This window comes from Perca fluviatilis, chromosome 19 (assembly GCF_010015445.1).
Source record: "Perca fluviatilis chromosome 19, GENO_Pfluv_1.0, whole genome shotgun sequence".
In the NCBI taxonomy this organism is placed as follows: Eukaryota; Metazoa; Chordata; class Actinopteri; order Perciformes; family Percidae; genus Perca; species Perca fluviatilis.
Genome location: NC_053130.1, coordinates 19386055 through 19530233, shown reverse-complemented (window position 1 = coordinate 19530233; position 144179 = coordinate 19386055). Strand labels below are relative to the sequence as shown.

The following is a 144179-nucleotide window of genomic DNA, read 5'->3' as shown; positions in this document are numbered from 1 at the left end:
ATTCAAACAACAAAAGGGCTAGCATTGCAGTACCTTTTCATTGAGAGTCCCTGTTCTGTAAAGTTTTCTGTCTAGCAAAGATGTCTGGAAAACTGATGTTATGTTTGGACACTCCCAATCTTAGTATTAATAATAACTGCACTACATCAGCAGCAGAAGTCATTCTTTTTCTGTTGCACCAGCAGCTGTGACTCTGTTGAAGTGTAATATTGTAATCCACAAGTACAATTTCCCTCTGTACTTTTTTTCTCTGATTGGTTGCTGCAGGTTTTCCAAAAGGAGTTAGGAAAGAGGACAGGTAGCGTTCAGGCCCTCAAACGTTCAGCCAAGGAGCTGATTGAGAGCAGTCACGATGACTCGTCCTGGGTCAAAGTTCAGATGCAGGAGCTGGGAACTCGCTGGGAGACGGTGTGCAACCTCTCAGTGTCCAAACAGGCCCGTCTGGAGCAGGCCCTGTGTCAGGTTGGTACTGTGGAGCCCCTACTGTCCAGTCGTTAGATACCAGGTAAACTGACTCTATGAGCATGACTGATCTGTATCCTCTGGCTGCAGGCTGAGGAGTTTCACTCGACTGTTCATATCCTGCTGGAGTGGCTGGCTGAGGCAGAGCAGAGTTTGCGTTTCCATGGCAGCCTGCCTGATGATGAGGAGGCTCTGCAGGCACTTATCGAACAACACAAGGCAAGCAATGCAAATATTTATATAGTTTTATCTGAAGCAGAACTTTAGGTTTATATTAAAATGTTACATTTTGACAGTTTTGGTTGTTTTAATAAATAAATGTAACATGCTGGCATAAATATTTTGTCTTTTGCTTGAGTAAACTTAAAGTCTTAAAGTTAAGACCCTAATTCTGTAATTGGAACAAGAAGATGCCATGTCATCTTTCATGCAAAAAATGCTAAGATATTTATCTTAGTTATGATTCCATTGTAATAAAATAGCTCTGCCTTGCTTGCATTTTAAAACAACTTCATGAGCAGTGCTTCCTTTTTATGTTTGTTGAAGAGAATCCACTTGTAAATCTTCTCGTTCCCATTTGCTATTTTTAAGGAGTTCATGAAGAAACTGGAGGAAAAGCGAGTGGCTCTAAATAAAGCAACCAGTCTGGGGGAGGCCATTCTGGTAATCTGCCATCCAGACTCAATCACTACCATCAAACACTGGAACACCATCATTAAAGCCCGGCTCGAAGAGGTCAGTTCACAGCTGCATGCATGCCTTTCATACCCACAGGTATGATGGAGCACAATTACACAATCTGGATGCTTCAAGCAACAATAGACTTCCTCCAGATTTTTGCAAAAATTACTAAATTCACATTTTGTGGTGGCACGTGTGTGTCTCATCACACAAAAGGAATTGCTCTGTGTCTGTTCAATATGAGTAATGTGTGTAATGTTACTGTTACAGGTGCAGGCTTGGGCGAGGCAGCACCAGCAGCGGCTGGCCGCGGCCCTCACTGAGTTGTTAGCCACTCGGGAGCTCCTGGAGAATCTGCTGACTTGGCTACAGTGGGCTGAGACCAACCTCAACGATAAGGACAAAGAGCAGCTGCCGCAGGAGATCGAGGAGGTCAAAAGTCTCATAAACTCTAGCATAGTTTTTCAGTAATTTAGATTTTTCACAGTACCGTAGTTGACTGCAAGTGTACATGAACCAAACACTTTTGCCTGCAGGCGTTCATGGAGGAAATGACCAGGAAGCAACCAGATGTTGACAAAATCACTAAGACACACAAAAGGAAGCCTGCTGTGGAGCCCCCAGTCCAGTCTCACATCCCTGTCCTCGACAAAGCAAGAAGTGGAAGTATGTATCCCACAAATACCCCCACATAGAGCGTGACCTGAGCCATCTGGCCCAGTGTTTAGTCACTGCAGGGAGATGCAACATCCTCATCGTGTCCATTTTAGCACCTGGAATGATGTCATTGATAATGTATTCCTCCTGTTTCCATTGTGAGAGCACAGTCACTATGAAAGTTTATGTCTTTCACTTGCAGGAAAACGTTCTCCTACACAAACGATGTATGCGTCAGCAACACAACCTCCCATTGAAACCAAGAACCCGCGGGTTAACCTGCTGGTCACTAAGTGGCAGCACGTGTGGCTGCTGGCTTTGGACCGAAGGAGGAAACTCAATGACGCCTTGGACAGACTGGATGAGGTAATCAAGTTCAGGTTTTACACAGATCCGCTCTCAGTATGATTGCAAGCAGTTTGGTTTCTGCAAAGTTGTGCTCATATCACCCTTTGTTGCTTCTGTGCAGTTGAAGGAATTTGCCAACTTTGACTTTGATGTGTGGCGGAAGCGCTACATGCGCTGGATGAACCATAAAAAGTCCCGTGTCATGGACTTCTTCCGCCGCATTGACAAAGATCAAGATGGCAAGGTGACCCGACAGGAGTTCATAGAGGGCATCCTCTCCTCCAGTAAGTGTCCAACTTACAAACTCACAACTAAACAGCATGTATATCAGCCAGCCAAAATTCTCATTTTGTACCACTTTAATGGCTCTTCTATAGAATTCCCCACCAGTCGTCTGGAGATGAGTGCTGTGGCAGACATATTTGACAGAGATGGAGACGGATACATTGACTACTATGAGTTTGTGGCAGCTCTTCATCCAAACAAGGACGCTTACAAACCGCTGACAGACGCTGACAAAATTGAAGATGAGGTGATACGAACTCTCATGCCCAGAATTTCTAAATGTAAACCTAGAGATGTGTTTAGGGACTTACGCTTCAATTAAATGTTCTCTGTTTGTAGGTGACACGACAAGTAGCAAAATGCAAATGTACAAAACGATTCCAAGTGGAGCAAATTGGTGCAAACAAATACCGGGTAAGCAGATTTTAACTAAACATTTTCTCAAGAGCAAATGTTTCAACAAATACAAGCAATTATTGTGAAATGTTTTAAATACCAGTAGCTTGGTTTCACTGAAGAGTAAGTGCTGCATTAAAAAAGCCAATGCATGGTAAAAACTCTAACCTTTCTACATTTTTTTTTTTTTTATTCTTCCTCACATCACCAGTTCTACCTTGGAAACCAGGTACATATGAAAGTCCTCTTCTGTTTTATTCCCCTCTGTTCTGTGCCTTATCAAGCCTTATGTGCTTTTTCATTTACCATGTTTGTTTTCTAATTAACACTCTCAGCCCAGATTCCTGGCTGGCGTTTACAGACTGAAACTCAGAAGTAGAAATAAACATCTATGGCCATAATTTAATCCATAAGATTAACTGGCCTAAAATGTGTTTTCAGTCTAATATAACACTTTTATTTGAAATGACTAATGAATGAAGCATTAAAGGCCCTATGTGTTTTAAGTTTTAGGTGATTAGCGCATTTTTCAGATTATTCTGATGACGTTAGTTTTTGTTTTGTTGAAAAATAAGACAAACCAGGTGAAAATTAGGGTAGTAAATATTTATATATCTACTTTTGAGTTTCAGAAAATACAATATTATAAGCCAATACCATTTCAGGCCATATTTTGTATTAGTCCACAGGCATTAATTCATCTGCTGGGCAGTTTGGAAAATAATGCTTTCTGTGTGCTTGCCTTTGGCGCTTCAGTATCATGGGAATGATTTACCTCAACATTGGCTGACATACTTTTGTGCAACTGACGCTGTTTATTAATTTATTTTCATAGTTGGGCAACCTTGATGATTTCAATGAATACTATGCTTTTCATTTTACCTCCTGAGTAAATATGTCTTGACAAATTGCATGTTGCAATCTAGGATTACTGATATGTGATCATGTGCCACATGCTTCCTGTAGACTGTTTGGATTAAGATTAATATTTGGGGAGTGTTAGTAAGAGGGGATAGGGCGGGGCATTAGTGTTGGTTTGTGAACTAGTTTGTATTGATGTGTCGCACAACAATGAATTGAAATAATTCTTTCGACAGTTTGGTCTGGTTCACTGCTTACATGACTCCTTAATCGGCGATGAGACAATAGCAAACAGGGAAAATCTAAATCTTACCCCCCACCTACACGTTGCAGTTTTGGAAAGCTGTATTCTGGTAAATAGTTATTCTTAAGATGTTTCTTGTGCCTTTTTTTCCTCCAGATCATCATCACATTTAATGTATTTGATCACTTATATCACCAGTGGCATTTAATCATTATAATAATCATTCAAGTGGTAGATAGTTTACTGAAGAGACTTCATGAGATAATAGGCACTTAGCCGAGGGTCATCATTGTTTGCTTGTGTCTGCGTGTCACACTGTGGTGGATTAGACAGAAATGATTTGAACCATTCCTCATGTCCTAGCTGCATTGGGTCTGCATCAGTGTCAATGCATCCTGAGCATTTAAGTCATAGTTGTAGAAAGCGCAACAAAGTGCTGGATTGCAGGAGATTGCTGTTTGTCCGCTTGATCATGATGTGGAGTGGTTTTTGACAGAAAGCATGCGGCTGTGATTGTCCTGTGTGAATTATGTCTTTGTGCTAATGCTCATGGTCATATCCAACTGGCAGACTTCTGTCTATCACCTCACTAAGCCTGCACCATCACATCCATAATAACGTGCTAAGTGTTCTCATGTTTGTTATGTGTGGTTGGTATGATGAAGGCACAGTATTTTACACTTTAGTGCCTCCTGGTGGTAAAATAATGTGCCTTCAGTTAATGTGTTTTTTTCACAGGCTCCACATGCAGTAACGGCAGCAAACTGAAGCCAGACACTGTCGGACTCAAGTCAGACATTACAACCAGAAACCACACGTTAACTAAAATTATTCAAATTTTATAAATAAATAAAAAGTCCACTGCTGTATCAGTTAAGTGTGCAAAGCTGTGAAGTTTGTGTAACTGCTGTATCTAAAATACAGGAGCTCAAATTCAATTTGTTATGAACTGTAACAGATATCGATGTAGAGCCTGACTGATAGTGATTTGGGCTGATTTGGCTATTTTGGATTTGAAAATTATTATATGATAGTGAAATATCAGCCAATTTGTCTAAAAATGTTTAAGTCAACTAAAGGCACCGTTTCTAAGTTACCAGAAGTAACTCCTCTTTTTTGTGTTTATTATAACCCAAAATGATATACACATATACCAATATATAATATCTGTAATAAGCCAGTATTAGCTAATAATTTTACCTCAAATGAGTCCGGCTCAACATCAAATGACTGTACGTGTGAGGAAATGTTAGGTAACAGAACATAACAGTTATTTAAGCATGAACTCATTTAGAATGAATGGACTCCTATAGTAATTTAGGAACAGTACATTTGGATTACACTACCAGAGGAAACCAGTTGGATCGGCCTTTGTGTAATTTGTAATTTGTCACTGAGAATGAAAACTGAAAATGTACTTTTTTACGTCATAGTCCTGTTTGTGTAAATGTGTGCAACATGGAAATCAGTGCTGAAGTGGACAAAAAGCATCTTTGGTGGCTGTTTGATTTTTGCATGGAACATTTTGATTGAAGTTGTCTAATTCCACACAAAGAAATGAATTGGAATAAATGTGATTATCCGAGCCAGTCTGGTTTCCAGTGTTGCACAGCTTCGCCTGCAGTGAGAGAGCGTTCATACAGAGGTCAGTGTTTTCACACATCCCCTCTCTGTTTAACTTCCGTAGTTTGGAGACTCTCAGCAGCTTCGTCTAGTACGTATTTTACGCAGCACTGTGATGGTGCGGGTGGGCGGAGGCTGGATGGCTCTGGATGAGTTCCTGGTGAAGAACGACCCGTGTCGAGGTGAGTTCAAAAGTTCCCCACGAGAAGTCACAAAGCACGGCTGATTGATTAAATACTGAAACGTGTACACATCCAATTCTGTCTAGAATTGCGAACATGTTACACTTTGGGTTATTAATCCATTTTAAAAAATGTCTTTATGAAGGTGAACATTGTTAAGGTCTCCAATTGTCCAAATTATGCTTTACAAAAACCATTCTATTGCTGTACGCTACAGCTTTATCGAGCGTTTCTATTGATTAAGATTATTATTTTAAAGATTATTTTATGAATATTTTAATAGATACAGAGTAAAAATACAGTTTGAACCATTACAGCCACAATGTGTGGTAAATGATCATGTCTAGTTACTATTTAATGTGAACTGATTTGAAATCATTACAACCTGATAAGGGTGAGGATTACATACATATACCGTACATTATTTAGGATTAAAGTCAGATAATCCATTTCTCAGTTAGAAACAGTGATATTCCTTTCACCAAAATGACATGGTGTTTCATTAGTTAATATATTAATTCAGAATAACTGACTGTAAAGGAATTAGTATTTTCTCGGGTTCCAGATCCATCCAAGGCTTTGGAGAGTATAAGAGTCTAATCCATGGTTTGAATATTAGTGAAAGTAACCACTGTGACTGTCTTTTCTTTTTGTACTGATTCATAATATACTTTGGAATCATGTTAGTAGTTATTTACTTTCTTCTGTCGTCTGTTAACTGAGCTCTAAAAAATTTAAATAACAGCAAAAACTTGAGTGAAATAACACAGAAAGACTCAAATTATCTCTTAGAAAATGTATTTTTTTAATTTTGTTAGGCATGAACATTGAAAGTAAGAACAGTTATTTATAGCTACAAATTATAGGGCCAAGTCGCAATACAATTTCTGATTGCCCGCCTAATATATGTATATCAGTATGAACTCATCCTCTCTGTGCCCACGTCTCGTGCAAAAGCTTTATGTACTCTGCTGGTTTCTGCTGTCTTCTGTATTAATGATAAATCTCTGTATTTCCTGCTGAACCTTCCTCCTGCTGAACATGATATCATTTCTTCTAGTTCATCACCACGGGAGCAAAATGTTGCGCTCGGAATCAAACTCTTCAATTACTCAGTCTCCTATAGGTTGGCAAATCTCACAATATCTCACCTTGTTCCATGAACCCACCAGTGGTATGTGTGTCTGCACATCCGAGTGCGTGCTGCTTGTGTTGGTCTCGGTGTGTTGGTCTACCATAGCTGTGTGTGAGCGCTCATCGTGAATGGCATTCTCACAAACCGTCTCCACTCACTATCAACTGTCATTCAACTCCGGTTGGTTTTCATGCATGCAGTTGTTTTGTGTGCTGTCACTTTCTCTAAAGTCACTATTTTGGGACTTGTCGCCCCAGATGAGCTCTTTTGACTCTCTCAGCATGTAGCGAGCAGTTCTCAGCTGCGCTTCTTTTGCAGTTCTCAAGTTTGCTTGACAATCAAACAAACAAAAACCCTGTGAGAGGTTCAAGAGATGCTTAGCTGAATACAGTATATTACCTGTAAATATACAGTAAAACTGAACTAGCATTGTCATTGGGGAGAATGATGAAGATGTCTCGGTATAACACACACACAACAAAACTGTAACAGTATTCACCTCACTGTTTACTTTGTTTGACAGTGTGGCTTAGTGATTAAATCTGCTTGTAAGCCGGTTTGTTTTTCACACAACTGATGCAAGGTCTGTTTGGTTTATTCTGTGTAGTTTATGATTTCTTGGTTTTTGTCATTTTTCTCATTTGGGCTGTTTTGGTGTGGGAGTGTTTGGGCACACTTTGATTTGTTTGAATATTAGCAGTCCAAGCAAACAAAGAAGTGTTGCTGGTTGAGAAACAAAACGTGTATCCCACTGCTGTTGCAGCAGTATGGATGAGAAGTGAAACAGCATGAGTCTTGTGTTTTCATTGTTTATTCAGTATTCAAATCCCAACTTTTATTTAAATTCCTTTTAAATATTCTGCTTTATTTAAAGTCCCATCCTGTTAACACTTTATGTTATATATTTCCCAGTCATTTATTTAGAAGTTTCCTGGAAATAACTATGTGATGTGGTGCTAAATGCGAAAACAGTGACAGTGTTAAATTTTTACATTTCCAATTCATTAATAATAATTATTTTTTAGTGTCGCCTACAAAGACTATTAGTTGCCAAAATGGAATTTTGGGAAATTTCTCCACAGCCAAGCAAACAATTCAGCATGTATGAAGAATAAAGTGTCTAATAATAATAATAATAATTGATATTTGCTTGGGTGTAAATGGAGCAGTTCTTTCAAAGAAATGTCTAGTTTACCTAAAATTAGTACCAAACTCCATAGTTATTTCTAGGAAATTAGGGACTTAAAGTGGAAAATAAAGTTGTTAACTCACATCATCATCAACACCAATCAAAGAAATATTAAATAAAATAATCCCAGTTGTATTTATGCAATATGGCTCATTTGGAGTGTGGTTTCCTAGCTAAAGGCAGGACCAACATGGAGCTGCGAGAGAAGTTCATCCTCCCGGAGGGAACCACTCAGGTGATGGCGAGCTTCCGCTACAGGGGTCGGAGATCTCGGCCGTCATCCAGAGGAGCTTCTCCCAACAGATCCACCTCCAGTCAGAGCTGTGCGGTCCCATCAAACCCAGTAGTGACCAGTACACCCAAGGTGAGAGGCTCCACTCTGCTGGGAGAGCCAGTTCTCTGGTTGTCTGTCACTGTCGATTGATCACTCCCCGCCATGATTTCCCTCTCATTTATCTGCCTTCATTTATTCAGTTTACATTATTTGATCACATTCTTGTTTATTTTTTGGTGTGTTTCTTCCATCTAGTGTTTTTGGTAGTTTGATTTGTGAATCCATATCTGTTTTTCATTTGCCATTGTTCCCCAGACTCCCCAACACATAACCCGCAATTATGATAAGCCCTGGCTTACAAACAGCAAACCCTCCACTCCTCTTAAATCATCAGACTCCTTTGGGAGCCAAGGGTCATCCTCAGAGGTATAGTCATATAGTATAGTCGTATACAGCACATGATGTGGGACGCTTCAGATTTATGACCCAACTGAAATCCACTGCATGATTGTCAAAACCGAGACATATATTTATAAATGTATATTATATATATTACCAGTAAGCCTCGATAGAGCTCCTAGTTGGTGTATTTGTTAGTGGTATATATTTCTGATTTAGCTGATTTCCAGTTTTATTCTGCAGACTTTAGTTGGGTCTATAAACTCTAACTTCTTTGATTACTAATGGACTATATTTCATTCTTGCTTGACAAAAATATCTGTCTCTTTAATGCCACTATACTATGAACTACTTTATATGTAATCTATGCATGTGTTTAATGACTTTCTAACAACAGGTGTAACATATAATCCAAATACTAACTGCTTCCAAAATACATTCCCAAGTTGTTGCAAAAGTAAGGATTTTGAAAGGATTTTTTTTTTGTCAAATTTCAAACTAACTCAACAACGATCGTAGTGCTTTCTGGTAAAACTTGTTGTGTACTTCAGTTAATATGGACTGCTTTCTAAAACACTGTCATTGTACTGTGCAGTTAACTCCCATTGATTACAAATATAAGTAATTCAAGTTCTTTCCTCTGCAGAGTACACCAGTTCAAGGCAGTAAATTACGTCTTCCTGGGTACTTGTCAGGCAAGGGATTTCAGTCTGCTGAGGAGGGAACCTTGATCAGCGCTGCTGTACTGAAAGCTCGAGCACAGACGATAGGTGGTGAGTAGAGAGCAACTTCAGTGTCTCTTTTCATCATATTTTAAAGATAATGTTTTTGTCTGTTGTTTGGGGCAGACTCGCAGCTCCTTAAAAGTGTGTGAATGAAAGGAATGAAAACAATGTAGCCACTGATGAAGAACAAACCATTTTTAGATGTTTAAATAAAACATGTTGAGATTGGCAAAACCTTTTCAGGGGTCTAAGGAGTGATTTCTAGTCTGTACTGTAGAAGATGATCAAGCATCTGAGATGTCACCCACAGGTCACTGAAGGTGTTGGAAAAATCACAAAACGGTATTGGATAAAAGACTACAAATTCAATGATAGTGACTGCAAATCCATGTCTTACTTTACCCAGAAGGCAACACATTAGCCTCAGACAGCTAGCATTTGTTTTGATAACTAGCTCATTAGCAATAAACTGACATTACTAACTGCAGTTAGAAATTGAGTATATATTGATAGTCATCCATAAAGGGTGGATAAAAGACGCTAATCTGTACCTGTACTTAGAGCTGTCCACTTGTGATTCCATCACTCAGGTCTTATTTTTTAACCCTTGTGTTGTCTCTTTGAAGTTTTCGTCAGGTTTTTTCTGCGCCTTTTGACGCTTTTTTCCCCCACGTTTTTGAAGATTTTTCCGACACTTTTTGCACCCTCGCGATGTCTTCTCGTCGACCAAGCAACTTTTTGTTTTTTTGGGTCAAAATTTAAAATTAAATCTTTTTTCCCCAACTGTTTTTTGACATGTTTGTCACTTTTTTCAATGTTCTTTTAAAAAAAAAAAAACTCTTCAAATGCTATAAAATTTAATAAAACAGTCTAATTCAAGTAGTGAACTGATTGTTTGTTTTACTTGTGAAGAGTAATAGTTGTACGGAACCATCCACATTATTAATTTTTTTTTTTTATTTGGTTGAAAGAAAACCAAAATTTCTAATATAGAAACTTTTTGAAAATGGGTCAAATTTGACCCGAGGACAACAGGAGGGTTTATACCAGGTCAAACGGAGCTAGCAGTTAAACTGCTACTGTGAAAGTAGCAGTTGCTACTAACAACAGAATGTTCACACTGACACTGACTCTACTGTTTAGGCTCATCCTTAGTAGTTCATTAATCATTGTCCTTGATTTGATCTTTCTAGAGCCAAGAAAGAATTCCAGCCGACCTGGAAGTAAAGCTGGAAGCAGAGGGAGCAGTCGCAGAGGAAGTGACGCCTCTGACTTTGACATCTCAGACATCCAGTCTGTGTGCTCAGACGCATCTGAGACAGTCGGTGACTCAAGCCGAGCGACGCCGCGCTCTGCGTCCCGTCAACGCGGAGGAAAACCCTCCAAGATCCCCACTCCTCAGAGAAGAACCACTCCCACAAGCAAACTGGCCAAGGGATCCAAGCGATAGTCAGTGGCCTTGAAAACAAACAACCCAGGAGCTAGTTGCACCCTAAACACGTAACGGACACTGGAGATATCTAACTTAAAAGACTGTGTTGAGTGTTATTTAAATTGTTGCGAAGATGTAAAATATTCTGTTGAGAGGCAATATGGTTTAATATTATGTGAGAATGGAATGTTAATGGCCTTGTGTATTTGTTTTTAATGTATTTTATTTTTGTGAAACATGTCAAATTGTTTTTATCGTATTTTATTTTATTGATGCAAAAAACCTGTAGAGGTTTGACAAACACTAGAAAACCTGGGAATGACTACATTGTAAGGTTAGCTTACCTTTCTAAACACACTAATGAAGGGCAACACGCGGGATAGCGCTCTGAGAGTTACTGAATGTACTGTAATTTGTTTGCTGATGTTTGGAGTAGATGGTGCATTATGGTACCATTTGAGACACTGCAATTATCTATTTAAGTGCTATCATATACTGCCAACATGCATTTAAAGGGCAATGCAATATACTACAATAAACCCCAGTAAGCACTGCAGAAACCTTTGAAAAACACTATTTAAGGCAAGTAGCAAAAACCTCGTAATAATGAAGCTTTTAAGTCCTGTTTGTTTGTGAGCAGCTGCAGTCCCTCTTTTGTTTGACCACTTCACAGCAGTGTGTGTATGTTGACCTTAAAGAGGTGCCTCTCCATGTAGACATTCTCTTATGCATCCATGTCAATGTATGGTTAATTTCGGTAAAGCTGAAATTGTCACTGTAACAATACTTTGTAATAAACCTGCTTGCAGAAAGCCACCCACAACTGGTATGGACCACAGAATCCTCTCTGCTTTGCTGGTTGTAGCTCATTTTATTAGCTGGGCTAGCATCCAGTCTGTCCATCGGTCAGTCGGTCCATCACCTCGCTTTAGACTGAAATATCTTAACAACTATCGGATGGATTGCTGTGAAATTTCATACAGACATCCATGGCTCCCAAATAATTAATCCTACTGACTTTGATGACCCTGATGACCTGATCTTTCCTCTAGCGCCACCATGAGGTTGACATTTTGGGATTTTAGTGAAAAATCTCGATTTGGATGGATTACCATGGAAAATGCTACAGATATTTAAGTATCCCTTGAGGATGAATCCTAATTGTGATCCCTTGATTTTTCCTCTAGCGCCATCATCAGGTCAAACTCTTATCATCCAGTAAAATATCTCTACTTTAGAGATTTTACACCCTACTGATCCCAGAACTTTTCATATCATGCCATCAACGGGTCGAAACGTCTACTTTTTCTTCAATGACCAAAAGACCAATTAGCAAATGTGATGCATGCATGCTGACTAAGATGGTGAATATAGTAAACTTATGCTAAACATCAGCATGTTAGCATTGTCATTGTGAACATCTTAGCATGCCGAACTCAAAACTTTATTTTCTCCTCATCTCTGTCCCTCGCTCTATGTCTCTGTCTCCCATGTCTCTTTCTTTCATGCTGCTGAACTGAAGTAATTTAATGGGTTGCCATGGTGCTTCATACAGGTTTAAGAAAGTGCTTGGTTTAATTAAATCAGTAGCTCCTGTTTCTTGTGTCCATATGTTGAAGCAGTTATCTATTGTTTATTTGTGCTATTCCGTAGTCTTTTTTTCCCAGTGTCCCTATAGCCTGGTTGTTAGATGCAGCGTGGAGGTTTAGATCGAAGTGGTCTACTCTGGGTGGAATGTTTGCAGAGCATCTTGTGTTTAGCTGTGACATACTACATCGTTCTCTCAGTGAGACTCTGCTGACGGCAAAACACTGTCTTGAATGAACATAAATTTACAACACAAAAGTCTTTTTTTCTAACTGTGCCAGTGGATGTGTAAGGAGACGTACAAACGCTCTGCACAGGAAAGTTCACAGTACTTGTTTTAGGAGCTGCATTGAACAAAACTTTGCTAAAGTGTAGGTTTCTTCTTCAACTTTACTTATTTTCTTCTTTCAATAGCTACATATAGGCCCTGGTATGTTCACCTACATCTCCTTAATGTGATGATGACTCAGTTTACCGGACTTGTAGTGACTGTAGGTGTAACTGGCCTATGAGAAGAGGCAGATCCCCCGGGGACCAAAGGTGGAGTGGAGCTCAGGGGTCAGGCTCCTCTGAGACCCAGAGCTTCTAGTTTGAATGGTCCTCCTGTTCAGCTCAACACTGGGCCTGGGATGGCACTTTAGAGCGGGATATATCCTCACACCAGGAACTGGAAAAGACCAATCTGCAGGAGCTTTCTTTTCTAGGATAATGTGAGTAATGACAACATTCTCTTTCATTCATTTTTCTTAATTTCTTTAATACATTTATATATAAATTGGGGTTGTATATGATGATAATCAAAAAGAAAGACAATGTGGTTTGATCAGTTGTGTATGTTATCTAGTGATTAGTGTAATTGTTCTTCTCTAATTTGGTAAAACTTGAGAATGTTTGCATAGGCAAATCAATTCGGTGAAACAACTTTTGATATTTATTTTTCTAGGAAGTACAAACGCATTAAATATTTGATATTTAAAAAGACATGAAACGGACAGTTTTACCAGTTTTGATTTGATATACCATTTGTTTAGGCCAAGAAATGTAGCATTACAGTTTGTTTTTTTACTCTTTCTATATCTTTAACATTTATGCATTGAAATGTATAGTTTTGGAACTAATTATAGTGTACCCTCGTATATCGGTTAATCTGATTTATTAAATTACTGATTCATTGAATTCCTCTACTGCAGGCACTTATAGCCCCTGACATCAAACATTTGAAAATGCCATCCTACAAAGAAATGCTGGTGTTTGCAGCACTCTTCGCCTTCCTGGGACTGACCCAATGTCAAAAGTTGCCAAGTAAGTTTTAATTTCTTTTCATACATATTTAATGACTACAGCATATGTATGCACTGCATAAAAATAACACTAACACTGGATCATCACGCACACAATATGGTTCTGTATAGTTGGACTCGTTATACAGTATGTGCTGTTGCTGTCTTTTCTCTCCTGTAACAGAGGTTTCTAATCTCAAGGAGGCATTTTCCTGTTAAATAAACTTATCATATAACACATTATTGACAATAACCACATTATCTGATGTGGCTATAGTTTTCCAGGTTGAACAGCTGTACTGCTGCACCATGACCAGCAGATGTCAGGGTTTGTCAGTTCATAATCCACTGTTTGCCTTCACAGCAGTCTTTCAGCCCAGTATCGTATTTCCTACTCCCACTGCCTATGTGGACACTAAGAGGTGGGGTTAAGCTGAACCTTTGAAACCCCGAGTCTCCACTGAGTCTCCCTGTTACCATAAATAAATTAGTTAACACAATGTTTTTTTTTCTTCTAACTATGGTGTCCTACCCACAGATACAACAGTCAGAAATAGTATGAGCAAAACTGAGCAATAATAATTCCAGTTGTAATCTATTTTCATTTTCTATTTTGTTTTGCTGGACTGTGATACATGGCAGTGAAATTTGTGCAATGATTTTAGACAGCAGGTGATTTCAACATCAACGGGGAACTTGTTAACAAGTAGCAGGTATCAGGTTTTTGTTTTATAGTAGGGATTTTTCAGTTATTTTCTACATGAGTCATAACATTTGTAATCAGAATCTTTCACCAACTTTCACCCACATGTTCTAGCCTCACAGGAGACACCACAGCCATGCTGATCTCATTCAAACTGCAGTACAAAGCGTCCAGTGTTTAGAATTCAGTAGCCAAATCCAGCCATGAAAGAAAATAAACAGCCTTGTCCTTAATGGGTTTCATAAATTACCTCATTACACCTGTGAAGAGATTGTAGAGCATTATTAATGACAATGAGTAATGCAACTCTTTAAAAATGAGAAAATCTGTGATATCAGCGCTGATGTAAAATGTAGAAGTTTTCCAGCACCCTTTGATGCTAATTCATCGTGATGTCAAACTAAGCTCAGTGTTTGTGCTGTGAGGTTTCGATCTGCTCGAGGAGTTTCGTGTGCCTGAGTCGAGAGGAGTGAGGAGAGTGGAGGGCTCTCAACCTGAGGCCTTGGCCTACCGCGTCAACCCCTCCATCCATCTACGGAGGACCATGAGGTACAGTACTAGGCTGCCTGAGCCCAGTTCATTTCAATGAAGCTGGAAAACTGATTAAAGAGTGATTTAACACCGCCTGAGAACAGTAGTTTAACTTCTCACCTGGCTGCAGTGATATAGACGTTTGGTGTGTCAGTACACCGTGACATCACTGCTGGGTGTGGTTACAGGTGCAACAAAGCACTCCCCACCCTCTGTGTTGCTGGATGTGGTCAGAGGTGAAAAAGACTTGAAACTTTCAAGCAGAGTAGCAGCAAAACAATATTTTTTTTTAAGCCTGGTGTTAAGATACTTTATAAAGCTAATATCCACATAGCATTCTGCCGTGCCTCAAAGAGCTGCTGGCATGGCTGTAGACTTTTTTCGTTGTTTTTCTTTGAACTTTCACACCCTTACAATGGATGCAGCGTTGTGGGTTTGTATGAGGTACTTAACCATAGTCAGCGTATTACTACCTACAGTAGATGGTGGTCGGCACGCCCCCCAGTTTGGAGAAACAGGCACGGAAGCTAAGCAATGTACTGCTGGACGGGGGCAGCAGCAAAACTAACCGATCGTGGCAGCAGTAGACCAGCAACTCCCGGTTCTGCCAGGTAAAATCAAAGGAGTCAGGTGGCTTTGAAGAAAGCATAGACGGATATAACGGCTTCTATTCCTTGTAGGAAAGGGTTGTTTGATGTCAAGGAAAGGTGGTGAAAATATTCTTAATATTGCGTACACTTAAACTATTGTTTTTTTTGTTTAAGGTAGGCCTTTTTTTAGGTGGCTAAAATACATTATACTTGTTTTAAAATGTGTTTTGCCGTGTGGCTCCATCTACAGCAGTACATTGCTTAGCTTCCGTGCCCCCTCCTGCCTGCTTCTCCAAACTGGGGATGTGCCAACCACCATCTATTTAATACACTGACTATGGATCAGTACCTCATACAACCCCACTTCAAAAAATCTGAACTATCACTTTAAGTGAACATGTGCTTTGTTCAAATTAAGGAAACAAAGATGCTGTCTGCTAAATATTGAAAACAAGTTTTCAAAGAAATGTGTCACATGCTAACGTGGATTTTAAAATCCAAAAAGCTCTGTTTCAACTTATTCATGTTTTTATAAAATGAAACCCTCATGTTCCTACTAAAAAAGCCCTTAATTGTTGTTGTGTGAGGAAAGTCCCCTCTCTCTGATGTTTCCCAGCTCTCTAAACCTCACTCTCTTTCCATAGCGATGTGTATCCAGATGGACTTCCCTCTGACTACTCCGTCATCGCAACGTTTAAGGTGACCAAAGACACGGCCAAGAAATCCTGGGACCTGTGGCAGGTCAGCGACCCCAAGGGACGAGAGCAAGTTGGCCTGCGTTTCCAGGGGGATACACGCTCTTTAGACTTCTTCTACACCAGCCCCCATGGGAGCCAGATGCTGAGGACCTTCCATGGTGTGGAAAAGTTGTTTGATGGAGAGTGGCACAAGTTGGCGCTGAGTGTGAAGGGCAGCCAGGTGAAGCTGCTGATAGACTGTGAAGAGGTCAGTGTGGAGTCCATTGATGAGCCAAGGCCAGTCATCCACCGAGGGTACACCTCCATCGTCAAGCGTGCTGCTGGAGATCGCTCCGTGTCTGTACGTTCACAGCTTGGATTTATATATATATATATATATATATATATATATATATATATATATATATATATATATATACACAGTATATCTAAAGTAATATTTCAACTTCCTTTGATTTGAGATACAACTTTAATTTCTCATATTATCCCCTGTCTCTTTCCAGGTTGACCTCCAGCAGATGGAGGTGTCCTGTGACCCAGAGCAGGCTTATTCAGAGGGCTGCTGTGAGCTCTCCAGTGTTGTGAGTCAGCTCTCATTCAACATTCAACTCCCCCCTCTGTTGGAGATGTGTTCAACAAATGTGTTGTTTTAATACAGTTGTCTCGCCTTTCTGTCCACGGCAGTGTGGAGGGTACGCAGAGATCGGCCTAACCGCTGGAAGAGCGTCTTGCAAATGTGTGCACGGACAACCCGGCATTCAGGGATCTCCAGGGCCAAAGGTTAATGTACCTAAAAATTGAACTGAACATGCTGATAAGACAAGTTGAATCTGTGTTGATATATTTTTTTATTCTTCTGCAGGGTCACAGAGGTCTTCCAGGAAAAGCCGGAGACCAAGGAAGACAAGGAAACTGGGTAAAATATATTTTTATATGTCTCTCAGTCACGCAAATATATCGACCCTTGTGTTGGATGAATGGTGTTTATTTGGTGTATTCTTAGCATCAGCAGCATCCTCTTGCTCTAGCTGTACAATACAGAGTTAAACTGAAATGTGGGTGAGTGACATTGTAAAACTTTTATTCATGAGACAGCAGCGAAGCTGTGGAAAATGGCAATAGAAGTACAACTGAGACTGAAACAGGATGGAAACAGATCTGGAAGCAGGAGCGCTTAGCGATAGTAAACATAGAGGCTCCTTTTATAGTTTTTAAACTCATGTCCGCTTTGCAAAAGATTTAGGAGGAAGCCAAGATAAACAAAAACCAATACGGATGTGACAGTAAATTTGTTTTTGTCGTTCTGAAATAGTCATTTGCATCTTAAAACACAGGTACTGCCTGTTTAGAATATAGGTTTTAACTCAAACTGGCAAGAGATCACAAGACTTCTAATGGTTTTGCGTTTCCATTTGGAAGACACTGAGCCAAATGTAATGAATCCCACACACACACACACACACACACACACACACACACACACACACACACACACACACACACACACACACACACACACACACACACACACACACACACACACACACACACACACACACACACAGAAAAATCTGGCAGTTGAGCACTAACCATACCCTCCAAGTGTCTGGTAATGATGAGAGGCATTAGTGTGCTTAACTATGAAATTTGTCTCTTAAATGTTTTTTTCTTGTGGATAAGGCTGATTAATTCACCACAGGAAGACCAGATTGTGAAAGAGGAGAGGTTTGAGAAAATGATAATGAACAGACTATTCTGCTGCAGGACCCAGTTACACATGTGTCAATGAATGAACAAATACACTCAACGTTTGTATTCTTCAGGGAGGCGCAGATGTGATTATTTCCACTTTAATACATTTATGACTTCTTAATCTCTTTTATGCCTAGCAGTTAGTGTAATGTTGGAGCAGATCTGAGAGTCTTTTAAAAACAGTCCAGAGAACATATGTTTCAAGAAGGAGGATTCTTTTTTTTTATACAGTATGTGATTGTTTGGCATTTAACATGCCCGTTGCATTCAAGGAAATCCCCTATGCTGTCTGAGCAAACACATGTACGCCTCCAGACCCACGTACATTCAGAGCACATTTCCAGAGCTGTATATGCTACATATTCATGTCCTGAGTTGCAGCTGTAGCTCATCTGGGAGTAAACATCTGACTCTTGTGTAACTCCTTAGAGGTTTGACCTCCTGCCAACTTGTGAATCACAGCGCCCCAACACGTTTATCTCCTCCCCTGCTGGCATTCAAGGAGGGCATTTCCTGGCACAGCTATATGAACTGTCCATCTCAGGTGGTGGGTGGTCCTTTGCTCGTCTGACCTATACCGCCTTAGAAACTTAGAAACGTCGTAAAGTTCACGGTTGTGCTTCTCGCCAAACTGTCGGCCATCTCTGAGGTTAACCTTCGCCCAGCTGACTCTGCTTGAAGTTAGGTGAAGTGATCAAATAAACTGACAACACAAAGTCATCCTGGAACTTGTTTAATCTGTTTGTTGACTCAGTGAAATACAGCCAATTGGAAAACACTTTTCCTTCTACTGCTGAGGAAATCAGCATCTGTGCAAACAGTACTGGTCCTTCTTGTTGTATTTATGACTGATGTTTCCTAAATCCTGCTGAACATGCTTGTGAATATTTTCCACAAATGTGAGTGTGCCTGAAACCAATAGCATGTTCACGTTTCAAAGATTCTCTCCACTGAAAAATGGGTTTTTCTTATGTTTATGTTGTCTAAAATGTATTACCTTGACTACACTGACCTGTATCTGTGCAAAGTTTGTCACTAGAGAGGTGTACTCACATTCATCTACTGAAGGGGGAGATGTCTGTGCGCGTCCCTAAATTCTGAGATTCAAAACATACAAGCTAGATTTGGTACATTACAGATTTGAAAGCCAATCGCTGTCTAATGTGTCGCAGAGCTCTGGACCTGTCTGAACAGCCCAGTTGGTTAACATGGGCGTCGAAAGGAAGCAGGCAGCGCTTGGAGGCGCTTCCGCCTCTTTTCTGAACGTGACGCTCAAATATGTATGGCTGAGTCTCTCCGATGTTTCTAGCCATCATGTTGCACACTGCACGTTAACGGGTCAACCTAGTGCAAGTAGCGTTGGTGGGGAGAAAGAGTAGATATGATTTCAGACCCTTTTCAGAGTTTTTTTTTCACTTTTTATGTGGGAAAATCATTGTACACAAAATATTAATCATAGCGTTAAAACATGTCTACCTTAATTATCCTCATTTTGTTGAATGATTTTTTTTACAGCTCACGTTAAAAGAAAGGTTTTGGGGAATACGCTCGCCTACTTTAACTTTCGGCAGGAAAAGAGACGATCGATACCACTCTCATATCTGTGCTGGCTACAGCCCGAAGATTATTAGCTTAGCTTAGCATAAAAACTGGAAGCAGAGAGATACAGCTAGCCAGTCATGTTTCACACTCTGGTTTTGTACAGATCAAACAAACACGTTTTTATGACAGCTTTAGAGGTGCTGGCACGCAGATTTTTTTTAAATCTCCAGACAGAGCTAAGCTAGCTGTTTTCCCCTTTTCCCAGCCTTTGTGCTAAGCTATTTTTTTCCTGGCTGGAGCTTTGCATTTAAAGGAATAATGAAAACATTTTAGAAATTGGCTTTCTAATTTTTCTGGGAGGATTAGATGAGAAGATTTAGTCCTCTTTCATAACTGTCTGTTGAATATAAAGCTACAGCCAGCAGCTTAGCTTAGCACAGAGACTGTCGACAGGGAATTAGCCAGCCTCTGTACAAAGACAAATGCAGCTCTTTCACCAATTCCACCAACTCTGGCCATGTGGCCATTGAAATAAATTGAAGTAAAAAATATAATGAATAAAAAAGCCTACCAGCAGCTCTAAAGCTTACAAATTAACACATTATATTTCATTTGTTTATTTCATACAAAAACTGAACTGTATGAACAGGTTTACAGGGGTTATGTGCTGAACTGTTTCTTGCCCAGGTAGTGAGTTTTTTTTATTTTTTATATTACACTTCAGTTTTTCTACGCCTTTTCTAACAAACAACATTGCACCATGTTAACTCTTGAGCTTTAGAGGTTCTGGTAGGCTAATTTTGTTACCTTTGGCTAGAAACAGGGCAGCTGTTTCCTCCCTACTTCCAGTCTCTATGCTAGGCTAACCTCTCCTGGTCTGAGCTTCATATTTACCATAAACACATAAGAGTGCTTCTCTCATCTCTTTGTTCACAGTCTGTCTTGCCACCATAACTGCAAAAAAAACATTACATTTTTGAGTGTTTAACTAAGAAGCAAATGTTGTCATGCAGTTTCTTTGTCTGATGCATCAAAGTACAGTATGTAACGTTTACATTTACACTCTATTTCTCAAGCTGGTTGATTCATTAACAAATAGCTGCAGACTTGTTGTGATTGAGTCAAACTTGTCTTGTAGGGGATCCGGGGAAACACAGGAGACTACGGCAACATTGGCGAGACAGGCCCAAAGGTAGGATCTGCCTTAATATGCTCCTTAGGTAACACTTCAGTTTGGCTCGTTCTCTAAACGCATTAATGAAACCGCAAACATATCCTCAGGGTGAAGAAGGAATCAAAGGCGAGAAAGGAATGAGAGGACTCTGGGGCCAAGTGGTAATTTATCATACTCAGAATTATAATTTTGTCTACCCTGAAATGTTACAAATCTGTATTAATGACATGTTATGTTAACAGGGAGACAGAGGCCCTAAGGGGCTGAAAGGATTAAGAGGGGCAGCAGGCTTCAAGGTAAACCTCTACGCTAGGTTCAGGCTTTAATTGGACCTGTTTAATTAGGCAGCCAGCTAACGAAGTTGCATACCTTTCATTAGATTTCTGTGCAGTTTGCTGTTAAAGTTGTACAACTTTATACGTAACCTTTAATGTTGACATTGTGACTAATTAAAGGGAGTACGTGGACCACCTGGAGACATAGGAGAGACTGGGAAACTAGGAGAAGTTGTGAGTTAACCTTTCAGACACAATGATACTTTAAGCCCTTTTGCAATGTAATTATTGTATTACTAACATTTTGGCCTCCTTGTAGGGTGCTAAAGGTGAAAAAGGATATGAAGGGATTCCCGGATTTCAAGGAGTAAAGGTATTGATATGTCCTTCCTTTTTCTGTCTTTTTTTAATCTAGATATTGCGATTTAATTCCATCATGCTTTTATTTATTAGGGAGAAAAAGGGACCACTGGTGTTGCAGGGCGTGCTGGGCCCAGAGGAAACCAGGTGGGTTGTTGTGTGGGATTCCATGTTCCCTAATCCATAATGAGACACTCCTAATTCTTTGTCCGCTACCTTCAAAATCCCTTCATGTGAGCGCAGAGAGCCAGAGAATATTTTTTTATGTGGTCAAACACTGGAATATAGCTATGTTTTTGGCTTATGTGCCCTCTCCATAAAGAACATTAGTTCATGTGGCCGGATTTTGGCTGAGGTCTGAACTGTATCAACATAAGCTGGTGAGTCACTGGAAGAAAAGCCTCAACCGCAAAGATAACCTCTTGAAGGAAGGCTCCCTGGTTCACCATGTTGCTTACTGAAGGAAATCTGTTGTATATGTATAACTTATGCTTCAAATGATATTTTGACAGGGTATTGTGGGAGATCCTGGAGAGAGGGGAGCTCCTGGAGAGAAGGGGAAACCTGTATGTATCACACATTAGTCACAATGACATGAAAATGGTGTGTCCCTTTTGTTCAATAATACAGCAGTATACAACCATGACAAATATTTCAAAATGCTTTATTTTGATAGATGTGTCTGATTTTGTCTGAACTTGTGAAAACTAGGGGATCCATGGACCTGTGGGCAGAGCTGGCACCATCGGACCAAAGGTGATTGACTGCTGATACACCTGAGTGCTCACTAACACAATCCCAAAATCATTTGTCTGTTTTATAATAATGATATTGTTTCCCTAGGGCATTATTGGAGATCCGGGCCTTACAGGCAGAGATGGTGATGTCGGAATAGAGGTATTATATTCTGCTGATAATCTTACTGATGATGAGTTCCAAAGCAGTGCGTTGTTTTATTATAAGTGCTATCTAATCCTCACAGGCTTACCAAGGAGCACAAGGTCTTAGTGGAAAACTCGGACGAAGTGGAGCAAAGGTAACTCGCTGATCTTGTTTGTTTTTGTGAATATATTTACTATTGAGTTGTCGGATTGATTTGTCTTGGTTTGTGTCTTTTACAGGGAGAAAAAGGCACCCTTGGGCCAGCAGGAGAAATGGGTCCCCAAGGCCGAACTGTAAGTCACTTTTTCAGAAGACATCATATCATACTTTTTGTACATAAAGTAGTTTGCCATCTTAAAGGAAAAGGACAAAGAATAAAGCAGTCCCTTAGGTCGGTTTAATAAATGTTTTATTCCCGAGGGCCCAAGAGGTTACAAGGGTTCTGCGGGGAAGCCAGGAAGACCTGGATTTATCGGACCACCGGGACCTACTGTAAGTGCTCCAGATGAATTTTCTGAACTCTTCCAAACACTAGTTCATTTTCCTCAGGACATTAAACCATGTCATCTCTTCACAGGGACACGTGGGTGTGCCTGGAAAACCAGGCTCCAAGGTAATACATCCTCCTCCATTACCCATTAGAAATTAAAAATGACAGCATACTCACAATTTAATGCCACAATTAGTTACTGAAGGAATATTTACTGGTTCATTAGCTGAATGTAATCGTACACTTCAGGATCTGTAGCTGTTTTCTGGGAAACAAAGAATCACAGACTGTTAAAAGGTGTATGGTGTCCTGACTGGGACCCTAAAATTACTTCAAGAATCACTGTGTTTATTTGGCAGATGCTCTAGTTTACCAGCGAATTAAAGATCTATCTATCAAGCTTCTAAATACTGTTGATTTTTAATTTGCCGTGCGCAGGGTGACACGGGAATACAGGGAATCCAAGGAGTTAAAGGTGCACAGGTACTGCCTTTAATATTTTATCCTCTCTGTTTATCATTACATCCACTTTGTGGTTTTTTGTGGCGACCCCTAACATTAACATAAATGTTTCTTTTCTTTAAGGGGGAAAAAGGCATTAAGGGCCCAAAAGGAAAGGTGAGCTGTGACTCTGTTGTTAGAGCTTCATTGACAAATATTATTCTTTTTCTAACACATACGAGCACTTAAAAGTCTTGGTACACCCTGTTTACTTGCCCTGAATGAAACGGTATTGGCCAAGTAATGTATTCATTACAATCCTCTGATTTAATTTAAAAAATAATTTGTAACATGGCTGTGATGAGTTGGGTCACTAAATAGGGCAGTCGACATGCAAGTGTGTGTTCCCTAATACTAAGATACTACTGCCAGCCTATCACAATGTTATGCTACATTCATCACATTCTCTGTTCGCAAACTGAATAGTCTGAGAAACCGCTGTATAGAGCGTAGACATTCATGTGTATAGCTCAAAATGTGTACAGATAACACGCCATTTGGTTTAAGGAAAGTGGCGTGTATGTTTACGCAAAGTCATGATGCCATGTTGGAAAAATCTTATATCAATCCATCAAATAACATTCCAGACAAATGTCGTGCATTAGTAGAAGTGATGAGGGCAGTCACAGTCACAGTTCTCATGTGCTCTCTACCAAATTGGATTTGTTTTACATGGAAATGTACAGATGCTTCTCTGTATTTTTCATTTTCTTCTTCCTTTCACATTTTTTAAAATAACTTCCATTTTGTCTACTGATATTTACATTCACCACTGAGATTATGTTAATAGTTTTCCTAACTATCTATGTGACTCTGTTGGTTCCCATGTTTTATTATTACTATTTCTAACATAAGCATTTTAAGCTGTTTTTAAGCTGCTTTCAATAAAGTTTGTGTTCATGCAGAAGTGATTTCTCATTGTATTGTGATGGATGCACTGGCTCTAGGTTGGAGACAGGGGTGAGCAGGGTCCTCAGGGAGGACGGGGGAAACGCGGTCCGGCGGGCCCACCTGGAAGTTCGGGCCCTGTCGGAGTCAAGGGGGTTCGGGGTGAAGGAGGACCAGATGGTTTTCAGGGGCCCCCGGGTCCACCAGTAAGTAAAATACACACCTCTGAATTTTACCCTGACAAACATTACAGAGCTACAGTTATAGTAGTACAGCTCTTCGGTCTCTACTATAATTCACACTTCATCTATCTGTGAAAGATGGCACAGAAACAGCAGCGTAATCATTTGCAACAGCAGTTACACTGACTGACACACACACACACACACACACACACACACACACACACACACACACACACACACACACACACACACACACACACACACACACACACACACACACACACACAGTGTTTGCTAACAAAAACACATTTAAGGAGTTTCATATTAGCCTGTAGTTTTAAGTGACTTACAGCAAGGGTTTCATTTAGTGTGGCTATAAATCCATAATGAGCCTAAGGAAATATTGTTGGCTTCATTTCTTTATTGCATTTCCTCTGATAGGCAGCCATTGCTTCAGCATGCCCCGTCCTGTAATATTCCTTATTACATGTCCCACAGTTGGGTCCCTTCCAGTGATGGATGTGGTAATGATTTGTTACACAGGGCCCGACCCTGCCTGCTCAGCATGTGATCGAGGTTTGTAAGAGAGTGGTCCTGGAGCAGATGTCCACCTTTGCCAACTCAGTGAAGAGGACGTGTGCTGCAGTGTGTCCTTTGTACGGGGACGTGCCCATGGGTGCCCCTGGTCCCCCCGGACCGAAAGGACCTCCCGGACCTCCTGTGAGTTTTACAGTTTGGATGTTAATTGTTTATTGTTTGATACTTAAAGCATTGCTTTAAGTATCATCTCCTCTTCTTAGGACCTTTAGGTGAGACACACTGCCGGAGGGCACTACACTCTCCAGTCATTGTTCACTTTTGTCTTCCTGGCTGAGTAAAATGCAAACACATTGCAAGGGTCTGGACTGGACTAAGAGAGCTGAAGTATTTGGCAGAAAAGCTTGGAATGAAGACATTACGATTTTCCACGTCTCTATGAGGACAAATAAGGAGTCACAGACTAGACATGTCTGTGTTGAATGGTTTTTGGAGAGTATCAAGGCTGTCGTTGGATTGGAAAGCCTTTTCCACATTATTACACAGTGTAGAACCGGTTGGTGTTCCACAACTTCTTTAATCACTCAGGCTGATGAATGCTCTTGAGGCCATGAGTATACAAAAAATATTCCACTATATTAGATTGTGGCCTGTAAGCCTCATGTTGTGGTGTTTAATGCCAAACCAAGAACAGTGATGTACTAGTACTGTACAATGTTTTCCCAACAAAGTATTTATATAATCAGCCAAACAAATCTCAGTTTTTGAGCTGGTCAGAGGTGAATGGAACCTTCATTTGTGACTTGAAAAGAGCACCTGAGAAGAATAAGACACATTGCAAGGTTTTCACTGAAAACACAAAAGATTAACAGTGTATTTTTCTATTGATCATGTTGTCAGGGTGACTCTGGTAATGATGGTGTTGATGGAGAAGTGGGCCTGCCGGGATTCTACGGAGAAGCCGGGGAACTGGGCCGAAAAGGAGAAACAGGTGTGAAAAACAAACCTGACAGATTATATTCATGAATATGATGAACACCAAAACTATAATTCACCAGTGCTTGTTTTAGGAAGGAAGAACTAGTGGTGGAAAAATAATTGAGATCCTTTACTTTAACCTGCATTCATTGATTGTTCTGGCTACTTAGGGGCAGGACAACAAGCTGTAAACACATCACTAACATATTATGACCTTATCAAGTTAGGCAAACACTTGCTTATTTACACATCCAGCAGACATAAACCAACATTACTATTTATTTGGTTGTTTGTCTGGCTACCTGATGAATGTAGGTCCAAAATTCACTCTTCACACACCTTGATAAGAGGGCTAGTCAAGTCAGACTCGAGCCCTTTAAAATTTTATGTTAGCATTGTACATGACTAAATGTACTTCTTCTTCTTTCCACCCCTGGAAAGAACAGACTTGACTTCCTTTCATCATAAACCGCACTGTACGAATCTGCCGAATCAAATACTGTAAAACTGGTGGGCTAACGTGGACATTCTCTGCTCTAATTTATGGTTAGAGGCCTGAGCATGATGTCACACTCATGCCACATTCCCGTGCCAGACCAATGAAATCGAAGAATATTTACAAGGTGTTTTTAACGTTTATTTAACAATGATCTCAGTAACACATATGGTCTTTAATCAACATGTCGGCCGTGTTCTTGAGTGGAGCTCACTCCTGGGGGAATGGCATTTTGGCCTGTCTGCTGTCAAGACCAATATGTGTGTGTGTGTGTGTGTGTGTGTGTGTGTGTGTGTGTGTGTGCGTGTGTGTGTGCAGGTGACAGAGGAGAGCAAGGGGATAAAGGACCCAAGGGTTATGGTATACCTGGCTACTTTGGAGACCAGGGAACAAAAGGTAAATTCATCTTCCAATACTTCATATTGTTTGATGACTTGAGTATAATGAGGCATTGATATCTGTCCACATCTGGGCCTGTGCGTCATTTTACAAACTAGATTCAGCTGAGTCTGCGCTTCAGATCTCAGGAAAGGGGAGAGGAGATGTGTTCCTGTAAGAAAAGTGTGATATTTGCCAAAAAAGAAAGTTATTTTTCACTGTAAATACTCTGTAACTGGGAATCTGTGAAAAAGTCTTAGTCAGCTAACTGAGCAGACAGAGAGGCCTGAAGACTAAACAACATTTTTGCCTTGATCGCAGGTCAGCGTGGACGTCTTGGTAGAGCCTTTAATGGCCAGCCAGGGAAGCAGGGTGAGAGGGGACATGTGGGCCGGCCTGGACTCAGGGGCCACGCAGGTCTCAGAGGACCTCCAGGTGTTTGTGTCACCTCTGGGTGTGCTCAGCTGAACTCCACCAGCGGGACACCGCGGCCAGCAACAAGGAGGTTGAGGAATCGCCCGTAGAGGGAAAAAAGAGGCTATGTGGACGGTGAATTGAAAATTGAGCTTAAAGGAGGAAAACATGGTACTGGACTGTTTTTGTTAATATGTGTTTGTTCAAATAAATTTAAATTTTCATGTAAATATGCATCCCAACTGAAACGTGAACTGAACTTCTGGGAACATTTTGATCTACAAAGTTACCAAAGACAACATGTGATTTGAAGGAGAGTGGTAACAAAATATTTGTATAAAAAGACCGTCTTCATTTGATAGTTTTATTTAATCTGATTTCACAAGTCTGAGTTGTCTTTAAACATCTGTTCTTTATAATAAAAATCTAAAAATTGATGTCTTTTAGACCATTGTGTGAAAGGATTAGTTTTATCTGTCATGGAATATGAGAGCTATAGTTTTGGAGACAAGGCAGCAAAAACAACAACAACAAAAAACATGGTAATGTTTGAACAACATGAATATAATTAATATAATACTCTATATAATGAATAGAGAGAATGTAGCCCTTTTCACACTGCATTCTCTTAACCCAGGGCTTTACGACCCTGGGTTAAAGCTATGGTGCGTAGTTTCTGTCTCCCCCATGAGGAATTCTAAGTAATGACAACACCACTGTCAGCAAGTCCACATGACACAAGCCTTCCATAATCACGCAACGCCACCCCTCCTCCTCCTCCTCACAGTTGCTTGTAGCCAAGGAAGACACGGAGGATTAAAAAAACATGATGGACCCTTCAGAAGACAACTAGAGTTTCTGCATGCGAAAGTCGCCGGATGACACCATTTTCTGAACATAGCCATACTGAGAAATAAAGAGAGAGTTTTGTGGAGCTGATAGTCTATAGTCTACAATGGCTTGAATGTAACAGACGTTAATTAATATAAAAAAGTTAAATAATCTTAACATTCTAGAATGAACGTTGTTGCTTGCTGTTAACCATATCAGTCTATGCTGTTAACGTACATTCCATAAGGCCCATTTCACTCTGGCAACTTTTAGCCCCAGGTTTACTAGTTTTTCTGGGGAAACCCCTCAAACTGGGGGCTAACCCGGCTCCACAGCAGGGCCATTAAGCCCTAGGCGAAAATCGGGGTTAGCCCACTTGAAATGCGCCAGGATTGTACTAGTGTGAACGCTTTCTCAGCCCGGGGTCAGACGCGGCGTCAGCCGATTTTGCCGGGGCTTCAGCCCCGAATGTTTTGAGTGTGGTCCCGAATGTATTTTGAAAAGTTGACTGACAAATATGAAACCGGACAATAGCCTATGTAAACCCCCAAAATCTTAAGTTGCCTTATTTCATTGTGCTTTGGCTTTGCACATACTGAAGCAGACCTGTGCGTCGCTTTAGTGTCCACTCTCTCTGTAAAAATAGAGATGAGCAGCGTGGCTGCCGTGGTCTGTGCAGCTTCAGGTTTATAAAGGACGCGCTCTGCTGTGGGCATTCGGCAGATGTGACGCGTTTGTGCTCCGTGTATTTCTGCTGTAGTTTCGGTTTTCCACCTCTGATGTAAAGCAGCGTACAGCCATTTCCCTAGCTTAACTTTGTGTCATTCAGAGACAGACCAGAGTCTCAAACGGGGCTCTGAGTCTGTCAGAAGGTCTGACATCTACCATATCAGCAGAGCAATCACGTAATGCACAGCAGACTATGGTGCAGGTAGATTATTTTCTGAAATATAGTGACTGTATGCTTGTAATAGACTATTATCACTTTATTTTTCTCAAAATATCACAACTCCTCCAAATCACAGAGAACACATATATTTTGAATGTGCACAAAGTTTTGAACATGAGCAGAAATCTTGCTCAAACACATCTGAAATATTACAGTCCAAGGGTTTATTAATTCATTAAAATGAATGAATGTATCATTGAGGTGAATAATTGTCATGTGCATATTTAAGGAGGTTTCTTTCCCAACAAAAGACGCAAAAGAGGAGGGAAGAATAAATTATGCCTAGGCTACATGTGTGCTGACTCAGATATAATTAGAAAAGTTGATCTACGGGAGAATAAATAGTTAAAAGCAATATAGAAAACCTGAGAGCCTTACTGCAAAATATCCCATTATGTTTTTATTTTTTGAATTGTCCCCTATATTTCCCTTTACATAAAGATATTTTCAGCATAAATTGATTCAGAAAAAGGTAGAAATGGGTGCATAAAAATTCACCAGAATGCAGGAAATTAAGTTTTTACGCTAAAATAATTTCTGGGGGAGGACCCCCAGAACACCCAGCATCACGAGTTGCCACACAGATCTGGAAACAAAACCTTGGCCTTTGGGTTGCCAGGCCAGTTATGATTAGGCCAAATGTTGGTGCTATCTAAATAACAATTACAAACTGGGTAGCTAAAATGAACATACAAATGAACATTTCTATTAACAAGCTGGGCAAGCCAATTGCTGTTTTCCATTGCATTAAGTTCATTAAAATGGGTCCAGTCTAAACCCCGAACCTCCTCAAGTCCTAGAAACGCCCCTGCCCTGCCTGCCTAACAGCTCCCTTAGCCTGGGGCAAAGTGCAGTATGAAAAGGGCTTTTGTTTTCCCCCAAGTCATGAGAAGTTAGCTAATAATTTAAAACTCAAGAAGCATGCAGCTCAGAGTTGACTGTTGCATCCTGCTTCTGCACTGTGAGGCGATTTTACCGTATGGTCACATTCTGTATACAGTATCACATGATCATGTGATGTTTCCATTCACAATCATCACCACTGGAATGGCTGTAAAACCCTGAATACATTTTGTCACAACGACCCGAAATTACTCTTCGTATTATTAGAATTGAACTCATTTGGTGCAATAAAATGTAAAATGTCCAGAACAGCTTTGTCGGTACATTTTGTTCATACCGTTCATGTGGAAAGCTACATAGCTAGTTAGTCAGCTGGCTTGGTCAGAAAAAAGGCCTCTAAGGCTCATGTTCTTTAAAAAAATGTGGAAGGCTGAAAAACGTTGGTATATGCACCCAGTGAGCCACTCTAATTGAATAGGGTGCTATCTTAGAACACAACATTGAGTTATCCTAATACATTCATGTTTTGGTACTGTAGTAATGTAAGGATACACTCCCCAATTTTTTATAAAACTCACTATTGGGATCATGGGTGCAATAAGGACTGGTGTCAAAATAGAATCAGGGAATAAGTAAGGGTTAATGCCCGACGAGGTGTCCATTGTCAGGTATTAATGGACGACGGCGAGGCGTGAACCGTCCGACGCGCCTCCCGCTTTTACCATGGTCACTTGCCAAATAATATATTTTTAAACATTAGTTTATATTTACATTTGTTTTACAATCGAAATCTAAAGTTTATCCAAACAATAACTTCCCTGGTTACGCCTGAGGGTTGGACTAATACCTGGAACAATCAATCCCATCCTATAAGGTTCTTATGCAATGCAAACGTTGTTCACTCCTCCAGGAAATAGGAAAGACCTTAGATACGACTTGCCTCCCTTAGCAACGGGAGATATTTATAGTCCACTCAGCTCGTAGAACCCTTCAGCTTAGCTACGAGCCAGAAAGCTAACGCTATGCTAGCAAGATCCAAAGTCAATAACATTGTATACAGTTGCCGCAGCCTGAAGTAGTGACCTGAACAGTGAACGGGATGTGAGATAACGTTATTCGCTGTGAAACAAAGTCAGTTCAGAGGGGCAGTATAACTTACTTGTTGAAAATACTAGATCCACATTTCCTTTTTGTTTTAATGTAGCGTATTCATTTAGAACAGTAAACAGTCAGTTTCACCGGAACTCGTTTAATAGGTGTCCCACATCACTTTTTTATGGACACCCTGCAGCCAATCAGAATCGAGTATTCACCCAGACCATGGTATAACAAAGCTATAATTTCTCTGCATTTCCACAAGTGGAAGGTTTATAATCCTACCTGTAATGATTTCTGGTCACAATATAAGTGCTTGCAAATCTAAATTTTATGTTTCATTGGACTGAAGGATTACACATGGTGCCAACAGAAAACTTAATGGCCAACAACCTGCGCTTACTCTTTTTTTGAGACGTTGGTGTAGCAATGACAACAAACAATGACACAAACAGCAATGTTTCCCACATGGTGGCTCTGCAGACACTGTTGTAGCGCTGTTGCTTCACAGCAACACAAAGCTGGTTTGATTCCTGGCCTGTGTCGACTTTCCAGCTACAAAACCTGCTGGTCAAGTGGAATGGAGACTAAAATGCTTGAGGTGCCGTCTCTGTCTATCTGTATTAGCCATGCAATGGACTCACGCCCTGTCCTGGGCATTTCCCTGTGTTGTGATCAATGTATGCTGAGAGAAAAAGAACTTGAGGAGAACAACAATGATTGTTTTCCACAGCTCCAATCTAACGGAGAAACAATTGTAAAGGGAGAAACTCACAGGGAGCTCTGCATGTGGCTCTTCTCAGTGTCTTTCCTGGCTGACATTTGTTTCCTCTGAGAAGTCCATCGACTGCAGATCGTCATCCTCCTCCACTCCCTCTGCGACTGCAGCATCATGTGTGCCATGCTGCTCTGGATGCTATGGCCACCTCTGTCATGGAAACTATTACTAATCCACGATTATCCTCTGATTTTTCTTTCTGGGCTCAACCACTTGCTTCAGACATGCTCACTATTTATCTCTCTGCGGCAAACCATACAAGTGATCAAGATAAATACAGCTTAATGCATGTGAACTGATTAAAACGACCCAGGACGGCTGAGCTTCAAAGTGATGGAACAGAATCAGAGGTTATTAAAGAGAGAGGTTTTATGTTATCCTTAGGCAGTTCTTTAAAAAGTTTCAGAGCAACTGCCAGACCTGTAAATGTTAGTTGATGTAAGCAATAAGCCAAATGTGTTATTGTGTTTTGTAGAAGTGACAGCGAGCAGAGCACTAATGCTATTAGGCCCAACTGCAGATTTCATTAAATATCCTGACCCGTTTTTTTAACATATTGGCAGAATAAGATGCTGCTCTGTGGGTAGATGACATAAACCTTTTCTGGTTAATTTAATTCATTATTTTAATGTACAATTTTCTCATTTGCACAAACCAATTGCATATTTGTTTCAAGCATTTGATAAATGTATCTTATTAGCAGACTTCAAACTGATTTCTCAGTTATAAATGTTAAATGCTGAAGTTTTGTACAAAACTCTTATGATCATGTGGGGGAAAATAGTTAAAGGGCAGTGCAGAAATCTCTTAAAGGGCCTTTATTCCTTTTGTTTGAGGCTGTGGGGCCGTATCATGGGAGCACTTATTAACATCTAATGAATAGCCAAATAGAAAAGAGGCTTTTAACTGGTTTCATGCCTCTTTGATCCGTCTTTTTCCCACATGATTAACTAAAGACTTTCTGCAACACCGTTATTTCCCATTTTTTTGGGATCAATAAAAATCTATCTATCTATCTAAAGGCAAATTTGTTATCAAAAATAAGTTATAATGTTTGTAGTCATCAGTTGTGTGGCAACATTTAAAGCTCTTTAACACTATATCTATGAACAGGGGTCAGTATGTTTTGCGCTGATTTTACTGTACGCACCAACCTTATAAATGTGCTCAATTTACATTGCTTGTAATGCTTTGATTTCCTGTTGTTGTTTTCAGTGTGTCCTGTTCTTCTGGCATGGGCCTAATCTAGCCAAACAAATGTATTATTAAATGTTAGCACTGTCACATGGCCACAGTCCACAGTCATATTGATCAATGTATAGGCCTCAGAAGACAACTGAAGTGGCTTCTTGTAGGAAAATAAGCTCAGAGACTTTCTGCCCTCGGGGTTTCCTTCATGCTGATTACAAACCAGAGACCAGTACATAGAGACAGAAGATTAGTCAGCATTGGAAAGTCTACTCTCACCAGCAGGTTGGCCACTCCCAGGCTCCAAACACCAACTCAGTATTTGCCTGTGTGATCCACCAGAGTGTGCTGAGGCTCAGGGTCAACAAGGCCGTCATCAGGAAACGATCGCTGCTCAATCTCAGCATGAGATGACGTCTGATGACATCTTTGTGTACCCTGTAGGCAGTAGTGAAAAACGATGTTCTCTCTAAGTGAAAGTAGCAATATCCAATTTAAAAACACTGTAAGTAAAATTCCTGCATTTAAAAACGTATTAGTGACAAAATCGAATTAAAGTATTAAAAGCAAAAGTGCTTTTTATGGAGAACGGCCCCCTTCAGATGTGTTATATTGTTACATATTTTATAGTATTGGATTATTATTATTATTATTATTATCATGTAAGGAGCATGTTAATGCTGTAGCTGGTCAGTATTTTATAACAATGCATGATTTTATAAGATGACCATATATATTGTGTATAAAATATTAAAAGTACAAAATCTCCTCACAATCATATTTATGTTGTACAATAGAGAGTTCAGTGCAAGGCTTTTTGGAGCCTTTAGGAGAGCCTGCTAAGACTGAGGCTGCTCTGTGTTGATGCAGAGCAGGCTGACACTGAGTACAAACATGATATGACTTGTTGGATTGGATCAAATCGAGATCTGCCTGCTCTACACATAGCAGATTCACTTCTGCATTTCTAACGACTTCCAGCTGTTTGTGCAGAAAAAGCACTGCAGTAGTTTTTCACACCTTATTCTATGCTGACTTGTAAGAGCCTAATTTGCTGTCCATTTGGGTGATGAAGTGGAATTCAAAAAGGAGTAGTATAATGCATTGCTGAGCACTTGAGGTCCTGCTAAAAGCACCATGAAGAGTACAGTATACAGTATGTGTCTCAGTATAATAAGACTTGTAGGCTGATCTGGTACTTGTCCCGTATCCAGAAAACTCCATGTTCTCTGGTTATGCCCCTAGCAACACGCGATCCAAACCCTCAACACTTGGAAGGAGGCTGTGCTCATTACTCTTATTTTCCTTTTGGACTGTCAGAGATGGACTGTCTGCTTCACTATTTCATGCTCTCCTTATCTGCTTCTCTTTCCACCCATGGTAATTGAGGGTGGCTGTAGGCCAGTAAAAGTCCGGAGTGAGGATGGGGGGGGGGGGGGGGGTGGGGGGTGGAGGGGAAGAAGGACAGAAACAGAGGAGACAGAGAGAGCTGCTGGAAAGGGCAGGCGTTCATTCAGCAGAGAAACATGTGCACTTCTCTCTAAATCCAGTTTGTGTAAAACCAGGGCTGTGAACAGTATTGATCACTGGCTCTCAATGAGAGGATTAACAGGAATTCACACAAGGGCTTGGACGCTTACCGGTAACTTTGCGCTTACTTTGTGTAATTTTTGTGAGGCAACTTATTGTATTTCTAAATTTTAGAATTTTCAGTTTTGCAGTTAGAAGTTTATGCAGTGTAGAGTGTTTATGCACAAAGATGCAACTGTCATATTCATTTTACCAGTAGAAAGTAGAGTATTAGAATCTATAGATGCAGTTTTGGGTCATTAAAGTGAACCTGTTGGGTGGATTTTAGTGTATTTAATTTATTTTCAGTATGCCGTGTGTTATGATGTGTTCAGAATAGTAACAGTTTTTGCGCTGTCAACTTTTGCTTTTGTGTCCTCAAGTCTGTGCAGCCGCAGTTGCATATTGAAGACATTAAGCTCAGTTATCAGTCCCTTGTTTGTGCTACTGTCATGCAAAGAATGAATGGAATCAGCTCAATATTTTTTTTTCCTGGCCATTTCACTTCTCGTAAAAAAATGATTTTTCTTTCATATTCCTTGAATCTGTGCAAGCATAGTGCACGGCATCATTGCATGTACCGTACAGTTTTTACAGATGGAGAATTGCATGTATATGAAGAACAATAATATTTATGAGAAGAGTAGAAAATATCTGAAAGCATCTGAGAGTGGACAGTGATAACACCCCTATGGGCTGGCGTTTTACAAGAAATTATTTAACATTTTGGATTAGTTGAACAGATTCTATGGAGAACAACTGATAGGGCTTGGCTTTCCCTTGTTGCCTGAAGAATTTGGCAGCAATAAATCCCCCTGAAGTTGGCAACTGTTCAGCATGAACAGCAGTTGTTGTTTCTGGAATGGAACAACTTCCTTTTGCCAACTTCACAGCAGATAAGAATAACTTCAGCAGTTTAAGTGGAGTTAAAACATGCAGTTACATGAAGTACAGGTACAAAACATTTTTTTTTTCAGAGTTCAATAATTCAAACATTTTATTATGGGTTCTGCTAAATGAAAGATGTCAAATTTGAAAGGAAGTATAATTTGTTAAGCGCACAATATGTGGTCTGATTGTGTCTTCAAAATCTGTGTGACTCAATGTCGCCCACCCTGAACAAGTGAAATGTTATCTGGTGAGATGGGAGAAATCATTTGTTCAGCAGCTTCCTGAACAGCATTTCCAGCTGGAACTAAACTGCGAATAACCTAAGTCTCACATAAATATTTTTAAGTTTGCAAAGTATTGCAACAAACAACTGGCTCAACCTAGAAAGAAATCCATGTGATAGTTATATTTAGAGCCAAGAAGTTTTTTAAACTTTTTGATTTGCTTAATATGTATACCAGCATTACAATTCTGCCATTCAATCACCAAAACTTGGAGCTAGAAAGTGTCTGCGCTGCCTCAATAACATCAGAGATAAATGGAGTCTGGTGCTAACCTGCAACACAAGTGCACCTGGTAATTCTGCTACATTATGCATGCATTACAACTCTTCGCATTATAGTATAGCACACATAATGGTGCGTTTTTATTCCTGGGTGAAGGTTGCTTCCCTTCATCATGACTACATGTGTTTGGTCACAGTCCACAGCTGGAATTTCACTGTCTGTTGGTGTAAATGAATTCCATGTGGCTCAAGCAGAGGTGTAGAAACACTCCGTTTGGGGAAAGTCAGTCGAGGGGAAAGTCATCCTGGCTGGACCCTGCCAATGAGGGGGTTTTCCAACAACCTCCTCCAGCTCTCTAGTGGGGAAAAATTCTGAAGCAAACGGCTTGCACAACTATGGCAGCTTAACGCCTCCTTCAACTGTATTACTTCAACTCTGAGTTTACATGGTGGAAAAATGCAGTCATGTTAAAGAGTGTGACCCCTCTTTGGCTGGGCAGGAATAAAAAGAATTTGGGAGGCCAAGGGTAATGTCCTAGCCACAATTTTGTTGACCTTTACGTGTCACAATCAGAAATAGCTATGAATAAGGTGAAGAATCCGGGGCTTCCTGTCAAATTCCTTCCACAAGTCCCGCTTCTTCTACAGTATGCACCATATCTGCTCTTCATTTGCAACTGCCTCCTTTAAGGATGTCAGCAGTTTCTTTCTTTCATGGATTGGAAAAGATCATTTGATAGAGCAGCCACAGAAACAACCCATGATAAAATGTCTACCCTCTGCTCACATGCACAGTGTAAACAACTCTTTTCATTGTTTCACCGGGTTCTTTATTAATATCCCATTTCATCTCTAATTCCATGAGCATGAACATAACCATCATTATACTCTACTATAATGCTACATGTTGTTAGTGTTCACCTGTTACTGAAATAAACTTACAAAATATAGTAAATAGCACGTATGTAAAATGCCATCGTTATGTATTTGACATTGACCAATGTGAAAGGACAAACTCTGCATTTTGTCACTTGTTGCACTTGCCTTGACATTCCTTCATTCAAATCTCAGTGGAATTTGTTTGCCATTTCTGAGTTGGTGCCAAGGCATAACCAAGACTGTTGTCACCAGAAACATAACAGATTTTCTTTTTTTTTTTAAATGGCTTAAAATGGCCCTCCTGTGGTTATGTGAACAGTAAAATGTTAAGGTCAGCATGCTAACATGCTCACAATGACAATGTCAACATGCTGATGTTTAGCAGGCATAATGTTTACCATGTTCACCATTGTAGTTTGGCATATTAGCATGCTAATGTTTGCATTAAATCATGCAATCATTAGCATTTATACATCTGAGGCTGATGGGAATGTTATTAGTTTTGCGGGTATTTGGTCAAAAACAAAAGTATTGGACAAAAAGCTGGCTCTAGATGAAAAATCAGAGGATCACTAAAGACATTGGGATACACAGGGCTCTTCTCATGTTTCTATTTTGTGCCTCCTCATGTCCTCTCTCCTTGAGTCACATGAGGGTCTGGTGAGTCCACACAGCAATCCAGGATGGGAGAAAAACATGCTCTCGTTTATTAGCATTTCTTTAAACCAACTATCGTCTTGGGCGGTGCTAAGCACCGAGCAGAGTCACAGTGCCGCTGCAAAATAGCCTCAGGAAGGAACCTTCATCCACCTGCCTGTGACCCAGAAATTGATCTCAGCATGCCATCTTGAAGTATGTCTCAATTCCTAAAATGCATCTTGAGGAGGGAGGAAAGAGGAGGTTTGCCGGATGAACTGTGAGCGAGGATACACAGGTGTCTTTTTGGCACCAGCGACGTACAAAAGAGGCGTGAGACGCAGCTGGAATATACAAACTGAGCTACACATCATATTCAAAGCATGGATGTCTTATTTTGTTAAATGCCTGTTGCCTCGACTCCTCTCTCCTTGTGCCTCTTCTTTGCCTCCTCTGCTCACATTTCAACTGGTAGGGAACAACAAGGGAGGAGAGAAGGCGAGGGAAATTTTTTTAAATGTACAAAGAACTTCTCATTTCACAGAAAAAACATAATCACAATTACCCCCAATCTTAATCTCTAAAAAAAACTGCTAGTGTAGGGTGGTACAGTGGTTAGCACTGAACCCAGTGGCCAGCTTGGGTCTTCTCTGTGGAGTTTGCGTGTTCTCCCTGTGTTATCGTGGGAGAAGGGCACAGAGAAGGCCCAAGCCGTGTTAGTGTGGGATTTCCCGGGGTTCTCCAGCTTCTTCCCACAGTCCAAAGACATGCAGGTTAGATTAATCGTCTCAACTCTAAATTTCCCTTGGGTATAATTGTGAGCCCTGTGATAGTCTTTGTCCCCCCCCCCCAGCTTGGAAAGGCTCCAGCTCCCTGCAACCCTGTAAGGGATAAGTGGTTACAGATAATGGATAGATGGACTGCTAGTGTATTTTTTTTTCTACTGATGGGGGCTCCAGATAAGGAAAACCCTCACATGGGTTATTTTTGAGTGCATTGTTGGGTATGAGAAGTTACTGTTAAGCTATGCTAGATAGATCAGGTACCATCTAGATAGTTTACATGAGGTTCTTTAGAATACCATCATTTTATCTGACAATCACATAACACAGAGGTTATATTTGGACATCAGCTATATTTGGACATCTTTGTTTTGAGTCCCTGGTGTGTAGGAGAAGCATTCCAACAGTCAGCTCTCAGCTGTACAACAAGGATGTTACTGTGCAGGTGTAGAGTTGGGAGCCTTTAGGGCTGGACTAGTCTCTTATTGCCAGACCTTCCTCCACAGCGCTGCGGAGGAGGGTCTGGCGAGTCCACACAGCAATCCGGGATGTCAAAAAAAAAAGTGCTCTTGTTTATTGGCATTTCACAAACCAATCACAATCACCTTGGGCTGTGCTAAGCGCTGAGTGGAGCTACGGTGCCGCTGCAAAATAGCATCGGGAAGGAACTTGTTTTGGTAGAACATGTGTATGTTCAAAGGTTGTTTCAGTTGTGCAACTGAAAATTCAGATTGGACAGATAGTCTAGCTAGCTGTCTGGATTTACCCTGCAGAGATCTGAGGAGCAGTAATAGTCCTCATTAATCGACCGGAGTTTAAAATTACAACACAAAGAAAACTGAAGGTAACGGGACAGCCAAAACCGGACATCCGAAAAGAGTGACATTCGGCGGAATTTCCGTCAGAGAGCAATCCCGAAAGTGGAATGTCGTGGATATTGACTAGGGTTGGGCAAATGCAGCAAGATCATTACAGATTGAGTCAGTAATTCTGACAGTGGCTGTGGCTGAAAGGTAGAGCAGGTCGGCCCTGTGGCTGTCCACTGTTCCTAATGCTTAGGATAGGTTAAATGCAAAGATTAAATTTCACTACATTGTACTGTATGATTGTGATTGTGAAGAAAAATAAAGTTACTTCTTATTCAAGTAAAGAATGGTTGTAGGGCAAAACACCAAGGGGAGGAAGGCTGTTTTAGCAGAGCTGACACAGTGGATAAATTAGGAAAATATAGAAGTGGAGCTGGAGGGAGTTGAAAGGTGTTGAAGCAAACCAAAAGAGATTAATTATATGTACAAATTGTTTCACTAATATCCCAACATGTCTTATGTTCAGACTTGCCAATGTTTTTGAAACATTTTGCCTGGGTTTAAAATATTGTTACTCCAAGAATTACATGCCTGGTGACATTTCAGCGGCACATGACAGTAACTGGTTAAAATGACTTCATCCACTGATGGGAAGGAAGGTATTACAATTGGTTTTATCCATGAGCGAGGAAAATTCTAGGAGTGAAGCTTTTCTGGGCTGGCGTGTTGTATTTAGGCCAAGGGTGGGCAGAAACTGGCAAATGGCAGCAGATTTGAGGAAACAGCTGATAATCCCACAGGAAACAGTGAGCACTGGTTTAAGGGCAGTTGTGGTCAGAGGTTCAGTGAATTGTTTATTAAGTAAAGCTGACATGTGAGGATGTGGTGGATGAGGCTTGAAAGGAAAATGCTTAGGTGTACTGAGGCTGTGCAGCAGGATTGAAGAGATAAAGTGTGCCGCATGGAGGTTGGATGCAGAGCTCAGAGTACAACTTTGTAGTGCAAGTAAGTGAATTAGGGATTTGTAGGTAGTACAGCAGTGTCTGTGGCAGCAGTGGGAGGTAGGAAGTGATTATAACTTAGGAAAAAGCAAACATGGGCTGATGGGATTTGCACTTGATAGCCCCGGTGACAGCTGCCTGCAGCTGTTTTCAGCAGTAGCTCTGACAAACCCACTGTACACTATCTGCCCAGCACCAAACAGCAGACAGTTAGCGACTAGCTGGTGAACATATTGGAGCATTTAGCAGCTAAAGAGCCAGATATTTTTCTCAGGCGTTGGTAGATACCAAAAACAGAGCTAAAAAGAGAGTGAATATTGGACTAACACTCCCCAGGTAGATAGTAACATGACTCCAAGTGAGTACTAATGTTGGATATGTAAAAAAGCAACTGTTTGCTAACAAGTTCGCCGTATCAACTTTAAAAAGTGGTAATATGTCAATGTTGTTGCACTGCCCCCAAGTGGCCAACGAATCAAAGAATGCAGTTTTGTGTAAAAAGAAATACACATATGCTGCTGGACCTGTGGATTAAGCCATAAATAGTCAGATTATTTTGTTCTGTCTCAGATTATTTGTTGAGCATCTTTCTCCATTATTTTGACATTTGGCAGCCATTTCTTCCACTCTGTTATTTTCTACCATTCGTATATAGATTTTAATTACCACAAACAATGAATGGACTGTCCTGTCTGTTGTGTGCTTGACTTGGGCCTTGACCTAAGTGCAATGAATACAGTATTGCTTACACCAAGTCAGCTTGTATGTGTGCACTCCTCTGGACTAATGCTTATTCTGCAAAATGCACAGCTCAGTTGATATGAATAAAGACCTGTCCAATTCCTGCTGTAAAACTGTTGAGTCACAAAACCTAACCAATAACAACCAGTAACATTAAAGTAATTGTAGAAAATGTTTGAAAATTTAAGAAATGATTACAGTGTGAATGTGTCCTGATGCCGTGCTTGAGTCATAGACATTCATACAAAGCTAAATCTTCATCTAACCCTTAAAGTTTTAGTGCGTAATTTTTGGATATTAATGAACGTCCGTTTCATTCAAGCCACTGCCAAATCAGTTGACACAAAACTAATTTTAAAAAATTATAAAAAAGACTATCAGCTCCACACAACTCTCTGTATTTCTCAGTATGGCTATGTTTCGAAAATGGTGTCATCCGGCGACTTTTGCATGCAGAAAATCAAGTGAAGGTAATTACCTCTTCTGAAGAGTCCATCACATTTTTTTCATCCTCCGTGTCCTCCTTCGTTACAAGCAATTGCGTGGAGGAGGGGTGGGGATGGTGCGCGATTACGGAAGGCTTCTACCATGTGGATGCGCCGACAGTTTTGTTGTAATTACTTGAAATTCCTGAAGGTTGATGCATTATCCAGAGAGATAACATTGCCTCAATGCACAAATACTGCTAACTTGCATGTGTATACAACGCTTGAGTCATTTATTGTTTTAATTATATTTTGCAGGGCCAACCTTTATAATCACTTACTGTGAGTGTGCAACTGCAGGTAGTGGGATAGTTTTGTGTTTAAATCTGTGGAGAGAGGGATGAGCCAGAATAAATGGCGGCCAAACATCTCAATAATGGAAAAACAATAATCTGAGACATTATGTCTGTCAAGGCAAGAATAACACAAGGACCACATGTCACAAATGCTTGCATTGTCCTTTTTCTTTTCCCTTCAATACAAAGCATGTTTTCCCTTTCCCTGTAGGTGCAAAATTGGAACTTGATACTGCTGCATAATGGGTTACAAAGCGACATCCATGCATTGTGTCTTAAGATGCCTGTGCTTCATGCTTCTCCATTTGTTTAGTGCAGCTCAAGATGAAGACTTAAGAAGTAAGAGTGCTTCTGTCTTCATTTCCTCACACTTTGTTATGCTTGTTGTCCATACATTAGAAAAAAATGTAATCAAATGCATAAAACTGGCAAAGCTGGTTTCATGTACTGTGATAGATGTTTTTTCATGTATTCCATCAAGCTAGATAGGATTTGTTAAAACCATTGTTTTACACTGCTGATTGTTCATTTCTTGTCTGCTTCAGGTTGTAGGACCGCACCATGCGATTTGGTCTTTATTCTAGATGGCTCGTGGAGTGTTGAAGATGTCAATTTTGAAATAGTAAAGCGTTGGCTTGTCAACATAACAACAAGCTTCAACATTGGACAGAAGTTTACCCAGGTTGGAGTCGTCCAGTACAGCGATGATCCCGTTTTAGAAATACCTCTGGGGAAGCACTCCTCTACCAAAGACCTCATCAAAGCGATGGAGTCCATTGAGTACATGGGGGGAAACACAAGGACAGGGACAGCCATTAAGTTTGCTACAGACAAACTGTTTGGACTGTCTGAGCGCGGCCCATCAGGCGTTTCCAGAATTGCTGTTGTCCTCACAGATGGGAAGTCTCAAGATGAGGTTTTGAAAGCGGCAGAGGCAGCAAGGAAAAAAGGAGTAATTCTGTTTGCAATTGGTGTTGGGTCAGAGACAGAAGTGACCGAGCTGAATGACATTGCAAACAAGCCATTTTCAACATACGTCTTCTCTGTTGAAGACTACAAAGGTATTTCCAGGATCATACAGATCATACGACAGAAACTGTGTGAAGGTAAGCAACTGCTGATCAGTGCTGTTCCACTCAAATATTATCAGGTTACTTTTATGACAGTATTAGTGGTATCTCTTTACCTCAGACTACTCCATTTGTCCCTCTGCCTCTTGTCCTCTCCATTATTCTCTACTTGTCCCTATGTTTGTCTATTTTCCTATTTTACTGTGTTTGTCTGTTGCAGAGACTGTTTGTCCAGCAAGAATTCCCGTAGACTCCCGTGACGAGAAGGGTTTTGATATTCTGTTACATTTAAATTTGGCTAAAAAAGCAAAAAAGACACAAGGGGCATATTACGGCACTAAGGCCTATGAAGTGACACCTCGTGTTGACTTAAGTGAAGCTACACGGTAATCTCCTTGCTTTTATTCTTTCTTCATCACAACCAGTGTATTCACAAGTTGACTAACTTTTACACTTGGTCATCTAGGAACCTTTTTCCTGATGGCCTGCCTCCATCATATGTTTTTGTGGCCACACTGAGGTATAAAGGATCAGTGGCAATAGAGGAGTGGGACGTGTGGAGAATACAGACACGTGATGGGAAACCTCAGATGGCGGTGACTCTAAATGGTGTGAAACGCACCGTCATGTTCACCACAACCAGCGAGTCAGCAAGTGGAACTCAAACGGTCACATTTTCACAACATACAGCAGAGGTATAGCAACACTGTATTATTTCTTTAAAAAAGTCCTACTAAAGAGTACTACACAGTTGCATAATGTATTCTGTGGCTGTGTTTGCACATTCTTATTTTATCCGTCTCTTGTGTGTCCCCCAATGTTTTGAAAACATGCTGATTCTCAGCATGAATGCTTTTAGCTCATACTGTATGATACAGTTAATCAGTGGTATTGAAATGGTATTATTCTGTTCATTATTAAATATTATAAAACAATCTGGCAGAAACCCTTTTGAATCAATGCACCTCAAAGGTTTAAACATTTTCTTTCAACCACACACAATACCTTTTATGTAACCAATCAATCCTAATCCTTCTACTGTATTCACACATCCAGACGGCTTGCATAAGCTCGTAGAGCTTCAGAAGCCTATTCAACCTTTACAAAAGTAGAAGCTGTACATGATTAGCAGATTGTGTCCTTAACTTGCCCTTGAGGAAGTAGGACTAATTGAACTCTTTTGTAGACCAAATAACTGTGACGTCAATCTAACACAACAATCAAAGACAAATAGCACTTGATTTGGGTAATAACGTTTTAGATGAATGAGATGAGAGTATATCCAGTTGTTACTCGTCCCCATTTACTCAGCGCTGTTAAATTATATGTCTGTTCTACCCCAAGTTATTGTAAAGTAACATTGACACCCAATTGACTATCTTCGCTGTAGTTTATTCAAAAGCTGCAAAAGCACACAGTCTTCACTTTAAGATGCCAAAATATTTTTAATAAAAGCTTTATAGCCATGACTACTTTGTATTGTTGAGGTTTTAACACATCAAACTGCCCTGTTTAGTGACTGAGCTCCTTCTGCTTCCTGCTCTGGACAACAGTTGTACACCAATGTACACACTCCCTCCAGGGGGAAGCTTGTTTTATCCTTTGTTTTTTAATGTCTTTATCAGCACACTGCCAGCCCTGTATTAATGACGTTTTCCTCTTCTTTTTCTATGACAAAAGAAGCTGTTTGATGAGAAATGGCACCAGCTGCGGCTGCTGGTTACAGAGGAGGATGTTACTCTTTACGTTGATGACCTGGAAATTGAAACCCTATCCTTGGAGCCCCCTGTTGGTATTTTCATAAATGGAAAAACCCAAGTTGGAAAATATGTCAGAAAGGAAACAACAGTGCCAGTAAGTTTATTAACATCAACAACCTTGTTTGCATGAAATACATGTTTGGTTCCCAGAAAGGTAATCCGGGAGTACGTCTACTAAAGAGGAAACAAGTTTCTTAATGAGTAGTTGAGCAAACACAGCACTGATATACAGTATATTTTAAGCATCACACAGTTTATTGGTGCCTCCTGAGAGACATGCTTAAGTTTGCGGATAATAAATCTTTGGCAAAATTGAGCCTTTTTCTCCACATGGTCTTATTAATCTGTTTTATTTGTCTCAATTGGCACATTTTGTGCCAAAAATGCTGCATTAGTAATAAATCATAATTGTGCTGTGTTGTAATTTACTCAGCAGAAGGCTATATAGTTAGGGCTTTCAATGCAAATACATCCCTGAAAACATAATATAACATTTTAATGTCATGATAATGCTATGGAAAAGAAGGATAACTGCACAATACGTCCTTTTATTCTAAATGTAAATATGATGTAACACTTTTTAATGTGAAACAATACAAATGGACCTTTTCAAATACCTCAGACACATATGTGAGCAATTAGGCAGGTTTGACAATGTTGCATTTGTGGCCTAAATGAGGGACGATTAAAAAAAATACATGTAATGTAAAATAATGTAAATAATGCAGCCATTGTTTTTATTTACTAAAATCCTCAGTACAACTGTAGATTATAATGTACAGTATATAAAGAAAAATATGACTTAATCATTAACAGGATTACATACAGTACCATAAGAAATAATAGGAGAAAGTCTGTGCAGAAAATCCTTTGTTCAAAAATAAAAAAGAAAAGAACATATCATTCATTCATTACTTTTACATTTTCTATGCTAGCCAGTATGTTGACACATAGCTGTGGATATTAACATGAGCTACAGCTTGTCGGTGTTTGTTGTTGTGTGTACTGATCCATTGTTATATGGATCATGCAGTTTTAAGCCATTTAACAGAGTGAATGCACTAATGTGAGTATCACTTCTGGATAAACACACTTGTAATTGGAAACAGATGTTTGTAATTGGACCCTTTAAAAGTAGCCTACCACAATGCAATTTTTAAACAACATTACATTAGCAGGAACCGACAGACCACACAAGACATTCTTATCACGTTTAAACCTTTTATCATAAACAAAATGGAAATGAAATGAATCATATATCAGGACCATCTTTCTGCTCACATGGTAACTGAAGTGAAACTGTCTATGGGACTTTCTGGAGCCATTTTACCACCAACATTAACAAAATACCAAATAATGGAAGAATAGTGTAACGTCGCTGCAGAATGCTTCCAACACTGAGGGAGGTCTGGCAACATGTAGCTGCTCTGTGCCCAATAAGGGCAATTCAACAGTTGTACAATAGCAATTTCGATTCATTAGTAGCAAAGCAGTGATAAAACCAAAACTAAACGTCGCAAAATGACCCCCATGTTTGTTTTGTTAGCTTGTTTGGAGTCTCCAGCAGTGGAGGTTGTGTTTTTAACAAGAGTTTTTTCTCTTTTTAAATCTAGTTTGAAATCCAGAAACTTCGCATTTACTGTGACCCTGAGCAGAATAGCCGAGAGACTGCATGTGAAATACCTGGAGTTGTAAGTACAAGAGTCTGCTTGGCTCTGAACTTGTTTTTTTTGTCCAAAAGCAACAAAGATAACTTCTTCTCACCTACTTCTCACCTTGACCAACTACATCTGTTTCTACTCTGAAACGCACAATTTCCCCATTAGTTAGCTCCACACCTCATACTGCATGGCATAAAATGATTTTATTTGCTTTATAAGTCAGCAGCACAGTGTATTATAGTATTGTGTAGTAGTAGTAAGTAGTGTAAACTCAGCATATTCATTTCAAGACACATCTGTTTATGTATGCATAAAATGATTTGTTGGAGTGGGACCCGTAACTCAGCTTCAAACATTTTTTTTATTGTCTGCTGGCTCTAACTGCGTTTGTGAAGCAGTTGCCCATTGTTATGTTGGCTTCCAAATTGCTATAACCACAAAACCAGAGCCAAATTACTGTTTTTAATGGGAGGATGTGGGTTGAAAAATCAAAAGAGACAGGATGAGTAGCCTACAATTACAAATTCTTGCCAAGTGTACCAGTGCTTTGCCCCCCTCTCTGTGTGCTTTTTATTCGCTTATTTGCAATGGAATCCCAAAGTTCAGTTATCAATTTCCTTTTGATGGATGACATTTGATTAAAAAAAAAGAAGGATGTCCAATTCGCAGTGTTAATTTTTGTTTATTCAAAGTAAAATGCAGATGGCTTTTGAACACACCAGGTAGGGTAAGCTTTTGTGATGTAAATGGTTAATATACAAAGATTGAATGAATAATGAGTTTTCAGGTTTCAGCATTGGATTTTGTGACTTTTACAAACATTAGAACATTAATTAGTAGATCACTCATTTTCTAAATATCCAAGCAACAGTAAAAAACTCATAGATATTCAATTTACAATCGTAAAAGACTAAGGAAACCAACAATTATTCACCTTTAAGAAGCGGGAACCAGATAATTGTGGCATTTCTTATTATAAAAATGACCCCAAATGATTAACTGGTTATTAAAATTGTTGCTGATAATTTTCTGTCTATCGACCACTTAATTGAGTGACTTATCATTGCAGCTCTAATATGTATAATTCTGTATGTTTGGTTCATTACAGTGCGCCAACAGTCCTGATTACACTGAGCCAACTCAAGAACCTTGTGTTTGTCCTCCCGGACCCCCTGGACTTCCAGGAATAAAGGTTGGTTATTTAAAAAAAAGGCCTCTTTATATCATCTTTCATTATTTGTCTTGTGTAATTTAGATTTTTTAATATACAGGAGATACCGTGCCTGCAGAAATGAATGCAAAAAACGTGCACATACAGTACTTCTGTATGCTGCAAGATATCAGAGAACAGAGCTCAGCCTTGTCCAGCTCCTCAGTGTTCAGACAGTTGCTTAAATATTTACTTTAAACAGTGGTATTCTGTTCAGATTAAATAAGATAACAATAATTAATCTTTAACAATGTTGGTTTATGTGTAACCTCAGGAGTGACAAAGAGACCTAATGATGGAGCACAAACTTTCTCTTCTTCGCAACTTAGCCTTGAGGGAATGTTTGCTGAATTCCCAGTTGATGTTTAAATGCTGCTCTCTGTGTCGGATAATTATGTGATGAACACATGAGGTTGCACTTTACCAATAGGTCAAATCCAACTACAGTCGTTACAGTCTGCAAACACAGGTTTCCTTCTTGCCATTAACAGTGCTGTGTGGGAGGTTTTACCACTTTTATCCCTTACAGTAAACACACAGTTACCTGCTGAAAACAAATTATGGACGCACCAAATAGCCTCTTTTCTCCAGTTAGGCAAATTGCGGCTTGCCATTGTGAGGAAAGTTATGGTTAGCCTTGTAAGATCCTAATGTGCTGTTTGCTTGAAGCAAACCAGACTGCTGTTTAAGATAAACACAGGTTAGAATGGAAAATTACCAAAATAGGAAATAAAACCTACGTGTTCCCTTTTATTGATCACGGGGTACCAACCAAATAATAGCAGCCACGGTCATAAAAGCCTTTACACACGGACCTCAGAGAGATATTACATTAGCAACAAGACTCTTGGTTAATAAAACCTACTTGGGTTCAGGCATGTTTGTGTTTATAATGTCACAGCAAAGCTTTTACTACATTTACTAATAGATCCAAAATGCTGGGACCATTGCAGGCTTGCAGATGTTCCTTATAACCCCACATAGTGTTCAAGAGCATCTTACATTACATAACTAACTCAGCATGGTTTAAAAAGATAAATTAAATCAACGCCAGAGAAAGCATATCGTTACCAGAGATGTTTCCACATGGATTTGTTTATGCTGCTTTAAGGTTGCACGATAGATAAAGACATGCAAAGAATTTGCTTTAGTGCTTTACGTTATTAAATGACCGTATTCTTTCTTTAGGGAGAAGTAGGAAACACTGGCAAACCTGGTCTGCCTGGGCCTGCTGGTGCTGATGGTAAGCCTGTGAGTACTACATAGTTCAATATACAAACATACAGATCATAACCGCCAACAACACTGTCACAGCAGCATCCACGTCTGAGAAAATACCAAAACCAATTGAGTTAATATACCCATTAAGGCATGACAGTTTCTGCTTGTTAGTTCTATGTGGTCAGGACTGCTTCAGTAGTAAATATACTTATTTACTTATTATTCCAATGGCTAAATAAAAAAACATCTCTGATTATACCACTGGTGGTAGCACAGTGGTGATTTTGTGTGATGAAAGCCATCCAAAAGTTAACCACATGTTTTACGGCAAGCCTAGAATCATGCACACAGTTGAGGTGGGTTCAAATGTTAAACCAAATGTGTGCATCTCTTGTCTTTTTTTTATTATTTTTTTATTTTAAGGGTATCCCTGGCAACAGAGGAAGTCCAGGGCTGCCAGGTCCAACAGGAGTTGAGGTAAAGCAAATCTCACTTAATTTACCGTTAAATCCAGCATCAAGACTAGAATTAGAGTAATTTACTCTGTTTGTTTTTTTGTTGTGTCAGGGGCCGCGTGGCCCGGGTCAGATGGGTAAAAAGGAAAGCAAAGGGAGGTCGGTTGTTTGGTTAGCAAGGTTATAGCACAATCAATGTTACACTGTGACTCCATTTTCACAATTACTGTCCTTTGTAATTTTTGAGAGGGTGTGCCTGGATTACCAGGATCGCCTGGACTACCAGGAGAGAAGGTGGAGATGTTAATTATTCAAATGTGGTGATTTCTGCTTGATAACACGCTATCCAGATGTTGTCTAATATTATTTATCTAAAAGCATGTAAAGTGAGTAAAACTGCAGAGAGAAAAAAAAAAGATTTCCGTGGAAAAAACAAGCGACCGTTAAAAAGTACAAAACACACATTACATTTTCAAGGTAAATCTTCTTTTTATAAGATCAAATGTAGGATTAACAGGAAATCCCTGCTAGACACATTAACTTGAAGCGTTTAAACATCGTTGCATCAATCACTCTAGAAACCACATGTTATGAATATAAAGCCATATCCCCTGGGAGAGTAAAAAGTACAGCTTCTATACTGTGGGTCAAGAGCGCTTTGCAGAGATAGTACGAGCGAGGACCATCATAGACGTTTTAAATGAGTTCATATGTCCTGACTTTTGTTCTGCCCTTAGCTTAGAAAGCTCAAACACTTATTTTTAGAGAGACAGTAGACATCAATAGAGAGTAACAAAATAGAGCACACCCCCACAGAGCAGGCTATATTTCTTACATGGCTATCAGTTAAAAGTTAAACCTTGTAATTCAGTGCGACCAACTTTGCTTCAGTGCCCACCGACTTCTACAATATGGCCTTATATTTTACAGGAGAAAGCGTGAATGTGAATTAATCTTATTTTATCAGATAATACCTGACAGCTAAACCTCTTTAGCATTCAAGGCTTTAGGGTGGGACTCTCCAAGCCTCAACGCCCCTTCAAAGTATCAGGACACTATCTTAAGGCAGACTAGCCCACAGTGAGTGGTGCCTCAGCTGAATAACTGCCTCTCCCACTGTTCAGTCACACAGATTACAAACCATACATGCAGTTAATGCTGCGTGATACAATAATCCACTCTTCAAAGGAATCTGCCGATAATCTTTGAATAAACACAGCGTCAAACAAAAGCAAGCAGTGCCCAAATGATCCAGTTTGTGTTTACTGGGTGCTATGAAGGCCTCAAGTACAGTAGACTCAGCAGACTCGAGCACAAGCCTGACAGTCCTGCAGCTTTATCCAGAACTTGTTTATGTGTATCTAAACAACATTTTGTGTTGAGCATTATTTTCAGGGACAATGAGGTAATGCATCCTCTCTAGATTGCATCACCTCTGTCATTTCATCCTACCTTGTAATCAATGTGACCACAGGGGGTTCCTGCTAGTTGGCTGAACTTAGAGAACAATTCATGCAGTTAATAATATTTCGAAAACTGTCGCAGCTGTCTGCAGACAGACATGTCTGCACCTGGAGCGAATCCTCCCATACCATCTGTCCCATTATTACAGTTTCCCTCACAGATCCAGCACGTATCAAATTAAGTTTTTATAAGTGCTTGGACTGTCTTCTCAACGTTCTTTGATTAGGTGAAATACTTTGTTGGCCACGCACACAAAAAAGAGAACACAATGGGGGACTGCACTGCTTTAGATCAGGTGGATTTACTCTATCTTTTTCATCCTATTTCCAGTAACGCTTACAGGATGAAAGTATCATGACTTTTACTGGTCTGTCAAAGTGCTCTTTTATCCCATAATAAAACATCTAATTAGTGTAATGATCTGAGGCATCATGAATGATGAGATGAGCATCTAGAGGGAGTGCACTGCGGGTCATTTTCCATCACTTCTTACAAAGAAAGACTGCAAGCTGCAAAATATGTTTAAAGACCAAGTTCAGAAAAGCTCTTGTCAAATAGATTCTACAAATAGGAAGAAAAAAAAAGTGCAGTACTGTAGATAAGAAAGTAAATATTTTCCTAACACTATATCTATGTATAAAACAATATACAAAAAGTTTAGATGCCTATCACTCCTACGAATTTCCGTCAGGGCCAAGTAAAGACGCTCCAAAAGTTTTGGTCTACTAAATACCGTTAATGTCTGGGTCAAGAGGTGTTATTCACTCCAGGAAAGCTAAAGACTCTCCATGCACCACAGAACAACCAATTCTAACCAAGTTAGAGGGAATCCTCATCTTGTTAAGTAGGCTATAAGATTTCTTTTGAATATAAAACGCATTTACATATATTATACCTTTCCAAATTGTTCCCATATTGTAAGACCACCCAAGGGTGTAGTCTCATTTTCCTGGCATAGGATCTAGAAAATGGAAACCTAAGATGTCTGCTAAATTAAAACAGAAGTATATAATTCAAGGACACAAGAGGAGGAAGGATTGTTAGCCATTTTGCCAAAAAGTGGCTGTGTTTGTGTATTCACAGTCTTGTTCATGACCACAGTCATTCATCACCTTTGAAGGAACATTTTATTGCTAATTATGTGGCCATCCAGTCTGTGCTAATGATCTTTGTAGTTTATTAACACATTCCTTTGGACATACATCTGTGTTCCTAATAGGAAACCCACAGCTCTGCTTGGGGAGGGAGCGAAAGCTCCTTATCACATCTCCCCTGAGATGCAAACCAGTCACTGTTTACACTACCTATGCTAGCAGCTGCTCATGTTTTATGCTCCATATGTCACACAAAGTGGTACTGCCAACACAATCCAACAAAACAGCCAAATGTACTGCCACACAAAGACAAATAAAGCACACACACTACCAGTTGGCTTCCATGACTGCACCTTTACTGCCCTGGCTGCAGCACTCCATAAATACATTTGTCATAGCTTGTTTTGCTTTGACAGAACTGTAGTTATGGCCACACCTGGAGTGATTTTTGATATTGTTTGATACCAATGGAACATGAACACATGTTCCTGGGACCTGTAATTCAGTTCAAACTGAAAGAAAGAAACTGTCAACACTTTGACTCAAATGTCTTTTTATATACAAACTATTTGTGGAAATGAAGCAACAATAAAAATGTTCCCTGATCCTGCCAGTGATATCTTATGTCTTATCCAGTATGTCTTTTGGTGTTTACGCTGTACAGCAATTTGTTCCCCTGTGAGTTGATTAGCATATTATTGAATGATGGAATGCAAAATCTGAGAAAAAAATATGTCCTGCCTTTTTTTCAAATGCTGTTGTTTGTTTTTATTCAGAAAATGTGAACATGCAGTGACGCATCATTCCAATTTTTGGCACCATTCAACAGATACATGACTAACTAACTACGTTTTAGGTCAGCCAGTGTAATTTTAAAAATGCCACAATGGCTCAGTGAAACACGTCACTTCCTTAAGTGACAGGCCAAATAGTTGCTAAATTCATTGTCTATCCCAGAAAAACAAGATCCCTGCTGACTAATGTCAAACACTGACTGCATATTTGTGACCATGTAGAATGGGTCTATAAAGAGCTGTTGTCCCACACTGTATAACTTGTGCCTCCTGATCTGACTGACAAAGAGCTGTTAAAGCGTTTTCCCTCTATTACAAACACGGATGATCCTGTTAAACGAGTGGCAGATTTGTCACCGTCTGAAGGTTTAGATAAACCAGGCCAGCTTAGGCCATGGAAGGTTTATTTTTGATTATGTCACGGCTAATGATAATTTCAAATCTTTTAACTTTCCTCAGGGCTCAATAGGATCCACAGGAATTGCAGGGTTACCCGGAAAAGCTGGTCAAGTGGTAAGGGTGCAGACAGTCCTCATGGCTACTGAAAATGACACAGGAAATATAACAATCTTAACTGGATGGCATGATGTTTTCAGGGAGAAAAAGGAAGTATGGGACCTCCTGGGCCACCGGGTTATCCAGGAGACCCTGTATGTATAAAACAATTCAGAATCAAATCCAGAGCTCATGTGCCATTATAATTGTGTGTAAAAATCCTTTTCTGTGGTTTCAGGGCCTACCTGGGAGAGATGGAAAGGTTGGATTTCCAGGAAGACCTGGTCAAAAGGTCAGTTTTTTTTGACAGTGCAGAACAGTATGTCACAAAGTTCATTCAGGGATTAGGAGAATAATAGAGGCATGAGGTTGGATAAGTGTGCACATTCTTAAAAGACTTTGCTGTTCCCAAGAGTTGTGTTGTTGACGTTTGGCTACCATGGAAATGTAGTCATAGGTGTCTCCCTTCTCTCTTCCCAAACCCCATTTGACAACTTTTGTACACATCAAAGTTTAGATAGATACCTATTTATCCATCCATCCATCCATCTTCGTCCGCTTATCCGGTATTGGGTCGCGGGGGTAGCAGCTCCAGCAGATAGATACCTATTTAATAAATCAAAAAATGACATGTCAAATTATAAGGCAATGTGTATGATGATGTGTCAATGTAATGTTTGTGTTTCTCCATTGTATTAAGGGAGAAGCTGGAGAGGGTGGTATTCCTGGTGTTGATGGAAGAGAAGGCCATCCTGTGAGTTGTAAACAAAGATATTACTCATTATGCATATTTGGTATTTTGTAGGTTGTTTGAGTTCTTGCATCTCTACTCGGACTTCTAGAAGTTGAGGATTTGATGCAAATTGTGCATGAATGAAATGTAAAGTCATATTGTGTTAAGATTGGAAGGAATTAAAGGGCAGATTTATGTGTGTGGTACTTTACATTACAGTTTACAAATTTTAGCTGACATGAAATTATACTTTGAGTAACGGAAGATTAAAATAGGTAAATACTGTACAAGACCTGAGTTTATGGATCACACAGATTTGCATGCATAACATGTTTTACTGTAGTAAGACTGCAGTGTGTTAACATAGTGTCAGCAGTACAGAGAGTACCTCTGCCATTAAATTAGGGGTATTCCCCCTGTAGTTCATCCCAGGATAACCCCTTTATGTAACAAGTGGGCTCAGGCTATAATCAAAGACAGTGAAAGTTACTGAGTGAAGGAATTCTGTGGTGCTCTAGCAAATCTGTTTTAGGAAGAAAGTGTTTCAACTGGGAAGCCACCCCACTGATCATGATTATAAGTGTTGTCCAACAGTTTGTGATTGGTCTACAAAAGATGAGTCAGTTGCTCCACAAGGCTGTAAGCCATTTTCCCCCCACCAGAACAATAGAGTTAGCGATGTATCCAAGAAGACAGGATTTGTGCTGTACTTCCTCAAGTTAAAACAAGATGAAATTTGTGCTTCAGTGTCGGCCCCAAGACGGGGATTTCTCCACCTATAGGTAGAGTGTAAGTGTCTGGGTGGCTCTATTTATATTTCTGTCTCTCTGCCTGCCTGTCAAATCTATACACTAAGAACATATGTTACTCAAACTGCAGTCTGAGGCAACCACTAAGCATCTGCAAGCATTTATCTCAGAAGAAAATAACCTTCAAAACAAAAAACTAAAGAGGCATTCCAGGGTAGTTTTGCTGCATGTGTTGAACCACATACACTTTCAATTTATTTAACCATTTACTTATAAAGTTGGATCAGCGTTCCTTCTTTTTCCTATGTGCAATTTAAATAGCAACTACTTTTTCTATTATTGCATTCATCAGCAAATAAAACATTTGCACAGTTCAATTGTAGCACTTAGGATCCATCTAAAGATTGTACACTTTGTATTAAAACCTCAGACAGTGCTGTGCTACTGCATAGAGCAAGGCAGTTTTAAGAAGAAAATGAAATTAGATATTCTTTCAAAAAGCCAAAAAACACGTTTTTTCCTGTGTACAACTAGCCAACTGTAAAATGGGTAGTGTACCATTTTGGTAGACATTACTTGTCACCATGTCAGTTCAATCAGTTTCTTTTCATTGAGCAATTGGCTAAAGTTGTTACTGACCCAATGAAGTAATGATTTCACTTTGAAGGATAGCCTGAAACTGTAGCCTTTCATGCTGCCTTTAATATCAGTTCAGAAACACTGCATATGAAAACATGCAGTTTTATTAAAAAAGGATAGACAATTTTTCCTTTTTAGCATATTGAATATATTGATCAGCAATACAGTATAATGTTTCCTTGTTCTCAGGGTATGCCTGGATTGCCTGGAATTGCAGGCCTGAATGGACAAAAAGTGAGCTCCTGTTCCTAATGTATTTGTATGTGCAAAATCAACTGCTTTTGCATTATTCTTTGTGATAATGTTTGACTGACATGATTTTCATTTCAGGGGGAAGCTGGTTTGCCTGGGTCCAGGGGCTTCACAGGACCCACTGGACCACCTGTAAGTTGACAGCTGTTGTACTATATGTGTGTAGGTGCAGTGCACACCAAAGTGTTAATATTGAATCTGAAAAATTACCCAAACACTTTCTTCACTCTCCTGCAGGGTGAGATGGGTTTACCCGGTGCACCTGGTTTAAAAGGACCAATTGGAAACAAGGTAATCATGTATGCCTGGTAAAAAAAATCCCCTTCATCAAAAAGATTTAATAAAGTATTTAAAATGGATAAACTGTGCACTAAATAAAATGTGAGTTTATCCCCCTCTGCATCCCTGCGGCTGTGAGCACACTGGTTCAACCTGTGACGCAGAAAAGTCAATACTGCAGACCAACCACACAAACTGGCATTAGCAGCCGACAAGCTGCAGGCCAAGCCATGTCGTGATTTAAATTGAGTTCAAGCATAATGAAGAACAGTTAAACATACATTACAATACCAAGACCTATACTATCCAGCCTATACATCATGCATTGCAGTGCACATAATTTGGATAAGGTTAAATCATTGAAGCTTTCTAACCAATGAGTTCATTGAAATGCATAGAAAGCTCCTTGGGTCAGCAGCATTGCATGTTTTGTTTGGTCACTGTTTTTTTTTTTAAACTACACTTGCACAAGTAATGATCTCTTGGCCACACCGGCAGTGCTAAATTCAGCGATGATCTGGCCCTATTGCTTTAGTCAGTGGAATTTAAGTGGAAATGTAAGCAGTCTGGGCTTGTCTGGTCTGGACGCTCTGTCTCCTAATCACTTTTCATTAGCTGATCTGCCTTAAACAGGCCAATGTGTATTGGTAAATGGCAAGTGAAAAGCTAGTTTATGGGCAGGCAATACTTTGATTTTATGGCTGAGCTTCAGACTGCAATTGCCAAGGCTTGTTCAACTGGAAAAGAAAGCACACAATTAGACATAATTAAACGTCAAGCTGAAAAACGAAACCTTGTTGAAAGTAAGCTATAACTATTGCACGCATCAATGAAAATGAATTATGATTATGATAAGGAAGTGAAGATACCAACTGCAGTCCAGTCAGTGAAATGATGTGGTTTGGATGTTATTTCATTGTATGTTTTCTGTAATATAAAACATGTTTTATTTCTTAATCAAGGGGAATAAGGGTGAAAATGGAAGTCCAGGTATACAAGGAACACCAGGGCCTGTGGTATGTTCCCATTTAAATAATATAATAGGAAGCAGGTGGCTTTATGTCTGATTGAAAATGCTGTAATAATTCAGTGAAGCAATAAAGATGCGAGTGAATAATCCTGTGTTTATCCACAATAAAAATAAAGGTGTTCATTTTTTAATGATTGGTGTTAAATTGAACACTATTAAAGGGGAGTGCAGGAGAAGCAGGAAGACCAGGGGAGCCGGGGCACCAGGGCATGCCAGGCCTGAACGGCAGCAAGGTATTGCTACTACATATTTTTCTGCCAGTGTTGTAACAGTGTAACACTGTCATTCCTCCCCATTTCATCGAGTTGAAATCTCTTCAGATATATGATTTATGACAATGACAGTTCATAATTTGTAGTTGTTTATACGTCAGGGTTAAAGCTATGGTGCGTCTACTGTCAGCGCGTCCACATGATACAAGCCTTTCGTGACCGCGCACCCCCCTAGGTCAAACATAAAATGTATTGATTTTTAGTTATAAATATTTTTTCCCAGATATATCAGATCACATCACCTCAACAAACTTACATCACAATCATTTTTTTGTTTTTCTCTTTTGGACATTTGTACAAAAATAAGCCAGATGTGAGTCTTCACTGTAAAAGTATAAAAAAAAAAAAAAAAGTATAAGGATGTATTCTGGCAATATTTTTTTTTCTGTAAATCATTTGGAATTTACTTTTACTAAATGTACCATAACGTTATAATCCGTGTCTTTATTTTTTCATCAGGGACAAAGAGGAAATCCAGGTGAAAGAGGAGAGACGGTAAGATACAAGACAAAATTACATTAGTCAAGCAGATTGTACTATGATCGTGTTTACCTCTGTGATGCTATGCTAAAATAATAACTCAAATTGAGAGCTTTGAATAAACGTGAGTGTAGCTAATCACCATTGGGTGTCAGATTAAGACTGGCCCAAAAGAAATCGCTACCATTGATCTGTTATATCAAACTCAGTGTGAAACTTATCCAACAATTGTTGGAAGGTTGTTTTCAACAGTGTAGGCAGTCTACACTGTAAGTAGTGTACATCTATTAGTTGAGGAATATATTGTCTTTAATTCATTTCACATATACATATATTTCAAGAATCCAGTGGAACTAAAGCCCCATTTATCACATATCGATTACGGGTTTGGAAAACAATCATGTGTCTGGATATTTGCTGTTGTACTGACTTCCAGCATGGTTTTCTCCAATACGCTAAACTGGATCAATTTCACGTCATGACAACAAAATCAACACTGGAAATGAAACAAGGAAGTGTAATCATAGTGTTGCGTTTAAAACACATTATCACCCATAATTACTACTACAAAACAATAATTTCAGATGCTTTCGTGACGTTAATCTAATGATTTCCTCACCAGGGAATGAGGGGTGAAAAAGGAGAGCAGGGTCGGACAGGGGAACACGTGAGTTTCTTTGATCAGCTTTCTGTGATGCAGACTTTCAAGATATTTTACTGTATGTTTTTAAATTCTTGTATTGTATATGTATATAATGTGCAAATTAATATAAAACAAAAAAAAATGTTATTACTTCCCTCAAGAATGGTCCATGTCTGTTTCTCTTTTACATAGCAAGATAGCTCAGAAACTGTAACTGAGTTTTAAATGTGGATAGCACCACCATGTGGCCATTTGTTAAGCATTTTAAATCTTGAAAAACTGTGGGGTTCAGCAACATTATTTTTTTCATGGAATTAGGAGTAATAAGAAGTTTGTGCAATACATATTTCATCTATCTATATAGGCCAGACCCACGTTTGTGTACAGTAAGTTTATTTTATAAATTTTTTACCACTCCTTATCCAAACCATGTTTGGTATACATAACGTATTTGTATGACCCTGTTAGGCTGATCCTTCCTTGTTAAAATCTTGAAGGCATGGCCTAATTGACATCAATTTCTGAAGGCATGCAGGCAAACTCCAAATTTTAGATGATATCAAAATGATACTGCAGATGCTATTTAGCCTATAGGTGGTGCTACGACAGCTTGACACCCACTCAGTGATCGTAAGTCTGACTTGCTTCACATTTTTAAACCAACATTTAAACCATAATATTTAGGCGTTCTCCAAATATCCACAAAGTGATCTGGCTTGTCTCCTGAGCATTTTAATGTCAATAGAAGCGGATTTTCTGTTATTACAGTATAACACACTTTGAGGATTGTGACTGATTGTGATTTCTAGTTTTAAATGACTTATCCTGACTTTCACTGACAGGGCTCCACTGGTCCAATGGGACTAAAAGGAGAGGTATGTTAAGCTGAATGCTTCAATGACTGTACCTCTATCCAACCTGAATTGTTGTGTGTATTGCTAACCCTGGGGTGGTATTTTTGCCAGAAAGGGACAGCAGGGGATTCGGGGCAGAGAGGTAAAGAAGGTCAAATGGGACGACCCGGACAGCCGGGTCAGTCAGGCCCACCTGGCCCGCGAGGGCTGCAAGGGGACAGCGGTCCACCTGGACCACCTGGACCTGAAGGAAGATCTGTACGTGTGCTACACATTGTGCTAACTTTACTGTTGATAATGGTTATTATGATGTTGTACAGTATCTGATATTGACTAACATAATAGATTGCACAGATCTATATCATCCATCCCTTTTTATTCCAGGCAAGTCAAATGTCAGACAATCACATTCGCCAAATCTGCAGAGAAATTCTTCAGTGTGAGTATCAATATAGACGGATGATGTGTTTCTGTGTGTTTACATCACACGTCTGACACATTTTCATTGTCCATTTTCATTGTCCTAGCTGAGCTGCCTTTATTGTTGCTGAGCAACCAGCAGAGTAGCTGTACCAGATGTCAAAGCCAGCCTGGATCTCCTGGTCCTCCAGGTCCAACTGGGCTCCAAGGACTCAGGGGACTTCCTGGACTTAGTGGCTCCAGGGGACAGCCAGGCCACCCTGGTCGACCAGGGCACCCTGGTATTGATGGGATGAAAGGTAAAACCTACAGTCTACAGTATGTTATTAAAGCTGTTTTGCAGGAGGCTCCAACAGGTACACTTGTGTTTGCAGGAGAACCGGGTTTCAAGGGTGAGAAGGGAAGCCCTGGTCGAACCACCATTGGAGACCAAGGGCCACCAGGACCTCCAGGTAAAAAATGTGGCTAATTTGGAACGGAAGCTAATTTGCTGCGATACTTTAAAAAGATTTCATCCACTGTATACATTTCCTTTGGACCGATCATGGCTTATCTCCACAGGTCCAATGGGTCCACAGGGGTACAGTAAGCCAGGTCATCCAGGTAAGCCTGGATCCCCTGGTCTTAACGGAGCAGAGGGTAAAAGTGGTAATCCTGGCATCCCTGGTGAGCCTGGGGTGTGTGATCCATCCATGTGCTACGGTAGCATGATGAGGCGGGATCCTTACAGCAAAGGGCCAAACTATTGATGTAATGCAGCGTCACTGCAAGCACCAGTCTGGAGCTGATGTGGAACAAACAGCCATTCTCAGGAAGATCTTATCTTTACAGTTTCTCTCTGTCGTGGAAACAAAACGGACCTCCTCTTAAACCTTTGATCTCAGACATTCAGCAGAACTAGATCCTATCACATTTTCTCTGTTGGTATTTTGTATTGTTATTCACGTCTTTAACACGCTTTGAGGTTTTAATGGTGTTATAAAAATACTATATTAATTAATAATTTGCTCCATTTTATACCTCTCTTCTGAGCAGCTTGAACTCATGTGCTTCATGTATGTCTAGATCTCATGTCTCTGGATCAGTGTGGCTGGTGCATTTTCTCATTTGCCCCCTGGTGTTGCTTCGTTGCATGTCACTCTCTAAATTCTCACTGCACATTGGATGGGTGCTAGATCTTCCGTTTAAAAAAAACACACAACTTCTACGATCTATAAATTCCATGTTCAGTGAATTATTTCACTATAAATTATGTGTGAAATTGGCATGTTTCAGCACAAGACTGTGATTTTCTGTAGTTGATTATAAGCTGCTGTAAGCCTGTGTTCCCCAAAGCATTCAGCCTGACCGTTAAGCACTAAACTCTTTATGAAAATCAGCTTTACAGCAGCTAATATTGTGTAACACCCAAGATAAATGAATACTTCCCCATATCACAATACCCATTAGTTTACATGTCATGTTATTCCAATTATTATTATTCCAAGTTTCACCATCAAAGAGCATGCTGACATTTTAATTTCAAATTCGATGTTGTGTATGTTCCTGAGGCTTACCTTTCATTACTGTAGCAGGTATTTTATTGTTATTTATAAAAGAGTCATAACTGTGTATTTCAGCAGTGGCGTGTCCTAAACAGCTTTTGTAATTTTATTATTTTGTGTTAAGGTGACTTTTGTATGAATCTTTGTTTTTTACTAGAATTAAAACATCTTAATGATTTGTGAACTTAGCTTGGTCCGTGCTTTGGCTTTATTCCAGGACTCCATCACATTATGATCTCTAGTTCTCTCAGAATTTACTTTAAACTTATTGTTTGTTTTTTTTAGTTGTTTTTTTTTTACTTTTGGTGTGTTTAGTGTATGCATGTTTATAATTTTACAGCAGCATCACAAAGGATGAGGTGTGGAACAAAAAAAAGAGTCATCACCTGGAACCTCCTCTAAGGACACACAGACAATCGGAAACTTGTCCATCTACAAAGCTTCTGGCGTTGTGTGTGTGTGTGTGTGTGTGTGTGTGTGTGTGTGTGTGTGTGTGTGTGTGTGTGTGTGTGTGTGTGTGTGTGTGTGTGTGTGTGTGTGTGTGTGTGTGTGTATGTGGAGAGACTTCAGCACTAGATGGCGCTATGTAGTAACATCCCAGCATGTCCAGGAGTTACTTCACCTAAAAGGGGCGCTTCCTTTTTTCCTTTTTTCATTTTGGATAGCAGCCACCCATCACATGGAAACCTCTGAGTATTTATGTTTTTAATTATCCCAGCAAACTTACTTCAACACGCTGTTTACTTAATGCTCCTCTGAGAACGGAGCTTTCTAGGCTCTTAGCTTTAAATTAATTTTTCTATACTACTCTTTGGGGTAAGATATTTCTTTTCATAATTATGATGATAGATATTATGGTAGACTGTAGGACCTGCAGTGAGTCTGAGTTTCTCAATACAATTTGCAGTATAGTTATCAGTCTTTGTGTTATTTCCATCTCTTCCCTGATCTGTTCTATAGACAGTAGCTACAATCATATTTCCCATAGTCTATAGGAACTATGATTGTACTGTAGTAGAAAGAGTATGCTACAGAACATTACAAGACGAGCCACTTGTTTGTTCATGAATTTAATAGAATAATATTTTACAGCATCCCAGTGGATCATGTTTTAGCCAATGGCGTATTAAAACAGGGTCCTTGTTGGTGGTACGTGCAGCTGGAGCGCTCTCCCATAAACACGCGGACTTCAATAAGTTGAGGTGATTAAAAGGCTCTGTCATTATTCTTTCACTCGTTAACACGGGCTCTCGGATTTCAAGTGTCTCCTTTTACACTCCTGAGCCGCCACATTCATCATGGGACTGGGCTGAAGTTTTATTGCTGCCGCGAGAGGTGGATGCAAAAACAAAAGTTGAGTGTGGGATGGACTCAAAGGGCAACTAGCCCCAATACCCTCTCTCAGGGGGGAGGGAAAAAAGAAAAAGAAAAATGCGAGTCGGGGCATGAGTCGAGCTCTTTTCTATTCATTTTTGACACAGTTCAACACATTTCATCCACTGGAAACTCCGGGTTATCCCTAGACGTTATGGGCGTACCTACGTGTTTCTGCATCACAGAGGAGTAAGGTGAGGGACGGGGTCACAGCTCCATAAATACTTGGTGTGGCAGAGGCTTTGGATGGACCCTGGACGAGTAAATGCTGCTGGAGGAAGCTCGCGCACAGGAGAGGAGCGGCGACTTTTCTGCAAGCTGATACCTCATTTGTAGAAGGGCTGAATGGTAAAAAGCCTCCTCAGTTACCACCGTGAAAGTTGTGGTGCCTCTGCCTAATATGGCAAGTCTATGAGTCCGTATTGGCAGAGATATACATTGTTTTATATTTCTCTCAGAGTGCGATGTAGTTCAACTTCACACCCCACAGTGAACTATTTGTCAAGATGACAGCGCTTACACCTCTGAACCGTGCTGTACTTGGACTTGCGTGGAGCTGCTTGAGTTTTCTGTCCTGCGCCCATTGCGGGTTAAGTGACAACCATGTGCACTCCAGTTTTATTTACAGGAGGTTGCGCAATCACGAACGCAGGGAGATCCAACGAGAGATCCTCTCCATCCTGGGCTTGCCTCACCGTCCGAGGCCCTTCTCTCCCGGGAAGCAGGCGTCCTCGGCGCCGCTGTTCATGCTCGACCTGTACAACGCCATGTCCGTGGAGGAGGAGGAGGGGGTGCAGCCGGGCACAGTGAAGAGCTTCAGTGCCAAGGCTCAAGGGCACTCCAGGAAAGGTTACTACAGCCCCCAGCATGTCGCCGGGTACTCCCGTGTGGCACAGCCTTACCGAGCGGCCCCTCTGTTAGGCCACAGCCCAGCACTCACCACAGCGCACGACACCAACTTTCTCAATGATGCCGACATGGTTATGAGTTTTGTCAATTTAGGTAAGTGGCATTAAAGTGGCTTAATTTCTCATCAGGTTTCCTTAAATCAATATTAAGTAATTAAACGAAATTAGCCTGCAGGCCAAGATCTCCAAGTTTTAAATCATCTCTAACTTACATTTCTCTTCATCGCCATTCCCTCCACTGTTAATTATAATGATTTTTACCTGGATGCACTTTATCTGTGTACTAAACGAAAACCCTGATATTTTGTACATTTAGTGCAATTTTTGTTTTTGTTTGTTTGGTTTTTTTTGCATTAAAGCCTTCATCCATGTAATTCAAGAGTCTATTTCAATTAATTCATATAATTATTGGCCTGTCTGCTGTGTTGCTATCATCACATGCAGTTTTGTCAAAATAATTTGACACGTGTAGATTTTGTTTAAATAATCTGAGATGTTGTATGTTAACTCTATAAAACTCATATTTAAGTTTTACAGTTGTAGATTTCTTCTCACTCAATATAATTTGCAGGCTGTTTTTTTTATCTAAATGCAAATAAGTATATTTTCAGACATCAGTCAGTTCGCTTGCTTTAGTCTTGCATGAAATAGTCAGCATTTAACAGAATTAGGCCCAACATTTTGACCTTTTACCAATTTGTGCTGCTTTGTATTAAAAAGCAGCAGATCTGTATAATGATTGTGTTTGTTCAGTAGCAGCGACCCTTAACCCAGCAGTTCAGAGCACCTTATCAGATGACTGTCTGACACTGAGAAAATTGGTCTAAATGATTTCCTGTTGTTAAAAGGGGAGTGATATTGACTGATGCCTTCATTTCTTGAGCTGCTGTCACTAAGAGAAAGCAGTAGCTCTATTCTTCATATTTGTGTTATTTGGATCGTTTATTGTTCTCTAATGTAAATTAAAATATTAAGCATACCGCTTGGAAAGTTACTCAAAAATGAAATATGACGCAGCATTGCAGAATCCCAAATGAAAGATAACCATAAATAATCTTAAAATAATGTTTTTATTTTATTTTCTTAAATATAGAGCAAAACATGTACAAGTGAATTTGTAGCGTTACTTGGAAGTATAATCCCTCACCTTGGCCTGAGCCCATCTGTTTCCACTTACCACCATACCAGGGCATGTACACTGTCAGCCTTGAAAGCTCTGCTCTCGTTCTGGGGACTGTCAGTGAAGTGTTCAATGGGGCTCTGTCTTTATTACAGTACACTCAAATATAGCTACTGACCTCAACTGTTTTAGAAACGTCTATGTGGCATTTCATGCAGTTTAATATGCTTACTGTATCCATTCTAACTTTCAGTGTATGAATAAGAAGTCAAAAAATCCATACACATACATGAGCTTGTATGCAAGAGGAAGATGAAACACACCAGTCATTTATAAATCTTGTTCTTAAAATATGGATACTGTCCTGGTAGAACAACCTGAATCCAATTAATATGTGATGCATCAACAACGCGCACGGCTCTAATTTACCAGGGAGTGAAGTCAATATTATTTAATTTATTCTTCTTATTATTCTTTCTTTATTTTAAGGTTAAATGCTCCATGCTCTCAGTGGCACCTCTGCTTCAGATTACTGCCTGTGGCTAATATAATGGAACACGCTCACTGGGTAAAAGTCAGACCTGACCTCTGACCTGTTTGTGCAAAGTAACCGCAGGCGTTCCCTCTCGATAAAATATCAGGGAAATGCACTACATGATATCACCAAGGATATCAGAAAATCCACTAATCTCAGCCACATGTCTCTTTTCTGCTACTAGGCAGGGGTGTGAGACCTTTAGCGGACACTTTTTTAGTGGCATCAAAGTATCTTTTGTCAGCATATTACACTGAGGCTCTTTGATTAACAAAGTCAGTGAATATCTTTTTTTTTATTTCCATGCAGCAAAATATTCATACATCATATAAGTTTTTAATTTTCAAAAATGACAGGCCTAAAAAGATCTTATGTTACTCATTATAGTAGAACTATTTCGTTTTCAAGGTTAAGGGTCATTAAACATTGCATGAAACCTACAGGAGGTCAGTATGAGGTCAGAAATGAGGTCAGAGTAGACGCTCACATGACGTTGAAGAATCCTGTCTGGTCTTTTCTCTCACTTGAGGAGCAGACGAAAGTGTCTTTAATTGAAATCAGCCTGTTTTTCTTAACTGACAGCCCATTCATCATGGCCAGAGAATGCAGTTAGGCACACAGTAGAGGGCCTGTCTGGGAACTGCTACCTGTATTCAGTTGACTGATTTAATGAACTGGAAAGTGCTTTTGTTGCTAGTCAAAATGTTTGGATTGGACCTGGAATGTAAAAGAAGATGTGATAAATTACTCTTTTTCTGTGCGTTACTGCTGACATATTTTTTCCTTAGAGCAACACACGCGGCGGTTTAGGAGTTAAAGCCATATTTTTTGATCAGTGTGAGCTTTGCTGCCAATAAAAATGAAATTCATCATAAAACATTTGCTTTTCCAGTGGAGAAAGATAAAGATTTCTCTCACCAACGAAGACACTACAAGGAGTTCCGTTTTGATCTGACTCAGATCCCGGACGGAGAGGCGGTGACTGCTGCAGAGTTTCGGATCTATAAGGACCGCAGTCATGCTCGTTACGACAATGTTACTCTGATTGTTACCATATATCAAGTCATCAAGGAATATCAAAACAAGTAAGTACCTGATCAACCAAACACAAACATTAAAGGCAGTGATGGAAGTAGATTTACTTTAGTACTGTACAGTTTTGAGCTACTTGCACTTTACTTAAGTATTTACATAATTTAGACTTATACCCCAAACAATTATTCATCGTCATATTGTATTTTTTACTACAGTTTATTTAACATTTATCTGACCGTACAGTATATTTTACATACAAAATATATAACCAGCATCCAAAAAATGATGCATTATTATAGATTAAACTACCAACAATATATAAAGTAGTTCAAATTAGCTCTACGTCCACCAACTAAAACATAAAAAATGCTGCTTTCTAATCAGAGATTATAGTCCATTAACCCTCTGACAGGGCCCTGAGGAGCACTTTTACCCCATGCAGTTATCTTGATTCACAGTTAAAAAGGGAAATAGTCAAACAGCTATTGTCTTGCACCGTGAAAACTTTCCACTCGCACAGAACGCCCTTCTATCTCCAACTCTGCTCTCTTTCATTCGCACCATGTCTGCCTTACAAATATAGTTCTCGGATAAAGAGAACTCCATTAGCAAGTTGGCCACTTATGAAGCTTGGAAGGTCCATCAGTTATCACTCGTCTTGTGTTGCCTGCCAAGCTGGCCGCGTCCCAGATGAAACCATGAGGGCCCACAATAGGGGGGGAAGGGGCTCCCTCGGGTGCTCCCGTGGTCACTGTTATGCCCACCACCTGCCTGTCTTAACAATATTCCGGAAGTTTAAACCATGACATAGCTGAATACACAAGGGTGTACTTAAAAGTGGGCCCACATTTGCTTGCCAAAAATGTGTGTGGGTGATTGAAGGGGAGATATGGCCCTCTTGGGCTTTGAAAAGGTCCAAGTCAATGGACTCTGCCATCTTAAAGGGGAAGACTGCTTAGTCTAAGTTTTCACACACATTTTCATGGGAATAATGTGTTTGAGTTAGTTTTCACAAAGAAGAACAATTATTTCCCAGTGCAAGAAATATTAGAAACAATTTAATGAACATCGGAAGCGATTTATATCATATGTGTACTATTAGTTTGTAAGCCATAATCATTATTTCATGTTTGTTTTCAACATATCAGTCAGAATGTTAATACTGTATACACAAAGTGATCACTGCCAATGGGTTTCGGTTGGTTATTTCTAAAAAAATAAAAATCCACTTGTGTACCAACTTACAGTATAGTTACCGTAAGTTAGCAGTTAGTGGGTTTAGGTACCACATTAAAACCACTTTGTTGGGGAATCCTAATGGGTTTTTAATAATAATATAGTGACCATGTACAGTAATGGCAATGTCCCCAGTTTAAATTCAGCCAGGGACCCTCTCCCCTCACTTCCTGTCAACAGTACTTCATCTACTAATCACTTTGTTAGGGTTAAGTAAAGGTTGCAGTAAATGTTAAATACAGTACTATTACTCACTACTAGTATGAGATTGAACTTCAGATGATGGGGTTAAAAGGTACCCTGTAAAGTTTTTCTTCTAAACAAAGTAATGTGTATATTCACTCTTTCTTGCCTAAACACATCGTGGGGGTCTAATGAACGTGGTGGATGCATTTACTTTCTTTTATAATGTTTGCAAAGTCGATTTTTGTTTTTTTAAACAGTTTACATCCATGTTTGCTTGCTAGCGGTTTTCTTCTTTAGTGCCGTTGTTGGCGCATTGCAAAATATTTTGGTACTTTATTGCCATTAACTGTTGATCGGGGGAAACCATCGTCCTTGAGCTCATGAACGAAACAAAACGAGGACCTCTTAAAAACATATTGATTCATATACTAGTAATCAAAACCTCCACAGGGTACCTTTAAAGTCAGTCAACTACGCACCGCGCTGACCTCTTTTCACTCCACTATATCAACGTCACTCTATGTCTTGCACTACTACTACTGCTACATTTACTGCACTGAACTTTGCAACTGAACATAAATTGCTGATGCAGAATAGTGGCACATGAATATAATTTGCAGGACAGGCTTTTCTAAAAAAGAGAAGTTACCTCTATCCCTGATCCATTCACTTAAACTCACTCTCTGTGGAACAGTACATCCAGTAATCACAGATGAAGGGACAGGATAAGCATTTTCCTCTTGGATATGGCTATGGGAATAGTGAATACTTAGCTACACAAACTAAATTATCACAGGATATGAGCTTAATACTGTACATTTCAAAGAGGAAGTTCACCAGTATGTCACTCATAAAGATTGACCTTGTGGAATTCCACATGAGGTTTAGTTTTATTACACCTGTAATAAACACATGAATAATTTCTGAACTATTGGGGCCACATGGAAAATCTTGGTTCTCTCCGACCAGCACAATGTAACCACAAAAAAACGGAACAGGCGCTGCTTTATCCGATCTGCCACTTGAAAGGAATCTAATGCAAATTGGAAGCGGGGCATTTTCAACTTTGGGTTTATGGATGCCTTATGTCAGGCTCATGTTAAAAATAAACGAGGGCTGATATCCATAACTCCTGAAATGTCTTGCCCATCAAAAAGCTGAAATCTTGGCACATGTTATACCACACAACTCTGCAGTTTATTACAAGCTATAGCTTCTTCGACAATAATGGAGCTGCTTTCTTTTTATCTCCAGTACAAAGCTGGCATACAAAAATGACCAAATTACTCTTACACGCCAAATCGCCAGTTTTTAATATACTGAAAGCCTTTTTTAGAGAAGAATGTTTGGTTTCAAAAGGATGAAGAAATGAAGAATCTAAAAACAGCCACTCCGATTGTTGGCTTCTGCTACAGTATCTGGGCTAAAGCATCCATTTGTGATCAGTCAGTGATACCTCGTTTATCAGTTTCAGTTTAATAAGACCTCTTGGACCCAGTTTAAATGCTGTCAAAGAAGCGTATGGTTTCCTTTTTGTGTGTCATAAAGCTATGCAACATTAAGGTGCACAGACAATTTTTATTTGTTTGAGAGCTTACTCAACTTACTGTAGCAAGCACTGAGGTTTTGTAATTTATTTATAATGCAGCAGTAAAGTGACCACATTCTTTTCACTGGCACCTCTCCACAACGCAGAAGTAATAATCTTGAAAACCAACATACCCACAGAGACTAAAAATTAGACAATAAATGATACATTTGAAATAAATAGAAGACATACTGTATGCTGTTTTTGTTGTGTAATAGCAGTTGCTGCTTGCATATTATGTACTGTACTGGCTGTTTGTGTGTGCATCATTTTAACTGCTGTTTATTTAATGCAGATGTTCATTTCGTGGTTTTTTATTACCTTCAGAGATGCAGAGACGTTCTTGCTCGACTCCAAAAAGGTCCAGGCATCCGATGGGGGCTGGCTAGTGTTTGACATCACAGCCACCAGTAACCACTGGGTGATGAACCCACAGCAGAACTTGGGCCTGCAGCTCTGTCTGGAGACTACAGATGGCAAGTGAAGTTCAGTTGTTCTTTCTATGAATTTGTTCCTTTACTTTAACACATTCTTGGAAAACGTTCAGGAAGATAAGGAAGTTTAAGACAATCCACAATGTCTGCATTTGATATTTCTTTTTTAACTCATTGACCTCAGGACAAATGTGACTTGTTTATTTGACAATCTGTGGATTCTTGTATTATTTACCACCAATAAATGTCCCTGAATGCACAAAACAGACCAATGGCATGACATTTTATTTGTATAGATACTGTATTTACCTTGAAAGCAGTCATAAAATGATACAAAATGCTATTATTCTTTACTTTTGAAAGTTTTATTTACCTCCTGCTTTTTTTAAAGGCCGAAGTATCAACACAAAATCTGCTGGAATCATTGGGAGGAACGGGCCCCAGTCCAAACAGCCTTTCCTGGTTGCTTTCTTCAAGGCCAGTGGGGTGTTGCTTCGCTCTGTCAGAGCTGCTGGTGGGAAGAAAAAGAACCACAATCGCAATAAATCTACTAATCAACAAGAAGCATCTAGGGCACCAAAAACTGGAGGTCTGTGCACTTTTATTATGTAATTAAGATGCTACAGTAGTTTTTATCACTTATCTTATCCTATACACATCTGATCTCTCAATGAGATACATTTAATGACATCCTTTTCTCCCTGCTTGCCATCGTTCCATCAGACTATCCATGCCTTAGTCAGACTAACCAACTTGATTTCCAGCAGCATGATATCCCTATAATTACTGGGCCAGACTGCACAGTGATAACACCTGGAAGTCAAAACTTAGTGGAACATCCATTGGTTTTCAATAGTATAACATTAATAGGAAACGTTTCCAATTTATCACAAGGGACGATCTTGTGTACTTCCAAAAGTCTACATTTATGGACTGCATTCTAGTGCATTTGTCCAAAAGCTTTATAGACAGTGTTCTGCTAACCTTCCTACAGTAAGAACACAAAAATATATAAACATTCAATGCTTTCTTTTATGATCAATACCCTTTATTTTTTTCAGATTACAACACAAGTGAACAGAAGCAAGCATGCAAGAAGCATGAACTTTACGTCAGTTTTCGAGATTTGGGCTGGCAGGTAAGACAAAATGATTTCACATCTCAAAACATTTATAAAACTATCAAGTAACACAATGAACAATGCATTTTGATGCAAAAATAAAGGAAGGTCTTTTTTTGTAAAGGATTGGATCATTGCACCTGAGGGCTATGCTGCTTTTTACTGTGATGGTGAATGCTCTTTTCCACTCAACGCACACATGAATGCAACAAATCATGCAATTGTGCAAACCCTGGTTAGTATTCTTTAGAGTGCATTGCATGTGTGTATTGCAATAAAAATCCTGTTATAAGATACCATAATGTTCTCAGCAGGTATAATTCATTTGAAACTCACTGCTGTTGCACCTCTGCTTTATGCTCTCATTTATAGGTCCATTTAATGTTTCCTGAAAATGTGCCAAAGCCATGCTGTGCCCCGACCAAGCTCAACGCAATATCAGTGCTTTACTTTGATGACAGCTCAAACGTAATCCTCAAGAAATACAGAAATATGGTAGTTAGGTCTTGTGGTTGCCATTAGTGGCCGGGCTAACTTTAATTTATGCTATCTGGTATGGGAATCGCTGGAAAACACATCTGCTGCAGGTGTGACGTGATGTACAGTATTATGTATATAAAGTTGTATTATCTAATTTATTTTCTTTTTTTTAAAATAGCACTGAATATTGTGATATTTAAATGAGTAGGACAAAATGTTGATTTTACTTTACGTCAGTTATCAGTTAACTTTTGTGTCCATTGGCATATACTCCCTCTTAGTAACATCTGTATAACTTTTATGAGTTAACTATTCACTGGAGTCATCATGATACATGAGATCACTTCCCCTTCTGCTTGTTTTTCCCCTTTTACAATATGCTTGCCTTGCCTTGCTTTACATGCTCACTGAGCTAGAATTATACATGTTTGTCAGTATATAATGTGCTTTTCTTCAACGCACATTTTTTCTCTTCGTTTGTCTCCATTATGGACCCACAATTGATGATGCTCTGAGCAATAATATCACAATTCCTACAGGCTGTTGGAAATCTTGTTAATCAAATTGGATCACTTGAAGATAAAAAAACAGTGAGTGTTCTCTAATAAACCCAACTGCACAAAACTATTTTCAAGCTGCCACTGTCTAATGATACTGTTTCACCCTTCCAGGCCAGCTTTTTTTTCATAAGAGTGTGTGTTCACAGAAGGGGGTTATGTCAGTCTGGAATGAAATTCTTATAATGTTGAGCGTTTACTTCTGAATGCTTTACAAATTAGGTCATTTTTTAAACAATGTTTATGTAAATGTCTTCCTCTGTGGACTAGCTGCAAACATCTTGCTCGGGGAAAGTATATCTTATTGTAGAGTGTTGTGTATTTTAATAAATGTAACACTTGAAAATTCTTATTTTTTCCTCGCCCTTTACTTGACCTTGCAGCTTTTCTTGCTCCATTTATCACCCTAAACTATATGCAGAAATGCATCCCCTCCAGCTGCAAGTCTTCCAGCCTTTTCAAATTCAAGTTGTCCTTTTGTATTTCTGTTTGGAGTTCTCCGGATGTTTTATACACTGTTGCCAGACTACCATCTCAGATTTATAAATGTTTGACAAGTATGATATAAACTAGGGGTCCACCCACAGAGCCTGTCGACATGCTCTTGGGGAGTGGTAATGCTAGGGGTACAGCGCTAGCAGTAAAACAGTGCTGTGACCTCCAAAGACAGCCCAAAGGGTGATTATCATGAGGCTGCCAGCAGAGAAAGGTATATCATTTTGCAAGCAATCCCGTCCTGATTATGGGGAAAGATACCATCCATCACATGACTTATGTGATCTGTATGGCACACCTCTGCTTGCTTGCATTTCCTACACTCATGTTTTGGATGTTGCCATCTGCTCAGAGCTAAGATTCACCCCTGAAAAAACAAAGAGGTGACCATAAACTAAACTTAGCAAGTGTTGTGGCATTCACCTCCTCATTCAGGATAAGCATAATTTCCAGAAAAATGCTTGCAAACGTGCTATTTCCAGAGAAGTACTCTGGTTAGGCAGGGATTTTCAATGGTCTTGGAAATCTAGGGATTAGGTTATGGATTAATATTTGTTTACACAACTGTGTTGACCTTCACTGAACACAGGATATGTACTGTTGCACTTTTCTCCCCCTACCCTCCCAATTCTATAAAAAAAAAATTCTCTGACATGGCAGAACATTGAGTGACTGTATTTCACTTAATTAAAAGCAGTGGCTGGCCTGCCCAGATGTTATGTGGGCTCCATCTAAAAGCAGTGTTGACATTCAGTGAATAGAGGAGGCCACCTGCTAACTTAACTCTTGGCTTGAGGGGTGATTTGCATTCCTGCGGCCTGTTGCCTGGCATGATTACTCCTAGCACTTCACAATTCCATCGACTGTTTAATATCATGGATTCTTTCCAATTCAGCTACATTTCTTCCTTTTCTGTAACGCAGGAGCGGCTATGAATGAGCTCCTATTTAAGGTCTCCAAAACTACACAGCACTCTCGACAGCAAACCTTCTGACCACATGAAAGGAAAGGGTAACAATTGCCATACTCAGTGCAGATTAATACAGTGGCCCCTTCTCCTCTGAGACCCCTGTGGTCCAAAACAGGCTGTAGTGAGTCAGAGGTGCCTTGACATTCATCAGATCAGCACATCCACTTCTGAAACATGCTGGAAAAAGGTCACAACCCATCACAGTTTACTTTTCATGAAGGGTTTCTTGTGAATTTTTCATAAATCATGCTCTCCAGTTTATAGTATTTGTCACAACAAACTTTTGGCTTGGCATGAACACATTTACATCATGCCAAGATGTGTTTTCAGGTGCTGATATTAAGATCTTTTTTCTACCACAAACATGTTTATTCTCTTAACCTGATTGAGAAAACAGACGTGTCTATGTGAGCAGCTAGGAGGTAAATGGGAAATGTTCTTTTGTTCAGCAAATTTGAAATATTTATTGAGGAAAGATCATCTTGAAGCTCTAAGAAAGGTCAGAGCTGTCTGTCCGTCAAAAGTCTCAAATGCTTGATAATTTAGGTAATTTCTTTTTTATCTAATCCAAACCATCACAAGGAGGAAATATGTCAACAAATACTGCAGAACAAAAACCTGATGTTAACAAGCTGCTGATCTTAGACCACCGACAGAGGAGTTCGTGCTAGAGGCATCTCAGAGATGTCCTCACAGATTAAATCACAGAGGCTGCAATATTTTGTAGTCTGTTTTCTTTTTCCAATAACGGTTAGAGCCCACTTTTTCATTTGTCATTCTAAGATTCTAAGAGAAAGGGAAAAGTATCTTTTCCTCATTATGTATGGGAAAACTCAACTTCTTATTTTGAACATAGTGCATTTATCTATGCCAATGGCTCAAAACCCTCTTTAAGGCTTTCCAACCTTGTAAAACACTTCCCATAATGATTTATTTATAGTGTATTTAAAGTGTTTTGAGTAGTTATTCATTTTGTAAACAAGTGTTCTGAATGAGAACATTTGTATTTGAAATGAAAATCAAATGTGGTCAGTAGTCCATGAAAGAAAAGATGGATTTTACACATTCTCATAAACTAAACATTTGTTCACAGTCTTAATAGAGTTTAATATGCCAGTTACTGTAAAGGCGCACTTCTAGTTAAATGTTATATGTCATTAATGTGCTTGATTAGTGGTACAGTTGGCTCTAACGCAGGCAGGCCAGATGATTGACATGATGCTTATTTTTATCACATTTTGGTCAATCTAATACAACTACAAAACATAATAGTTATTGTTCATTTGGTTTAGTATATCCATGTTTCTTCGATTTACCCTCTGTTAACCAGAGGTATTTTTCTTTCTGAGGCTCAAAGTTTATTTTGAAAGTGTCATCTTGCAGTCCATCCACAAGGCAAGTGAAATTGTATCTAATAAAAATGTTGTGCAGTTTACCTAATTCATCTCCCCACATATGGTTCTCCTTATTTGTGTTCTGTGGGTGGGCTCTGACTTCCATACAGCTCAATCAGTCGCTCTTGAAAAGGGAGACCATATGGGTCGCATTTTTACATGTTGTTTGGTATGACAAGGCTGCAGAAGGACCAGCGAGGAATGTGTCCCAACAGAGGGCAACGCAGAAACACTGCTATGTTTGCTTGTTATTCACATATGCACATTAGCTTCCCCAGCCAGAGAAGAGAGGCGTTTTTGGATCTCAGAGTTACAACAGACTGTTTGTGAAGTCAACTGTCACTTCCCATTACCACTAGAGGTGGCACCTGTGCATTTAAACCCTTTCAATATTTTGAAATCTTGTATTTTTAGCCTGGATTTAACACATGCATTAAAATATAAATGTTAATACAGTTTACCAGTGCTTTTCTGATATGATTCCATAAATGAACTAGAATCATGAATTAAAACCCTCTTTCCACTTTGTGTGACTCTATAAAATGTATTTACACCCAGTTTTTAAAGTAAATCTCAGTTTATCACATTTTCTTTTTTTCTATTGCATGCAGCTTTTACTGTATGAAACATGTTTTCCTTGTGCATCCAGAAAAAACATGTTAGTCTGTTAAGATTCTTTTGTGGGCTTGTCTCGGTGGAATTAAAAGCTACTGACATGATATGCTAACAATGTCTTCCTTCTTTTTTATGTGCAAGTTAGTTATGTCCTCCTGTCACCCATCTATTGTAAATGTATGGCAGAGAACACATAAAATAAAAAAAGGTTGAAAGGAGAAATACAAACCAAAGCAGATGCACGGGATATTAACCTGTTTCTGAGGCCAAGGATGTCTATCCTGTACTAATCGTGCTGATTTACTGTATCTCATAGCTTTCAAACTAATGTTTAAAATGCTGCAAAAACAGGGTACATCAGAAAAACCTGGGCATATCTGGGCACAATTATGAACTAAGGAAAGAAAGAAAGAACCAAAGAAAGACAGAAAAAGCATCTATAAATGTAAACCCTTTCTATTAAAACCTGCTGCTCTGTGGTTTTCAATAGTAAAAACAATCCAAAAAGCCCATTTTTGACCGAGTCTTTAAATGTAAGGCACTGATTCTGAGTTAATCAGTGTCCCTGTAGTAGCCAAGCAAATTAAAGGTATCTAGTGTTTGTACTGTAGATTGTTGTACTTTGCTTAGCAGAACTGCACTGTCACTTTGTCTTGGTGACCTCTCTGCAGATGATTAAAGTAAGACAATAGCACATCTTCCACTATTATATCAGCAAACATCTTTATTCAATAGCTCTTGGACAGTACCTGAAAGCCTCTTAAGTTATGCATGTCTAAACATTCATAAATTCTTTGGTTTTGTAGGGACTATTGGGTAGATGTCTCACACAAGTGAATCATGAGTTCAGAATCAAGAATTAATATTTAACCCAAACATTTTTTAGCTGTTTTCTGTCTTAACTGCATATTACACTACATGGTGCAGGAGAAGGACAGAGAAAGAACAGGGAGGATGACACACACTGTGTTTGGTGTTGTCAGTCATACAAGTTTTCACTCAACATACAGTCTGGGTGACTTTTTACAGTCAACAGCCTGTTACAGTACAGGGTCATGTCCTGCCCGGTGTTTGGTGTTTTAAGCCCCCAGTGTCGCCATCCAGGCAGTGCGGCAATGGTTATGTTTAGGGTTAAGGTTATGGTTAGCTGCCTGGAAGGCGACGTTGGAGGCTTAAAACACCATCAAGCGTCCTGTCCTTATATAAGTCTGCTATTTTCTATGGCTATATCAAACCTCAGTATTTTTTTGGCACCAACAAAAATAAATTCATAGCACCAAGTATTGAAAGAGAGTATCGAATGTCTGGTCAGATTCAAAATCTTGTTGACTATAACAATTTTTCAAATCTGACACTATTTTATCTAGACAAATTGTGTTGCTGCTTGTTGACAAGAGAGCAAGATAGAACTTGAAAAAAATTGGTTTTGTAGAAAATATGTTATGCCTCAAAAAAGTAAGGTAAAGTATCTAAAAAAATGTAGGTATCTGTACCAAAAGTATAGGTATCATATTGACACTAGTATTACTAGTTAGTATACTAGTAATTCGAACGATCCTCAGCCCTACATCAAGATGCTTGTGACTTTACCAGGTTGATGTTTATCTGTCCTGTCATCGTCTCGCACAATGATAAAAATAATGTACAAAATATGCTACTGTGCCAATTTAGAAAGCAAATAGAGATGTCAACAGCCATCACTTAACCCGGTTCATGTGTATTCTGGCTGTTGTAAATTTTGCTGTGAAATTCAATTTCTCCCACCAAGGATACGGATACACTGAAGGAAATCTCTGTACTTTATGACCCAGTCGGAGCAGTAATCCAGCCATGAAGTCCTCTGTGGTACAATATAAAAATCTGCACAATAAATATGTGGCTGCTTAGAAACATCCGCTCGAATGTATATTTGACAAAGTGGTGTGAACTAGTGCCTTTGTGACGAAAAAAAGTGAAGATTGTAGCATGTCAGAATAAATGAATGATATGGTTATATTGCAGCCAATTGATTGGTGAGGATTTAAGTTGTTTTGCTCACACTCCTTATTAAATCTCGACTAACGTTTATCATTGTGAACAGGCGGGTCCCACAGCTTTACTTTCGGCTGTATTTTACACATCAATGCTTGAAAGTCATGATCATATGTGGACACAACACACAGGTCAGTGGCTTTTGTGACTGAAAGCCACAGGGCGCTCTGTGGTGTGATTACTGTGAGGATAATCTTTAACACACATGCTGTCTCTTAGGGGAGCTGTGGAAAGTTGGCTCAGAGTGGCCAGCCTTCCTGAAGAAACTGTAAGGTAGGCTGCTATTTTTATCAAGGCTTTACATTTTATTTTTAAAAAAAAGGGTTTGTGGTCATTTTTTCTCTTGGTACAATATAATGGAAATGAGATGGGGTGGGAATGCCTTTCATTCCACAAGAGCAAGATTTTTTATATATGTTCATTCTTTGCTCTTTTTGTACAGCATTTTTTTATACATGATTCAGGTTTAATAATACACCATCAAGTGGTCTGTTTCTGTAGGACTGGATGTAATTATTCTAACTATATATCCAACAAATCCTTCCTTCTTCTCTGGGTATGAAAGACATTTCTATAATTTATATGTCATGACTATTGCTTTCAGGGTGATCATCGTATGCTATTCGCTCGGCATCAGGACTCTATTGTTGTTACAGTTCAGTTAAATCCATGATGTAGAAATTGAAGACGGATGGAGGATGAAAATTGATTTAATCTGGTTCCTGTTTTCCTTTTCCCACTTTGTTTTCAGTGTATATCTGAGAGCTTAAAACCTCTTTCATGCCCTGCCGAAACCTGTACTCTATAAAGAACTGTTTTTCACATCTGTTTCTTTCCTAGTACAAAAAAGAGAATAGTCTCTTTCTTTTATAGGCAACTTTTTCCAGTTGAGAAACACGTTGTGACATTTGCACTGTTTGATTTTTATTTAATATTTTGAGGCATTCATCATGTGCTTGGTCTCCAAAATCCTCATGTGTAAAATATATTGTTCTCAGGAGACAGCTTACAAACTAGCGCGGAGACATCCTTTTTCCTGTTAAGGCGTATCTGTTTGCCTAATCTACACAAACGTAAGAGTATTGTCCCTTTACAAAGTTTAACCTAGTAGAAAATAACTTTTTAAGTTTGTGCAGTTGTTTCTATTTGTTAGTAGCTTGATAATTAGACTAAATTGCCATTTTATTTCACTTCATTATTCTACTATATTTTCTCTGAACAAAGCAAGCATGTGGGCAGTGATTTCTGAGATCAGGAACTAGACTAATTTGTTAATGCTGTAGTGATACAAAAATCCTCCATTAGATTTGATTGCCAAATCCCAAAATCCTCCATCCTGTGTACACTCTAAAAAATCTAATGCTACAACTCATAGATGATTTTGTGAGTAAGACCCAGTAATTTTGTAAGTAAGACCCAGTAACATGTTATTCTTATACCATATAAATGTATGTATTACAAAAAAAGGTTATAATCGATGTTTCACAAACATATCAGTGTTGAAACTATGCCCAACTTACAGTATATTTCTTATAAAAAGGGTTATTTTTCCTGTTCACAGATGTCATATGTTATATAGTATTTTTCTTAAAATGTTAAATCGTCCTCCACTTACATACCATCTTTGACTTTAAAGTTTCCACTCACCTGCATTACATTGACTCCTAAAAGCAGGAAAGCCCCTGAAGGCCAGTTCTTTAAAGTGACCCTCTGCAGCTGGTATTTGTCAAGATAAACCGTAGCTGCCGAGTTTCCTTGAAAGTAGCAATGTTAAAAGGCCAGTTAGGGTTAATTGGTTGATGCAGTTATCACTGATTGAAAATGAGCCATTGAGAAAGCAACTTTTCTCTGAAAAGTCATAATTTTTCTGAATCGTTACATTATATTTAGCCTAGTTCCCCAACATATTTATTTAAAATGTCCTACATACAGTAGACATACTCAACACTGTGAACTATGGTAGCAGATTTATTATAGAAATAATTTGCACTAACTTTACTTAGTTAAAGGCCAACAAACCACTGAAACCATGGAATTATTTCAAACAAATGAATAATTATTTTCAGGCAAATATAGCTACAAAAGAACATTTTTCTTTCAAACATTTTTGGCAGAAATAATGACCAGCATTGATTTGGTTTACCTAATGTAAAAAGCTCTAAAAAAATTTTTTAAAAGTTCATGTGTCTGACAATAAGTTTTGTGTTGTTCAAAATTCAACTATTAATGTATACTGCACTGTTTTTCTGTGTCTTAAAGGACCACAAATAAATGATTAGAGGCATTACGAAAGAAATGTAGGGGGTGGCAACTGATAGACATCAACCTTGAAGTCTGTTACAAAAAAGGCTTTTTCAGGGCTGATCATATGAGTCTCCCCAAGAGAGAGAGAGGTAGAGGTCTCTCATCACAGAGCAGTTTAGCGTCGTGAGATGGTTGAATGCTAGGACTTCATTAAGTCCCTCTATTGTTAACATCTGGGTTTGGAAGAATGGCTCTTTCTCTGGTAAATGTTGCCCTGGCTTAACAAGGGATTTTATTACACCATGCAGTTGACATTGGCAGCAGTGGCACGTCTGGCAATGGAAACCCTTCAACTGTTCAGGTCACAGGAGATCAATCAAAGCAGCCTGTTTCCCTGAAGCCTACAATTCTCAATAGAACAGGTAGTTGAATGTGTATCTAACGTTGTTGAATCAATATATTAAAACAAACTGTAAGACTTTTTAGCAAATACTGGTTAAAATGCTTTCACTATTAAGAAAGCACTCAGGTCTTAACCCATTTATACATCATTTGGAGCCGATTTGCAGTTGTACAAACTCTTCTTTCCTTGTTGTATATTTTTTTTATGCACTGCACCTGCCTTCCCCTTTTTGGACGCACACATTCTTTCTTCTTCCAAAATCTTTCCTCGAAATGCTTCCACAAGAATTCCCGGTTTAAAGTGCAGCACTAATCTCCCATATCGCTCCATTTGCCACTTTGCTTCACACCATTTCCTCTCTCTCAGTCTCCATCCCGCCCCCTCCCCCTCTGTTTTGATCCCCTCCCTGGTAGGGATGTGGCTGCCATGGCAACTGCTGAATCATCCTTCACCCTCTGCAGCCGTCCTCTAATTCCATCTCCTAATGCAGCTAGGCCCTCTGTTTTCTAGGCCTGCATTAGTATATTGATCTGACGCTTCAATTTGCTATATTAGTTGCAGCAGTCTGTGAAGGTTAGTCTCGGAAGACACGGAGGTGCAGCAGGGCTGAACAGCAGCCATTCGGATGGGTAACGTACCCACTACAGTGAAGCACTGCTTGAGCTATGAGCAAATTATCCAGGACTATCCATGGCTGAAACGCTGGCTCCTCGAGGAGAAGGTGGGCGTTGTTTTTTCTTGTTTCAAATCGGCCGCACATGCTCTGCCACATGACTCTATCATGACAGAGAGGATGCAGAGCAGCAGCCACTGATGACGTGCATGCAGCATGCTGCTTATGTAACGGTCCTCTTCAATGGAAATTCTGCTCTACTACTCTTTATATATTACTGTATTTTTAAGGATGCATCTCTCTAAATAAGAATGGTGAATTGTCTTCATCTCTCTGAATTGACTGTATGTGACAAAAGATGCAGGCTATGCTTCTGATTCTTATGTGTTGTGTGCCTCAACATTATTATTTCATAACAAGAATAATGTTTGTTTATTTCAAGTAGACAAATAGGCTGCCCATAGTGGTTCTTTACATTCAAATACTACACACTGATCACATATTAAGCTTATATTTAATATAGATTTCATATTTGCCATTGAAAAGCACTCAAGAAACATGTAACACATATGTAGTTTTGCTCATTGCTTTGGTTTTATGGCCTGCACATTTATTGAATGACCCTTGTAGGCTTCGTTTTTAGTTACCTTTAAAAATAAGAGTAATGTTAGAAATCCAACAGTTGTAAAAATACTGCATTACATGTAAAATATTACTCCAAAGCACAAGTAGCCTATTAAATACAGAAGTACAAGTATTGTATTAATGAGGCTACAGTAAGCAGCATGTACTTTTTATATTTGGTGGAGTTAATTCAAAACTGCAGTATATTGGTAGTTAAATCTATGATGACAATATATCATATTTTATAAATACATGATATTGTGGATTAAAAAGTACACAATTTCCCTTTGAAATTAAGTAAAAGTTTAAGTTGCATACATTGGAACTACTCAAGTAACGTTAACAACATCCAAGTAGCCTAATGTTACCTCAACATAGCCAGCTTAGTTTAGTAACGTTACAGTAACGTCAGAGTAAGCTTCACTGTAATGTTACTTGTGAACTAGCTAGCTAGCTTAGCTAGCTCAGCTAACGGCTCAGCACAGTGTCTTACGTTAGCTAGCTAGCTGGCTAGCTAGTGAAGACAGTTTAGTGTCTAGCTTAAAACACAGATATTTCTCTCAGAAGTTGGTGGACATTAAAACGGAGGCACATGAACCGTGAATACTGGACTTACATTTGTCAGGTAGACAGAAAAAAGACTCCAAATGAGTGCTAATGATGCTCCATATCTGCTGGAATGAACCGTTTGCTAACACATTAGCCGTTAGCATTGACATATATATATATATATATATATAAGGCCGTTAGCCATAACACCTGAGCTAGCTAGCTAACTGCCATATCTTAGCTTGTTTTGTTCCTCTACTCCCTAGTGGACAAAATCCATGACAAAAACCGATTAGATAACGTTAGATAAGCAGTAAATGTCACTCAGTTTAAGAAGATAGCTAAAGCTTTATACATTCTATAACCTTTAATCTCTGTTTAGAGAACATATATGTTTTATAATATGTATTGTAGCTATATAATGTATTATAGTTTACATTTGATATGATATCATATTTAAACTCAACAAGGAATTATGAGGTTCAGACTTCTTTTTACAGTCACTAGTTCAGACCTATGGTTCAGACCAGAAAAATACCTATATCCTCAGGATATCTTTTGTGGTTTGTGTGGAGTTACCTTTACCTTCTTTCCCAGTCTTTCTTTTATGAGACATGTCCTGGGTTTGCATATTAATGTCATGAGAGGCTTCTGTTTTGGTTCTTAGATTTCAGACAGTGGTTCATGTTAGAAATAACATGTCCTGGAGCATCCCACGCCAAAAGGATTACTTACTGCTTGTGTTCAGTGTACTTCTTCTTATTCGCATCTATGTTTATCTTTGATATTTTTCCAGACCAATACAGGACATGAGTTTCCAGAGTTTGTTAAAATAGTTGAAGTTGGGCCGAGAGATGGACTTCAAAATGAAAAGGTATTCACTGTCATTTCTGTCCCGAATCTCAAATATTTATAAATAAGCACCGTTGTTTTGTACATGATCACCCCTGGAAACCCCCTTTTTATACATAAAACAATCTATAACATATGGGTTGTGTGCCATAATTGCCAGGAGCATATGTTTCACATTTTCTTTGCAATTGAATAAGAAAGATGACACGGCTTCTGGCTTAGTTTACTGTGCTTAGCATGTCACTGCTTTATCATTTCCTTATTGTTTGCCTGTAGTTTTACAGATTGCCCTGGATGCAGGGATAATTTTATTTACCACAATGTGTTATTATGAGATATTTGTGTATTATGAGAGATCTTAAAAATATTCAGCAAATGCAAGATTCAGCATGTGAATATAGATGTGATTGGCAAGCAGCGTAGCAAAAGAAAGAAAAACAATCTGCCAGATATCTGCTTGTTGTACCTCCCATATTGAATCATATCCAGAAAGAGCAGTTTCAGTTTCATTGTTCCCCAGGAAATTGTTCCGACAGGGGTGAAAATCCAGCTGATAGACATGCTCTCAGGAACAGGCCTGCCTGTGATCGAGGCCACCAGCTTTGTCTCTTCAAAGTGGGTACCGCAGGTAATAACTCTTCTTTGTGCACAAAAGAGTGCTGAGTGATTTATTAGGCTCTCTTTCTTGTCTGCATACTACTACTGAAGAAAATCTGCTTCTCCAGTATGCTTGTTGGACCCACGGATGCTTTTGGAAAGAATATTTTAAGATATTCTTCATATAGTCACCCTCTCATTCCCTGTCATAAATTGGACCACTATTTACTTCCTGAAAAAGAGCAAACATGAACATGTCCAATTTTATTTACTGGGAGTCCTTTAAGAGATGTCTGCTGCCTACAAGCATTTGAAAACATTTGTGCTGGATGATGTATTCGCAGATGATGTTAAAGGTTTATTTTTCTACATCATTATTCCTCCCCTCCACCCCTTTTCATTTAGATGGCTGACCACACTGATGTACTCAGAGGAATCCAGAGAGCACCTCATGTTCGCTACCCTGTTTTGACACCTAACATGCAAGGTTTCCAGGATGCTGTAAGCATTAATTTTCAATTCAGCGTGATGATCTATGCTACAAACCATGGCTATTTACCCATGCTTCTCAATTTAAGTTAACTGTTGGCACTACATTATTTTTTTCCCCTGATAATTCCTGCACTTGCGTAAGTGTGACTTCTCAAAACAGTTTTACAAGTTCATTTTTCTCTCCTGTTTTAAGGTTGCAGCTGGTGCTACTGAAGTGGCGGTGTTTGGGTCAGCGTCTGAAACCTTCAGTAAAAAAAATATTAACTGTTCTATTGATGAAAGCATGCTGAGGTTTAAGGAAGTCATTAACACTGCCAAAGAGCGACAGATCCCAGTCCGTGGGTTAGTATTCTGGATAATAATTGTCCTTTACAATGAGTGAAAAAACATACTGTATCTAACCTTTTACTCACTTTGTGATTGTTTTTTTACTCCAATTGAAAGCACAATTGAAAATACTGCAGTTTTTATATGAAGAAGAAAACACACAATTTAGTAATGATACAGTAGCTTTATAGCAAATGACCAGATGTACACCAGGTTATATCTAAGCATTAGTTAACCACAGATGCAGATGCAAACCAAAAAGGGTAAATTACTGAATATAGTCCCAATTGTATTGCATGTTTTTTTTTTACATTATATGCATCTTTCCCCCAGATTAACCCATCGAAACAACACTGGATTAGTGTAAACACTGTCACTTTCCAAATGCCAAATACTGTTCAGTAGTTACCAAATGGCATCAAATCAAGATCTGGATCACCACCAAAATCTACTCACCGATCTGTTCACCACATTTCATGTAACTCTCATCTGTATGCCTTTAAAATATCTCTGGGACAAACAGATGAACAGCTGCAATAACAAAAAACATCAACCGCAATCTTCTATCCTCACTTAAAATGAGCTCTTCCTTTTAACAAGAGCAGGCAACAGTGACACAATGAAACAGAAACCATAATGAAGCTATAGCAAAAGTTCAGTCAGGATGACTATACCTTTGCTTGCTTAGGCCTCCTGTAGTTTTATTTCTTATGCATCTGCATTCAATCCTCTCACGCATGCTCATTCATTATTCCTTGCTGTCCTGTATGGGGCTGTCTGTTCTCATCCGCTGATTACATCAGCTGATCTTATCTATCCAATAGTTCAGCGACACACCTACATTGTTAGCCTATCTTCCTACTGCTGCCTGTGTTTAAATATGATTTTTTCTCTGCCTTTAGTACGTTTACGCTGCTGTTATGCGTGCAGTACGTTCACGGCTGTTACGCTATTTAAATCTGTTCTCTCTGTTGCTGTCAGCTGTCATTTCAGTGCAAATCGTCGCAAATGCCAAATTGCCCCTCCACCTCCCCATCACCGCCTGTCTTCACAGATTCATCATCTCCATCAGAATCATCAGCTGCCACCACCACCAGTGTCTGGACTCCATGGGGGGGATTTATCTTGCTGCTGATCAGGGCAGATGCCCCACAGTTACAAATCTCCCTGTAGAGTCTAAGTCAAAAGACGTTCTGCCATGACTTAATTATCACATATCTGTTTTATTATTTGCTTTACTTCATTCACTTGTCTCTCCTGATTAAAATACCAAAGTAATCAGCCGGTTGAAGATCTCCATGTTACAGTAAATTGCTGCTACATCCACAGCAGTTAGTTTTTTATAGTTCATTCAAATGTTACATAAACACATCAAATTTTTACAAATGGCCTCTTTCAGATATGTTTCTTGTGCCCTTGGATGCCCCCACGAGGGATACATTGAACCTTCCAAAGTCTCTGAGGTGAGATAAACTTTTTACATTCTTCTTATACTTTTTTAACCTTTACTGAAACATTCACTTGAGAAAATATTATGTAAATGTTATCACGTCATTGACATCGCAAACATTTACAAAATACAGGTTCTAGACATATATACTGAAAGAATCTATTTGTTAAGGTCAGCTCTTGAACCGATTTCCTGTTAATGAGAGCATTTTGCAATATTTTCACTATTCTTAAGGTGGCAAAGAGTTTATACGAATTGGGCTGCTATGAGATTTCCTTGGGGGATACTATCGGTGTTGGTACTCCAGGTTCCATGTTTAAGATGCTGCAGAGTGTGATGAAGGAGGTGCCCACCAACGCTCTAGCAGTTCACTGCCATGACACTTATGGGCAAGCACTGCCCAACATCCTTACTGCACTTCAGGTAAGAACTCATAATAATGTATAGAATGAAGAGTCATCTCAAAACTACTACTACTACTGACAATAATGCTTTATTATGTTATGGTCATTATTATTACTATAATTATTATAACCAGTAGTAGAAGAAGTAGTGCATTTTGGTAGTATTGCAGTAGGAAAAGTAGTAATAAAAAACTCTTAATATTTCACTTAAGACTTCCAAACAAGGACTTACTTTTACTGTTTTGACAACAAAAATAAGACATTAGCCAAACTATATACAATGCCTTTTTATTGCATTTTGCAAAGCTGCACAAACTTATTCAACGTTGACCGCTGTACCTTCGTAGTTGTTTTATTATGCAATGGATGATTTTAAAAACCAAGATGAACAATTTATTTAAAACTTCAAGGATACACCCCTGAGCGATCTCATTCAAAAGAGGGCCCTAGACATAAAAGACATAAACATTAACAATGAAAGCAAAAGAGAAAAACACGGGTAAAGATAATGAAATAAAATAAATTACCCACATTTATAACAATCTATCCATCTTTCTAAAAAGAAATTGTGGTAAAAGTTTACAAGGTGCTGCTCTCTCTGCCAAGACTGTTCTGCCTGACTCTGAGTAAGAAGGCACCTGGCATTTCTGGAAGTTCTTAAAATAAATTTGAATTCTGGGAAACACAGAGGAAGGAGCTTGAAAATGCTCAAAACCTGGCAGACATCAATAAAAGTAAAGGAGAGACCTGACATCTCTGCAAATTTGGTGATGTAATGTCACTGTGGGATCTCTGAAAAAGGAGAAAAATTCTCAGGTGACATGAGCTCTGATAATTCTGGGAGGACAAGCATGAGTCCTGCCTCTTTTATGAGAAGAAAAGTATGAAAATATCCGGATCTTTGTGTGAGGAATGCGAAAAGTGACAGTACTTTCTCTTGAAGAAGTCTGCAGAGGGCTTACAAAAACTGGCATGATTAGAAGACGAGGCCCATGCCTCAGAGTTGTCCACTGTACTGCCCAAGCACAAGACAGTAATGCATCCATCCTCTTGATCCACACATCCTCTCATGTTGAATTGTTACTTTCTGCAATGGCTTGACAAGTATTCTCTGGGCACCTTCTCGTTCCCATGCACATCTTTCTCCTCATGATGAATATGAACACTCTCGTGGAGAATCGTAAGACGATTATGGATAAATGCCCAGCCTTTGCATAAATCAATGTTCTTACTCATGATGACATGAAGAGGAGCAACCAGATGTGGAAGCAAAGTCGAGGTGGTGATTCTTGTTCCAGGATATCTTTCAACTTCCTTAAGTAACTGCCAACATTGTAGAGATCACAAGTCCTTTCTGAGGCCTTAAATCATTATTCCTGCTGGGGATAATCTTATGTAAAGAGGCTCCCAATCCATCTCTTTTGACAATTTCGGGGCAGAAGTTACAGTACATTCAACGGCAGCATCTTTTCTTCATTTTTACAAAGAGCAAATGATAGAATCATGCAAAAGGAAGTGAAATTGTCATCAAAATGTTTAATTAGGATTCTGTCCATTTAAGGTTGTTTGAAATCATATCAAAATCAAGTATTTAAGAGCTTACATCTTAAACAAATATTGAAATTATGAGTATGAAGTGTAAAACAATGTGTCGCTGTCCAAGTGTTTATGAAACTGACTGTAAACTTGAATCTGCCCTGAGCTTTAATGACAATGTGTCAGTTTACGACATTATGAATGTATCCTCTGTTTTGGGGAATATTGAGACGGCACAAAACAAATGTGTAGGTTACAATGGGACACACAGAAAAGCAGGAACCATCAGTCAACAAGGAAAAGGGGCATTAAGAAACATGATCTAAGCCTCCCCACAAAGCAAGATGATTCACAAACTGCCCACTGAAGAAAAAATCCCAGAATCTTAATGAACGTAAGATATTTCCAGTGGGTCCTTCCATCACAGTGCACATGTATTGTAGTGAAGAAGAAGAAGAAAAAAAAGTCATTGAATATTACAGTAATATACAGTACTCTGTTTCCATACATGTCACAAACATGTAATTAGGTTGTAAATCCATGTGGTAGAGCTCTCTGTGTTTTTTTTCCAGCGCTTTTGCCCGTAGCGAGTTTAAAACTGACATAAATCCAGACATAAAACAAGGTAACGCAGATATGGCTGTATCAGTTCTCTGGAGCACATTGTCACTGCAGAAGAGGAAGCTCATTGGGGGCTGGGTGGGTCAACAGATGTGAGGGGGTCAGCACAAAGGCTCACCTATTCAGTGTCTGTTGGACAAAGCAACTGAGAGCTAGGTGGATAGAAGGGCCCTGGGGGGCTCCTAACTCATCTGTCGCTTGGCTGTTGAACTCTCTGACAATGCTGTGCTTAAAGGCCAGTGGAAAATGATCCTTTTATTCGCTCGCTGCTGAGCACGTGATAAATAGCGCCGCAGCTGCAGGCCCAACTCAACCCAAGAAACTTTGATAGCACTTGTGAATATCTGGTCTGCAGAAGATAATTATTATGCTTTATGACTTTTAGTTTGCGTAGATTACTGCATAATGAATGTGGTAATGTCATTAATTTACAGTGTCACCCAAGAATAACAAAGACCTTGTTTTGAGACCTGGAAACTTTTAATTAAAAAGAGTTAAGCTCCCACCAAAGACAAAACAACTCAATATTAATACTAATAAATACAATAATTACAGTTGTTACCACATATGTAGCTGGTATTTTTCACATATTACACACATTCATTTCACGATATTATGATTATTATATTTGTTTGCTTGCTTACTATATGTACCATATCATATAAAAATCACTATTTACTTTAATAACATTATTAATGAGAATTATTAAGAATGAATACATGGCAGTTCATAGTATTATAACTTGAGATAGCAGATACTTGCCTTGTAACTGGTGTGTAAAAAAGAAGATTAACTGAGTTTACAGATGTCAAACAAATATTTACTGCAGCAGAACATTTTTTAATATAACCCTAAAAACATGATTCATAGTCAACAATGCCAGCACACAAATCACAGTAAAGCCTTTAGGAAGAAGTGGAAGAATGGAAGAAATAGCGGTTTGTTTAAGGCCTACTCTAATATCGATGCTCTTCTCTTGATTATCTATACAGTGCTAAAGTATGCTGAAGAAAAGCTCAACAATGTCTGTGTGTAAAGTCGCAAATATTTTTAAAGTAAGCCTTGATTTTGAATGGCAGAGTGAAAAAGCGCAGAGGGACGGTTAAATTTCTCTGTTGATCATATTTAGAATGATTCATCACAGCTGCCCCGTGGCCACAGAAAATAATAGCAGCCAAGCATGTTTTGCCTACCCATAAACAAGATGGAAATGAAAGATTTGGTCATAGTTTTTCATTACTGTGTGCCAGAAGTCCACACCACCAACTGGGAAAGAAACAAATTCCCCCAGCGCTGTCAGCCCTGAGTCACCTCTTTTGTTCTTGATAAAGACATTCCTCAGTCTTTGTACCTTTTTTTTTTTTTTTCTCAGGAGGTCTGGGGGGGCTTTGTTAGAAACCTACTCCTGGCAGGTCACACAATGACAACGTATGTACTTAGATTTCACAGGCTTGGCAAGGAAAATTATTTATTCTTACCCGCAATTTTGGTGTATTGTGTACAGCTGCAGCTGGGGAGTACAGTATAACCTGTTTGTGCTCACAGTCACACTTGAGCTCTCCGCTAACAATAACATTCATCTTCAGTATTTTCTTTTGTCTCTGGCCATGAGGCACTGTTGGACCATTATGGGCTGTGTGAGGTCAATAACTTTGTTTAAGGAACACTCAAAGATCTACTGGAACTTTATGTTGTATTTCCCTACATTATCATTGTCAGATGTTCTCTCATATATCTGGGACAACACAAATTAATTTACATTAATATGATGTAGATGTGTCAGAATTGACCTTAAGTCTAATTTCCAAATGCAGCTCCCGGGTAGGTTGATGTAATACATTAAAAGAAAATATTCATTTGACATTCAGGACCTTATAATAACCGTAATATTTGTTTTATGGATTGTCTCTGTCAATTTTATTTTTCGGTCCTCGTGGCTGCTCCGACCAAATTAATTTCCTTGTTTTGGGTATAACAAAGTTAAATATGGTTTGATTTGATAGTGTTCTTTACCTGTTACTGACCACATAGCTTCCCCCTGAACATAAAGACATAAAATTTAATCATTTTAAAACACTAGGATCTTAGATTAGGATCAGAATTTGTTCTATATTATTAAGACTGATTGTCATGGTTAATGGTTGTTCTGCATTCATGGAGCCCAGTAATCCATGAAGAGGTTGATATAGAAGGTTAATGAGGTGATTATATAGTTCAGAATGTTTTATGCTCAAATAAATCATGAAGCAAAAATGTCATTTATTTATTCTTTATATGTTTGTTTTGTCTATCTCCTAGCTGCCCCTTAATATCCAGTGGCAAGCTTATTTATGCGTTCCTGGAAAGAGGTGATATATGTGTCAACAGTGGATCTGTGATGGTTTCTTTCAGCTTCCCAGTTTATGTAGCAGTGGGTAAAGCATCACTGCTTCATATCCTTCAGTGAATGCACGCTCTCTTTCTCTCTCTCTGACGCAGTTATAAAACCAAAATGGGAGCATGTCCATCTTCAGCCTCGTCCACTCATAGTATAGAATGTCAACAAGCTTATCCCAAAGCATGCGAGTTTGAAAATGCACTGTGTCTTTACCCAGGAATGTATTGTTTTTATATGGCCACAGCTCACTGAATATGGCTTTTTAACACTGGGTGCACATCTGGTTTCTGGGCAGTGTGAACCTAACTGAGCATTGGCAAGCTCGAGCTGCTGACCACCAATTCCTGCGCGATTACTGTCCAGAGGAACAGGGCACGCTGCTGAAGGGTCCGTTTTGTTCCTCTCCGAAACAGTATGCGAAGGACCCCTGGCCTTACACGGTTAGCAGCTGAAAGCGAGAGGATTGGCATGCTAGATTACAACTCTGTGTTTATACTACAAAAAAAATCTGCCTAGTACAATATCCTGCTCTGGCTTTATCCAAGGTCTGGAAATCTTGTGCACTGCACACACCGGAGTAGATCTCCTCCTCCTTCTACCCCACCTCCTCCTCTTCCTTTGCCAACACAAACAGCAATTACGGCTGGCTCAGACGGGCCCTGAAAGAAGTAGGTTCTTGTCTGGAGGAAAAGCAGCCAATTAGCAGCATTGTTCAAAAAAAGCCAATAGAGATTCTTTTAATTTAGCTCGCTTGGTTTGGCTCAATGGGGTGAAAGTACTTCATGACCCAATGCCACTGAAAGGATCAGCATGTTCATTTTGCCTCAGTGTGGGTTCCTCTGACATCTGGCTCTGCCACGGAAGCTGGAAAACATCTTTAATATTCTCATGACGATCCCAGGGACATGTGGAAAACATCCCGAGACCTTAGTCCGTAATCACTGAAAAACTGAAGGTCTGGCCTTGTAATTTTTTTCGGTGTGAAAACAAAGGTTACACTTGGGGTTAGGTTATATACTTAAATTGCAAGAACTGCAGTTTTGTCTCTTTATGTAATATGTGCATTCAGAGAAATTATATCTATATGAATTAACTCTTGTGGCATTAACATAAAGAAAATCAATTCACCATTATTTCCTAACCCGTTCAACAAAAGTATTTGAAATTCAGAAAAAACAACTGAAACGCATCATTATTTTTCATATAGAGGACACTAGGAATTGTTGGCAGTAAGAAAGAACAACAAGCATTTCCCACAAAATATAACAATTAAGTTGATTGTAAGCAGCCAAACACATAACACAGTAAACGTCCTTAAAAGTAATCTCTTGCAGGCACCATCAGTAAAATATTTTATGGCATTAATGACTATATGTAGCAACTGCACGTTTGTGAAGTAATGAATTCCTGTATTGTTGGCACTGTGTAAAAGGACACCGTCCAGCCGAGGAAAAAAATGTCTTCTCAATGTGGCAAGAAAGTGATTCCCCATGGTTAAGGGCAGAGTAGTGCTGTAAAACATGAGTAACCCAAAGAATCAGAAACATATGAAATATTCTGTTCAGCATTTATAATGTTCCTCTCGTACGAACAGGGCCATAATTATGTGGTACTAGTGGTTAAAGCTGACAAAGAGGATGACTAAGCCATACGGTGGGACATTCTGTGCCCACTCATCCTCAGGACATAAGCCCAAAGTTCTCCTAAACAGCTGTAAAACACGACCGCAGCCCTGGCAAGGTGCGCTGCAGCGGGCAGAACAATCCAACAGAACAAGGATCTTTGTTCCTGGATTTTAACCTGAGGTGAAGCTTGTGTGGAGGGGCTGAATGTCTCTGTTGTGTGTCCTTTGCAGATGGGGGTCTGTGTGGTGGATTCTGCAGTAGCTGGCCTGGGAGGTTGCCCATACGCTCAGGGTTCATCTGGCAATGTTTCAACAGAGGATGTTCTTTACATGCTCCATGGCATGGGCATTGAAACTGTAAGTGTGTCTTCACAGTGCACTTTGTATTTTATGTGCCTATAATCCCAACAGATCAACCAAACTCAACAATCTTTTGAACTCATTTACATAAGCAGATTGCTCTGCAAACATACGGCTCTGTAAATGTTTATTTATAATATCAGTGGTTTTACACAACTTGCACAAGCCCACAGTGTTGCATGCACAGTCTCAGTGACAATTTATTTAACAATCCCTACCCCTGCTGGAGGGATATGTTTACTGCACTTTAGTTTTCTATCAGCTGTTGTACACTTTCCATTAAATTCATGCCTGCAGTTAAATTGACACTTTTTGTTCATCTTAAAACAAAATCTCCTTGTAGACATTGCATTTTAACTAGTGTCTCCAGCATTCTGGGATGGGAGAAAAAAGTGCTCTGGTTTATTGGCATTTCTTTAAACCAATCACAATCGTCTTGGGCGGTGCTAAGCGCCGGACGGAGCAACGGTGCCTCTGTAAAATAGCCTCTGGAAGGAACTTGTTTGGGTAGAACATGTGTACGTTCAAAGTTGTTTTAGTTGTGCAACAGAAAACTCAGATTGTACAGATAGTCTAGCATGGTGTCTGGATTTACCCTGCAGAGATCTGAGGAGCAGTTAACCACAGTCCTCATTAATCCACCAGAGTTTAGAATGCCAACACAAAGAAAGCGGAAGTCGACGGACATCCGGCCTAAAAAGAGGGACATCCGGCGGAATATCCGGTGGCACCTGAATAATCCCAGAAATTAAACATTGTCGATATAGACTACATTTTACCTGATACTGCAATATTTTTCTTTGCAGGGTGTGAACCTTGCCAAAGTTATAGAGGCTGGTGACTTCATCTGCAATGCTTTACGTCGTGAGACAAACTCCAAGGTTGCCAAGGCAAGAGGCAGAACACTGTGATGTGTTTCTGTGAGGGAAAATATTTAAATATTTGACTCTGCTCCCTTTAAAGTGCTTCCCCTTTTGTTGCTGCCTTCAGATTTGTTGCCTATGCTTTTGTAGTTGATCCTCCTGTCAGAGGTGTCTCATCCAAATAATCTAAAGATTTATCAGGACAACATTGTGTTTTGTGATCCAGAAATCGAGTTTCGAGTTTAGTTCCCTACCTTTCAATTCATTTCCACATTTTGGAGTCTATTACTAGAAGGAAGAAGGGTCATAATGATCAATTTAATCATCTAATTTGTTTTGGTTGGCATATTTCTTTGCTGTGCATGGTGGGGCATTACAAAAGGAGAGTATTCATTTGTGAGAAATGTCGAGATTGATGAATTGATAAGTCATGAATACATAATGGACTTTTTAAAAGCTGAATTATTCACCTCTGTTTCAAAACATTCTAGTATTTATTTGGCTCAGACAAGTCACTTTGACTTTGTAGCTTAGTGGCCTTATAAATAAATAAAGTAACAGAATAAGAATTGAGTCTGTTTTGACAACTTGCTGAACTTCAAAACACCACAGATGTTTCACTTTAATGAACAGAGATGACAAACAGCGAAAGGAAGAAGCTCCTTCCTGCTTTTTAAAAATGAATCTCTTTATGCACTTTACTCCATCTCCTTTTCCTACCCGAGTCAGATCTTGTATGAATAGCAGCTTAAAACACGACTCCTCTCAAACTACCACAAAAATAACAAGTTAAAAGCTGCCTCCGAAGGATTTTTGCTCTCAGGTTTGCCAAAGATCATTTAAGAAGTGCTCCTTGATCGTTTTTTTTTCCATTAAAAAAACTTTTACCATGACATAAGCTACTTGTCTGTGTGAGTGTCAAATGTTTTCTCCTGCCTGTTTACATCTTACTGTGCTATCTGTAAAACATAATAAAATTAAAAATGCAATGAGACACTAAATTTGAATGAGATTTTATGGCAAAGAATAAATGGCGTAGATATTGTGTTGGAGAAAAATTATCATTATGAGTTAATTGCCCTTTGTCTGGAAAGCAACTTGACTCTAATGAATAGATGTGGGAGAGAACTGGTATATTTGCATAAATGTATTAAAATGTAGTAATTGCCTAGCCAAAATTGTCCATCTTCATCATTTATTCAATTCAATTTCAATTCAATTTTATTTATAGTATCAAATCATAACAAGAGTTATCTCGAGACACTTTACAGATAGAGTAGGTCTAGACCACACTCTAAATTTATCAGGTGGCAACAATCCAATAATGAGCAAGCTTGTGAGTCAAACCAGGGAACAATAAAGTCTCAAAGTCTTACAGACTGAATCATTTGAAAGACAAAATGCAGTTTTACTGGTATTGTGTGAAAATTACCATCATTTTATACAAGAACTTCTCAATTGCTGCTAATGTACTAGTGATTCAGCATGGTGTCATTTAATCAAAGTGTGTTTACTTTCTGCTGGGAAGGTTGTTTAAAAGTCCATGTGCTGGTCTTTTTTAGAGCATGGGGATTAGCATTTAGACAAGCTATTTTTCACAGTGGGGGTTTGATTTTGACTTGGAAATTAGGAAATCTATTTCCTCTCCACTGATTTCTAAACACATTACTGCATGTGTGTTGACCCCTTGGCTAAAGCTGATTAAAAAAAGGAAGGATTTCCATAAATCAACCAACTCAATGTTGGTTGCCTGACTCATATTAAACCTGCAGTTGGTACCTTTGCACTTTAGGTATACAGATATGTAACTGAATTTGACTGTCGCCTGTGCTAAACTTAAAGCATTTAAAGCAGTATTTATATATGCACTGAGTCACGCTAGCAGCTCAATGAGGCTGTTCTTTGAGCTAAATGCTAACATCAACAAGCTAACATAGTCACAGTGACAATGCTAACATGCTGATTCAGCCAGCATAATGTTTAGCATGTTCACCATTTTAGTTTAGCACATTAGCATGCTAACATTTGGTAAGTAGCACTGAGCAGAAAGTACAATTGAGCCTGATGGTGATGATGTAGTGTTACCATTTTTGCAGGTTTGGTCATAAACCAAAGTAGCCTACTGGAAAACTTTTGACCTTATGATGGTGCAACATGAAAAGTCAGGAGATCACCAAGTTATTGCAATGTGTGCACCAAACTTTGTGTCAATCCATCCAGTAGATTTTGAAATATTTGAATAAGTGAAAACTTTGACTTGTTGGCAGGGCTACATAAAAAGTCAGGGGATCACCAAAGTCATTAGATTCATCTTCTGGGAACCATACCACATTTCAGTCCATTTAGTAGCTGTTGAGATATGTCAGTTTGGACAGTTTACAGTACCGACTGAATGTCACTGCCATCCACAGAGCAACTCTGCATTCAGTTGTTTGAATATGGTGAAAGAATTCCCTAACTCTCCAAGTATAACACTTGGTTAAGACAAGTTAGGGTGGGACAAGCCAAATACTACAATATTTCTGCCTTCCAGCCAAAAGCCCAAGAAATAAAAGTGGACACACTAGGTGCCAGCAGCAGCAGCAGCAGCCATTATACAACTCTAATTGATGCAGAATCATGGTGAGAGTGCATGCCACACACACAAGCTTGCAGGCACTTAGACAAACGTTTTTTGCAAACAATATCCAACCTCTCAGAACATCATGCTGTGAGAAGAAAATCAGCAAAGGTCTCAGCACCTTCAAAAACCCTCCCAGGAAACTCTTATGTGAGCAGAAGCACAAAGCACTGAATGACTTTTGAAAGAGAGCTAGGAATTCCTGAGAGAAGAGCAGGTTCACCTTCTTGGACCAGAGGTCAACCCGAAGAGAGATGGTGAAAAAGATTGTTCATTGATCACCAGGATACCAAAAATCCTTAAATAATGTTGTTCGGAACACAACAATTACTCTCACAAAACAAGGAGGTTTGATGGAAAACAGATGAATAAGATGAAAAAAAAACTAGAAGAAGGCAAATCCCTGCCCAGCCCCCTTCACGTCAATCTAACGTGTCCTCTCCTGTATTTACATCCACATCTTCATGGTTGACTGTGAGTGTTCAGCACTGCGGTTTTACTGCAGGAATGTTCTGGTTTCAAACCAGCGGGGGTCTTTCTGTGTTCAGCAGCATGTGTTTGCATGTGGTTGTGTTTACTTACAGTACAGTCAGGATCTCTCCCATGTCCGTGTGGGTTTCCTTCCTTCCTCCCACAGTCCAGACATATTGAACAGGTGAAACATTGAATCTAAACAGTCTGTAGCTATGATGCCTGTCCAGCTTCACTTCTCTTCTCCTAAATAGTGTTATAGCTCATTAGTGTAGAAGTCAAAACGTTCTCACAATATAATTATATTATGCTGTTTATTACTGTGATTTCACGGGTGCCTGATTTGGTCCTTTCCCTTCATTTATTCATTATAATAGTTGTGCACAACATATTATCTTGTGCAAACAAGAATAGGCAGGTACATGTACGGATTTACCTACAGTATGTACCTTTGGAGTATAATAATTACAGTAAACTAACCAATTATTATATAACCAGATATTATCACATCTCCAGGAGCCTGTTTGGCTGAAACGTTTTTACAGCAGAGGGAGAATAAACCCAAAGTTATATTATTTATTCCAAAGCATAAAACCTATCTGCTTTATTTTGTCTTGTCAAGTAGTTTAATCAGGCAGTCCTGCATTATTTCCTGACTCTTAACAATTTTCTGTGTTTGACCTGGAGAAAGTTAACAAGCTCTGTCTATTGACTCTGTATTGATTGATATTCTTTCTAACTTCATCTTCAAAAAACACTCTTACTTTTTGGCTTTTGACTGTGCCAAACATGTTCTTCTTAAGCCTTACTGTAAGTAATCTGGTGTTTGTGGCATACATAGTGTATGTTTTGATTTAGTTTTTGAATAAAATGTTATTAGCAACAAATTATCTCATTCAATTCAATTCAATTTTATTTATAGTATGAAATCATGACAAGAGTTATTTCAAGACACTTTACAGATAGAGTAGGTCTAGACCACACTCTATAATTTACAAAAGACCCAACAATTCCAGTTATTCCCCCAAGAGCACGCATTTAGTGTGACAGTGGCGAGGGAAAAACTCCCTTTCAGGGAGAAACCTCGGGTGGTGAGGAAAACTTCCTTTTAGGGAGAAACCTCGGACAGACCCAGGCTCTTGGTAGGCGGTGTCTGACCGCCTACCACAATAATGTAATAAAGATAATGGAACTATGACTTGAAATAGTAGTTGTAATAGTAGGCATAGCAGGGTGTTACAGGGTGTAGCAGGGCACTGCAGGGCATAGCAGGACGTAGCAGGGCGTGGCACAGCACTGCAGAGCGTAGCAGGGTGTAGCAGGGTGCGGAGCAAGACCATGCTGCAACCATGATTTAGGTGCCACCCTAATCCAAGGAAATCTGCTGGGCAAAAAAGCATAAGGACTCCGGGGAATAAACTCCCCAGAGCTAAATTAGTAACAAGCATTTCTGGGACATGGACGCACAAAGATGGAAAGAGAGAGGAGCTCAGTGTGTCAAAGAAAGTCCACCGGCAGTCTAAACAGTCTATAACAGCATATTTAAGAGCTGGTGCAAGGCAAACCTGAGTGAGTTCTATAAGGGTTGGTTATTTCAAAACAAGCGACTAATATGTCTATTTGGAAATCAATACCTCCTCTAGCAAATAGCCTACAGGAAAAACAGGCAGAGGCATCTGGCAGAGGGTGCTTTGGTTTTATGCCCACACCTGAAGGAGATGCAACAGATCCCATCTGTGCTCTGTATCTGTAATTATCCATAACCATTGCATGGGGCTTTGACTAAATTGAGGCCATAACATGTTCGTGTGAGCTTTTGCACCCAAATGATGCCTAGACTAGAGCATTGCTAGGAAACCCAACTTTGTCATTGCAGGTGCATTGCTCAGGATCCAAGGAAACACAGTGTTGAGTATGAATCTATGGATGAGCAGAGGCCAAGCAATCAGCCTGTTCCAAACAGGCACATTTTAAATGGGCACTGCCCTAGTTCCTTTAGAAGCTGCTTTTTGACCGTGGATCAAAACGCCTCACCTCAGAAATGATGCAGCATTTTGAACACACTGAGACTTCAAGGTGTTCAGAGTGAAGTTTATTATCAGATACAGTTGAAGCCCAGAGCACCAATAAACTGTCACAAAAAGACAAGTGATGACATAAAGCAATCTGTCAGACGTGTTGATTCTTACAGTGATTGACAGCACAAGTCAGTGTAAAACAGATGAAAATGTGAGGATCAATAATTTACTGCAGAGAGAAATGTTTTTGTGATTCAAGAAAAAAATCACGTGACATATATTATATCTTGTCACAACAGTATTTTGCTTGTGCAACGTTTATAACTGTAAAGGATATAGGTTTTTATCACTTGAAATGGATATTCTTGACCTCATCGATATTTCGACGATATTGTAAGGTTAACAAATTGGGCCTTCACAATGAGTTTTCGGATAAATAATCATCAGTAATTTCGACATACAGTAATGACTTAGTGGTTAAAGGCAAATAATAAAACAGCTAGAACAGCCTGGTAAGTTCAGAAAATTACATCACTTCACTGTAATGCAGCCTTTAAAAGCAGAAAGACAACACTTACCATGTTACAATTAGCAAATCTAAGGCAATATCTAGTCTCCTATCACAAAATCCATATATTGCCCAGTTCTTCTTCAAACAGATTTTCTTTAATAAAGCACTGCAATTCAGACTTATTACTCATATTAATAGCAGCATTGTCATATGTTACCAAGACCAGTGTATGAAATGTATCATTACTTTATCAATGCTGCCCAGAGGTGTCTTACCTTACTTAAAGTGATGGTTCGGAGTAATTTCACCCTAGGGTCCTTTGCACCATGACCTTGAGCCAAACACCCCCCCCAGAAGCTTTTTTCACCTGGGTCGAACATTGGGGAGTTAGCGTAGCGTAGCGTTATCAGCTGAATTAGGCGCGAGAGCTAATGGATCCGGGTGTCTCTTAACATTACCCCACTAATATGCCCGAAATGATACACAACGTCTACAGTAGTATATATAGGTTATGCACTCATAAAAAACGATGGATTGTAAAGTTTGTAAGTACACCAGAAGTTTATGTAAATAACACTTGCCTGCTGGCTTCTGCTCTCTGCTGTTGTTGTTGCTGCTGTAAGGCGAGTGCTTAGGGCCGTCTACAAATTACAACACCGAAAAGAGATGCAAAAAAAATATTTATTAATTTAACTTATTTTTTAAAGTAAGTGCTGTAGAATAACTAGCAGGAGACAAGTTATAATTGAGGTAAGTTTGGAGACATTACCTTATTTAATCATTAAATTAATAAATATTTTGTTGCATCTCTTTTCGGTGTTGTAATTTGTAGATGTCCCTAAGCACTCTTACTGCCCGTTAGTAACAGCAGCAGCAGCAGCAGAGAGCAGAAGCCAGCAGGCAAGTGTTATTTACATACACTTCTGGTGTACTTACAAACTTTACAATCCATCGTTTTATGAGTGCATAACCTATTTGTACTACTGTAGACGTTTGGTATCATTTCGGGCATTAGTGGGGTAATGTTAAGAGACACTTCGGATCCATTAGCCTCTGCGCTAAGCTATTCAGCTGATAACGCTACGCTACGCTAACTCTCCCAATGTTCGACCCAGGTGAAAAAAGCTTCTGGGGGGGTGTTTGGCTCGAGGTCATGGTGCAAAGGACCCTAGGATGAAATTACTCCGAACCATCACTTTAAGTAGAAATTTTGGGTATCTATACTTTACTGGAGTAATTATTTTACAACAGAATTTTTACTTCTACTCCTTACATTTTCATGCAATTATCTGTACTTTCTACTCCTTACATTTGAAAAATAGCCTCGTAACTCTTATTTTAGTTCGGCTTGTTTTCATTCCAGCTTGTCAAAAACACACAAACACACACAAAAAAAAAGATGAATTGCGCCATCCAGAGAGAGTGAATTTGATTGTGGTTGGATGAGAAGTATAAACATATACCATTCCGACACCCTATTGGTTTGTACGCGATCCATTGCACCTGCACAGACCCTGTGCTAATACAGCGCCGGTGCCTTAACGACCGTTATCTACCGGACTGAATAGCAACGCGGATTACGGTGCCTTATTTGGTGCCGCTTAAATCATTTAATTTAATTTTGACCCTGTGGCCTTAGCAATACACAAGCCGTTCTTTAATGTCGCCTTTTTTTAGATCAACTTTTTATTGTTTTATATTTTTGAACATACAAAACAGACAAATACAATTGAACAAGGTGCTTCCTTTTTTTGTGGATGTTGGGTAGTGCACTCTAGGCCCCTGTGGGGCGGGCTAAGCTTTTGTCCTTATTGGCATTTTTTCCCCCTTACATTACTTTTACTTTTATACTTTAAGTAGTTTTGAAACCAGTACTTTTACACTTTTACTTGAGTAAAAAGCTTGAGTTGATACTTCAACTTCTACAGAAGTCTTTTTAAACCCTAGTATCTATACTTCTACTTGAGTAATGAATGTGAATACTTTTGACACCTCTGATGCTGCCATAATGAAGTATATGCGGATAATTCTTTATATATATTCTTATCAACATTGTGGGAAAAAATAAATAACATAAAAACATTGGAAATTTTTAAAAAGTATGATTTTCAAGACAAACATTTAACAGATGAATAAACATCAGGGAATAACACAATTGCTTTTCTGCGGATGGTGAAATTTTGTTTTGTCTCTTCTCAACATCCTACAAGACAAAAGAAATAACAGTAAACATTCACATGGTGTCTTATCATTAGAAATCAGAGACACTTGACACATTTTAATGTTGATGTACTTACCATATTTTAATGACAACAGCCAGAGGCATTAATGTAACAACTCCAACAAGTAGCACAGTTGCAAAAGCATACAGTAGATAATCTGAGAAGACAAAATATTCAACATTCAATTTATTAATAACTATCACAGAGAGGAGGAAGAGTCATGACCAAAAAACTCATTAAAAAAACATATCCAGGTTGGTTACAATAAAGGGCCTTTAATTCATTTGTATAGATTTATTGGATTTTATTTTACCAGTATCACAATCAGTTTAAAGTGCTGAATTTCAAATGTGAATTTACCATGTGACCATGTATGAACTTGCTCAGGTTCATCAATTTCAGGAGGTTTAGTAGGACCACTGCTGCTTTTCCAAGATTTAACTGAAATACACATGAAAATGCATTAAAAACGTTTCCAATTAACAGATGTAACTATAAATTGCCTGTTTGGTAAATCAAAATCCCACTCACTGAAGCGTGATCTATTATGAAACACATCATGAATCATGTTGCACGTCAGTAGATCATTATTGCGTGTTCCCTCGCATGCACAAGGATAGTGAAGTGCTGTGCCCAAAGTGGCCAAGAAGGCAATTTTACATTCAGGATCTGCACCAAGGATGAGAGCTGAATCCATCTGTGTGATACATTCATCATTTTGGAGGTCACTGTGGCTGCATTGTGCTTCTTCAGGGCTCCAGCATTTGGCTCGGAAAGTTTTTAACAGGTCTCTGGTAAATCAGAGAAAAACATGCTTTGGGTGCAGTCTCTGGGTGCTTTGCTTTAGTGTTCAGGGAAAATGCAAAACAAAGAGTTCAAGTTTATTTAACACACACACACACACACACACACACAGATATAGATATACATAGATGTGGTGGAAATAAAACAAGATTTAAATAGATATGTTTAAACACAAAAACATTAATACTTAGGAAAGAGCCTCTCCAACTGCACCAAGATTGTGATGCAACAATTGCCTGTGGACATTTCAGCTTAATTAGATGCAAATTGGAGATATGCTTAAAAACATGTCGACTGTGACAACACTGAGCCACTAATGGGATGGATTTACATGAAATATAGTACCAATGTGTGTTTCCCAGATGATAAATCCTAATGACCCTGACTTTTCTTCTAGCACCACCATAAGTTTAGTAGTAATTTAGTAGTTTATAGAATTTAGTAGTAATAGAAATTCAGTACAGACTTTCATGTCTCATAACTGTGGTCAACCCTAGACTTTTCATCTAGCGCCATCATCAGGTCAACATTTTAATCTGTCCAATACTTTGGTTTATGACATTCCCATTAGGTTCAGCTGTACCATGTGTTTATTGCTAATATCAACTATTAAGATGGTGTAGAGCCTATTTGTTAAACATCATCATGTTAACATGGTCATTGGGACGATGTTAGCATGCTGATGTTAGCATTTAGTACAGCCTCATTTATTTCATAATATAATAAATATAATGACTTTATGATCATCCTCATCAAGTCATTTCTTTTTCAGTATTTCTGCAGTGCCAGAAATAGGTCTGACAGAATAACAACATACCTGCAGTGACTGTCCTCAACACACTGGTTAACTGTATCCTGGCAGATTCTGGTCTGTGGTCCACATGTGCCTGTATGCAGAGCAGTTTTCATATCCAGACAGCTCTGATCTAAAGCCTCACACTCACACATGACCATCATCTCTGCGACATTGTGCGGCATGCTGCCGTAGAACTGATGAGTCACTTGCTGACAGAGGTCGCGGTCACACTGTTGTTCCGTGCATGCCTTAAGGACAGGTGCTAGGTACCTGTTGCAAACTGGATCACTGACACAAACTGCCATTTTGTCCAAGCACGATGCAGAACCATTGTGTACTGGAAAAAAGACATGTAGTGGTTGTGTTTTACAGAAACATCCCTTTTATCTTGATTGAATTCAGTAGTCCTAAATCATTTTATCTTTTAATTGAGGTAAACAATTCAATATTTACCATAGCCTATTAAACTGCTTGACTGCCAGTCCATCACTGTGCTCCTCCTCCTCTGAGCTGCTGTAACAAGAATTGGAAACATGATCAGCTGTTCTCCAACAAGTGCCTTCTGACTTTTGTTCAATCAGTAGCACAATAGTGTTTGGTCACGCAGTACATCAGATCGCCTTTGGTAAATAAAAATGCAATTTCACCTATAAATGCTTATCTATGAGACTACTGAGAATACTGCACCTGGCTTTTGGTGGCATTGTATGGCCAGCGCTTGTATAGAGTCACAAAGCTCCTCCTCCCAGGCACATGCACACCCGTGCAGAGAGGGAAATTGGTCCAGTACAGTCTGGAAGGTCAAGTTACAGACCTCTGAGCCTTTTATTTGGCACCCTTCATCTTGATTTACACAAACACAAGAGGGAGATAAAAAAAACAGGATTTTCCATAAGCGAACGGGGTCTTGTTTGTGCAACAGGTGTTTCCTATGTGCCTGCTGCTCTGATTGGTTCTCTTGTGATGGTTGGATGGTTATATGCAGACAACATAAAGTTCAAACAGATTATATTTAAAAGGCGTGTGATAGCCTATTCATTATAGTTTATTTATTTAGTATTACAAACTTTACTCCAGGCTATTGCCTCAGTTAGTACATTTAAGCCATACAAGTGCAATTCAATTAAGTAGCCTCATGCCCTGAGCGTTCTGAGGAAATGAAATCATTACTTTTATAATGCCATTAGAAAACATAATGATAACACCATGTTCCAATATGTCCTGCAGCAGAAATGGAAAATTTGAAATGCGTCATTTTTACCCTCACAGATGCTGCCGTAAAATGCCTCTTCACTCCACTTGCATAGATTTGACATGCAGGTGTCCACAGCAGCCAGACAGTCAGAAGGTGGAGATGAAATGCTGAAGCTGGATATCTGAGGTATCACAGCTCCTATAATATAAGCACATTACAATCATTTATTTATGTATGTGAATATATTGCATTATATTCATCTACACACAATTTTGATATATTTAGTATTTGTCTTAAGCTGATATAGAGAAGGTATGTTTAATACAAATACATATGCAAGTTTAACATCACTGATTGAAGACACACTTTGGTTGCTTGTACATGCATTACGTGCAGCTTTGCTTTAAAGCCTTAGTTTTAGTTAGATTCCCTCTCAACACACAGCAATGTTAAAATGAATTCAATAACAAGTTATTTTATAGTGATGGTTGACTCACCAAGTATGATTGCAACTGCCAGATGCATCAGTTGCATGATAGCTGTTGGAAAGCTGTTAGTGGACAACTGAAGCCGTCCTGCATCTGATCTGTGCCTCTCGTTGGTACTTGCTGGTAGCTGGGAAACACCACCCACAGTCAACAGGATGTAACACATTTACTGGAAGCTGCACCTTGCACAATGTAATGAAATGACACACGCAATTCAAGAACAAAACAGACTTAAAAGAACATCAGAAAACAAATCTTTCATGATTATCTTTTCATCTTCTCTAGCATCTGGTCCGCCCCCTGCCATGAACTAAAATGTTACTTACTGTCTATTTGTTGTTATGAGTGTTTTTGTGTGAGATTAAACTAAAGGATAAGAGACAGCAGAAGATAAACAATTTAGTTCAATATATACTTTATTGTTAAAAGATGTGCAGGAATACAGATACTGTGAGGAATAAACAACTAATAAATACATGTTAAAAGCTCACTAGAAACATCAAGTCAGGGAACTAAAAAAAACAAGCTCAGGCAATGTGTGGACAAGGACTATCACAATTTTAAATAACACTAGTACCAGACACTTTAGAGGTATAACCACCAAGTCAGAAAAGAAACTCATTAAATGTGTTTGCACACCATTCTGTTAGGGATTTGGAATTACTTATTAAATTGCATTTGACTGTAAAACCAAAATCCATGTCATATCATGCCATGAATACACTGAATTCATTTAGCTTTCGTCAACAAATATAAACCCCTTCACAGATGTAATCATTTCTAAAGATACAAAAACAGCAAACTAATGTATAGAGTAACTTTTAGAAAAGAAAGAGACACAAGGAAGTTCCATTTACAGAAATGCAAAATCATCACAAAGCATTGACATACAGTAGGGGTGAAATGTTACTACTTACTGAAATCCACTACAAAAATGTACATTTCAATTACATTACGCAAAAATTGTGGACATTTGGACAGGAGACAGGACTGATGTGGACATTTGGACAGGAGAGGAGGATTTTGTAAACTGTTCCAGTCTGGACCAGGATGGACTGAGGAAGAGGAGTAAATGCGAGTGCATTGTTGTGCTGTTTGCCACAGTGATATCTTTGATGTGCAAAGATCTCACATTCAAGCCAAGAATAAAAAGAATCGACAAACAATTAATATGGAATTTTGTAATCAGTAATAGTCATCATTTAAAGTTCATAAAATATCAACTGCCATGAATTTTAAAACTACCAACAGTTACTAATCTGCTGTCTTCAGCAAATGCCCCAAATAAAGCATTTGTAGCAGAGTTTAAAAAGTTTGACCAGTCGCACTTGTTTTCAGCAACATCAACGACGCAGACCTACTAATTTCCGGGTTCTCCTTCTCTGTAAACAACATGAAATCAAAGATAGGGTTAACTTTTCCTGCTAGAGCTTTCCGACCATGGTCAGAAAGCACAAGGGACACACTTTGTTTCTCTCACTATGACTCTAGAGTTGCTACTCGCTCCGAAGCTAATTGTCTCACTCTCTCACTTGCTCTGCCACACACTGCCCAAGCATACATACATGACGGCCCTGCTATTCAATTCTTTTTTTTCTGCATTTTCAGGCCTTTAATTTGATAGGACAGGTTAGACATGTAAGGGGAGAGAAAGGGGGAATAACATGCAGCAAAGGGACGCAGGTCAGAACTGAACCTGCGGCCGCTGGGGTGAGGACTAGGCCTCTGTATATGGGTGTGCGCTCCTGGGCTCCAAAGCTGTCAGTAAAGGTGACTGACAGAAGCATTTCAGTGCATTTCAAAAGGGACCTTTGAATGGACCATTTTATTTTGGTCCACCAGGATGCATTCCAAGACATTCATGCAGGTATCATGTTGAATATTCAGAAGTCTGATAGATGACTATGATGTTTGACCTGACATAATTTCCATAGTGCACAGAATCATACATTCAAGCGAATGTACACTGAAGACTGACTGACTGAAGGTGGACATCTGTTCATACACATCTGATGAATTATAAGACTTATTCTCTATAACACCTTCTCTTCTGTTGTATAACCAGTAAACCAATAAATAAATATGAATAAATACTCTGTAATACATATTCTGGCTTCTGAAAGTCATACAGTCAAAATATTACATTCACAATACAATACAAATATCCATGTGCAATTAAATCAATGTAACTTAACCCATATACACAAAATACATAAGGTATGAGGTATTAAATACTAAACATTCAAAAAGTGTCCTTAGAAAGTTTCAGTGAATTACAAGTGATTGCCATGTCCCACTGTGTTCTGGAAGTGAGAAGGTCTTCAGAAATCAGTGGTCAGTTCTCCAAAGCTCCTAATTTGTGTAATTGTGAAACCAAACATGAAACAATCATTTTGAGACATTATCTTCCTTTGTTTTTATAACCAGGTTTAAACATTTTAATGCCTACCTTAATGATGAGTGCGCCAAAAGAACTCCCCACCTGGATTATAAGACTGACACGATCTGATCTGATATGCGTGACACATTGTCCATGTTGTTGACTTGAGTTGACAGGGACTTCCGGCTGTCTGTGCATGCTCTGGGCCTCGTTCTCTGGGCTAGATTCTGACCTTGGCAAGAAAAGGCTGCTTTGAACTCCCCGCGGAACTTCCCTGGTGACAAACAAAAAAAACAGAAAATCCACCCAGAAACCATTCAGTTTGAACCTTTTATACGCCAAAAACAGCATTTTTTTAGTTTCATAAGGGTAATGAACAGGGTTCAAAATTAGCACCATCTACTAGCCAAATGCTGGTAAAATATGCAAGTAGCTGGTAGATTTGCTTTACTCACCATAAAACAATATTACTCTATTGAGTGGCTAGTAAAAATTTAACATTCACTAATTGTTTGGCTGGTGGACGAAAAAGTTCATTTTGAACCCTGCTAATGAACTAACAGCTGAGATGCATTTATTACCTCAGTCATTATCAGGGCAATACAATACCTAAAACAGTTGATTAATGTAAGATTTTTTTGTGATAAATACAACATAATCTTAGATTAATATTTGTATATGCACAACATATTATCAGATGAGGAATTTGAACATTTGAACCAGTGAGCTGTAGTGTTGTGGCCAAACTGTCCACTGGATGGCAGTAATGAAACCACACAACTGATCTAAGTGATGAGGCAGGTTACAGACTTACCGCTGAGGAAATTGTAGATGATGGGATTTGCTGCACTGTTAGCATATATGAGCCAATGTGAGAAAGTGAACCATGCATACACTGTCTCTCTGTCATTTGTTTTCTTGAACGTCCCAAAGACTCTGCAGGTAAAGTATGGCATGTATCAGTTAAAGGTTCATTTTGGATGATTTTAATGCTATACTATCACAGTATTTTAAATCAGGATAACAAGCAACAATTCAGTACTTATACTCTATCAGCCATTATTAAACATGAAACTACTAAGGTGAGCTTCAAATGTAGAAAAAGAAATGCAAACTGTGAGCTTTGGTTTATCACAGCATCTGTATTTGAATGGCTTTTGATCTTTGAAGCAGCACAGATAGATATACATAGAAAGATATTTTTACCTTTTCATGACATTGAGCACGCTGATTGGCAGGTAGCACAAGGCGAAAACAAAGAGCACCACCATCAGCATGCGAGCCGCCTTGCGTCGGGCTCGCACTTGTTTGATCTCAGCACAAACCGTGCTGGTCCTGACCCTCACAGGCTCTCCCAGCCCTGGAGTTGGAGCTGAGCACTGGATGGACCACCACTTCCTCTGCCTTACTGATGTGCTCCCAGGAAGCTGTTAATAAAACATGTGCATATATCAGGCATCCTAAACTTGGCTTTGTAAGAGCTGATGTATCACTTAAAAGAAAAAAAAAAAAGCGCTGGAACACAAACCTGTTGACACCACAGCTTGTGACATATCTGGATATACGCCAGGACCATGAGACATAAGGGTGCAAAATATGTGACAATGAAGAAACAGGTGTGGTACACCTTTGGGTAGATCTCAGCTGTTGAAACAAAAAAAAAAAAAAAAAAAAAAAACATCATCATAATTTGATTGAAATCTCATTTTTCAAACAATGGGGCTTTGACTTCACATAAAAGTAATTAAGAGCAGGCCTCATTTCTAGTCGAAGACTGTGGATTTTGTCTGCAGAAAGACAATATAAAAAACATAATTGCCAAGAACAAAATCATCCTGTAGAGCAGGGGTCATCAACTACATTTGTTCAAGGGCCAGAATTTTTCTAAGCAGACACTCTGGGGGCCGGACTTTGAAATAAAATGTATTTATACCTAATACGCCTATTCTTGTTCGAAATTTTCACTTTCTTACTGAATTAATGCTATATTTCTTTTTACATGTATTAGTGTGAGCAAACTCTTAAAAAACATGGAAACTCCATAATGATAACTGGCTCTTTAACTAGAAAATTATCTCAGACTAGGAGCCAGTTCACTGAGGAGTGATGGTTAGTCTGTGATTATCCCGTTCCCAGTCAGGTGCTGCGTGTTTTAACGCACACATATCCCGACTCAGATGTGTGTGTGTTTTAACGCACACACATCTCGGCTCAGCCGTGTGTGTGGAGCTCGGGCATCGCTGTACAGAATCCCGGCATGTGAATATGTAAATACAGGGGGATGGGTTTTTGCTCTAAATGCTTGAAATGATAAATAACAGAACGCATTGTTTCCTCTTTACATTTTGTGAATTCATGATTATTCTGCGGGCCAGACTAAAAGCTTTGGCGGGTCGGATGTGGCCCACTGGCCGCCAGTTGACGTTCACTGCTAGAGCCTACATCCTATTTTATGTCTAATTTTTCTACAGCTGTCTTCATCATTCTGAAACCAAATCACAACAAATGTTGAGGATGATTCATTTTTGCCACCTAAAGAGAGGCAAAAATGGATGTTACTATTTTTAAGTTGCATAACATACATGTAGGGTAGGAATTTGGCGTAAACAGCATTGCTAATCTTGAAACCGATTTTTGTGATATTATGCTGGAGTAGTTTACGGAATGAATGTTTAGCTGACAAATCTACTATATTTGAATCAATCCCACAATAATATGGGCTTCTCTAATTGCAATACACTTAAAAAGCCTTATTAAAAGCTTAATACATCCTATTATCCTAGAGGTCATAGGTCATTTTATACAGCAGAGGTCAGGTTTCAACAAATGCCTCACTACAATGAAATGGCTATATATGGGCAATAACATCATCACACATGAATACAATTGGACTCATTAAATCCACAAGAGTCTCTCCTGTCCAGTCATACCAAACGTATGCATTTCCAAGACTGTTTATTGACCCCAGTATACAGAGATAAACAAATACACCATTTTAGACGAATATGTGAAAATCACACATTAGTACTGCATGGGGAAAACTGGAAGTTTTTTTTCCCAAACTGCATGGGATTAACATCAATTGGGCATGTCTGTAAAGGGGAGACCCATGGGTACCCATAGAAGCCATTTTTTATTCAGATATCTTGAGGTGAGAGGTCAAGTGGCCCCTTTGACAATGGCCATGAATTTCCTAACCTGACCTAATTTTAGAGAGGACAAGGTTGGTACCCATTGATTCCTTAGGTCATTTAGTTTCATTTGATACCAGTATCTTCACTCTATCTTTAGCCTCTAAAGGACAGTAAAATCAGCCTAAAAGGATTTACGTTATTTTAGAAAATATTCGAGCCTGGAGCACCAGAAATCGATTAATAGACTCAATTGAAGTAGCATTTCCTTAATATGATTGCTCTGAAATGTCCTTGATTAATATCTCAATATTTCTGAAGGCAAAGTCTTGTCTTGGTGTTCTTTATGGATGTGTTTTTTAAGCATTTCCGACAGGACATGACATGACAGAAAATAAGGCTTTTCAAATGCGGAAAAATTAATGTCAAATTCACATTGTCAAAGCCAATCAAATAAAGTATAGGCTGTGCTGTTAACACCATTTAATTCCTATCACAGTTTGATTTTAAGTGTTAAGGGGTCGATGCATTATTTGATAGAAATGATTGTACCTACCAGGTAATGCATTTCAGATAAGGTCATGGTTAAATGTTTGAAATCCACACTATCAAACCAAAATGGTTTACATCTGCTAATAATAACCTCATTTGAGAATGAGAAACTGAAGAGATTGATGCATTATTCTGCAGAGCTAATTGTGTAGCTACCAAGAAAGCATCCAACTATGTTTAACCATGGTTCAGACTAAGAATGTTTTCAGTTAACAAGATATTAAGGTGTCAACAGACAAAAGACACTAAATCCTCTGGGGTTATAATGAAACACCTGAAGGCTTTTGCCGCATATCCAAGAGGCTTCATCAATGTCGAAGGTGGTAGTTAATGATTTATATCTCTGTGTTTTACATCAGTATGTCATGTGTCTTTTTATTTCAGAGGCAGTATTTGACAGTCTTTATTAGAACTGCATGACAGAGCTGTGAACCTGTGTTAACTAAAAAGGTAAAGATGCCAGCAAGTCTGACAGTTGGTTTATCTGAGACGCCACATAATAAAAACTGTGAGCAGCAAAATTGTCAGTGCTATTATACACAAATTGTTATAGATGTAACACTCACAACAACAAAGGAGGAGATGCCAATAATGCATCCACCCAACTCTTAGTAAGAACACTTACTCATAACAAATAGTGATAGATATTGACTGGTGTTACCAGTATATATATTTTTTTAAAATATTTTTTATTTGATTTACTTTGACTTGACAGAGTGAATTTGACACCCGGCATTCTTTTTTTTTTTCTCTAAAAGCTTAATTCTTGAAGTTTATAACTGTCTGCTTAAAAACACAAAAAAGAACACTAAAGTGTTTGCCCTCAGAAATAAGCCTATTGAGATATTAATCAAGGAAATCTTGGACATTTGAGTTAATATAAACAGCCAATAATGCTACTAATGTTACTCAGGTACAAGATAGCTGGGTATGCTAAAATTTGCAACTTATATTAGAACAGATACACAAACTGTTTAATCCATTCCTTACACATTTGCTCTTGTGTTTTAGGTTTTGGAGAGGTGTTTTTTTGTTTTTTTGTCGTTGTTGTAACCAAATGAAGAAGTCGTACACATAGCACTGTATACTGCTACCTATAGGCATGTCGCTACAGTCTTATGAGTAATTAGTTATTTTGTAGCTTGTGCAGCTGAAATTGGCTAGAGACGCTCGGTTGCTATATGACAACAATGGATTTAAGCCGAGTCTTGAGCAGAAAGCAGAGCAGTAGCCTAAAGTTAACGTTAATCAAAACCTAATTTTCATGTATCAAACTGTGAAATATATTTGTGTAATATGTCAATAACTGGGTGAATAGAATCCTAAATGTTACTAAAAATGTTACAAAAATCCATCTTTTCTCCGACTCGTAGTATTGTGTGACAAAAAGAACGCAACAACCCGCGGTTATTTGTTTTTCAACATGGATTACAAGACAAAAAGAATGCACCATAAGTATCGCACTGACAGCCCCATTTACACCATTTCAGCATGTGAAGAACTCTAAAGCGTGACAGGCCTGCTCTGCCAAATTTTCTGTTACAATTCTTTTTTATCATTAAAAAGACTTAACAGGACACTAAATTGCTGCTTTGAGGTATTTCTAAAGGGTACATTTCCAATTAATTTAGTTCCAAAGTATTTCTTTCATTGACCATTTCCTGTCAATAAAGTAAGCAATCAGTGTTTAATAGCTTTCAAATCAATAGCCTGCTCAAATTATTGTAACCTAATCAAGGAGAAGTGATTGAAAGGCTGTTTCTCTTGGCAAGATTCTCCTCCTTTGAGGGCTTTAAGAGACTTATCTTAGCAAGTCATTCATCCTACTTTATTAGTCCTTGTAAACCCTGTAAATGGTGCTCTGCTCTCAGAATGTTGCCATTTGATAATTAAGTATCAAATGGCAGCTAAATGGCATCATACACGAAAACTGATTGTAGCACACCAAATATAATACTCTGTTGAGGGTTGTATCCCTTTGTAAAAAAAACAACAAGAGAAATTGTGACTGAAATTTGTCCTTTTAGTCTTTTATTTAGGTCTCAGTATAACCTGTGCATCTGGCAGACATTTGGCACAATGTTTTGTGTTAAAGAGGGATTTGCGAAAACTAACCTCCCCAATGTTCATCACACACTGTGAACAGGCTGGTCATGTTTGTTAGTTCAGGCAGCAGGCTGCTGCACTCCATCACAATAGCCTGAGGGATCATGATGATGCACGACACAACCCAGATGACAACAATACTCTTGCGAGCCCGCTTGGCTGTGCTCTTAAACATCAGCGGGTGGCAGATAGCATACCAACGGTCTTGGGCAATACAACTCAGTGTCAGGACTGATACAGAAACAGAGATGGTCTGGAGAAGAAAAGAAAGACCAGTTAGATGGAGACAAAACTATTTATTTTAATATGTCAGGACTTCAAAGTCAGAAACCAGAAAATAGACCATTGGCTTCTTATTTAATGGTTTGCAACTGTGACATACAGTAGGAGACATTCACCTGAATTTGATTGCATAGTTTGGGGTGGTTATGGACAAGTAAACATTAATTAAAACATTATTTCAAAAGTTGTAGTTATTGGGGATTTGCTCTAAATCTTCGTATTTGGCAAGTATTTAGCCAGCCCTCTAATAGAACTGTCAGCTGTTTTTCTTTTTCTGTGGTCCACTGGCACTGTAAAGTCCCAGAGTAAGTCTGCAGGGTTGGGGTGTCACAGACAATGTTCTTTGTCTTCTTCCTGAATCTGAATTACACACCTGCCTTGCTCTTAAGGAGACTTTGGGGAAGGCATAGTTGTACCAGATGAAGCAAGATTTCAATTATGGACCTGTGGAATTAGACTATGATGCATGAAAAACTTCCTATTTTGAAGACACTCTCATTCCATGTAAGCATGTTGTGATGGTTGTCTCCAGTGAGTCCTATTGGTTCACATCAGCGGCATAATATTATTGTGGGAGATAAAGCTGTGGGTTCTGGGGGGTTCATGTCCTGTGGGAAATAAACGCTCAGCTCCCTCACTTTGAAATGTTTAGCTTAAGTATGCCAGCAGTGAACTAAATCACCTTTGCTGACTAATTTCCTTTATTTAAAAGGTCTAAAAGTGAGAAAATAAATCCTTGCCTTGTAAAAATAGAAACCACAGGGAGTGGATCATGTTCTTCCAGCATGAACAATAGTTTGGTATTAAGTTACCCATAGATAGAGATGTTATGATATCAGTCTAGGGTCTTTAGAGAAGTGGACAGGGCCAGACGGACACGTCACATGAGGGGGCTTGTTCGTTGATCTGAACCCCTCTTAGGTAGGAAAGCATGCACTCATCCAGGCCAGTTTAGGACTCGCTCTCACGTTAAATGTATCACACAGGGAGAGAAGACCATTAATGTTAGGCCCTAGGTTAGCCTTTAGTAGCTGTGTTTCTTTGTTATACGAACCCAGGTTAGCTTAGAAATGTGACAGAGATCATAGATGAGTTTAATTCTGTTATAGTTTAAAATATAGGCCCTCTTCTGCATAATGCTTTGTGTATGGCTTTTGTTGAACCGTGCAGTGAACCCATTCAGTGTATTGCAGACCTTCAATACAAACTAAGCTTAAGCAGCTTTAAGCTTTCATTCAAGTCTTCCAATATGTTTTTCTTGTGCTGCCTTGAGTCAATTCATCTTGTTTACTACAATATTTAATTAACTGTAAATACAAACCGAAGATTTAAACTGTGTTGCTGCAGTTTCGACAAGTCAACATTCATTCATGACAGTTTCCTCAACCGCTTTTATAATTTCTTTCAGGAATAAATTATGTCATTGGGTGTACAACATTCTCTACTGCAGATGGAGATAGAAGAACAGTTTCACTTCTTTGAGATCATCCCCCCTGAGGCAATATACCACTGCAGCACGGAAAACCTAGCAAAATGTCATATGAAACGTAGGGGGAACTGAAGTAATTCCCAATTGGGAATACATCGGGGACAAAAAGATCCTCATTGATTTATAAAAGCAGCATGAGATGGCCCTTTCCAAATACTGTAGCAGCAGTAGCAAAGCACACAGCAGCAAGCACAGTAAATGTGACCACGAAGGGCTTCAGATAGGCCGCTAATTCAGTGCCATGAGGTGTAAGGTGTGAGGTGTGACGTGGTAAGCCATCAGCCAGCCCAGCAGACCAATTTGTCCCATGTCTGGAATAAATTCAGTGTCTGTAACCCCTGTGGTTTAAAGTTGAATCCATCCAGCATATGATGTTCATCACACCGTACTTTGGTTGAGGTAATCACTTTAATATCGGTGTGTGTATTGAATACAGTAGGATTTGTGCAGGATCGTGTACAATTTTTGGTCCACTCTCTCAATACTAATGTACTGTATACAGTACATCAATGTGGCCTGCAGTGTAATATGAAATGGATAGTTCTTTTTGGCCGATGTGTTGACACAGTGGAGGCTGATGCTGCAATGGAATTTAAAAAGCTAAAGACTTGCCCAAGGCATTGAATCACCATGGAATAACATCAAAGGCCCCATGAGATGTGAAAAAGGTGTCCTCATAAATACAGACACAGAAAATTGTAAGAATAATAGAAAAAGGTCTTTTCTCCTCACCTTTCATAAAGAAGCTAAGCAGAGAATTCAAAAATGGGCAGCATGTCTCTTTTTCTCTCTGGTAGCCGTTTGTTTGCTTTGTTGCTTTGAAACATTCATTCAGTCATGCACACATCTACATTACTGATATTCAATAGTGCTTTATTTATGTGAATAGTTATTTTAATACATTATATTCAGTTTTGGTTCAGAACACAGTGTGTTCTTCATCTTCTTTGTCTGAACCACGAGCCACTTATATTCTTTTTTTTTCTTTTTTTATTATAGAGCGATATTTTTTATACACAGTATACATTCAGATTTAGAATTACATTCAGTGCATTAACGGTTGCCCCACCTAGCCCATTCACCCTGTTTTAGTGAGACCCTGGATCCATATAAGGGAAGGGGGGATTTAAAGCACCACGTACGAAGTGTAACACATAACACATAAACGCGACAGTGACAAACAAAACAGAACAACAGAAGGAAGTGAGACGGGACAATAACAGAACTGACAAGACGGGACTGGACAGGACAGTTGACAAACACCAGAATGTATTATTAATAATTGGGTAGAATGATCTACGATTCATATTTGGGTGATCACACTTTTCTTGTTTGAAGGGAGTTGGAAAAACATGTTATGCATAAGTGTGGATGGTGTTGCTAGTGTGTGTATGTGTGTATAAGTAAAGTGATAACTGTAAGGGAGAAATAATGAAAAGAAAAAAAAAGAAAGAAAGAGAAAAGAAAACAAGAAAAAAAGGAAAAAGGGGGGGTATTACATAATGGAGGAGGGAGGAATATGTCTGGTAATATACACGGCTTGTAATTATATTTTTGTTGAATTTAGAAACTAGAAATGGTGACCAGGTATCTTCAAAGGCTGACATTTGCTTCTTTCTGTGTGCATTGTGTTTTTTCCATTGAGATGTATTCTGAGATTACATTTGTCCAGCAAGAATTCTTAGATTTCCAGTTTTGGAGGACTACTTTTTTAGCGACAGCTAGAGAAATGAACAACGGATTCCTGAATTTTTGCGGGATGTGGATTTCGGAGATATCACCAGACAGAGTGTTGGAGAAGATGGGATTCTGTAGCTCAGGGTGGTGGACAGTGTCTCGCTGACTGTGATCCAGAATGAGTGAACTGGTTGACAGAGCCACATGGCGTGTAGATAATCGTCTGTGCTACCTAAGGTGCATTGTGAACAGATACCTGTTTGCTAGGCCCATTTTGAACATTTTACTTTGGGTGATGTGAGTCCTATGAATGACTTTATATTGTATAAGCTGCAGGTTTGTGTTAGCAGTCATGGAGAAGGTATTCTTACAGATTTATTCCCAGTAATCAGGGGTGGGAGAGAAGGCCAGATCAGCTTCCCACTTGGTTGTTGGGAGTATTATTGTTGTGTTTAGGTTGGTGTAGTAGTTCATGCGGTACGGTAATGATATTATCAGTACTAGTGTAAATACGGTAATGGTATTGAGAATGTATTAGAGTAAATACAGTAATAGTAGGGGCAACTCTCGTCTAGGGGTTTCTGTATCAGTTCTGAACGAGGAAGTAAACAGCACTCACCTTGGCTCCGTGTCTGCGTGTGTTATTATATCTCCACAAATACCACAGTGGCGATGAGGTGACGAAGTTAAAGAATCCACGTCAGTGAAGGATACTGAAGATTTGTTACGAGCAAAACTCCGTGAAAAGGCAACATTCCGCCTGTTTTCTGGTTCGGAACGAACCGAGACTGCTAGCTGCTGAAACTGCTAATGGTGCGTTCTTTTTGTCCACCGAAGTCGATCTACGAGTCGTTTTCCGGAGTTACGAACTGGAAGTTGTAAAAAGAACGCCACGAGGTCGTATATACGACTCGTCAAGTCATCTGAACTCAGAGGACCCCGAGTTCACTTTTCAAAGATGGCTACGACGTGCATCACACGTAGTAAACATTGTGGTTTTCTACAATTTTAAGCACTTTTGTCGTAACCAAATGAAGAAGTCGTACACATAGCGCTGTATACTGCTATCTATAGGCATGTCGCTACAGTCTTATGAGTTAAATGCCGCCTAATTAGTTATTTTGTAGCTTGTGCAGCTGAAATTGGCTAGAGACGCTCGGTTGCTATATGACAACAATGGCTTTAAGCCAAGTCTTGAGCAGAAAGCAGAGCAGTAGCCTAACGTTAACGTTAATCAAAATGTAATTTTCATGTATCAAACTGTGAAATATATTTGTGTAATATGTCAATAACTGGGTGAATAGAATCCTAAATGTTACTAAAAATGTTACAAAAATCCATCTTTTCTCCGACTCGTAGTATTGTGTGACAAAAAGAACGCAACAATCCGTGGTTATTCGTTTTTCGACATGGATGTGACGTCACACTCGAGCTACTAGTCGCGATTACAAGACAAAAAGAACGAACCATAAGCTTGCCATCAGAGATAGGGAAGTAACAGATCCCTGAAAACGCAAGTGCGCCCTCCTGTGGTGAGTGACTGTAACTGCAGAAAGACAAACGGGGAAAAAAAAGAAGAAGGAAAAAAAAAAAAAATCGTCTTGCATGACAGAGCAAACCATAAAAGAAAAACGGAGATTAACAGAAGGAGCCAGAGGAAGGAATGTGCTGGAAGAGGGGAAATTGTAAAGAAATTAAATAAAGAAAACACCTGAAGAGATGGCATTGATAGGAAGTAAGAAAGAAGATTTTGATTCATATTTAGAACGATTTGAAAGATGTCTGTCAGCAAATGAGATCGATGCTGGGAAGAAAGCAGACATGTCTCTGAGTGTCTTGGGTCCCACTGAATATGAACTTGAAAAACTTGATTGCGCCTCAGAAGGTTACAGAAGTGTCATATGACAATATCACACGTGCCCTGTCACTGCATTTCAAGCCTAAGCCCATTTTGATTGCAGAATGATTCCGATTCTACAAAAGACAGCAAAAGCAAGATGAAACAGTGACTGAATACATTCTTGTACTGAAGAAATTAGCAAGCACTTGTCTGTCTTTCGCTTACCAACAACTGCAATTAGATCCAGAGTCAGAGCAGTATCTTACAGTAAACACACACAAAGGCCTCTTCAGATTCCATCGCCTTGCCTATGGAGTTTCCACAGCTCCAGCAGTGTTTCAACACACAATGGATCAAATACTGCATGGAATGGAGAAGGTTGTGTGCTTTATGGATGACATTCTGGTGTCAGCACCTACAAAGGAACAACACCTAGCCATTTTGGATCAAGTGATGGCAAGACTGGAAAAGTATGGTGTGAGAATCAAGCTTTCCAAGTGTGCATTTCCGCAAGACTCAGTGGAGTAGGGTACAGAATAGATGCACAGGGACTGCACCCAACCACAAGCAAGGTTGAGGCCATTGTAAACGCACCAGCTCCCCAGAATGTTACGGAGTTAAGATCATTCTTGGGATTGCTTAATTACTATGGGAAATTTTTGGCAAATCTGTCCACTTTGCTGCACCCACTTCACCAGCTGCTACAAGCTGAAACACCATGGAAATGGTCTCCACAATGTGAAGATGCATTCAAGGGCTGTAAACAGCGTCTCCTGAATAGCAAATGCCTTGCACACTATGATCCAGAGAAGCCTCTCAGGCTTGCTTGTGACACCAGTCCATATGGTGTCGGGGCAGTAATTTCTCATGTGCTTCAATCCGGTGAAGAGCAACCAATTGCTTTTGCATCAAGAACTCTCTCATCTAGTGAGAAGAATTACGCTCAAATTGAGAAAGAAGCATTGAGCATAATTTTCGGTGTCAAGGAGTTCCACAAGTACCTATACGGTAGAAAGTTTGTGTTGTTGACTGACCACAAACCACTGCTGACAATTCTAGGCCCCAAGTGTGCAGTTCCAACTCTTGCTGCACTCTGCATGCAGCGCTGGGCTTTAATCCTGTTGGCGTACGATTATGACATTCAGTACAGACGATCCAGTGACCATGCCAATGCAGATGCATTGTCACGTCTTCCATGCGAGCACAACACTGATAACGTTACAGATGAAGGTGGAGTACTCTGTGTTTCACATGTTGATGAGCTGCCTGTTTCAGCAAAAGACATTGCTGAGGAGACAAGACGTGACCCAATCCTTTCCAAAGTTCTCGATCTGACATTGTCAGGATGGCCAAAGTTTGTGCCTAATCCAGATCTTAAACCGTTCTATCTGAGGAAGGACCAGTTGTCTACAGACCAGGGATGTATTCTCTGGGGGTCAAGGGTCATTATACCACCGAAGTTCAGACGGAGACTGTTGTCTGATGTACATGAGGGACATCCTGGAATAACACAAATGAAGGCATTAGCCCGAAGTTTCCTGTGGTGGCCTGGACTAGATCAAGAGATAGAGAATTTTCTGGGTCAGTGTGCAGTAGCACCCCTCCATCCTTGGTCATGGGCTACTTCACCGTGGGAAAGGATACATGTTGATTTCGCTGAGATCAATAAGCAGCACTACCTGCTGGTAGTAGATGTCTATTCAAAATGGCTAGAAGTTATGCCTACTCAGCAGAAAACAGCGGAGAAGAACCCTCAGAACCCTATTTGCATCATATGGCCTACCAAAGGTGTTGGTGTTAGATAATGGGCCTCCATTTACATCAGCTGAGTTTGAGAAGTTTCTCAAGAATAATGGAGTCCGCCATGTGCTATCACCACCCTACCATCCTGCATCCAATGGAGCAGTTTAGCGAGCTGTGCAGACATTCAAGAAAGCCTGGACTCGACTGGAAGTTCACTCTGTGTCGCCTCAGCAATGGCTTGCTCGGTTCCTTTTCACATACAGAAACACTCCTCACACAGTCACTGAGCGCACCCCAGCTGAAATGTTCCTAAAGAGACAACCACGTACTCGCCTGTCATTATTGAAGCCAGACATGTCAGAAGTAGTGCTCAAGCATCAGCTACAGCAGAAAAAGGCTCATGACAAGCGGGCAAAGCCACTCCGGACATTTAAACTGGGGGGGAGGGTGTTAGTTCGGGATTTCAGACATCCAAAGAAGCTGTGGATTCCAGGAACGATTCTGCAACGAAGTGGACCTCTGACCTATGTGGTACAAGTTGGTCATTGTCGAGTCAAGGTGCAATGTGGATCACCTGCGTGCATCCAAGGCTTCATATTCAACAAGCAGAAGGGATGACGAGGATTTCTTGGAGTACTCAACAGGCTGTGAAGATCCAGCAGAAAGTACAGAGCCAGAAAATGTTGCTGCTGGTCCATCTCAGGAAGTGCAACAAGAGCGCCGCTATCCAGAAAGGCAGCGGACAGCACCAACTAGACTGAGGGCCCTATCTTGCACCCAGCGCAATTGCCTTTGTACACTGACGCATGTATCATTCCTATTTTGCACCCGACGCACAGGGGACTTTTCCCTCCACAGACGCACGTCGGTAAATTAGGGAATGTATTTGCGCTCCCGGGGGCGGTTCAGCGAAAAGAGGAGGCGTGTTCAGGCGCACACGTTCCCTAGTGCTATTTTGCAGTTTCAGAAAACAATTCCGCCACTGACCAGGAAAAACCTGGTCTAAAGTCAGTGGTGCCACTCTAAAGTCAGTAGCGCGTTATTCAGATGCTAATTTAGGGGCGCATGCTTGGCCATAATGTAGCGTGTGCACAACGCGCATACACTTCTCTCATCTAAACGGACGCAGCAGTTCCCATTTTTGCAAACCATACATAATTACAAAGGAAAATATTACTGAAAATGCGCTTCACGTGTTTGGATAGGTCAGGAGGCACTTTACAGTACAGTCCTCAAAAAGTCGCAGCATTCTTTGCGGCTTGTTGTGATTTACACAACATTTCCATGAATCATGGATGTGTTCATGACATAAATGAGGAAATATTAGAGGACTTAAGGAGACGTGATGTTGAACTACGGCGGGATCTGGTCCGGGAGTAATGCGCGATGTGCTCCTGGTGGAGCGGGTGGACGGAGATGGAGTGGGGGGAAGAGGAAGGGGCACAACAGGTGCAGGTGGTGCGTTTGTAGGCCCATGCTCCATGGCTGCAGCAATCCTCTCCAGACTTGAGGAGATGTGCCCGAGAGGCTGCAGCAACATCGCCACCCGGCTAAGATGGGATTTTATTACTTTGCCGCATCCCGACAGCTCCTGCTGGCGTGCGCCAGGCAAATCCGCCGTCATAATAGCAATCCGTCATGGAACAAGCACGCCTGCTCTTAAAGGGAATGTGAGATGACGCTCTGATTGGTTTATTGCACGTTACGCCCAAACCACACCTAGCTACTTCAGACCAACCCATTTTAGATTTGCATCGGGCGCAAGAGTCATTATCCCGCCGGTATAATAGCAACAGCGCCTGAGATCCGCCCACAAAGCTACTTGCGTTTTGCGTTTCATACTTGCATTTCAGATCGTTAAAATAGCCCTGAATCTCTAAGTGTTCATGTAGAGATGAGTTATGAATACATTATTCATGTTCAGGTGCTTACTGCTATGTTAAGGAAGTTGTATATGTGCAACACATTCTCACACCCAACTCGTAAAATAAGGACGTTCAGTCAGGAGCCTTTCTCGTTCTTATTTGACGTTAAAAGTCTCCTTTAGCGTCTCATGTAAACGTGCTTGGTCGCCACTATTGCCGTCCCTTTTTCGGAGAAAAACAACGGGGAAAGGACGCCTCAAAAGCCGGGAAACACACCGCGGGTGAAGCGCGACAATAACGGAATCGCGGAGGTTAGGTTTAGGAGAAAAACAACGGGGAAAGGACACCTCAAAAGCCGGGAAACACACCGCGGGTGAAGCGCGACAATAACGGAATCGCGGAGGTTGGGTTGCGACAATAACGGAATCGCGGAGGTTGGGTTTAGGAGAAAAACAACGGGGAAAGGACGCCTCAAAAGCCGGGAAACACACGCCGTAGACGGGGGAAACAAAAGAAAAACAACGGGGAAAGGACGCCTCAAAAGCCGGGAAACACACGCCGGAGACGGGGAAACAAAACGCCATAGACCGGGGAAACAAAAGAAAAACAACGGGGAAAGGACGCCTCAAAAGCCTGGAAACACACGCCGGAGACGGGGAAACAAAATGCCACACGCGGGGCACGAACCCAAGTCTCCTGAGTGAAAGCCCAGTGTTTTACCCATCCGCCACCCTTACATACCACTCGCTAAGTCTCATCCAAGTGCGGCTCTTCCCAGTACGTTACACAAATACGCCGAAGGGTGCCTTTTTCGTCGCATCAGACGCTGAAGGACACTGACCAAACGTACTTATTTTACGAGTTCGGAATGAGAACGGGTTGATATGTGGTATAAATTTAGCACTGCATATTACAAGAATAGCAATAACAGTTCAGTTATTTAGTCTTCTTGTCATAGGTTAAAATCTAGGGGGGAGTTCATGCGGTACGGTAATGATATTATCAGTACTAGTGTAAATACGGTAATGGTATTGAGAATGTATTAGAGTAAATACGGTAATAGTAGGGGCAACTCTCGTCTTGGGGTTTCTGTATCAGTTCTGAATGAGGAAGTAAACAGCACTCACCTTGGCTCCGTGTCTGCGTGTGTTATTATATCTCTGCAAATACTACAGTTGGAAATCATTGTATATAGCCGGGAGGTTAGTTTTTTGAAGTTATTAATTTTCATAAGTTCTTCTGTGAGCTGAGAGGGTTGTAACGTGTTATTGGTGATTCCGATTTTATCTTTTATTTTAAGTCTTAAGTTGTTGATATTGAAAGAACTGTTCTCTCCCAACCCCATATTTATCTGTGAGTGTGTTAAATGACATGAAATGGTTGTTCTCAAATAGGTGGTGAAGGTGTGTGATTCCTTTTTGTGCCCATATGGAGAAGTAAGAAGGTTTGTTCTGTAACATGAACACTGGATTGTGCCAGAGTGGGGTGAACTTGTTTAATTCTAGTGATGATTTTGTGATTTGGTTTGTTTTCCACCAAGCTGTCAGAGTTGAATAGATGGTAACGTGTTGGCAGAAGTTGGATTTCTTGATTGATTGTGAGAGGAAGGGGAGATCTGCAATTGGGATGTTTGTACATTGGTTTTGTTCCAGTTCCAGCCACGGGTAATTGTGCTTATGTATATTGTGTTGTACGTTGGCTAACTGAATTCCTTTGATTATGCTGTTTTGTCGTATTGCTGCTGCGAGTGGTTCAAAGAAAATGGCAAATGACAGTCATATTCATAAACATGTCTTTATGGTTCAGATCAGGTCAAGATTTCAAATAGCCTGTTTGAATAAGTTGATCTCTTACCTGCAGATAAGGCACAATTTTGCAAAGAGTCTTTCCAAAGAACCATGTCTCTGTGATGTCTACCACGAGACTTGCAGGCAGGCAGATGATGGTAACCAAGACATCGGCAAAGGAGAGATTTACTATGAAGTAGTTGGTCACGGTGCGCATGTGACGGTTTTTCAACACTGCAAAGCAAACTGAAAATGATGCACAATCAAAGACCGCCCAATAAAGGCTCATATTTATCGCATGAGGCTATTTAATGTTAATCACCAACTGTCTTGAAGGCATGTTGTCAATCACAGAATTTGAATTAAAAATCAAGGTTATTCTTGTTTACGTCTTTGTTCCTGTTGGCAAAATAAGAATTAATCAGAAATTTGCATAAGGACATTTAAATGTGAATGTGTTAGTATGACATTGCATGCTGAGACTGTCATAGTACAGTGTTCTCTCATTTGGCAAGGTGAATTATCAACATTGTTCAGCTGCTTTACATGTCTTACATGTCCCAGAATTGGCAGATAAACATATCGGTTTTAAAGTCACATCATTTTATATCTACATCAGACCATTGTCTTGATGCAATATATAATATGCGACAAATGTAATCATTACAAATAAACAATTCCTTTGATTTTTAAAATAAAAAAAAACAACTAAAATAAACATAACAAAACATAATTGTGTCTTTTAAAGAGACAGTGCCTTGAATATTAGCTGCCTAGTTTCTCACTGTTTCTTTGCCTGGTGAAGCACACAGCTTGTTAGTAAATTTAAAAGTTATATACAGTCAATTTAAAAAGAAGATTAAGGGACATTAACATTCATGTAACATTATTCAAGCAATTAAACTTGTAACGACAACAACAATTTCTCCACATTTTTTAACATTACATGCAGTATAATCTGTATCTACTGCCTTATGGTTTGACCTTTGCAGCACATAAAATGTAAAATGTTTATGTACTGTGTATCATTTATTAGAAAATAACATATTTGGTATGTGCTTGTCTGCCCATCACACATTTGTAGCTTGTAGTCTGTAGTTAGTCTGTCCTGTCATACTGTCTGGTTAAAAAAAAAATCTAAATGTCCAGCGTAGCAGTTAATCATGTATTGCTTTTGTAATATATGAAGCATCAATAATTAATAATTGTTTCCGACCCTCCCTGCTATAAAAAGAAACTACAGAACTACAACAAAGTACGACAGTCAGACAGTTGTAAGCAAGAGAGAAAAAAGTAACTGTAAAAGCATTTTGCTTTCTTTTGTTTGGCAGTGTGTTCTGTAATTTCTTAAGACAGCAAAGTAGCCTCCATCACTTTCTTTTAACTGCAAAAACCATATTGTGAACATGAGTACATAATGTGTAAACGTAGCGTGCAACTGGGGCACAACTGTTTTTCCTGTGATTCTTGAGTAATTCATATTCATTCACACATGGTGTAACCTGTCTGCAATATGAATGTATAAAATGACAGAGAGAATTTGGATGGTGTGTGGGAAAAGTTTCTCTACACAAAAATGCTTCTGAGAAGTATTTTTATTTGAATTATTTTAGGTGGTTTTGCTATAAAAAGTTGACTCAGATACCTATGTGTACTGTCAATAGACAGATAGAAGAGGCCTTCTTTGGGTAAATAAGCCTTCTACCCATAATTCAGTTTATCCATTGTCTAATATTAATCTGCTACCTGACTGTCAGTGGACTCTTTAGTCGGCTCCTTTGTATTTTTCTGTGCACTGTAGATTAATTGGTGTTGATTGACTGGTGTCAGATTTACGTGTTTGAAGTGTTTTCTTATGTTCACTATTTATTTTTTAAGCCCCATATGTGATATAATCACTTTAAAATGCAGACGTAATACTGCAGCAGATTATACAAGAAAAAAAAAAAATAATAATAATAATACACTGTGACTGTAACTACGCACAATGTCAAAGATAGGATGCATTCAAGTGAAATTATATTTTTAAGCATATCTGATCAGCTGGGGATATCAGAAGCTGCTACAATAACAATACAGATGTAAAGTTACTAAAACCAAAAAGAGTAATATTCATAACATCTCCTGCAGTATAAATAAACATTCTGGCTGCATGCTCTTCTTTTGTGCATCAACAGTTACGGTAAGCTACTGAAGTTGGATGTTTTTTTTTTCTGTTGGGAGAAAGACATGAGTAAGCTCCTTTTCATCCACTGCGTCTCGGTTACAGCTCCCCATGCTGCCACAGGAACCAAGCTGCTACAGAGACACACCTAGACCACATCTCATCTTTAAAACCGCACATGAAAGAACACATTAATCCCTGGAGGATGGTTGGATCCACATTAATGCAAGCTAAGGCACTATTGGGACTATTATGTATTTTGTGAAAAACATTGGAATAGAAAGTAGGAAAAAGTAACTTTCATAAATACACATACAAATATCTGCAAGAAAAACAAAAAATATGAATGAGACAGTTCTACAACTTGAACGTTCCTCCCTAAAAATGTTTGGTTAACATAGCTATAATTTACTGTCTGTGTCTGTGTCTCTGTCCCTTAAGTTTTTAATCACAAAACTTAATGTTTTTATCATCTTAGAAACATTTCAAAAATACGATCCATCGTAACTTTTAAAGACACAGAGACCATTTGATATGCCTTGATCTCATCACGCCTGAATTATTGCAACAGCCTCTTTACTTGCTTGAACTAAAAATCTATGAATTGACTCCAGACTGTACAAAAGTCAGCTGCCAGGCTTTTAACCAGAACCAAGAGACGTGATTCATACCACTCCCGTTTTAGCCTCTTTACACTGGCTCCCAGTATGTTTTAGAATTTCAAGATTTTACTGATCACTTTTAAGGCTCTTAAGGCCTCACACCCTTGACCCTGACCTCCTGGTACCATACAAGCCAGTACGGACTTTGAGATCCTCAGGCAGAGGTCTTTTGTCTGAAACCTAAATGGGACAATGTTTGCATACATATATATATATATATATATATATATATAATATTATTTTTTATTATGTCAATGACCACAATTTAGAGTCAATTAAGCCTGCTTTTCTAATAGGCCTGTCTGTAATAACTTCTGAGTGAACTCTTTCTAAAGTTGTTTCTGCAGTCGATTGCACAAGAACTTCTTCCTATTTCCACATCTCATTAATAACCTTTGTAGAAGCAACATAAGGGCAAGACTTCTTATACAGCATACACAAGAAAAATACAGTTTTTTCTTCCTGTAAAGTGCAAAGCGTTTTATCCTGAACTCTGTGTGCACAAAAGGTTTTTTGGTTTGTTTTGTTTTCCCCTATAATCAACTTGCAGGTCTGCCAAGCTAACTACCGCTAAATCAGCAGTGAAGTGTGTCGATATCTGAGTGTTTTGTATCACCATCACCAACCACTGCTCTTTCTGCTGCCAAACACTCAAATAAAACAGAGCTGAGGCCCGTCAATACCCGTCAAAACACCTCTTCTTTTTAGTCCTCTACCTCTGCCATAATGGATGATTCGAGGCTCCTCAATGATTAGTCTTTGTCTTTGTCCTGCCTATTGTTGGCCCCTTTAATCAATCCTCTCTCAATTAGGTTAGTTAGGTCCTGACACAGCATCCTGTTTCAAATCAGGTCAAACCATTGTGGAATATTTCAATTTTAAAGCCATTTGATTTCAGGTCAAGGACAAGCAGAGTGCAAAGAGTGCACACCCAAAAACCTTTTACAGGAGCTGATTCAAAAACTATAAGCACATTCTGGTCTGACTTTGTTGTTTTTTTCATTTGAAAAGCCTAATAAATTTTTCTATCTAAATCTAAATATTATTCTATTAAAATAATTTTGCAGCACCTGGTACAGCGATCGGTACAATTGGTACAATTGTCCAGGACCATCATTGAGCAATAAAATTCCGACTGACAGTATATCTTACTGCATATCAATGTGTAAACAAACTCTGAAAAGGTAGTAGAAAAAGGCCAATACCAATTCCTGACATAAGTCATTAATCAAAGTTTCTGACAAATGTTTCACCAGTATTAACAAAAACATTTGTCCACAATGCATCTCAACTTTTCTCATCTTGTTTTTCTAAGAAGAGACAATTTTATTTGAAATAAAAATCACTCTCTATCTCTAGTTGGCCTGAGGTACCTCACAAGGGTTTTGGACAATCAGGCTAACAGTTAAATATGTTAATTTAGGTCAATTTGTGGATAATTATCAATCAAAAATGTGGATAATTATCAATTAAAAATGATAGATTCTGCACACCACAGTGCTGCTGCCATTACAGCTCCATTATGCAGCGTTTTTGATGGTCACATTAAATTAAATGACTCCCTGAAACATGAACGGGTTGCTTATTCAGCACATTTAACTGAGGAACTTGGGTTAAACAACTACATATTGCTTGTACTTGTATATCTGTTTTTGTAATATTTTCACATTTTTCACTTAAGCATCTCATCATCACATTTTGGTCCTTTGAATTTGGAGGTGTTACTGAATAACACTGAATTCCAGTGACACCAGTATATTATTGCTTATATTTATTACTTATGAAGCTCAGAGCAAATTCTTTCAGGAAGACGTCATTGACCCAATCACTACTCTTTCTTCTTAAATAAAATCAGCTGTTTAGAAGTGACGCTTTCAATTAAACCAATCAGACTTGGCCACGAAATTAAAGGGCCAATCACAGCCTTACAACTTTGCTTTAAATCTGTTCTCTCCCTGTGCTGTCAGCTGTCGTTTCAGGCAAAGCGCTCGACCCTCCTCCTCCCCTGCCGCCTCCGGTCATTGTGTTTCTCCCGGCTGACCGATCCGTTGCCTCTTCGTTCTGGTCTCCGGTCTCCTTCTCCACCGCCACCAGTGTCTAGGCTCCATCGGGGGTTATGTTCCTGTTCTCTACCCTTTTAAAAATATCATTAATTTGATGGAGTCTAATCTCCAAAAGACTTTGTACATTTTATCATGCAGTTGTACAATAAATATTTTTGCATGAATTTGCAAACAAATTCTTTCCTGATTGAAATCATAGTTTTAATAATACTAGTTTTCTTCATGAGTACACAGCTGTTAGGAGTTCATTTCTTTACTATACCCATTTAGGGTAGGTTACTTTACATTTTTGAAAATGTTATTACCTGGGCCTTATTTCCTATTTTTTTAATATCAATTTGTTGTATTATATTTTAGTAATTTGATTGATTATTTCACTATTCTGCTTTTTTGGTAAAAATGTTTGGTATTATATATTAAGCTCATTTCAACTCAGGAATCCAAATTGTTTTCTCATATTATATGTTCTGCTCACTCCGCTCTTGATATTTCCATGTTGGATGTAATTGGCTGTTTGTTACAAACTATTTATTGTTCATGTGAACATGATAATCTGCCTTGTGTGACTGGTTATTCCAAATCATGTTAGGTTTAGTGAAGCCAGATAACAAGCTGATAGCTTGCTTGTGTCGTTATAGGATATAGGAATGACTTTCTTTAGTTATGTTTTACACACCAGGTTTTGCTTTAATCGTAAATACTCAAATTTCTTTCTATACGGAGATTTGCCTTTCAAAATAACAAAATAATATATTTTAAAAATAATATGAATTATTATACATCAGTCATGTTTACTAGCACACATTAGCATGCAAAAGTGGGTCATTTGGGAATCAGTTATTATTTTAAAATGCTGTTTCATTTCAACAAAAAATGAAATCCTCACTAAGCGAGCCAGATCTAAGATGTTGGCACACACACACAAAGAATGATCTGGTCTGTAATGAACTGATCACTATTTAGTAAATAATTGGCTTTTAATCCACTTAAGACTTTTGTAGGTCTGCTGTGGCCCACAGAAACAGTTATGTGCACCTACAACAAAGACATAACCCCTCTTTGATCTCCTGTTATTGTGGTCATAATTAAATGAATGCAGTACTAAACCCAAAGGCATGCATCTGATGCTGTGCTGCTGGCTGAACAAGGTGTCCGTCTATAAAGCCTGTAGCAAAAGGCAGTTTTAGTAGTATACCATGAACTGAAAAATAAATAATTCACTGTTTGTTTGTCTCTTTGTTAGGGGCTCACCAGAGGTGCAGATACCAGTAGCTTTTGCTGCCCTGACACAGTCAAGACACTGTGGGTAATGGTATGTACTTTTTGTGTGGCAGCCTTTATGTCCAAGACAAATTTGCCTACAAATAAAGTCATTTTGAATCTTAAAGCTACATTGTGTAAGAATTACCCATTAGCAGCAGCTGTGAGTCGAAAACGTGAAAGGCGGAGCAGTATAGCCTGTATGTCCCTTACCGGCTAACGTATTTCAAGATGGTGCATCATTATGGAGCGTCTACCCCATATGTCAATGGTCTACCCCAGTTCATGCAAGCGCAAATGTAAAATTCCAAGCTAATAGGAATACTTGAAATTGATGGTGGTGGTCAATATTCATGAAAAAGGACAAGTTTGTGAAGGGCAATACAGATTTTGATAATGAACAACTACAAAGCTTACACACTGGGGCTTTAAACAGCCCGGTCTCATGGAAGTTCGTGTAAATGTGACGTTATTTGAATCTATTGATACGTGTTCACGGAGACGTTTTTGTCGTTTTTTACGTGGTGGACAACACGAAAATGTGAACTAATGTATTTCAATGGGAAGCATATTTCGTGGCCACAGCACGAAATTGTAGGGAGTAATATAAAAAGCCGAAAATCCGCGTAGGGAGGTTGGTCGGGGTGGTGGATGGGTCAAACAACACAGGACTTTCACCCGGGATCGCGTCCCGTTTGCGGCGCTTTGTTTCCCGGGGATGGCGTCCCTGCGTGTGGCGTTTTGTCCCGCGTGTTACTGTGGCGCGTCTCCCGGAGTTTAAGGCGCCCTTTCCCCGTAAGTTTTTTCCTAAACCCAACCTCCGCCATCCCGTTTTTGTGGGGCGTCCCCAGCGGGCCGCCTCGCGGGCCGTCTCGCGGGCGCCTCCCGGCTTATGGAGCGTCATTTTCGGCCGCCTCCCGGCAGGTCCCCGGCAGGTCCCCAGCGGGCCGCCTCGCGGGCGCCTCCCGGCTTATGGAGCGTACTTTCCCCGAGAAAATAATGTGACATTTACACGTAAAAAATAACGTGACAGTTACACGTAAAAAATAACGTTACAGTTACACGTAAAAAACGAGAAAAACGTCTCTGTGAACACGTATCAATAGATTAAGAATAACGTGTACATTTACACGAACTGCCGTGAGACTGGGTTGCTTTAAATCAATAGAAAACAAAGTCTGGGGCACAAATTTACAAAGAAATGGAAGCTAAGATGTTTTTATAGACCTTGAGTGTTGCTATTTACAAATGTTTTCATTGTGCTTCCTCATCTAATGGAGACAACTGTAATGAGAACCTGTCAGCTGTGGCTCTGACACTTATGGCCCGGCTGATGAAGCATGCCAGGACTCGCCCAATATCCCCTGCAGTTGTTGGAAAAACCATTGCAAATTTCACTGTAAAATAAAAATAGGAGTTAGATTGCGGGACAATCTCTGCATGGAGTATAATATATGTAGTTAGGCATATTTAGGTTGTCTTTTTATGTGGGCGAGAGAAGACAAACTGGTGTATTTGCTGCCCATTTGTGGTGTTCACATCTTTCAATTTTATAAAATACAGTACAAGCCTGGTGCAATGTGTGCTTTAAGGGCCAAATGAAGAATGTGTCACCTGCTGACCTTACAAAGTCAATATCAAATGTTGAATGATTAGTTTTGTGATCAATATTAGTGTCTGATTACTGCAACCCCAACATTGTCTGCATGTCTTGTTATGGCACTACTCATGAATGGACTGGTGTTCTTTATATAATATCATTTACCTTCTGAGCAGTTACTCTGTTCACAGTGACAGAAGGTCTTAAAATATGTAAAATCATTAATTCATTTTACTTTTAGTTTTATTTGGACTGGAAGGTGTCATCCAAAGTTTGCTTAACTCTGAATAATGGGGCTAAATTATGCACAAGAAATTACATTTTGGTAAAACATAAAAATTGGTCCGGTTTGGTTTGCAGGGACAGCAATTATGACCAAAATGTGTTTTTGATTTTTTTTAAATGTTCCAGAGAAAAAATAGCTTCAGATAAACAAAGAGGGAGGACGACTCCTACAGTGAGATGAACAGCAGGCATTCGCACAAAACGCCATTAGGAGTTGAGATTGAGATGGATCAAACTGAGTAGGTTGTGACATTGGAACTTTTGCTGGGCACCACCAGTGGACTCCCTCACTGGTACAAAAAAAAACATCTTGCCAAAAATATCACAGCAGTTTCCAAATAAATTGCCCCCATATGAATCAGTGGCAATAAAAGTCAGAGAAGCAGCTGCAAGGTCACTTTGAGTCCCCTTTATGTTAAATTCTAATTGCTCCTGCTCACAACAATTTCCTCATATTCTGAGTCTGCATTGATTAATTGTCAATGGATTTCTCAAATACGCCTGAAAACCATAAACGGCAACGAAACAGCCCTAGAGATGGATGGATAACAGATGAATGACAGTATTGTGAATTAAGACGTCAATCTGTGTGTGCAAAAGGCTTGTTTACCTCATTCTTGCATTGAGAGCAAATTATTCCCGCTCACAGTGTAAAACAATGACATCATGTACACAATCTGTATTTTTAAACACATCTGTGGGGGTCCAATTCTGAACATGTCGATCTGCACTGAGAGACGCGCTCGGACTTATCATCCTTCTCCATCAGCAGCTGCGATTTCACTGAACATCAAAAGATAAACTGGAGTATTTTATATTTTGAATCACTGTGGCAAAGCTTTCTTTTCCTTATAGCAATATGCTCATTCACATTATCAAGAAGTTGCCTTACTTTTGCCGGACTAATTAATCTACGCATGAATGGAAAAAGACAAAAAAAAAAAAAAAAAGGCAATATATCAAAACTTACCCAGCGAGTTTCCAATGAGTGAGACGAAGAACACAATAATGTAAGCCACAATGAGAACCCATTCATACTGCTTGGGGTGTAAGTACTCTCTCCAGATGTATCTCAGAAGTTCGTCCTCATCCACAGGGTGCAGATGTAACTCCGTGCTGTTGGCCACATGTGCCGAGGATAAACAATCCTCGCAATCCAAATTCCCAGTGATCTCAGACATCCTCCGAGGTGTTTATGTGGCGCTTGTATTCCTGCTGTTAGTCTGCACTGACCTCAGGTTGTAGAGCCGCACACTGCCACTGTAGTTCGATAACAGCGCGCTTCACAGCAGACCTGTCAGTGTGACGCTGATTTGTCCTGTGTCTCCATACACCAACACAGTGGATTGTTGGGAGCAAGGAGCTATGAGCTACGTCAATAACCCACACCGCTCAAAGAAATGGGATGGGAAAGCCTTGATGGAGCAGAGAGATTATAGGGTTAACATTCTTTTCCATATTAAACAATTTCCCCCACTGGGGATGTGTCCCTTGTAAAAACTGCGTTTATGGCACATTATTATAATTTCAGTCTTTTATGCAAAAGTTCTCTCCAGATTATTATTAGTTTTGATGTTAAATTCAACCTTAGATTTAGCTAAGAATCACATTTGCCCTTGATGGACATGTTAATGTAAGCAAAGTACCTTGACTGGATAACGAGCTGAAGCAGCTTTGTCTGTTTTATATTCAGGGCAGAACTTTATTCTGAGCCTTTTAATGAGCAATGGATGCTCTAAGGATGACTTGAGACAATCTCCTAAACTTGCTTGATCAATTTGCATGAGCTGTCAACCCTGCCTGCCTGAACACAACAGTGCACTTTATTAAAATAAATTGGCTAAATTCCCCCAAAATGGGGGCAAAATGTTGTGATATCAACAAAATCGTATAATGACTGTAAAAGTGTATACCAAATTATGGAGAAAATATGAGCTTAAAATGAAAAATTAAACAAACTAAATGAGGTAAATTAATATTGTTTTTTTAATGTCATTAAGAGTCCCATCTTTGGTGCGTTCACTGTCTCAAGCTGAGAAATTCTGCAATGCAATAGGTACAAAGTAGCAGGTATCTGCTCACAACACCCCAATGTATTCCAGGGTCTTGTTTGATGGAGAAAAAAATGTGTTTTCCTGGGCTTGTTGAGGCGGCAAATTCTGATGTTAATGATGACAGTGAGAAAAGAGGCCTCAGATGATGAAAGTGGTGTAAGTATTTGTTCGTCCATGCATGGTGTCATCTTTTGTTGTGCCGATGCAATGTCCACACACTGTGATATTCACTAACAAAGACCACAGCAATAAAGAAATAGGTTTAGAAAATGTGATGTAGGAAGGAGGGCTTAAGGTTTCAGAAAGAGGCATGAGGGTTGAAGAGATAAGGGATGGAGGGAGAAATCTGGGTGGTGGACGGAAGGATGATTGATGGTAGATTGATTGATAGTGATTGATAGTGCCACGAATTGTGCAATGGTCAAATCAAATATGGCCGCCATTGGCTATGATGAAAATCTATCTTTTTTGTTTCTTAATGTTTATATACATGTAATACCTCTATTTTGACTAATTGTGTTATGTGGAATTCATTTCTGATATTGGTATGACCATATTGGGTGATTTTTCACCTTAAAAGGTCATGGTCAAGGTAATTTTCCTATTCTGAAGACCTTGGCCATAACTTGGCCATTATTATGAATAAAAACCAGATCCAGTAAGTCTAATTCTACTGAAGCTGACATTTAACATTCATTGCTAATATTGTTTTTAAAATAAAGGATCATCTTGTCACTGAAATGTCAATGTCAACATAATCTTTCAATAACTAGATTAAGATTTTTTGTCTTTTTTTCCACAATGATTTGTTTTAATTATAACAAGACATGAAGAGAAGAAACGTAACAATCATAAACATCCCCTTTGAACTTGTGTTTTAATTGGGTGTCAAATAAAACTATTGGGTGCAAATAAAACTATGTAGCAATAAAAGTGATATAAATTACATCATACCAAATTAACTAAAAGTGCACCATATAGTCTGATTTCTCTCAAAGTATACTGTATGTGTGCATGCATGTTAGTGGGATAGGTTTTTTAAGGATGATTTTTCCATGGCAGAATATGGTGCATGAAACTCCAGCAGCATGACAGCCACATCGGCGATTGTCACACTTGCCTGCACACTTACGTACTTTAAGCAGACTTGGTGGTAAGGGCTTTAGACATTTTGATTTGTGATGTGCCAAATTGCTCCTTCCATCCATGTTCCATTGGCTCTCGTCTTGCTTTGGGGTCCTTGGCTGTTGCAAACAAGTGGTATGCCGTATGAACCAGAAAAGCCCCTGATGCCACTACTTGTGGGAGGGAGAGCATCAATTCCAGCACTTCCACTGGTGTAGATTTCTAACCTGAAGTCATCAAATGTCTTAGCTGTTGTAGTTGACTTGGCCCCAGCCCAGACACGCACCAAGTACTTCTCAGCAAATGCTGCATCTTGCTCTGTCAAGGTGTCTGTCTTTCCAAAGTTGGCTAAGTATTGGACTGGGTCAGAAGCCATAGCAGCATGTTTTGTCCCCACTTTGATCTTAAAGTCATCTCCAGTCAGGATATGTGCTTTAATCACTGTCTTTGACAGTGACGGTCCAAGATAAGAGACTGCTTGATGGAGTGGAAGCATTCGTCGCCTCTCACCAGTGCCATACTGCTTCCAGATCTCCTTCATCCCAGTTCTTGGAAGTATGCTGCTGTAGTGGAGAAGCAATGCAAAGGTGTCTGTGTCATTGGAGACTATGACAACTCTTTTGCACTGCTTCACACAAACAGTCCACTCAACATGCAGCAACCTGGCATCAGCCTCCTCAATCCAGTTGAAGAGGTCTGGGATCTCTTCACCACTAGCTGCCTTTGCTGGTAGCACCTCATCATTAAACAACAGAGCTGCCAATGACAGTAGCATTGCCACTGGCTCGATTGCACACCATGTCCCGAGCTAACAGTTGGAGATTCCGCTTGTTCTCCTCAGATGCCCAGAACTTGTCAAGTTGCTGAGGGATGGATGTGTGTCTGTTCATGCCAATGATGTCGATGCCTGTTGTTGAGTCTGCACGCCGCATGCACTCCCCTTCTTTAAGGGACAACTTGATGTAGGAATCTAGTACAAGATGGATGAACTCCGGCTCTTGGCAGAGGGATGATGTTGAGCTGATGATGGCATTGATGACAGCACCTAAAGTAGAGAATTGTGCTAGAGGCATCTGTTGCATCTTCGACATGAAGTCTACCACAACATGAGTGGCATAAGTAGACTCAGGACTCCATTGGGTGAGATCAAGTCGAGGCTCAATCTCATTAACAAGTTTTGATTTGCATACCACTTTATTATTTGTGTGACACATAAAATGAAGGGGCTCTCACAATGAAGAGTCGTTTTTAAGGCTTATTTCACTTATTTACAGTCCATGGTTGACATTGATACCACAATCAAGTTTTTTTCTGAACGAGAAGACCAGATCCAATTTTTAGTTCCTATTGATTTCTTTATCTTGGTGTTCATCTTCATTCGAACACCTGACAGTATTGAGTTGTTTTTATAACCATCAATCACAATCAGTCTATTATCTATGTAGCACTGTTTTGTCAGTAATGAGCACTCCAGACTAAACCTCTTTCATGGCAAGGTTTTTATTTTTAATTTAGTGTTTCAGATGAATATTATCAGGACAAAGTCCCAATTTTCCAGGTTTATTAACCTTCCTAAAGCCCAGCTAATTAATTTCCTCTTGTGCTTTCTGGGGCTTTGTGTTGGCTGTGGCTCATCATCTATCTACAAAGCGGGACACCTCTGTGTGTGTGTGTGTGTGTGTGTGTGTGTGTGTGTGTGTGTGTGTGTGTGTGTGTGTGTGTGTGTGTGTGTGTGTGTGTGTGTCTGTGTGTGTGTACAGTATGTATGTATGTCTCTGCGTCTGTCTTTGAAATATATTATGAACCGTTCATCCAATCTACTTCACACTTGCTTTTCCTGGGTACCCAATGAACTTGGGGTTTGGATTTTGGAGCAATTTGGTAGTGATGGTGAACTGAAGCTTTCTGAACCAGTGAAGCTTTCAATCCAATTGTATCGAAAAAAGGTTCAATACTCGAAGCTTCAGGACTCTATGAGGACATCTAGGGGTGAAAGGAAGAATAGCACTGTGTCACAAACTGTTTCACAGATGGCCTGGGACGCGTTGTTATGTCCCAGTGTATTGTTTGTTAATTGTATAAATAAAAATATGAGATCACGACAAAAATAAAACAGTTTCACAGATATTAGGCATGAATGTCTTTGAGTCGAAGATGAGTACATTTTGTGTATGAATTCATGAATAAATAAATAATGACATAAATAACTAAGCCTATTTGTGACCTTGCATCAATGAAAATGTCATTGCCTTCTCCACAAAATAAAACTATAAAGTTAGGATTTTGGTTGTGAACGTTTCTTGTTCGTTTGTAAACAAATACATCAATTTTGGAGGGAAATTAATGTAGAACAGATATTGTACACACGATTCTGTGATTATATTAACATGAATTTCAAAACTCCGCACCAAGATTATTTTTATTCAGAAACTCAATTGTCTGTCTTGTAAACCCGAAAATACAAATAAAAAAATCATTAAAATCATGAACTCAGGTGATGACGGGAGCTGGCTGCAGGATGACTCAATTAAAAACCACCATGAACAGTTTTTAATGTTCAATCAGACTATAACTACTCCAGAGTCTGCTCTTGAGACTTTGCTCTAATTTCCGGGACAATTAGGGCAGGATTCGGGATTCGAGACACCTGCTTGGATTTCGGGACTGTACCGAATTTTTCGGGACGTCTGGTCACCCTATTTGGGACAGTGATGGTGCTTATGGACAATAACAGTGCTCGTGGACAGGTCAGGGGGATATTATTGTGCTTGGTGACAAATGTGTGTGGGAATAGACATCAAATGTCATTTTTATTCAGAAACATAATTATTTCCACTGTTCCAGGGCTGAGCCTATTTCTTTTCTTACCTGCAATAAACTCTCTACTTACTATAAACTTTCTATGAACTCTCTACTCGCTATAACAATCGCTATAATAATCTCTCTATATTCACTAACTCTCCTGACTCTCCTACTGCAACAACCCACAAATACCCAGCTCCAAATACCAGACAAATACGCGCCCTGTGTCGCACTATTTTTAAAGCTTTGAATTCAACTTCGAAGCAGTCACGTGGGTGTGTGTGAAACGAAGCTTCATACGTCACTGGTCACGTGATTATCTCAAAACGAATCAAGCTCCGATACAAAGCTTCATTCCAAATTGATTCATTTCTTCGATACATGCGTCGAAGCAGGAGGTTCACGGGTAACATCACTACAATTTGGACATCATTGGATATTGGTTATTAACTTCAATTTAAAAACTAAATGGACGAACAATAAAGGTTGAGCAAAAAATTTAGCGGGGGGAGGGGGGGGAGCTTTACCGGCTTTGACTCCATTACACTTTTTCCTGCTTCCAACGTTACATGATTGCTGGATTTACCAAACTACATTTTCTTCACTTTTCTGGAGTAAAGTGGATAGCATACAAGAACATCACAACAGGATTGACTTTAAAATCCTACTCCTGACCTAAATGGTCAAGCACCATCATATCTAGAAGAGCTCCTAGTACCTTATTGTCCCACTAGAGCACTACGCTCGCAGAATACAGATCTACTTGTGGTTCCTAGAGTCTCTAAAAGTAGAATGGGAGCTAGAGCCTTCAGCTATCAGGCTCCACTCCTGTGGAACCAGCTCCCAGTCTGGGTTTGGGGGGCAGACACCGTCACCACTTTTAAGAATAAACTAAAAACTATCCTCTTTGATAAAGCTTATAGTTAGGGAGGAGGAGTTGCAGTGTCCGCCTAACCCGGCCCACCTGCTTCTCTTCATAGTCGTCAGATTAATAATATAACAAAAGAAGAGGGAGGCAGGCTAGTACAGCCCGATCTGGCAGGGGAGAGTTCCAAGCCCGAACAGGCTCCTCTCCTTAAACTGCCTGTCTCTCTTAGTTATGCTCTTAGTTATGCTGTTATAGTTTTAGACTGTCTGGGGGACTTCCTTTCTTCCTTCCTTCCTTCCTTGGACACTCTCCTCTCCTCTTTCCTTTGACTGCTCTCTCCTCTAACTTTTCATCTCTGTGCATCCTGTCCCACGGGATGCCTGCTACTAATCGGGCTCTGAGGAGTTTACTCCCCGAAGTCCTTGTGTTTTTTCTCACCCAGCATAATTCCTTGGAGCACGTTGGCACCAAGATCTTGGTTGCAGCTGTCGCTGTGGTCCTGCTGCACTCCCTGCCAAGCTCTGCGGTGCCCTGCAGTGTCATGCTGCGTCTTGCTGAACCCTGCTGCTTCCTGCTACGTCCATCCATGCTCTGCTGTGCCGCGCTACATCCTGTAACGCCCTGCAGCGCACTGATATGATATGAACTACTACGACTATCATTTGAAGTCACTATTCCATATCTTTAAAGTGAATATTATTGCCTCTGTTTATCACGTCCCCAACCGGCATCGTCAGACACCGCCTACCAAGAGCCTGGGTCTGTCCGAGGTTTCTTCCTAATAGGGAGTTTTTCCTCGCCACTGTCCTTCTGCTTGCTCTTGGGGGAATTATTAGAACTGTTGGGGCTCTGTAAATTATAGAGTGTGGTCTAGACCTACTCTATCTGTAAAGTGTCTTGAGATAACTCTTGTTATGATTTGATACTATAAAAAAAATTGAATTGAATTGAATTGAACTGTTGTGTACGTTTGCCTCTCTAACTTTCACCACTTAGAACTTATTACATTACTACCTTGGTTTAAAACAAGAAAATCATATTACCAGGCTACCTGATATTAATTAACGTTACGCCTATAACGTACATCTCCCTCACACAAACCGAAAACCTGGCCAATATATTTCTTACAGCCAATTGATTACTACAATCACAATGAACTACTCGACAGGGTAACATACTTCGACACAACACAGGATTCTTTCATGTTTTGTCTTTCCCCTAGGTTGACTGCAGCTATTTTTAACACAACCGGATAGCTGAAAGGAACATTGTGACTGTTGTGTGGAATAAGGTTGGTGAAAAAAAGGCCCTACGCTTTTCCGTGTCTATTTTTTCGATAAGAGGAAACTCAACAAAAAGCCATTTGTCAACACTAAATATCAAACAAAAACCAGACACTATATAGTATTAAGTTGCTGTGAGCTGTAGCCTACATTCACCACTTCTAACCAGAGGCAGAATATAAAGTAATCTCGGAGATACTGTAATTCCTTCACAGCGCTGTGCAATGCGAGAAAATCTCAGAGCTGAACTGGGCAGACAAAGCACATTTTATCAGACTCAGCCCGGGTTAATTAAGTATACTGCTACCTAAATACGCAAATCAAATCCCTTACTTCACCATTAACTGTCAAGCCACTAAGCCTGTATGGAAATGAACACCTCTGCTGAAATGTTAAATTTGTTAACGATCATACGACAGGACACAACCCCGTGTCTCTCTCTCTGCGCGCGCACACACACAGTCCGGTTCTGGTGGTTGATGAACGCAGATATGTGCTGTTTAGCTCTCATAACGGGCCGGGTGGGTAGCGCACTGTCATGAGTCCATGAGGCTAATGTCTGATTACTCCACATTTTCATTGTGATATTTTGTGATTACATTCTGAATCTGCAATGATCTCTGTCAGGTAAATCAGTAAGTTAGTAGTAGGGCATACAGGGGAGTTGCATATTAAGTGGTTTGGGGTACTTCTGTGTGATGTTTTACGCACACACACACACACACACACACACAGACAGTGGTGGTTTGGGGTCCTTCTGTAAGTAATTTTGGGGCACAATTTGGTTTTGGAGAATTCTACAAGCAGTAATACCACAGGCCAAGCAATCGGCCCGTTCCAAACAGGCACGTTTTAAACGGACACTGTACTAATATAATGAATATCACATGAAACTTGAAACACCAAGGATCCACTTCTTCCTGTTTTTGCCATTGCTCAATATGCCCAGCTAAAGTAGCATGACTATGATGAGATAACACAAATGACTCAGCACTGAGTTTAAAGTGTTCTGCCTTTGGGACTCTTCTTCACGAAGCATAATCATGATGAAGCATTGAAAGATGATCACAAATAAGCAGCAATGTATTTCTATTTTCAGTTGCCTTCCAGCTTTAAATCCTAAATCAGCTCACATAAAGCAAAGACATGAGCCTCTATGAGACTCATTATCAACAATAAAGTAATCCACCAAAGCTTTCCATTTAATGGAAACTGAAGAATATAACTTTACTAACTTTAACTTTACTTCAGAGATGTTCCGATACCGATACCAGTATCGGTATCGGCTCCGATACTGCCTAAAATGCTGGTATCGGTATCGGGAAGTACTGGAGTTTATGCACCGATCCGATGCACGTATTAAAGCCCTGAAGAAAATCTACGTTCAAGTAGTTTATTTATGTTCTTTTTCCGTTTATAACTGAATGTCAAACTGGATAATAAAAGAAAGTTCCATGGCATTCATTGTTTGTATTTGTTCATGTTTCACAAAGAGTTTAACCTGAGCCTGACAGACAACAGAGATAGAAATAATATCGCATCCATACAGGGAGAGTAGTATACATTTGTTAAAACATAATAAAATATATGACACACTGGTATCGGATCGGTACTCGGCATCGGCCGATACGCAGGTTCAGGTATCGGAATCGGTATCGGGAAGCAAAAAATGGTATCGGACCATCTCTACTTTACTTAACTTTAATTTTTACAAGACTTAGCATCCTTTTGATTCCTGCTATTATTTCTTCATATTTATTGGAATCTAAAGAGTCAATTCACTATTTTTACAGTCTAAAGCATTAAAATTACTTGACCTAGTTGAATTTCAGAAAGGTGTAGTCATGTTCAAAGCGAGAAACAATTTATTGCCTGGCAACATACAGAAAATATTTTCTGAAAGAGAGGGGGGCTATGACTTGAGGGGAAAGTCAAATTTTAAGATTCCCAGTTTTCGCACTTCAAGGAAAAGTTTCTGTCTATCTGTCAGCGGCACTAAATTGTGGAACACACTAAGTAATGAATTAAAGCAATGTCCAAAAATATTCCAATTTAAAAAGATGTTCAAGAAACTATATTCCAGAGGTACAGATAAATACAGTGCAATTAATTAATAATTTGGGCTTACATTGAACAATGTGTAGTATGTGTATAATTATTGTTTATAGGTAAATATATGAATTTCCATTAATTACAATTTTCTTATCTCTGTTGACTTATTATTATAACATTATTATTATATTGTATTATTAGTATAACACATTTAATAAGAAAGAAAGGGTATAAAGGGGTAGGAGTTCATAAGTTTTACTTCTTCCTACTCCTTTTTGAATGTGTAAATAGAGGTCTTTAAGTACAAGAAATTAAAAGTACAAGAGTTTTATTTTTTTAACTGTTCTTTTTTTTACATTACTATTTTCTTTGGATGTTGTATTGCATTTGCATGTTCAAAATAAAAGCTATAAATAAATAGAGTGAACAATATTGACATCAATTATCAATGCTTGCCAGGACAATTATCAAGATCCTCACACAAAGTGTCTTTGCTTTTAAAACAACACATATCTGAAAGGAATGACAGGAAATGGTTCTTTGTAAAAACAGTAGCCAGAAACCTGGAGCTGCAGCATTCTGCAGGCATCATGCTATGAAAATTGTGAAATCACATCAACGTTCAGGTTTTTGATTTCTTTTCTTTAGCACAATTACACATTGACTCCATATTTTGTCATTTGGCCACTGTCAGGGAGGAGGCACTGCCTCCCACACAAGAGTTTATAGAGAAGAGATTATAAAGTGACTTGCCGTATGTGATTGTTCTGGGTGGATGTAGGTTATAGTCTTTCAGTATTTGTCAGTTGTCTGGAACAACTCTAAGCTCTGTTTGAACTATGCTTCATTGATTTTTCAGCATTATCTGCTGGGCTCATCAGAGTAAACTTAATCACACTGCAGGCTCTGACACAAAACTGTATGTGTCTCTGACTAAACTTAAACCTGTGCCTGCAGGACTTTATTTCCATTATGTTAGTCTTACAGTTGCTCATTTCAGTTTCACATCAGCCTGTTTACCCTTATCAGTATGCAGACCATGCCTATGTGCATATCAGTCCCACATTATGTATCTGTAAAATCTATTAATAATGATAGTATTAATGCCTAATGAAACATAGAGCTATCCAGAAATTATACAGTCACAAGTCCAACAATCCAACATACATACTGTATGTACTGTGTCTAAAATGTGAAAATGTGTTTGTATGCACATTTTTTACCTAACTATCATGCTTATATTCATGTCATGTTGGTTATATTTATCAAACATTTTCTGAACAGCCATGATTCCGGCAGTTGTATCACTATGTGTGTGTTAAAGTCGGTGGAAAACAGGAACAACTGGATAACCTATAAGCAGGAGGTAAAGCTATGGAGCACAGCCCAATGTAGTCTGACTCACAACTCCAACTGACAGTGACTGTTTGAAGAAAATGATTATGCCACACCTACTGTATGGTTATTGTACGTGCTTCTTTTGTGTGACGCACCATTTTGTATATTTCCAAGGACTCTGTGGGGCTGCAACTGTAATATAAGAAAAATGTGCAAAATATCATAGAGATTTTAGAATGTCAATAAGTTTAAGGAGTATATATATAGAATATTTTTGTGGAATATGTTAATGGAAGGAATTGGTGCTAAGAAACATGGTTTGAGGATAGACAGCTCAGTATGTATTGGTTAACATCTAAAACTGTCTCACTATTGTTTGTCCTTATGAAATAATCTCCACTGCATACCGCCTGCCAAATTTTCCAAAACGTATAGTGGTCAGAAGACAGGGACTGTTCCACTCTGTGGTCAGAAGATAGGGACTGTTCCACTCTGTTATCAGGGGACAGCAATGCAATCACATTTATTCACCTCAGCAGAGAAGGATCCACTGGAGGTGAGCAGCATTTCAACGAGTCTGGAATGCCAGCAGCATCAAGTTCGGTAACAGGAGGTGGAGGATGTGCCTTAGGTGTATGCAAAAAGTTCACTCTTCCATGTTGTACTGAGCTCAAAGCTGCCATCAAAGCGAGAGCATCTGGAGCTGACAGAGTGGAGGTGGAGGAGAATGTCTTGTTGCTGCATTGCATCACATATTATTATTGTTGGTGAATATATTGCTAACGTTTTTCTTCTTCCTCTAAGATGGATATGAGAGAAGAGGGATAGCATTCATTATTAGGGTATGTTTTAATATGATGGGATAGGATAAGGCAACAGTGATGGGTTTGCAGAAGCCTGCTGCACAATTTTGTCACTCAATCAGACCCGTTCAGCTGACGTTGATACATATTTCATCACTTCCTGTCTGTGCATCAATGTGTAGTTGTTGTGTTAAATTGTGTTTCACCATCGAAGACGTTTCCTAAAACAGCGCTATTCATGGTTTGGAAGACAGCTAAGGAAGCTAAGTTACTATTACTGACAGCAGATTGATTTTGTTGAAAATAGATTCTGATATTTTTCTGTGCTTTTTGCAAGGAGGAAAGAGATTGAAGTTATATACTGTATCTGACAAAACATAATAGAATAGGATGGGACAGAAGGGATAGGAAAGGACGGGATGAATAATCCTGTATCCATCCCCAAGTAATACATAGATCAACAAATCAGATATACAAATCAGTTTAAGTATATAACTATGGATGAAGAACACACAATGTACTATGTACTGCACAAAAATGAATAGAGATGCAGGTGCTTTCCACCATCATAATTTAGGATATAATGGACTGCAGGTGACGTGCATTTCGCTGCAAATGACATTTTTATAATAAGAGATTTTTCTGGAGTTTGCACTGACTTTTTTTTATTCGATTGTGCAAGATGCATCCAGATAAATTCCAGTTTTCCCTTTTGTAAATTAATTTCAAACATAAAAATCCCTTAGAAATAAGTGACCCTATATTTTTTAATTATAATGGATGGATAATAACATTTTCTCTTATTAAGTTTCAGGCACAAAAGTTAATCTTTAGAAAAAGGAATCTAGAACAAAACATACTATTTCAATCTCAAAGTCGTATGATAAAAATGTAATAGAGACACAGGAGAGAAAAACTGGAGAGGAAGTACGGCAGGATATTGTTTTCAATATTGATATTGATATTGTTTTGGCTGGGCAAAACTAATTTTATTACATAGCCATTTGACTACCTAAAATAGATTGGATGAGTATATATGTTGAATTTTTATGAATCTTTATTTCCTGCTTAATGTCACATTAGCAACAGGTTAATTTGTTTCTTTCTCTCATTACTTATATGAATAAGGTGGATTTTTGCTTTAATGGATGCTGAACAACCACATAGCTGTACACAGCTAAACTAATTACAAGGAAATAAATTTAATTTAATCACATATTTTAAATAAATAAAATTAATAATAAAATGTGTCCCATAAGTATGTTTATTGTTTTGAGTGTGAAGGTAATCTTTTATTGCAT

At 39.3% G+C, this 144179-nt stretch overlaps 7 protein-coding genes across 13 annotated transcripts in view; 5 read left to right on the top strand and 2 right to left on the bottom strand.

Annotated features, from left to right (window-relative positions):
- The window catches only part of dst (dystonin), a 107193-nt gene extending 95464 nt beyond the window's left edge, over window positions 1-11729 (top strand). Inside the window, exons 89-105 of one of the 3 annotated variants that reach the window (XM_039784873.1) lie at window positions 268-462; window positions 553-681; window positions 1054-1197; window positions 1414-1602; window positions 1680-1809; window positions 2003-2166; window positions 2270-2432; window positions 2526-2680; window positions 2773-2847; window positions 3041-3058; window positions 3927-4043; window positions 5622-5739; window positions 6800-6913; window positions 8237-8427; window positions 8653-8763; window positions 9383-9509; window positions 10655-11729. In XM_039784873.1, the coding sequence (XP_039640807.1) occupies window positions 268-462; window positions 553-681; window positions 1054-1197; window positions 1414-1602; window positions 1680-1809; window positions 2003-2166; window positions 2270-2432; window positions 2526-2680; window positions 2773-2847; window positions 3041-3058; window positions 3927-4043; window positions 5622-5739; window positions 6800-6913; window positions 8237-8427; window positions 8653-8763; window positions 9383-9509; window positions 10655-10911 (2397 nt within the window). In that variant the 3' untranslated portion in view covers window positions 10912-11729. The remainder of the gene's footprint in view (window positions 1-267; window positions 463-552; window positions 682-1053; window positions 1198-1413; window positions 1603-1679; window positions 1810-2002; window positions 2167-2269; window positions 2433-2525; window positions 2681-2772; window positions 2848-3040; window positions 3059-3926; window positions 4044-5621; window positions 5740-6799; window positions 6914-8236; window positions 8428-8652; window positions 8764-9382; window positions 9510-10654) is intronic. The other 2 variants (XM_039784875.1, XM_039784874.1) reach the window with 2 other exon arrangements.
- A 1058-nt stretch (window positions 11730-12787) lies between these two features.
- zmp:0000000760 (collagen alpha-1(IX) chain) lies at window positions 12788-27571 on the top strand. The gene is made up of 27 exons (XM_039784858.1): window positions 12788-13190; window positions 13671-13782; window positions 14889-15012; window positions 16229-16622; window positions 16786-16863; window positions 16967-17062; window positions 17145-17198; window positions 20715-20768; window positions 20858-20911; window positions 20993-21046; window positions 21206-21259; window positions 21345-21398; window positions 21479-21532; window positions 21898-21951; window positions 22097-22141; window positions 22229-22282; window positions 22368-22421; window positions 22507-22560; window positions 22688-22759; window positions 22845-22880; window positions 23196-23240; window positions 23343-23375; window positions 24206-24352; window positions 24875-25051; window positions 25769-25859; window positions 26661-26738; window positions 27042-27571. Exons 2-27 carry the CDS (start codon window positions 13704-13706, stop codon window positions 27242-27244), a joined length of 2292 nt encoding a protein of 763 aa, XP_039640792.1. The 5' UTR covers window positions 12788-13190; window positions 13671-13703; the 3' UTR covers window positions 27245-27571.
- A 6736-nt stretch (window positions 27572-34307) lies between these two features.
- On the top strand, window positions 34308-60716 carry col21a1 (collagen, type XXI, alpha 1). Its single transcript, XM_039784762.1, has 29 exons — window positions 34308-34460; window positions 41621-41748; window positions 41955-42515; window positions 42700-42865; window positions 42946-43174; window positions 44160-44333; window positions 45853-45930; window positions 47009-47092; window positions 48299-48361; window positions 48755-48808; window positions 48899-48923; window positions 49034-49080; window positions 52598-52651; window positions 52735-52788; window positions 52872-52925; window positions 53334-53387; window positions 54944-54988; window positions 55085-55138; window positions 55244-55297; window positions 56248-56301; window positions 56477-56548; window positions 57047-57082; window positions 57690-57734; window positions 58553-58585; window positions 58676-58822; window positions 58949-59003; window positions 59092-59283; window positions 59359-59436; window positions 59546-60716. Exons 2-29 carry the CDS (start codon window positions 41652-41654, stop codon window positions 59731-59733), a joined length of 2847 nt encoding a protein of 948 aa, XP_039640696.1. The 5' UTR covers window positions 34308-34460; window positions 41621-41651; the 3' UTR covers window positions 59734-60716.
- A 941-nt stretch (window positions 60717-61657) lies between these two features.
- bmp5 (bone morphogenetic protein 5) lies at window positions 61658-71450 on the top strand. The gene is made up of 7 exons (XM_039784864.1): window positions 61658-62904; window positions 65358-65550; window positions 68838-68986; window positions 69336-69533; window positions 70006-70082; window positions 70189-70299; window positions 70437-71450. The coding sequence occupies exons 1-7, from the start codon at window positions 62409-62411 to the stop codon at window positions 70584-70586; spliced, it is 1374 nt and encodes a 457-aa protein (XP_039640798.1). The 5' UTR covers window positions 61658-62408; the 3' UTR covers window positions 70587-71450.
- Window positions 71451-76781: 5331 nt separating this feature from the next.
- On the top strand, window positions 76782-93543 carry hmgcll1 (3-hydroxymethyl-3-methylglutaryl-CoA lyase-like 1). 4 transcript variants are annotated; one of them, XM_039784869.1, is made up of 10 exons: window positions 76782-76879; window positions 79159-79974; window positions 81836-81913; window positions 82412-82519; window positions 82894-82989; window positions 83174-83322; window positions 84707-84770; window positions 84992-85180; window positions 91551-91676; window positions 92486-92590. In XM_039784869.1, the coding sequence occupies exons 2-10, from the start codon at window positions 79879-79881 to the stop codon at window positions 92588-92590; spliced, it is 1011 nt and encodes a 336-aa protein (XP_039640803.1). In that variant the 5' UTR covers window positions 76782-76879; window positions 79159-79878. The 4 variants fall into 4 exon arrangements, with proteins under 4 accessions (XP_039640803.1, XP_039640805.1, XP_039640802.1 ...); XM_039784871.1 differs by lacking the exon at window positions 79159-79974 and having other exon boundaries at window positions 76788-76879; window positions 92486-93543; XM_039784868.1 differs by lacking the exon at window positions 76782-76879 and having other exon boundaries at window positions 79879-79974; window positions 92486-93543.
- Window positions 93544-100137: 6594 nt separating this feature from the next.
- gfral (GDNF family receptor alpha like) lies at window positions 100138-103759 on the bottom strand. The gene is made up of 9 exons (XM_039784867.1): window positions 103677-103759; window positions 103246-103377; window positions 102672-102827; window positions 102438-102497; window positions 102006-102321; window positions 100916-101175; window positions 100745-100825; window positions 100460-100541; window positions 100138-100365 (listed from the first exon to the last, which is right to left on the bottom strand). The coding sequence occupies exons 1-9, from the start codon at window positions 103711-103713 to the stop codon at window positions 100302-100304; spliced, it is 1188 nt and encodes a 395-aa protein (XP_039640801.1). The 5' UTR covers window positions 103714-103759; the 3' UTR covers window positions 100138-100301.
- A 270-nt stretch (window positions 103760-104029) lies between these two features.
- On the bottom strand, window positions 104030-131840 carry hcrtr2 (hypocretin (orexin) receptor 2). 2 transcript variants are annotated; one of them, XM_039784866.1, is made up of 8 exons: window positions 131524-131840; window positions 122587-122765; window positions 111846-112089; window positions 107576-107691; window positions 107254-107474; window positions 106862-106983; window positions 106117-106321; window positions 104030-106019 (listed from the first exon to the last, which is right to left on the bottom strand). In XM_039784866.1, exons 1-7 carry the CDS (start codon window positions 131732-131734, stop codon window positions 106155-106157), a joined length of 1260 nt encoding a protein of 419 aa, XP_039640800.1. In that variant the 5' UTR covers window positions 131735-131840; the 3' UTR covers window positions 104030-106019; window positions 106117-106154. The 2 variants fall into 2 exon arrangements, with proteins under 2 accessions (XP_039640800.1, XP_039640799.1); XM_039784865.1 differs by having other exon boundaries at window positions 104030-106321.
- Between the last annotated feature and the right edge of the window lie 12339 nt (window positions 131841-144179).

Excerpts from the sequence above, each read along its gene's own strand:
- zmp:0000000760 (XM_039784858.1), top strand. The coding sequence starts at position 13,704 with ATGCCATCCTACAAAGAAATGCTGGTGTTTGCAGCACTCTTCGCCTTC. Across the intron at positions 24,353-24,874 it reads AGGGGCCCCCGGGTCCACCA|GGCCCGACCCTGCCTGCTCA; the intron begins GTAAGTAAAATA and ends TTTGTTACACAG. Across the intron at positions 26,739-27,041 it reads TGGAGACCAGGGAACAAAAG|GTCAGCGTGGACGTCTTGGT; the intron begins GTAAATTCATCT and ends CCTTGATCGCAG.
- col21a1 (XM_039784762.1), top strand. The coding sequence starts at position 41,652 with ATGGGTTACAAAGCGACATCCATGCATTGTGTCTTAAGATGCCTGTGC. Across the intron at positions 48,362-48,754 it reads CTGGTGCTGATGGTAAGCCT|GGTATCCCTGGCAACAGAGG; the intron begins GTGAGTACTACA and ends TTTTATTTTAAG. Across the intron at positions 56,302-56,476 it reads AAGGAACACCAGGGCCTGTG|GGGAGTGCAGGAGAAGCAGG; the intron begins GTATGTTCCCAT and ends ACACTATTAAAG.
- bmp5 (XM_039784864.1), top strand. The coding sequence starts at position 62,409 with ATGACAGCGCTTACACCTCTGAACCGTGCTGTACTTGGACTTGCGTGG. Across the intron at positions 62,905-65,357 it reads TATGAGTTTTGTCAATTTAG|TGGAGAAAGATAAAGATTTC; the intron begins GTAAGTGGCATT and ends TTGCTTTTCCAG. Across the intron at positions 70,300-70,436 it reads ATGCAATTGTGCAAACCCTG|GTCCATTTAATGTTTCCTGA; the intron begins GTTAGTATTCTT and ends TCTCATTTATAG.
- hmgcll1 (XM_039784868.1), top strand. The coding sequence starts at position 79,879 with ATGGGTAACGTACCCACTACAGTGAAGCACTGCTTGAGCTATGAGCAA. Across the intron at positions 81,914-82,411 it reads ATGGACTTCAAAATGAAAAG|GAAATTGTTCCGACAGGGGT; the intron begins GTATTCACTGTC and ends ATTGTTCCCCAG. Across the intron at positions 91,677-92,485 it reads ATGGCATGGGCATTGAAACT|GGTGTGAACCTTGCCAAAGT; the intron begins GTAAGTGTGTCT and ends TTTTCTTTGCAG.
- gfral (XM_039784867.1), bottom strand. The coding sequence starts at position 103,713 with ATGCAACTGATGCATCTGGCAGTTGCAATCATACTTG. Across the intron at positions 102,498-102,671 it reads ACAATGCCACCAAAAGCCAG|CAGCTCAGAGGAGGAGGAGC; the intron begins GTGCAGTATTCT and ends TTCTTGTTACAG. Across the intron at positions 100,366-100,459 it reads GCTGTTGTCATTAAAATATG|GATGTTGAGAAGAGACAAAA; the intron begins GTAAGTACATCA and ends TTTGTCTTGTAG.
- hcrtr2 (XM_039784865.1), bottom strand. The coding sequence starts at position 131,734 with ATGTCTGAGATCACTGGGAATTTGGATTGCGAGGATTGTTTATCCTCG. Across the intron at positions 106,984-107,253 it reads GTGCTCAATGTCATGAAAAG|AGTCTTTGGGACGTTCAAGA; the intron begins GTAAAAATATCT and ends CTTTACCTGCAG. Across the intron at positions 106,322-106,861 it reads CATCTACAATTTCCTCAGCG|GGAAGTTCCGCGGGGAGTTC; the intron begins GTAAGTCTGTAA and ends GTTTGTCACCAG.